Below are 144,179 nucleotides of genomic sequence, written 5' to 3' on the forward strand. Positions count from 1 at the left end.
AGGTGTTCTAATGTTTCGTCGCATCCACAGATCTCACACGCACGAGAGTCTGTCATTGCGATTAAGTGGGAGTAGGCATTTGTAAACGCCACTCCCAGCCACAGGATTATCTTAGAGGATTTCGAGAACACGAATTCGGTGAATTCCGCTACAGCGTCGTAAACAACTATTCGCCTGCTTCTTCGTGTTCCAGTCTTTGTCAGCATCTATTTTCTGATCTTGTTCTTCTTTGAGTAGAAGTTTTTTAATTCAAACGGCAAGCTGAAAAATGTTTAAGGACTCAGTGATATAATAGGAGGACATTATAATAAGGAAGCTATAAAATAAAAAGAGATAAAAAGAAGACCAACCTAGAAGCAGTTCTTTGTAACAAGAAAGCTACCAAATAGGAATGCAAGAAATCTTGTGTACCGGAACAAAGCACCGCACAGACTATCCGTTTGGAAAATCCAAAGAAGTCATTTTACATTTCTTGTTCCCTTCCACGAGAGCGAACGACGAGGGGCGTACGGGAGCGGATAAAACCCAACAGGCAGCGCGGATTGGAAGAGAAGGCAAGCAAACTTACGACGTCGGGATCCGAGCAACAATACAGTCAGCCGGTCAGGACGGTTTAGAGTGTGTCTCCCTCGCCCAAAAAGGAAACAAGCGGTCGCGTGGAGGAGAAAATAAGACAGCGGGAAGAAAAACAAAAAGATCATGAGAGGACAACGTCTGTTTGCGAAGTGAAGCTATACCAAGACATTACGACAAAACGGGATGCAACGAAATCAGACATTCTGCACGGCTCACAAAATCCTCAGCTCTTCACTGCTTCGTGACCGTATGGTGAATAAAAATTATATTTTCCAGGGTGTAAATGAATTATTTTTTTTAATAATTACAACTGATAAATTGGTTATTTCTCAAAACGTGTAGTATAACGCTCTACGTCGTAAAATTTCGATTTTCACTTCCGAAAAAAGTGAGCTTGCGCTGCTTGGCGCTCCGAAATCACGATACAAATGGTTTTGTTTGACCGTGATTGTATTTGTATGTTTTTCTGCGCTGCCGACTCTCTGCTTACATACGAAGCATGGAAGTGTGTGTTCGTCATTTATGGGCTGTATTTTCGTTTCAAGAACCGTTCTCCTTGCATCGGCCTCACATCAGCAATTTTTGCCTAGATTTTTTAATATGCAATAATTTTTTAACGCAAGTAGTCACATGTTAAGCTTCACCGCTTTCTGTTCGTGTTTTACTTGGTACTGTATTATTCTAACGAATTCTTGCAACGCGTTGTTATTCCTTTATCATGCCCTGGAAGTTCCTCGCCACTGCGAAATCAGCTTTCTGGAAATCATTTCAGTAATCACCAAACCTCTCAAGAGAAGAAAAGTTGAGAAGAAATCTACTCGACTAAAGAGAACGCGCAAACATGCAACGTGCAATATATTTTATTCATATCACATAAGCGAACACAAGGTTTAGAAGAAGCTCTCGCAATTAAAGCAGCCACCTGCACTACAGTAGTGGGCCCCAACGTTAGTGTACTCTTTAAAAAAAAAAACTACTAGTAAGTTGTCTACGAACCTTTCCTCTTTCGGCAGTCCAGTTTTCACGCGTAGAATAGCTGACCACACTGACCTGCGTCTTAATGCATTCGCTCAGAAGATATGCAGAACAAAATGCGACTCCAGCGGGCGAAATTCAAACGGAAGTATTGTTTAGTCACACGCTGCTCTCGACAGACATGAAACGGAGGCGCTCCTCAGAATGTCGTTAGCACACTCGAGGAAGAAAATAAGTAAGATCATTAAGGAGGACGAAACAAGCAGGGGAGAAAGAGCACGAGCAGGACACAGAATCAGAACACTAGTGCGGATGTGGGGCGAAGATAGAGAGCCTAGGCCTTTTATGCGAGCGCCGCAGGGTGCACAGGCAAAATCAGTGGTACTGTCTTCTCTTTTGTCAACTGCGATTCTCGCACAAAAGAGATGGGGATGTGAGTATTCCGCCGGCTCCTTTTGCCTCACGCTAATGCTACTGCCCGGCAAAAATGAACTGTGGTTTGATAACTGCTCCGCACGACTGCGCTCGCATTTTGAAAGGGTGCGCCATAATTTTCCTCCTTCCGTGAAAAGCATCATACAACGCTATTTCTAATTTTTTGTGTTTCTGATCTTCGCGATGCAGAGAGAAGCGTGATACATAGTGCGTTTTGAGTATGTGATTAAATACACAGAGTGGACTCTTCTGTCTTGGATGCAAAAAGTTTCCTCGAAACAAAGTGCAACCAGGCTTTGTTTGGCACGTGCTGAGGATTGTGTATCTTTTTACTGTGTAGTTTTTGTGGCGCTATTTTTCCAAAGTGTGAACACTTGAATTTTGTGAATTTTGAAGACGGTATTTTAAAGTTCCTATGAAAGATGAGACTACCCTCAATCTGCAAGTTCTCGATGATTTCTCGCAACGGGCGCAGGACGAAGCATTGATTGATACAGGCATGACATCTTTTAAGAGTAAGAAACGACCAAAATCTTCTAGCCTATAAGCCTTACAAGGCCAAATCTGTCGCTGGTGCTTGTACTGGAACGAAGATCGTATTTATTTGAATGAGAAAAATGGCGGGAGATCTTAATATGTGATGCCACAAATTTTAATTAGCAGTTGTAGTTGGATGTATACACTTCGCATTTTTTTACTCTGCGGAGAGTATAGGAATTATACTGACGTGTCTAGGATTGGTTTGATCTCAGCTACTTGTTCCATTTGTGCCATGGCCGTTCCTGCCGCGCAGTTCAGTATTAACCACCTAATTGCGCATGGGATAGCCTAAATGAGGATAGGATTAGCTGCACTTTCCGAGTCTGCGCAATGTATCGGTCACCAAACACCCTAGAAATGGGATGTGTGCTGCGATTCTATAGTAGTACTAAAATGTCTGAAATCTGCCTTACGCAATAGCGACCACGGGCAAATATAAGCGGGGATAGAGGTCAATAACACCGGAAACAGGAAAGAGGTCACGACATAATCTTCCAATGGCTACCAGGACACAGTGGCATTGTCGGAAACTTTTTAGCTCACTATGCGCCTCAATAGAACCACGCTGGTGCCAATTTTCGACATTGAGCAGATATCACTGCCAAGAGCCGACACACCACAATCTCTATTAATGCCTGCCCGAAACATAACGTTAACTTCATGGACTACCACCGTAGGACCACCCCGTAGCACCACCTCGGCCGTTTGCACCATCTCGACTCTTCATTTCAAATGCACATACCATTCAGGCTCTCCAGCTGCGATGCTACGCTGTCGCATCGCCTGTGGCTATAAGTGGCTTCTACAAATGCCTACTCCCACCTAATCGCAATGACAGACTCCAGCGTCTGACAACTGCGGAGGTGATTAGACGATTGGCCACCTACTTTCTGACTGCCCTCGATTTGAGCGTGAGCGCATCCTCTTACCTGTCACGCTCCTTCGCTTGGATCTTGGTCCCTGTAGAAAAGCGAAGATTTTCGGACTTTCAACTCAACCTTCATCTCAGAGGAAAGCTCTCAATGTAGCATTTAAATACTTGAATGACTCAGAGTTGAGTTTTGGACCATAAAATTTCAGTGTGCACCAAGTGTACCCTCCTCGTAATGGCCTGCGGACACGTGCGAAGCTGATTTGTCAGTCCTCTCTCTCCCCTCCTTTCTCTCTCTTTGCTCCCCTTTTCCACGTGTAGGGTAGCATACTGGGCGTCGTCTAGTTAACCTCGTTGCTTTTCTGTTAGTCAGTTTTTCGCCGTCTCTCGCGCATTCACATCTATCGCTTGTCCATTGCGTCCCTGAACTTGGTTTCACAGTTGCGTATTCGTTCCGCGGCTGCGTGGGCTTCAGGTTTGATGCCCTTTGCGGAGTTGAAGGCGTTTGGAGGGCGGCAGTGATTTGGGGGCGAAGGTGGGTGAGTGAGCAACCATCTGTGTTGTTGAGGGGGGTAGAAAAGTGAATGCTCGGGTGTCGCTTTTGGAAGGTGGAGTCTTCACTTGCCGAGTGTTTACACAGCGACATTTCGGGAGAATGACACTACTGCTAGCGTAATAAACGTTTTTTTTATGCGACATCATTAGGCTTCACATCATGTGCTTTTGTGTTCTGAGTCAGTCACTTAAGTCGCTGACTGGTCTCAAGGGCGATAAGAACCCAATGTCACGTGGCCACACCACGAAAATTCAAGTTTGATAATGGTGATGGTACTAGCCGAAATGGTCCCAGTGTTCATATAGCAGCGTTAGAAACTTCAGTTTTAGCCTTAATATAGTAATACCGCGTTTTATGAGAATCCTATGACGTGTAATTATATTCCTCTTGGGAAAACAATGATCACTCTTGTACTAATTAAAGTACCATTTAACTCAACTATCTAATAAATAAATTAGTGAATCGTGTTTTATACGAGGACACATTCGGCTGGCCAGCGCAGTGGGGTATGTCATAGCTATTGGGTTTCGGGTACAGTTCGTCGCAGGGGTGGTTGCTACTGCCTGCTGAATTTTGTTCCGCACAGCATTCGTTACCGATCCTGCTTGCGACTTTTTCTCGGACGATCCCACGAATGAGGAACTGTAAGTCATTATTGCTAGTAACGAAGCTGTCGGGGTTTCTAGCAAGGAAGACTTACAGCTGCCGGTCTTGTTGGAGACATGACGAGTTTAAGGATTTCTGAAATGTAGACGCCGCTGTGGCTAATTCGCTGACTGTTTTTGTAGCGGGAGCTACACAGGCCGAGGGTGAGCAGTTTTGCGTGGCTCCTGGAGAGCCGTTCTGCTCATGCGCGAGGAGCAGTGACGTCACACGGCGCACAGCTGGCGCGCCAGAGCTGCTGCCGCCCACGCCTGTCATAGCCGCTGCAGACGCACTGGCTCTGCCGCGTGCTCAGCTGTGCGCCTCCGTTGCGCAGTAGCCAAGTCTGACGCTGCGCCGGAGCCGCAGTGGGGGTATACGTATAGCTGGGCGTTTGCCAGTGCGGGATTGCAATGGAGAAGGAGGACGACATTGCTGCTCAGCGGCAATTGATGCTCAGCGGCTCAGCGTAGCTCACGCGACGTATATCCTGGCAAGCCGAGCTAAGCCACTGCTATTATTGGTGGTTCCTTTTGAAGTCAGCGAAAAGTTATTCGTTTACGCTTCGCAGTAGCAGGTTCAGCTTTTTTCTACACTCAATTTTGGGTCGGCACTAGAGAACAGACACTTTATTTATTTTGAGAACACCATGACCGTTTTGTTCGTGTGCTAGATTCGGCACCTAGGAGCACCACGGCTTCTTCTTAAAGGTGAAAGACTCGATGAGTTCTGTCTTGAAGTCCTTCCAAGTCATAAGAGAAATTTCGATGTATTCGCTCAGCATACGGGGTGCGCCTTTTACATTTAAAAAAAGGATATTTCTGAGCTTCGTAGGGTTACCCAAGGAGTTGAGAGTTGCTAACCAGTCTAAAATTCGTTATGTTGGGGCAACCAAAAAATATTGTAAAATAAGCCCCTGCCTGCACCACTGACGTACAACAGACTTAATCTAATCTTAAGGTAATGATATAATTTTACCACCCATAGGTGGGGAAAATGAAAAAAAAATGAGGGGGGTTGTGGGTAACAAGCTACATAGCGACCCAAAGCCTGGGGAGCGGGCTCGAGAAAACTCCCGTGATCTCCCATGGGGCGTAGCGGAGAGGATGGGTGAAATGGGTTATGGGTATTTGGATGGGACAGGGGAGAGCGAGTTTTTTGCTCTGATCCTTCATATATCTGGACTCTATTGCTGGCCTGCCTGGCCAGGACAGGGAGGGCTTCAAGATTGCCCAATGGTGCGGCCAGGTCTAAGAGCCGAAACATTCTTAAGCGTCTTCATATGGAAGGCTGTGGAAGGTAGACGGTTCACAAGGCTACCGGAAAACCAGCAGCTATTCGCAGGGTGATATACCTCCATCTTGGGAGGTATAATCCTTTAACAGCCTAGTGCCTCTTCTGAAGGTCGTGTAGCGGTGAAAACAGTCAGTGCAGAAGGAGACAGGCATACTTGCATCAGGCTTTTAAACTGTTTATTTGGGCGAACGTTTGAAATAAAGGGCAAGTGAGCTAGGCGACGGGCAGCGATAGCAGCAAGTTCGCTCAGCGGTAAACGAAGGTCAGAATAACCACCGCCGTCGGACATGCTTAACTTAAGGGTGACAGCTAATCTTCAGATATGCTTACTGGAAGATCCAGAGCAGTTTTAATCATTGTATAAATTTCTGCGCCTGATCGTGAGAGCTCCGGAGTGCCGGGATTCGTGTCTAAGACCATGAACAAAACAGATATAGCAATGTTTCGCAGAAATATCGCTATTGCTGTACGGACTGCTGTTTAGTTTTGGATACTTTCGCAGTGGCTATTACGTAGCTTCCAATAGTAGCATTGAGCTTTGCAACAAATAACGCAGGTTACACACCAAGGCTTTTCATTTTGGGCATATGCGTGGAAATCAATAAATGTGTAGTGATTGTTACGTCGTGCTGCATGTTTGTGTCGAAGCAGTCTTTGCGTTCGATAACATAAGGTTGGCAGCAGGATACGATAAGAAATTGTATGTCGGTATCTGGCCTTTTTATAAGAGGTGGTTTAGATGGTCAAAAAACACGGCGACTTGTTGAAGATATCATCAAATCTCATACTTTTTCAATGGGGGTTTCAAGCGTAATGCCTGCATGTCTTAGGAAAGGCATGGAGCACAGATCTCGCTCGAAATTAGAGAGAACCACTCAGATGTTAAATTTATGCCAGTGGAAAAGAAGTAAAAATTTTTAGATACTCGAAAAAACCTCCTTAAAAGTAATACATTTTTACAGACGAATAAGAAAGTAACCTCAAGGATATCCTGGTTGAGGTTGTATTGCTACGTCGCCCCAAGTCTAGGATGACGCAAGGACTACCCGGTCGCTGCGAACTAACCGAGAGCGCAGAACTCGCACAGGACACAGAGCGCAGAGCACGGATGACATAGGCCTAAAGCTCGCGCGCAACCGAGACACTTCGGTCACTTCGTCTCCATTCGCATTATCTGTTGCAATAGTGTCGTCAACGTTATTTCATTTAACCCCTTCATCTTGCAATAATCTTTTTCACAGATGGATAGTAGCCTAAACCAAACGTTTTCATGGTTGAGAATTATGTTGTCATGAACTCAGTTATTGCATTTAGGAATTTCATAATGCGATAATCACTTATGGCTGCCTGTGAGTAACATAAATATTAAATAAATCTTTTTTTAAGTGTTAGTTGTCAAGTATACCTTTGCGAGACGGTGCAAAAATAATCATTTTAAGGTGTTTGCTGGTCCACATTAACCCGTTTGTTTAAATATGAAGGATGTGCATCGGTGCCAAAGAAGGAGCCTATCAAAGAAGCTAATGCATAGTGATCCTCAGCCTCCAGAGAAACTAGTAATTTGGCGACGAAATTAGTCTGAAACCAATCCCGATGGATTCATCGCAGCCGAAGAGCAATGATAATGTGAGTTTTTCGATCTCTAAATGAAGATATCAATCATTTGTGTATTCTGAATTGTTTAGATTTAGTTGAATAAGCGTAGCTACCGTCATTCCACATATGACCACTGTGGAATTCTCCTAGTGTTGCTTTTTCTTCCATCATTGCTGGCCTACATGCCAGTACAATGACGACATGAAACTAAATAGGTATTGCCATTGCTCTGGTTCCCAACATGTCCCTTTGGCTGGTCCGTCGACCAATATATTACCTCGCCCAAAGGACGAACGTAAAGATGTAATACTTGTTCCGCATTGCACCACGATAGTGCAGCTCCGTCAATAAATCACGTTCGCGATGGGATGAAGGAGCTTCCTGGTTGGGACGTGAGAAGATCAATGTTACCTTTATTCCTCTGTTGCAGGATTCATCGGCTTCTTTCATAATATGGACATCGACCTAGACACAACGATTATGGTTTGGGAGAGCATAATAACAACCTTGGCCTATATGGCAGGCAGCGCAAGAGGAATGAAAGCAAGGAAATGTGATTACTCAGGCGAGTGTATCAAGATTTGTTGGCTGCTTTTTTACGTTTTTTGTTTCTGCCAAAGCAGCATCTCAGATTCTATCAGTCATAGCCGCCCTGTGAAAAGCGAATCTTTGATGATGATTATGGATTTTTATGGCGCAAGGGCAGCTATGGCCAAAGAGCGCCATGTCACAATGTATTTTTCTTTTTCTCAAGGTGGGGTCAAAGACCCCATCTTTGTTGTTCTAAAAGCGAATAAAAGCGAATCTTTGTTGTTGTTCTGTTATGCTTCTCTACGCTGCTCCCATTGCAAGTATTGACCTCTCAACTTTTTATATTGCGTTCATTTCGCCTATAGGCTTGATAGTCTAATTAAAGAATCCTTCATATTTGTTTCGCAAAGGCGCGTCTCTAACCAACACCCATAAAGAACGCTTCCTGCTCTCTATTTTGATCCAACTGGGTTCAGCTCACGCAGTAAATAACTTTCAAGGCGTTCCTTCCACAACATCCCAAATTCGATGTTGTCTAACATGAGCGTTTCGTCAGGAATCTGCTTGGAGAGTTTAAAAGCCTATTCTTTCTTGTGCGAATTTCGCCGTATCACATTGATGCATTACTTGATTAACTTTCTTTTAATTTTGTTTTCAAGGCCTACAGGCATCTAATTTTAGTTTCTGGCTTTCTTCTTTCAAATTATGGGTTTGACATAGAATACATTGATCACTAGGTGGCATTTGCCTACCACCATTAAATATTTATGATTGAAGTCCATTTTGATGCTCTTTTCGTTTCTAGTTCATCAGCCAAATAAAGCTGTGTTGTGTAGTAAGTACTTAAGTCTCGTGAGATATAAATCAAGCCACAAGATATTCGCTGATACATAGTTTAATTCGCTACAACACTTGATCTAGTCCGCTTCGATAACTGGAATTACAACGAACGACGTATGAGCAGTCGACAAGCCCTACTCGTGGCTACATTTCCACGGCGAAAAAGTCGAGAGATACAGTACAGCATCGTAAATTTTAAGATGAACACGTGCCTGAGGAAAAGGACGAGGAAAAGAAGGGTGTGTACAAGTTGCAGTAAGAGGAACAACACGAAGAAATAAAAATAAGATAAAGCATCGTACAACGGCAGCAACCACTCCTCTCACTGGCAGAAATAGTGGACGGCACATATAAAACCCCGGACTGAGGTTCTCAACCGTAACGAACATAAACACCTCCGATAATCATGCTCATTCTTCCTCCCTGCTGAAGGCCTACACTTCGTAAAAGAAAGGAACCTGAGCAAGCACATCAGAAAGGCTTACATCTCTGTTAGCAACGAAGATTCAGTAGGCAAATACAAAATGAAAAAAATGTCAGAAAAACTACATTACATTTAGCCGTTCATGCAGACAATCGCTAGAAAGTCTACACAAAAGCGCGAGGTGCAACGCTTCAATGTGGTTCCAGGTGCACAAGAAATGAGTGGATTCTTGAAAGAGGCAAGAAAAGAAAGGAGAAAGACGAGTGATATTGTTCCTTCCAGAAGAGGGCAATAGTAATAGAAAATCCAGGTGAATAGAAAGCGCTACGAAAAATACTCGTGGGGGCGAACGAATTCGATGAAAAGCGAAAACTGTACCGTCAGAAGATTATCAGTAATGAAGGCATAAAGAAAATCAAGCGAGACGGGCCTGAATCGCACACAGAAGTCTGAGGCAGTCGATGAAAATAAATTTTATTAACTTCCCACTTTCTTAGCCGCGGGCACGGGAGAAAGACTCCTGTTCCCCTCTGGTAATGACAGCTGTTTCCAGTATTATTAATCCTTGAGTCTAAAAGGAGCTTGTGTGAAGTTAAGCAAGAATGGTGCCCCCTCCCGCCAAAAAAATATGCTTCAACTTAACGAGCTCTATCGAACAACTGCATCGAAAGCTCCAGGAGAGGGAGAAGGCTTTATACATTTCACCTTCGTCTAGATCAAAGAAGTGTGCGCGAAGCTTTTGCCTCCCCCCCCCTTTCTCCCGTTTTGTTCACATGATCTGTGTCGTGCGAATTAAATGCCTAAATGACCGCTAAACCCATTCCACATCCCGTGAACGTGTGAAAGGTTTGGCGCATATAGCATTACCACAGACGCCGCACACTGCACATATCTTAAATGCAAGAATTTCTTGAATTTGAAGTACCTTCTTTGTGCTATACTAAAAGAATCGCTCCCGTAGGTTACTAGCAACATGGAGCGTGCATAATCATTATAAATCTGAACATGCTCGTTTTTCCCTCCAGCAGTAGTACTCTAAAAAGCGAAAATGCGCCCAGAGAAAGCATTGTACCGTATTTGATTTCTAGAATTCTGAGCATCCGTGCTCTCATCGTGCATATCTAAGATCTACGATAGCGGTCTCAAAACGATCTCACTACTGGCGCCATACTAAGAAAATTTTGTGTCTCAAAGACAAGTAACCCAACTGGAGAGGGGAGGCGTAAACAGTTCCATAAAAAGGTACAAATCCAGGAAATGTACACAAAATAATGTATCAAAAAATAAAACCAAGACAAATATTGTAAAGCCTTAAGCGAACAAGGGCACTCGTAATCCTAAACTGTCTTTCCTTTTGTTTTGAGTAATGTCCTGGAGTCACAGCCCTTGCAGACGAGGACCTCGTCTGCAAGCGCCGCGTTTCCATGATGTTGGGGAAGTACGAACTATACCCTTCATGTTTTGAGTAGTTTTCTCTGTGCCGTGTTGACAGCGCTTAGGCCCTTATCACGGAAAGCGGCGCATGTACGTCAGCAGGGACGAGTGGATCTTGAGGAAGGCTTTAGGACTATGAAATATTAGTTGGGAGGAAAAGAAAGAACAAGGTAAATTCGTCCGATTAATGTTCGATTAAGCATGGATAACGCACTGCAACCCGTCGACAGGCGGTAAACGCGGACACTGACACTCCGTCGCAGCGCCGAGGACAATAGACGAAAATGAAAAAAGAAAGCAACGGGTGCATGGAATGTCAGTCATGAGATGATTAAATGTTCGAGAAAAAAAAAGTGCCTGTTTGAAAACCCCAACCGAAAGCTCAGACGTGCTTCTGCTGCGGCTGTCAAAGTGTGGTATTATCAGGTGTCATGCTATACGTCCAGGCATCCCGCCCTTTTATCTTGTGCTTTTTTTATTAATGGTACCTCTAGCTTCGCCTGTCTCATTTTAAAGCTTACATGGAAACTTCGAACCGAGGAAATTGTTCGAGTGCCGTGAACAGGCGTTCAAGAAGATCGGGGTAGCGAAAATACTCTGTCATTGTGATGACATGAACAAAGGTGACGCAACAAAAAAAAGTGATGGGTAAGAAAGATAAACGCACGTCAGCTGCTTTCTGCGTGATTGTCATGGTAGTGAAAAATCTTGATGGAAAGGTTATGCCTACACATTGCCAGTTATTAGCAGCGATTATATTAACAACAAATAATTGGAGCCTAATTAACGGAATTCTTAAAGGAGAAACTGCGATAGCATTTCCCAGGTAGTCACGACAAATATTCCAAAAGCCCGCCCAAGACTTTGGATGTAAGCCCACCAACAAAATAGATTTCTGCGGAGTAGCAGGTGTAGTTTGTATATAATGGTGAATTAGTGGTGAGGGTGGTTCGGGTCAGCATAATGCTATAACCATTAGAAGGTACACCCAACATACTCGTCCTCAGATAGTCAAATTTAGAAGTACTCTATATGACAGCCCTCTCAGCCAATCAGATAATTTGTTATGAAGTGAGTAGTTTTCCGGGACGGCAACATAAATACTACTGGATTAAATATTTTTACTAATGTGGCAAGTTCAGGGAAGGAATGTGACACATGTAGAATAGTAAAGGAGTATAGCGGCGTTAAAGTCACCTTGCTGGTAATTTTCTATTCCAGGTCTATGGAGCTCCTACTGCTACGGTAGGGAGTTGAATCTTGACCTCTTCCTTTGTAAGAGTATAGTACAAAATCTGAGCCAATGCTGGGGAAATCAGCGAAAAATCGCTTGCTTTGTATATTCGGGGAGCTTTAATATCTATTTTGTACTTCGCTGTCTCAAATGCGCTTTGCCCTTCTTCACGTGGCTGTAACGATCGGGCTAACAAATGCAAGCTGAAAACTGCTGTGCATTTTGTTGTGCTTACTACGCTGTAGGCACTTTCTCTGTTGCGAATTAAAGCAAGGAATCTGCACACAGCTTCGTTTTCACAAACGCATTGGCTATTCTATTTTGTTATCGTTCTTTTATTTAGTTATATTTCTGTTTTCGCCACGTACTCCACGTGCGATTTCATTTGGACAGGCCAGCTTGAACGACGGGACGCGGACGAATAGAAGCACAACGGGTAATGTTTGTATTTGGAGTCGCGCCAACATATGGTATCCCATCAATATAAGCCCGAAAACACACCTTTCTGCACTATCTACACGCGCATCATTCTTCCAGAAATTTAGCAGTACGAACACGCGTTACACATGTCTGTGTTTCTGTTTTACCGATGCGGTGTTAAATTAAGTGATGAGACTTCGTCATCACCAGCCAGCAATACCGATGCTGTAACGCAGGATATAGCCGCGGTCATATTCCAACGAGGTTTTGGTCATCAACGGTGGGCGACCAAGAACAATGGCCTCTTTGGCTCACTGAATGCTCCCCAACAAAAGGACGCGTAATATTTGGCCGGAAGCGGAGTGAACTTTGTGGTCAGTCCTGTAAGCTTCATTATGCAGTGAGGTACGAACCTATTATCAGCACATGTAGCATTTTCGCCCTTTAGTGTTGAATAGGAAAGACAGGCATTCATGCAAAAGCCCTAACTTGGACTGCTTGATAATTATGGACGAATGCTAACAGTCGAACCGCTCAAGTTAAGAGGTCTATTTTCATATTCTTTATGATTAAAGCAACTATAAAAAAGTCTCTTTAGAATTTATTAGCATAAACATAATATGGGAGTTATTTCAGTCTATCAGGACGCGAACGCCATGTGCACGCGTTTGCAACATTTTAAGCTTAACATTTTTGAATATAAGAAGCCAGCAAAGCGGGGGGACGGACGACATGGACTGTGGAATTTCTACTGTGAATTATTTCAGCGGCCTATGTTAGTAAGGAACAGAAATCTGCTTCTAGATGCTGTCAGCTCTCTAAAATTAATTCCCTTTTTGGCTCATTTTTTTCTTTTACCAGAATAGAAATGCCACCATCGGCATCAGTTCCTCTCGTGGGAAATGAACCACAAGGTTCAGTTATCTGTCTCAGGCTGTTCAACATCCCCATGCGAAATTGGCCCCCACTCCTTCCTTCCAGACGCTATCCCAGTAAAATCGACACTTAACTTTATATTATTTATCTTAAATACCCCTTTCAGGGGGTATTACATAAGGGGTGTGTTAATGTATTCATCGAAAACTACAAACTACTGCGTTGAAATATAAGTGCTTACAGCATCTGAAAATAAAGGTGTGTACGTGATGCAGCGATATCGGTGAAGAGGGCATTCGAGTCAACAGCAGTTCGAAGCAAAAATGAATCTGAAAAGTTGCAGTACGGGACACAGGGCTGGCAATCTGAAAGGGATGGGCAGTGCGATAAGATATGCGGTTCGGATGAGTAATGTAGGGTGCTGATTTAGAGAGCGATGGAAAAAGTTGTGTACAAACAGACGCTGACAATGCGGGATGCGAGGCTTTCAAGGACGTAATTCGTCTTCATAGCTGAAACGCTGGTGGTATATGAATATTCAGAGTGAACAAAATCAAGGGTAGTTTCGAACTGATTTTTATGCAGACAAAATTATCGCCTGGTTTACTCACGGCTCGGATGGAGACTATTCAAGACGCAATGAAGATAGCAGCGGACACTGTGCACAACAATTCCCGAGATTGAAGCCTGACTTGCTAACTCTAAAATTTTGAATTGCTTAACCTCAAAAAGTACAGAAGGACCGATCTTACACTAGACTAGAAGGACAGCTGGATAACAAGGTCAAGAGCCTTAGGTTACTCGGACTACATGTCCAGGTGCTTGTGAGAGCCACATATACCGATGGCGATTCTGAAACGACTAGCAAAACTAGATAATTCACATGATAAGAAGGAATACTAACCGCCGACGCAGTCTTAAAATATGAATGTCCTTCAAATTATCTACGCTCTTATATTCATCCGTGTAAGATATAACGCCCCGTACCATTAGCTAACGCAAGCTGACTCCAAACAAGTGGATATTCTCATTTGTACAGCCGTAGAAACGCCTCCGCACACGCGTCTACTCCGTAACCAGCAAACTACTACAATTAGGCACCCACAGTATACAAACCACGCGCTTGTTGACGCCCACAAAATAAACCAGCCTCCAAGACTGAAACATACTGCCGCGGGCAGGCATGTATACTGCAGCAACTCGCGTACGCTACCTCCAATCATGGATCCTTTGATTCTACAGGAATCGGCCCGGATATATATGCACATATTTTCATCGCCCCGGAATTCTACGTGGGAAGGCAAAAGGAAAGGACAAAGGCTGTTCATCATATACGTGAAAAAATGAAGGAAATTTAAACACAGATGCCACAACACACCCTTCATCAATGATGACGACCGCGGCTGTGGCTGACTAGAAGAATGACACAGCCACCACAGCCACATTACGCACTGGAAATAGCACAGAGGCCGAATAATGTGCCATAATCCTTATGGCATCCGAACCTCTCAGGCCGCGAGCAAACGTCCAGTTTAACGTGCTCTACGACCTCTTATGAGTCTTGCAGCAGTGACCGCCCAGCATTGCAGCTGGCCAAAGTGACTTTCGCACAGATCTGCTAATGAAATAGCGACTGCAAAGGAAGTGCACTAGGAGTCTCGAGATATAATATATACAAAATAGTGTAATAAATTATACAAACTATGAGAATGACCACACTTTTGCGTTCGAAAGAAAATAAGAACATTCAAAATGACTCCATACATGCTTTAATTCAAACTGAACGATCCCCAAACACACATTGCACCTAATAAATGTTTTGCATGCGGGAATATTTCATGTTCTAGGACTTCCAGAAACCGAAATTATGTCCAACGTAACTGAAGATTATTCTTCCAGATGAGGTCCTAGGGACTTCCAAAAATTGTGCGCTGTATAAGAAATTGACTCTCAGGAATTACTCCCTTAATCCAAATGTACTCAAAACTGGTGATTGCTTTGGACATATTGAATTAAACTAAGAAGAATTTGTTCCACAAAACAATGTTTACTCCCTTGGTTAGCTCAAGTTGGTTCAAGGACTTCAATTGGATCTTTCATAAAACTCGGAATATCCGTCCTAAATCGGTAAACTGTTACTGTTGCTAATTCGCGACATATTGAATTGTCAAAGTCTAGTGTCGACGACAAAATGTTTACATTAGCTCTTGAATGCGGGTAAATTAGCCAGTACATTGTGGGTATGAGAAGTTTTCTTTTACTTCTTCTTAAATCGCCCTTTGAAGGGCTAATATACCAACTGTGCTTCAACAACGATTGATCGAAACTGTGTCGATGCTTTATTGCACATGCACTCTAGGGTGGGCCAGGGCACAACTCGTGCAAATTTTAAAGGGTCACTATGGCCTCGTTTTGTATACGAAGGTATCTGACGGAGTCTCCATCGGGGAAAGGGGGTTCAAAGCAGAAACTGAGAGCGGCACATGGAAATCACAGACTTTCGGTGCACTGAAAAGATAGATTTTTGGAAAACGTGCACTGGCACTGCAAAAGCGAAACAAAAAGAGCGTCGACATGATAGTCAGCATCTCCAATGGCGCGCAGCTAGGTAGTGTTAGTTGGATACCTGATGCGCCTGCGAATATAAAAATAACTACGTGGCCGGATTAACGGTGCCCCTAAAATCTTTCCTACATCTGCGGTTGCACGGACGCTAGGGGTGCGTGAACCACATTGCATTATAGTCTTTTGCTGCATATATTGTTATATGGAGACGTCACTACCATATAGGCAGAGAGCCAATGCCTTGATACGTTAATCGGTCAACTCTTATCCGCACAACTGGTCTTCTTGGGTGCGTACTTGCATTCATATTAACTGCACAAAGACCAAATTCTTGTTATTTCATATCTATGAAGAAACTGTTAGCATTTCATTTTCAGTTCTATTACAGACTAACCTTTTGGTATTATGTTAAGTTCTGCCTAATATTCTAGATCCTTATTTTAACTTTGATCAGCATACAAAACGAATTTCCACAAAAGTTTGGTTCCAAATATGACTAATAATAAAACTGACTTGTAGTTTCCACGTGTTCATTCATATTTTATTAAGTAAAATGTTTTATCATAGGTTTAAGCTTACTGTGCACGCACTGAACATTTCTAACATTTGTAAAATCAAGCACTAAAATCTATCACCCTTAACCCTTCTATCTCAAATGTCGTGCTAATCTTTACTGACTTATATATCCTAGCACTACGGTATATCTTCCGGTATAAATTGACAATATTATTATACATTCTCAACAATCATATCAATGTAAACTTCATAATATCTACATTTCTCGTTTTTCGTAATAATACAAGGTCAGCTACCAGAGAAAATATCCTTCTACTTAAGGTGAAACTAATTGCGGTAAATATACCGCTAAATTAATCTGTATACCCGGGGCCAGTTACCCAATAAAATGAAATCATGTGAGATATCGTTTGCACTCAAGAAGAAATTAAAATATCTACAAATTTTACTAGCTCAAAGTGATGTAATAGTGCAAATGTTTTTTATCGGCTTTGTTCTTATTCCTGTTATATTGAACAGTTTTTTGTACCTCGAGTATTGATTTTTATTGACTATTGTTCTGTTCAAAACCATTCAATTCCTGCACTGGGCTTCTGTGCCTTTGTTCATCACGAGCAGATTTTGCGTATATATCCTTTAACTTCAAAACAGCTATTCACTTAGTTCACGGTAATTAATGTAACTGTATTAAGAAAAAAATTTAGCATGTGTGATCTTAACCTCCATAAATTGTTATACATGTTCACAGCAGCAGACCCCTTTAAGAGTTTCATAATCCTGAAACCTCGGCCTGTAAAAATATGCAAATAAAAATTTATAATAAAATATTAAACCTTGAGGAGGGATAATTGGGCCATTGCATGCCGTTAGGCTCATTAGTCTTTACGACCCCGCTTCGGCAAACCATTCGAATTGACCAGTTCGATTCCAGCCGTATACGAACCTATAGAGAGGGAGTTGCCGGAGCTATGCCTGAATTCCGAATTATTCGGATTTTCGAATTAACGAGGCTTTACTTTATTATTGAGGAGAAAGAATCAAGACAATTAACGATAAATATTTGTGCCTTCTATTGATAGCACACATGTTGCTGCGATTGTTATCCTTAATTTAAGCAAAATCAAGAACTGGTGTCCCATCATGCAGTCACGAAATAAAAGTTATTCTTTGTTGCAACTGCCAAGAGCGCGTGAACGGTGCAATGGTTATGCTCCTTCATTTAATTAACACATTGCTGTGAAATACGCCTTCACTTATTGCGCAATACGTCGACGTCGCCGCCCTGTCGATAGCAGTGCATCGATCTCGTCGCTCTAGCTCAGCTAATGGCGTCGTTAACTCCAGCCGCTCGCGCAGGGCTAACACTACCATGAATCACGTGCGTCATAAAAGTTAACAGCGTAAATAAGAACGGAAGGGCGGACGGAGTGCTGAAGGCGGAACGTACGGCAGACTAAAATCTGCCCTAAGCACTATTTGCAAGAGCAAGAGCAAAAGAAACATTACGAGTTGCGCTTAACCGAGGTACCACGTTTAACAAGTATGGGCGCCACAACAGAACGGTTTGGTCGATTACTGACACCTGCGGGGCGGAAACTGCTTCTTAATGGCGCCTTAGAACCGCCAGTCTGCAAGCCAGGTGCAAGGCAAGGATATGGAAGTTTGCAGGGCGGCGGTGCAGTGAGTTTAGCAGCCATTACGAGCCGAGGACGAATGAAGGGTCTAACGAAGAGGAGGCAAGGTAGAGGCGGCTCGCAAATGTATGCTGTCGATGATTTACGTGTAATAATCATGTCTCGCAAATGAGGAGAGTGTTATAGCCAGAACATTTTGGACCGTCTTCATTTTCAGGTTTTCTGCTCAGTAGCAGAGAAGGGAAGTGTGATAGAAAGACAATGAGAATGAATGTGGCAGGCCATGAAGGCAAGACCAGGGTCGCGCTAAAGGGCTATAGGCGCGCGTTAACAACTTCTTAATTTCCAGTCTTTTCTAGCTTGCTGCGGGGACATTAACGTGTTATTAACGGGCTGGTGGACCCGACACTAAGTAGGAATCATAAGGAGAGAAAAGACTGCGTGCATAGGACGAGGCCAGGAGGCTAAGGAACAAACGCAGCATACACAGACGCAAGTATTTGTTCCTTTGCCCTTTCTCTCCGTCTAGTCTTAGCCTTCAATGAAATGGCCTAGCTAGGCAATAGAACGTTTTACTAAACGAATGTTAATGTACTGACTCCCTGACCCGTGGTTTGGTATGGTTCCTTCACTGATGAGAACCTCTGTGCCTTGTTGTTTGGTTAATGCGCTTCCAGAAGAGGTGTCCGGAAAACAAGAAGTTTCGACCACATAATTATTGTTTAGGTCGCCGTGCAAATGCCGAGGCCACGGTAAAAAGTTAATAGCAAGTGAAATAAATTGTTGTTTAAGTGCGTGGAAAAGGAATAAGACTTTACGAATCAAAATGAGGTACTCGAAGTAAGTGGTTCATTATCTAGGCCAATCATTAGTTATAAAGCAATGGGAGCTTATTACCACGAATCTGATAACAGGGTTATAACGTGCATGGCTGTTGTCTTCTTATTATGACAAGCAGCTTGCAGACGTCCCTCGAAAGAAAATCATGCTGCAGTTGCATCCTGACGGTACTATTGCCCATGGCGCCGGAAATTAGCGGACAAATAAAATGCTTCAACCTAAATACAGGACAGTGCACCGAACTGTGGAAAGCAAAACTGATAGGAGTAATATTAAGAGAAAAACATAATGAAGCAGCATGGATTATCAAATATGATTCAGCTAGAGACAACGCACATAAAATGACAGGAAGATAGATAAAGAGAGGGCGGAAAGGCAGGGATGTTAGCCAGAAAGACTTCCGGTTGGCTACCCTGCACTGGGGAAAGGAATGAGGGGATTAAAAGGGAAGAGAGAAGGAACGGGAAACAAAGTCAAAGTTTGTCAATCAAGGCATTCGGTCGTAAAAACCAACACAATGCCTTAAAAGCCTTGATGGCAGTCGACTGTTGTGGCCACGAATCGAGGATATTGTCCTCAGTGAAAGCGAGAGGATCATGGGTATCCAGAGCACAACGCAGCTTATGTCTTTCGTTTACAAAGGCAGGGCACTCACACAGAAGATGACGGATTGTCTCTGCGCAGACACAGCGTTCACCAGAAGGGCTGTCGGCCATCCCGATCCGGAAAGCGTACCGATTTGTGAATGGAACGCTGCGCCATAGACGGCACAACCATGTTGCTTTGTGACGCGCTATGACACATGGAATACGGAAGCGCAGTAGGGAGTCTAGTACATTGAATATTTTTTCATACACATTGTGCCGAATATCTGAAATCCAGAATTGGAGACTGCGGGCATTCCACTGAAAAACAAAAGCGTGTTTGACTTTCTTTGAGAAAGATAGTTCCGAGTAAACCATGGTGGCTCCAACTGTAGAGCTGCAAGAATTAGATGTAGCGCGTCCAGTACTTGTAATGCATTATGTGCTACGGGCGTGTGCAAGCTGGAAAGCATAGAACGCAGGACATTCATCAAAGGCGTGAAAATTGCAATCACTTTTATATCTTGGCCATGGTCCGAATCGTGCCTTTTGCCCGGATCAGTCAAAGGTGCTGCAGATATGGGTTGCGGCAAGTTACCTGACGCAGTGTGCGCTCTAGGCATTGACATTGGTGGCGACGTTTTATCTGAGGCAGCAGGTCGTGGATCACCAGACGCCGGGCTTTCCTGATTTGTAGCGGTTGTTGGTGGAGGCAGACAAACTGCAGTGTCACTTGGGGTCTTCTGTTGAAAGGTGATGGCTTCATTCAGCGACCTTCGGCGTCGCGAACGAAGTCGTCGCACCTTTGCAGCGGCTTCTCTGTGGGTAGAATGGTGTCGCACCATTTGCTTTAGTACCGCCCTCTAAGTCTTTATGCGAGGGCATTCCTTCGAGGAAGAGCCATGACGTTACATGACAGCTGGCGCACTTCAAAGCAGTCGCGAGGCACCGGTCGCCGCTGTGTGTCTCGGAGCATCTTGGGCGCACGATGGAGTTGTGACAGACGCTCTCACGTGACCAATCCTCATGTATTTCCTGCACGGCAGCGGCTTACGTACGAATGGACGGACTGGGTGTCGAAATTGCCCCACCTTTGCGTATGATAGAATGCAGTCACCCTCGAAGGTCAGCTTGATGCATGTAGACCTTCCAAGGAGCTGAACTTGCAGTATGGAAATGCTGTTGGTTGCCGGCTTGATTAAGACAGGCAAGTCGGCCTCAGAGATGGCGATGTCGACATTGTAAATTACGCCAGCCATGGTTCCGCTGTCTTGGAGAATAAGAGGGTGTACACTATAATTGCCGAGCTTGGTGATGGCGGCTAAACTGTCTAGTGCGCTTCGCTTCGTGACATCTATGGCAATGATGTTTTGGCGGGGGTTTACTCTAACGTCTTTAATCCCTTCTGGTAGGAGGCTTTCAAGACACACAGAGATGGCTTGCCTGTTTAAGCGGTTCAAGTTGTCAGTTGGTTCCAATGGCAAGAACAAGGCTGTATGTGCCTCGGCACTTCGCGCCGTGACGATCGTGTCTGTGCTTGTGGACATCGTTGACGTCGACTCAGCTTGTCTGCGCAGTCTGTGCTTGGCCCTCTTACTAACGACGAGTACAAACCTGTAGTCAGCCTGTACACCCATCTAAAGGTGTACAGGTCCTTCCTCTGGGCGGCTGCTGCCGACCTACGGGGTTCCACAGAAGGAGCAGCAGCCACCACTTCCATCGCCGTGACACAAAGGGGGCGGCGCCTCATTAATTACGGCACAACATATATAAAAAACCAAATGACAGGAAGAATATAGAATAGCATACGACGTGCAATGCAGACTTAATATAACCGTTGGTTTGATACAATAATAGATCATTATAGAAGAAGAAAAACAAAGCCAGAAATATCAGAAAACTTGCGGGAACAAATAAAGTCCGCTTCAAGGTTGTGACACGATAGCGTTAATGGGCCCCTTCATTATACCAGGGTCCTCTTTTCGCATTAATTCGCAGACACGGCCGCTGTTCCATCTTTCATCAACGTATAACACTTAACCTACCCCTAAGACTACAATCCGATACCATTAGAAATCGCTTCCGCACAAATGCTTCTTCTTTGTCACCTACGTTCAGCCTACGTGCGCACGTATGCGGTATTAGCCATTCTCTGCTTTATATTTATAGATCATTGGGAGCCGTGATACCGCTCCTTGGGCAGTGTTGCAGTGATACTGCAGCGGCACCAGGAGGGGGTGAGATCCAAGTTGCTCTTGCCGAGCAATCTGTCGCCACAATCTTTAACTTAAATTCCATCTGCCACCATGGGCAGGTTGTGACGACACCACAATGACACGCCATCTAGGCGGCAGGTGGGTGCAGTGATAGTTGGAGCCTTAAATATTTACACAGTATAAAGTTAAAGTGGGAATTGGCTAAGATGGTTCTCGTGAAATCATGATTTTTAAATAACAGATCACAAAGGTAATGGTAATTATAATAAAACGTCCTTCCCACCTGCTTTTCCGCTCACAACGCCACCGAAAACTCCGGATTTCTCCCGAAAAGAAGCCTGAACGCTGTCCTGTTAAAATGAGAAAGAATTCTTAGTGAAATTTCATGAAATAGATGAAAGGATAAAAAAAATCCCCTGGGACACGATGGCTACAGCTGGCTTCGGAAGGAAACTTTTTAGGGCTGATGTGAGAGACCATTGCCTTACGCAGGCCGTAAAGGAGCTGATGATAATATTGGTGGTGACGATTCTGCATTGAAGTGTATTGCACAAGAAATAAAATTGAGCCTTCTGCTAAAATGGCGAAAAGGTTCATTTCCAATAGCCACTGTGCCGACTAGCTTACCTTACACCAAAGTCTAAAACTGCAAGTTGAATTCGGCAGAGCCGCTGCTGCTAACTAAGGTAAGGGATGTAAGAAGTTCAGGTGCCGAGAAGGCGGCTAATCTTTTCGGGCACCGATGTGTAGTCAAGAGATGACAACGGAAGCGAAACAAACCTTCCAAACTGTAGGATGGTTCGCCTCCTACGATGAGTCACCTGGCTAATTCGGCGTGGTATGGGATATGAATCCTAAATAAACAGCCCCAGAGGTAACACAATGTTTGTAAGCCATGCTTTTCGCCAATGTTACCAAGGATGATGCATCGACATGGCTGCAAGTTGCGTTACTTTTTTCACGGGATTAAGAATCTTCCAACCGTCCTCCACGCAAGGGCGCTTGCATGTCCTTGCACAAATAAATGAGTGTTGCTCGCTATATTTTTGCGCAATCTGGCTCTTCTGCTTCTGCTTTCCTTACCGTTATAGCGAAAAATTGCCTCAAAATCAAACTGTATGCCTCATTGGTTTAGCGCGCATTTTTAGACCTCCTTTCAGGAATTGCCGAGACATCTTTCGTACGATTTCCTTGAAGCGTGGAGACATTTACTACTATACGATTTCATTTAATTTGGTTTTTGCACTTCTCCGTAACCTGTTAAAATCTCGACAATATTAATGAGAGAGTCGTTATAACTTTAAGATAGCTTTCATGCATCGCTTTCTGGTGCGTGACGCCCAGTGGGAGACAAGTGATCGCAAGATTTGTGATCGCTCCGACCGTCGGTTCTGATATTGGAATTCGTATCAGTCCAAATGTAGCCAGAAGTGAAAATTTTAAACAGCCAGAAGTAGCGAAAAAGCTTTGTTTTCTGATCTAACTCTTTTGGCATATAAAATTAATGTTCCGCAAGGATATCTACAACACACTAATTTCCTCACACATTACTTCAGAAGTTATGTACAAGGCGTTGTTTTTTCGCCCTCCGAGCGCCATCAGGGAGTCCATGTGGCACGGAAAGCAGATTCTGCACTAGGTTTAAAAGACCAGCAATGCAGACATGCAAGCGAATTCATAACAGGGCACTTTTGATTTTCGTCACATCTGTAATTTTTCTTTTGCAACAAAACAAACAGTCATAAAAGAACAGCACACAGATAGCTTCGCACATTGAACTTTCTGAGCAGTGAAATGCATTCAGCCATTGTGTATAGTTCAAACACACGACCGTTTATATAAGACAACAAACGCACAATAAACGAAAACCTACAATAGATTGCAAGAGAAAATATAGTACGACAGACGTCGGCAAGTACAAAGTCTAGCACAATAAATAGAAGAAACTAGGCTAGAGAGAGATGTCAGGCATCATGAGCTGTTTGGGAAGCGGCCCTGCCCAACCCATACAAAATTTTGTAGATCAACGAGACTAGAAATAATCTTTTTTGAATTCAATGTAAATATCGTTGGCCAGGCTTGAAATACTTTCAGCCCCCTCCAAGCCTGGCAAGGCCAAATTTCGCGCGGAGGAGCGCTTACAACGTTTAGTTTGACATAGCATTTCACAAATTGGTTTAAGTAAACGAAAGCTGGCTGAACACTAGTTCGATGGCGGTGTTTAATACAGGTAAATTTAAGAAAGGGAGCGCCAGCTCAGATATCATTGGGAACGTCGAGCTGGCGGCAACATTTCTGCGTTTCTAGCGCTGAGCCAGATTCCATTTATGAACCGAGTTCCCTCTGCCGCATCGTCGACATTCGTTTAGAGGAGGCGGTGCTCAGGTTCTAGTGCCGAAGTTCAATTGGTTTCGGCCACCTTTCCAACATAAAAATTTTACCAGAGTTCATGACGAAAGCCTTCCTGAGGCTGTCGAGAAAAAAGCAGCTTAGGCTCTGTCCCGTGGTGAGCTCAGATCTCTCAGACGCTTCCCGGCGCGTTAGCGATGAGACTGCGAACACGACACGGCTGAAACTCCTATCTTGGTAAGAAAGCGCGTCGAGCACCTCGACGGACGGGGAATGTGAAGCTTCCGTGTGCGCCGAAAGAGAAAACGCTCCCTGCTGCGTTTAGTGGATGGAGTGGTGCATGTGATGCGACGGTCTTGACAGCGTATGTAGGCAGCTGGCTGAGCGACGCTGCAGATACGGTGTTTGATGCTGCCGCGTGCGAAGAGCCAGCTGAGACGTTCCCCGTTGAGTCGAGTGGATCGGATAGCGCGTGCGAAACAACCTAGGTCGGAGAGGCGAACGACGCTGCAGACAGTGTGACAGCAGCTGTAGTGGCGGAGGCTCCCGCCCCCAACGAGACATCTGAGCTATTCCCCGTCGTCCCCGACACGTCTTGCGGAGCGGACCACCGATTTCAGGGAAGCGAAATACTCTCTCAAGAGAGCCAGCTAGGCCGAATTCCCGAATGGCTAGCTAGGTGCCTCGGCAGGCACCCTAAGAGCGACCGCATGCAAAGAGCCGGCCTTTGAGGCGGTTCATGCACAGACGAGCGCAGAGTAGCTAGGAAGCATGTTAGGCAGTGCAACTATACCGCTATGCGGCACGCACCTCACTGGCTACTGTGAACGTTTTGTCGTAAATTGGCCTGAGACAGCCATGCTGCGCCGGCGGGCGTGAATGTTCCCGCTCCCCTGTGAATGACTTTACGTGCGCTTCTGTGGGACAAGTGGACTGCGGTGTGCTTCAGAGGCAGTGAGCAGACAAGACTTTCAAGAACTCTATCGTCTGCACGACAGCAAGAACAATGACTTTCCGCGAATGTGCTGCGTGCTTCGAAATAGCAGTGCACGAGAACAGTGTGTGTCGACTTTAAGCGTGTAGATAAGTCACGGTGTTTAGTTTGTGTTGAGATTGGCTCGGCTAAATAGCCAAGAGATATTTTCATTTTGAGCCGTGTAAGGCCGCTATGGCTAACGCTGGGCTTTTGCTGCGCTCCCGACGGAAAAACAGAGAGAAAAGATTTTTTTCGAAGACACTCGAAGGCGCGCGCTCCCGCTAGTGCGTCCTCCTCCCCCGCCGACCTGACCGAGGCAGCTGGACCGGACTGAGGGTTCGAAATTGTTCGCGCTGCATCGAGAACGCAGTGGGAGAGACGTAGCGTAGCGCGTACATCCTTGCTCAGTGCCGCCAACAGCTTCTAGAAATTCCCAGGCTGGTTATTTAAGGGTATTGCCATGAGTTATGTGGTTCTAGGCCAGGCTTGGTTCAAGGTCAGTACTTGGTCCTCCCCGTTCAGAAAATTTTGGACCGCGAGTCCCAAACTCCAGTGTTACTATGTCAGCTTCGCTTGATGAGCGCCGTAAACTCAGCTTTGGTAGTGGGTGTAAAACTTCTGTCGCTTCAGTTTCTGTTGCCTTTATATAATGCGTTACTCTTTTTGATCTCTTATATGTCCAGCTCCTCTGTTCCTGCAGACAGACAGACAGACAGACAGACAGACAGACGGACGGACGGACGGACGGACGGACGGACGGACAGACGGACGGACGGACGGACGGACGGACGGACGGACGGACGGACGGACGGACAGACAGACAGACAGACAGACAGACAGACAGACAGACAGACAGACAGACAGACAGACAGACAGACAGACAGACAGACAGACAGACAGACAGACAGACAGACAGACAGACAGAAAAACTTTATTCAGCAAGTGAGTTTTAGACCCAGCTGGTTTCCTGGGCCACTGCGCGGTCCCGCACTGCATCAAGTAGGTCATGCCGGGACATGACGTCGGCAGCCCGAGTCACCGCAGCAAGCTGCGATGCCGGGTCTGCAGACATAAGGAGGACCTCCCAGTCCTCCCAGCTCAAGATGGCGTGCTGTCTCCGTGGGGGAGGGTCAGCAGGGCAGCCGAAAAGGATATGGGAGAGTGTGGCGTGGGGGTCACCACATAGGGACCATGCAGGGGATGTGCCGCAATAGTGGGCTAAAAGCTGAGGGGATGACAGTGAGCGGGTCTGGAGACGTTTGAAGAGGATCTGTTGGGAGTGCCTAAGAGAGGGGTGGGGAGGAGGGTAAGTCCGACGGTCCTGCATCATAATCTGTGAGTTGTCAACGCCTGCCTGCTACACTCCCTACGCCAAACCCAAGTGCACCTCGAAGTAGTGATGGCTAGCAGAATAACCTTATCTTCACTGATGAGATATCACGTCTCACGATGATGAACTGAATGTTATAATCCTTAACCCTCTGACAATAAAAAAAATGATTTTTACACCGCACTGTTGCAGGAGCGGTTGATAATGGCACGTTGTCTTTTAAAGCTAATAGTTTTAAGATGAGTGTTGTTACTGTCTAGACGATTAAGTAGTCTTGGAAACCAGTTAATATCGATTCATTTGTTGTTCATACGTAGTTTTGTATGTTCTTACCTGCCATTGTTCGTTATTCTGCTGTGTAGAAAGAAACAGCTAATATCAGATTAGCTGATATTGCGAAAAACGAGGACTGAATGTTGTATCTTGTTTCAATGTCCTGCAAATGTGGTCGTTGTATAGCTTCGTAATTGGGATGACTACACATTTCCAGAACAGTTCTTGGGTGTTAAAGGAGGTTGGGACAATATTAACAATTCCTAAATTTCTTGTTGAAGCAAAAAAATTTTTTGCAGGTTTCCTAGAGTTGTGTACCCGAAAGCAAACTGGCAATAATTAATTACAGAGGCGCACATGATTTTTAAAACCTCTCATTATATTTCGTAGTATTGTGCTCGGACTTCAATTCAGTTAATAGTTCTATTATTAAGACTGCTTAGTGGCAACAGTTTCTACGTGAGCGTCAAATAGAGATTCTATTGAAAAACCACACCTTGTGCCTTAAGTGTAGGTTCTAGTTCCGATTGGTATTGCGTTTAATATGCTTGGATTACAGATTAAGCATTTCATTTCTGCTTCTGAATAAACCTTCCTTTGTCAAGACAGTGTTCATTTCTTGACCATTTTTACGAGCCCATTGACTTCATTTCGCCAGAATCAGGCTTTCTTGTGAAATAGGTCATAGCCTCGCTTGCCGCTTGCACATAAACTAATATCATATGCACAGATAATGCATTTTCAGTTCGAACATATATTAAAAATAACATTTATAGATGCTGAACAGAAAACGGCCTAGAACGCTACTTTACGCCACGCCACTAGACAGAGACAGACAGACAGATGTGTAGAGCGAGGTGGTAGACAGAGGTGATACAGCGATAATGCAAGAATCTATAGTAACTACTTACAAACGATGATGTCGGTAGGACGTGATAATAATTCTGCGTTTCTGTGAAAGCCGTAGCGCTCAAGATTCTGTATCAGAAGTTTGTGGCTTATATGGTAGAATGCTCTTAAAAATCCACAAATTCTCCCAGTACTAGCTTTCCTTCTTCTATTGCAGCTAAGTAATTTTTGCGCCAGCGATGCAAACTCTGTTTAATACCCTTAACGGAAAACTAACTTGGATCGAGCTAGGAGTTCATGTTTTTGTTTGAATTGCGAAAATCTCCCGCTAACGGCCTTTGCGAACACTTTTGACCGTACAGGAAGCACAGATACGAAACTCTAGCTTTACGTGTCATTTTTAATGAGTTTATTGGGCAGTAGAGTCGCTCCAGAAACGTGCACCTCACTTGAATAAATCGCGTTGTTTAGACAATGGTTAAGAATGTAGGCAACACAGGGTGAAAGAAGATGTGTTACAAATTTAACTTCATCTGCATCATGTTAATATCCTTAGCGGTACTACTGCTACGAATTCATGTAATGCAACTTACTTCATGTTCATTTAGTTCATTCAATGGCTTTAGAATATGTTGATCTCATTATTGGCAAAAAGCGATAAATCAATAACAACATGAGCACTTTTTGTTTCTGGTAAATAAGTAGTTTCTTGACAAAATTGATAGGTTTAGGTGAAGAAAACTTCCGCAAATTGTTTCTTAGATGAAGGCTAAGCAGGAAAAAGACACTAAAAGAAAACTGAAAAAATTGTAAAGTTGTCACACTACATGATTCGACAAGACAAATCTGCGTTAGCGGTATTAGTTGTATATTGACCACCACCCCATTGCACCTGCGAATCCAATTTTGCCATCGCATTTTCGTTCTGCTGTTTCGTGGGCTTCTGGTAGGTGGATGCCTGCTGGGGTGTGGTAGTGGGTGTAAATCTTCTGAAGGGTGTGGGAGGGTACTTGGGTGGCAGGGTGGTAGCGGTCTTCTGGAGAGCGAGTTGGTACGCGGCTGCTAAAGAGTAGACGTGGAGGAGGCCTTCTGAATGATGGAGGTGTGAGGTGGCCATTTATTGAGTGAGTTGGCTTGGTAGTGGTGACTGGAGCTGCTGGCGGGCGGAGATGGGTCGTGGGTAGCGGTGTGAGTGAGTGGGTCGTCGTCGGTGAAGCCTATGAACAGTGCAGTATGGTGAAGGTGGATAGCGGGTCTAGCTCACCGGAGGGTGCTTGCTAAGGGCTTTCGGCAGGAAGGCAGGGAGTGGTTGTAATGGCTGGCGTCTTGTTAATTGTGAAAGTGGAAAGAGAGAGGAGGGGGTGGGCAGTCAGTGAGAGGAGGGTCGTTTTTCTGAGAACATTCTTACCTGTGGGTGTCCGGAAGCGGATTCACTGGAGAGTGCTTCAGGACAGTTGAGGCTCAACGCACACATACACATATAGAGACTGCAGATTTTTGGCAGAGAGAGGAGGACATCAATAATGCACTAAAATTCGTCCACGACAACAAGGCGACGCTGGTCGCTGCAAATCAACTACCTTAAACTTACTGGTAGGTTGCCGAAGAAGGCGTAGGACATCTAAGGTATTTCTGCGCCCCGAAACATTCACTAGGAGCCATGTGAAGCTTTCTATATTTGGAGATAACGAACTTTCGGTGCTTTAATTGAAATGAACGAAGCAAATGTAAAAAGGATGGGCATTGAACAAGCCGCATTGCAGCCGCTCAGCACGAGACCCTGCTTGGACTGGCTGACTGCGGACTGGTTTCACTGCTGCTCCCGTTCACCCTATATAAGCCCCATTTAGCTCAAATAATATGTCCGAACGATAAAACTTTCTGTAACCCCATGTCTACAAGCGCGTATTTATAAACTCGAAGTATAGCAGTATATATTATAGCAGTTTATAGTCTCGAAAAACTATGATCACTATTGCCCATTAATGCTTACACATAAGGTTAACGTAGGCTTCTTGGTGGTACTGAAGTACGCACTTTGTGATGTTTAAATTGCTAGCTATTTACTGTGCAACAGCCTTTTATCTAATTGCCGCACAAATTTGATAGCACTCAACACTCATCGTGCACTAAAACTTCTGCGTTGTAAGTTGTTTACGTGATTAACGAGTAGAAAGAAGGATATTTTGATCCCTGTAGTACTTGGAAACCGTTTCGTTTTCGCGATATATGGTGTATGCGCAGGCCACATGTCTCCCCGTCTGCTTTCAATTCGATACCCTGCGTACACGGCTCTTACGAGCACCGGTGTGTGGTTTCATTTCATTTAATTTATTTATTGTATCGTTAAAGGCGCCAAGGTATTACATAAGAGGGGACATATTGGTTTGCAACGACGAAAGTGATGTGTACATGTTTGTCTGTATTCCTTCTGCCCTTTGTCAGATGCGCTTCACAATCAGCTTTGCACAGCCCCTCGGCGAGCCCCACCCACACATGTTAAGCGAGCGCCTACGAACTGATAGACGCCGCTTGCATATATATTTACTTTCAGCCTTGGACACTTGTACCGTTGGCCTGAAGCATGCCACCGACATTCCTTTCACAGAGGAAATAAGGATGACAGCCTCAGTGCCTGGTGCGCCGCTCTAGTCCAGGTCTGTTGCAACTACAAAAAATGCAGCCATCTCTGTAGTGGTCTCCTTTCTTCGTGAAGGCCCACCTGAATGAGTTGAAAGCGCGCCTGCATGTCTTGAGTTAGAAAGAAACTCATTTTTTGTCCGCACAGGTTCTCAACAACGCTCCCCACGAGATGACCTCCTCGCGAGGTTTCTTTTCAAAAGATTCGTTTCGTTTGAGTCGAAGAGAAAGGGACAGAAAGGTTGAGCCAAACATGGATTCTTTTGTTCCTCGATGCAGCCATATCCTGTGCATTCATTTCTCAAGGATTCTCCAGAAACGTCCTAGGTCGAATTCTATGCTTGCAGTGTGTTCCATAATGCTGTCTCTAGGCATTTCAAATTACTTGGATACAAATCATCATGTTTAAAAAACAGCCCGTTAAAAAAATGAAAACGAAACAGATGACTCAAGTAGCTTGTGGTGCGGTACTGTACGCTGTCTCGAGGCTGGAGAGAGGTTTCGTAAACGACAGAACCAAGTCAGGAGTGTGGGCATATTCTGGCATATTACTCAACTATTCATGTTCGTTGAATATATACAGTGCGGTAGTATACCTACAAAGTAGTGGCACAAAGATACAGTTATTCATTTTAATAAAGGGGTAGTTCTAACTACTGTAAGGATCCAATTTTTGTAATTTCGAGAAGACCCATCTCGTAACTGTTGCCGCTTCTTTGTTGAGGCTGAGCGCTGAGCTCTCAGACAAAACTCATACACTGCTATTTCATTTGCTGTATGCTACTGTTTAACTATACGTTGTTATTCTGTTGCCGCTTATGTTTGTGACATAGCAGTGGTCGTTCTTAAGGAATTTTAATTAAAAGTCAACTTTTTGTAATTTAATTTTTTCTTTTTACATATCGGACCGATTATCTAATCCGGAACAAAGCGCAAGCGTGATGCTATTATGAAAGAAAAATAAAGTAGAGAAGTTTACTAAACGAATGAAACATGTCTGGAGCATGGCTATTTTGTAGTATACTACGCAACTATTCGCGTAAGAGAAAATTATATGGGATGGTAGTACAGTGTAAAATTCAATAATCTGCCGCATCATGTATAACAACCATACTTCTGTAGGCTGAGGATTCTGTAGTTTATTATACATATAAAACACATCTGGATCAAGATCTTCGTAATAGGTATTTTCCCAACTTATGTACATAAAGAACTGCACGGCAAATGAGCGTTAATTTATCCAAAACTATCTTCATGTCATTCTCAAGGCGCACACCTAATTACTTGTTCAAATATTCGTTGTAACAAAATTGCCTAAAACCTGTACTGGAATGCAGGTAATCACGCAGGATCAAGGTATCAACCCGTCAGCCTGATTTCTATTAGACCTCTAAAAATTCTGGGATATTTTCGCCGCACTCTGCGTATTGTCACGAAGTGGTGACTATATTCCGGGAAGCAGAACGACTTGCGCCCACAATGGACTGAATCACTCGGTGGTGGCGTAGCAACAAGCGTGCTCGGTAGTCGTCGAACAGAATTCCCGCCGCTGTCGGCCGTGCTCAATTTAAAGCTGATAGCGATATTTCGAGATAAAGCGTACAAAGACACTAGAACATTCGAAACAATGTAGAATCAGCTCTGCCTGCATGCAATCAATCGAGATAAATATGGTCGTGTCTGCATCGCAAACGAAGCGATAAAGCGGTGTGCCGGCAGCTTTGAAGAATGAACAAACAAAAACTGCATTGCTCCTCGGCAATAATGTTCCACCAGAAAACACGTCTGAAACAATGGTATTATTGGTCGTATCCTAGAATACGGATGCGTGGTTTAGAATCTCCATAAACTTGTGGAGGTAAAAAAGAAAAGAATCCGCTAAAAAAACGGCTTTCATTTTATACGTCACCTATAACAGAATTTTTGCCTTCTCATGTGTGTGACTTATGGCTCATTAGAGTTCCTCATATGGTCGCACTGGATGTTTAAACTTCTTTCGCACGTTATCTTCCCGCGATTTCAGTAACTTAGCAAACATTTATATTTTTAAACCATCATTTTTTCGAAGCTACCGCACACAAAACACTTCGCCTTTAGGTGCTCGCTCTGACGTACTCAGATGAGGTTATTTTGTGCACAACATAGAAATATAGAATTTTGGAACACTCTTAATTACCCTACTAAGTCTCTGCCTTTGAAAGAATTTTTCGGCTCTCCGATTTGTAGCTGCGGCATTCTTACTGTCCATTTCCTGAAAACTAAACATTTTTACAGAGATTTTGACTGAAGACTTGAAGACTTATAATAAACTCTAGCACATCTCTAACTAAATCTGTAATTTTAAAATCAACGCTTCGGAGCCGGCTGGGCTCCTTCTTCAGGCATCACCGGGGCGGTAGCAGTAGAAGGTCCGGCCAAAATCATCCCAGAAGAAGGAGCCGAGCCGGCTCCGAAGCGTTGATTTTCAAATTAAAGGATTCGATCGGAGATGTGTTAGAGTTTATTCTAGTGCATTTCCTTGTGCTTTTTTATTTTGTATGCTAATGATAACTACTATTTCTTTTTACAGCTTTGATCTCCTGCGATATGCTTACGTGAGGCTACTTTGTGCAAACATAAATGAATGAAGAAAGAAACAATCAAATCATTACAGTATTCGAGTTGCTCTGCTCATGTCACCTTTATCTGAAAGGCCTCGACGCTGAGCGAGACGATTACGAACGAAAAAATTTCGGGTCGCTTTCTCTCGTACTCTGTGGATGCGTACACCGCCGCTCTTAACAGGAAAAAAGACTGCACAAAATCAATTAACCGCCTCAGAATTCACTTCTCAGACATGCAAGCTTACAAAACAAAGGCGTACATTGCTCTGTTTTCTTGTTAAGTGACGTAAAAGCTACACGTTGCTCACAACCTTCTCCATGGGGCCAATCGAAAGGTGCGGCAGCAACGGTGGCGGTGGTAATGGTTGCGATGCAGCAACAGTTCTGCGGCTTGTTGCAGCCGGTAAAAAAAAAAGTTTTGAGGAAATGAAAGACGGAGTAGCTGTCTCACATCACGGTGCACACCTTAGTAACGCCTTGGGAGGAGCATTGGAGGAGAAGGAAGGAAGAAAAGGATTTAAAGAAAGTGGTTTCGTAGTGGAGGGATCCGGAATAATTTTGTCCACCTGGGTATCTTTAACGTGCACAGGAATCGCAGAGCACATGGGTACTTTTTGCGTTTCGCTCTTATCTGCTTTTCTGCCTCAAATCGGTAAGCGGGAAGGGAGATAGGGAACCGATCACTAGCACTCAACCCCTTAAAATCTTACAAGGCCGACAACGCTATCCCTTCCATATTAGCGTAAGACACCGTCTTACGCAAGGTATATGTCTGAAATTTGCTGCGTTATATGGCATCGTTTACCAACAAAGAGCCACCACTACCTTCTTGTGGAAAAATAATGAAAATCAAAATAATGAAACTCCAGCCCCTGTGAGGAATGGCGACTTGTGTCCTGGTCAGCGTGGTACTGTATGTTATTCCTCTGCGAAGCCATTTGTAATTCATATACACCCAATGAAAATTCAAGATGTTTTTTCCTTCTGTTCCTGCGTTCGAAGTCCGTTCTGTTGTATCGCCGGCTGGCACACGCGGAGCAGCAGCCAGCCAAGCAAGCACGACGCCACTAGCGCAACGAAGAAGACCATTTTAATAGATTAGTCGCGGCAATATATACACAGCTAGGTCCACCCGTGGCACCCTCTAGGACCGGTTAACATAACTATAACACGTTCTACTAAATGTACGGCTGTTATTGAATGAAGCGCGGAAAAAAAAAGCGTATACTTACTTTTAATTCTTTTAACGTGCTGACGAAGTTAGTGCTATCTTTTATTGACTATTGTATGGCGGTTACTATGTTGTGTGGCTTACGATATGCTGAAATAGTTCTTTATGGCCACTGGTCATTGCGGCTAGAGAGAGTACCCTGTCCCAACCCCTCTTTCTTTATCCATGTCCAAGGAAAGAATAGCCGGCGCAGTCAAACGCTGTCATAAGGTCCGCCCCAGACTGAAGTCAAGAATATGGCCTAGTGTGCTCTAGCCGCGCCCAAGCAACGAACGGCTTGCTCTTACGGCCGGATGAGAACAACATTGCCTGCTTATTTCATATTTCTAACAATTTTCGCAACAATATCCCCGAATATCTTTTTAAATAGGATGCCAATCGACCACACGTAACGTTCTCAGAGTACTAGGTGAAAAATGAAGTTACGAAGACGTCGTGTTTGTCTGTCATTGGTTAGCATTTATTTCACTTTTCAGTTGTAAGACCGCTTCAGCTGTCACCAAGAGCAGAGGGCGAGTTGGTCGAATGGGAGCGGGGCTTGGTCGTCACCTTTATTTGGAGGCAAAACGTGAAAATCTGTGCATAATCAGAATCTGTTTGCGCTAGAGAACCCCTGGTGATTGAAAATATTTCAGACTCCTCGACTACATCCGGCCTTAAAGTTGGCATTATTAATTTGGGAACAAAATGTTGATTAGCCTTGCCTTGTCTTCGCCCAGGCATGTTTTAACTCTTCACTGTGCATCCCGCGATGCAGTGGCCGCGTAATTAGGGCCCCATGCATTCAAAGGTGAGATCACTGACAGTTACAATATACGTAGTTTGCCATATGTCGGTTTTCTCAACCAATGATCCTGTTTTCATGTTGGTAGCCACTGCGAATTTTTTGCCGCGATTTTACCGGGCTTAGCGAGTTCTCACTTAAGACCGGGTTGAAATCAACCATAACGCTTTCTTGTTCTTGGCCATGGAATAACCATTCACCTCGAGCAGCGTCTACTAACGTAACCGTAGACTTAGGATATTGCTTATTCTTAAATACGCGGAAACCGAGAAAAAATGATACCAAACAGGTTAATGATAGAAAATCATGAAAAACCAGAGAAAAAGTTATGAAAGAAGCAACACAAACTATGAACAATAAAATCATATTTAGCGCAATCACTCAATTGTTGACGTGAGCTCGTTAGTCAGTCTGGTTGATTTTGGTCACAGCGTACCAAAAACTGCTTATGTCTGCCGAACAAGGGAATAATTACAAAATGACAATGAAAGTGGAAACGCAAGTAACCTGCAGAATATCAGCTGTTGTTAAGGATCTAAGAAATCGAAACCTAGCCAAGATGACACAGGAAGATGCGTTGGAGCACCGAGAACTAGAGAACTGCAGAAAGGCCTGTATTTACGAGAAACACGGAAGAAAGCAAGGAATGGTTGAAGGTCACAAATAAAGGAAGGAGCCTCATGTTCAAAATCAATACGCGTGTTGTCCTAGTTTTTATCTTTAAAATAAATGCCACTGTTGGCGTGTTCTTAATACGGATGAGCGGAGCCAGCGGCATAAAAACAGACTCATATAAGCCCACTTATCTCCTTTCCTATTTCTTTACCTACATACGAAGCTGCTAGATTAATTTCTTTTACTTTCTCTTCCTTTATATTTTATCTAGTTATATTTTTATGTCCGAAGGGGAAGTTCTCGTTCATCTACTCTTACTTCTATCTTCTAACGCCTAAACTTTACTAAAGGCTAATCAGGAATGAAGTCTGCTCCAAAATTTTGTGAAAGACGGAAGTCAGTAAGCCATAGATACCAATTTTATGTAGCTTTATTAGCCTTGCATGCCTACGCCGCTTGCACCAGATGCTGTTCGCCAGCCCAGGACAGCAAATTTACCTGAGTGCTTGAATGTTTACTACATACGCTGAGACCACTTAACTTGCATTGCACTGACATGCATAGAACTGCATCATTCAACGAGAGGTAGTTTTTCAATAGTGAAATTTTGAATTTCTAGCGAATGCAACCCTGCCGGTTCTTAGGACATGCAGCTCTCCAGGATACTAAATTTCCTCCAGATGCATTTCGCTCCTGCATGGAGCAAGGAAACATTTTACGTCGAGCGAGACGCACAAAAGTGAGCGCTCCTGGACATAAAATCCTGGTGCAGGCTTTAAAGCTCGGTGCAAGCATAGCTGCTGCACAGCCAAACGCGTGTCTCTGAGTACACTGTTGAACACGGCTGCAAGCCGGGCGCCGTAATCTCCTGGGAGCGCTGTGCTTCCTGCAGCATCAAGACCGGACTATATTCAGGGAAACGCACAAGCGCACTTACGCTTTCTCGGACGGAAGCGGACCAGGCATTTCTTCCCTTCTTCCGCAATGGTCTGTCTTAGATTGAAGCTTTTTTTCTTGTATCAATGTCGTTTTATTTTCACTCGAAATATTGCTACCATTTTTTCCTTAAGGGAATCTGAAATGGTTTTTGAGAATTTCAAGTTCTTCATGAAATTGCATCCACGAAGCCCCTAGGTACAGAATGCCAAGTAGTTTTGCACAAGCTTTTAAAACAACGACGAAATCGCCGATTAGACCCGCAAAAAAAGTCAGGCTTCTCCGCAATATGATAAAGAATTGCGAATAAACTCGCATTAGGGTGATTGTTGCCGCAATTTCAGACGTCTGCTGCCTTCAGCCACGAGCAGCCGTTAGCTTCTCAACGCGTCAAACAACGCTTCTTGGCCTTCGCCTTCGGCAGCGTTGATTTATTTCCTTGAAAGTACCGTTTCTAAGCTGGAAACGCAGCGCCGCCCTATGTGACGTCATCGTTGCGGCCTCTGCCTATCGCTGCGCACTTCAGAAAAGCCTGACGACCAATGCGGATTTATTCTGCGATTACGTCACAGTTTAAAACCCTAGCACGAAAATACTTCACATGTTTTACCTGCAAGCTTCACGCATTCGACCCCTTGGAACTCTTCGAATTCTGAAACTTTTTACTTGCCCTTTAAAGCTACTGCCATTGTCTTCCTTCGGGTCCTGTGCTTCTGAAGGGCACGCGCTGATTCACTAAAATGCACACTGTTTCTGTAATTTTTAGCACGAGTTTTCTGCGCATTTTGTTCCGTTTGATGATGCTTTGAGAAGTCATTCATCAGGTACTTAGCAAAATTGTGACATTGTGTGAAGTACACTTGTGTAAAGTTCCCATCCTCTACTTTCGTTTTTAAATTTCTAAGCGTATGCCGCTATAGATTACACGTCTCTCTTTTCGCTTCTCTTCGTTCAATATGCCTTCACATATTAGGAGGAATTGGCGTGTCGAACTAATATTAGTCACCAAGGATCAATTGAGGTAACATTAAGACTACTTTACTATATCAGTTTGTGCGTAATTTTTGCTTCCTCTTTGACTGATATATCGTTACGTGATTGCAGAGAGCAAGGTGTTGTAAGTAAAATATTGTGAAGGAAATTTTGTGAAGGAGAGGCAAGGAGCGCACATTTAAGGTGCCATAAGCGGAAACGACAAAAGGAAAGGCTTCTTCCGTCCACACGTGTTAACTGGTTTGTGGACTTGGATTCCTTCTTCAGACTAACTATAGGTATTTATTTTATAAACATAACCGTGAGCAAATGACGAAAGATCTCATTGGGTCCAGTGTCGAGCAGATTAAGAGGAGAACGCTGGAGCTGCCATTTGATCTTTGGTTGAGCAAAAGCCGTTCTCTGCATCTGATGAAACAGAGAAAGGTAAAAAAGTGCAGGTAACGGAAGAGACAGCAAACAGCAAGAAGAAACACTCTAAACAAAGAAAAAAGCGGGAGCTGGAGCGGCTTCAGAATATGTGCTCTTGAGCCACTAAGGCAGAGGCTGCTCTTCTTCAAAAGCACCGGCCTGAGCTCGTGACACCTATACAAAGCCAACACTAATTTGTCATAGCGTTTATCTCGATGTGAGTCACGTCGCGCGCTTGACCTGAATTAAAACGTGACCGCCCCCTGCTCAGCGTCCAGCAGCATGCTGTGTCATTGCGCTGATTCCAACGTCGTAAAAAGGGCGGCGCCCGGAATTGCGTCAGAGTGCCAGGGAGTTCTTGTGACAAGCACAATGCGTTCTTTTATTTGCATTTGCGAGCGTCGTGCAACTTTTAATGACGCAGGCGGCGTCGAAAGAGAACAATGCAGGCGGGTTTAAGAAAAAAAAAAGGCCGTGTGACGAGAAGATTAAATATTTCTGAAAAAAAAGCAGCGATGAATTTTTATAAAGTGATCGTTAGGCTGGACGTTGCACTGCGGGTAGAAGCACTTTTGATAACTTAATAATTTTTGTTGTGTCCTAAAAGAGCTAAAATCAAGCTGGCTCAAGTAATAGGGTTAGTATACCGCAATCGTTCTTTACTGCCAACAAAGACTCTTATGTTAATCTATAATGTCTTGTTTTCATCTCGACTTAATTATTGTCATTTGAGTTTGGGCTACAACAACCTAGGAAATTTGCAGAAGCTTTCACAAATTACAGAAAAGATATTTGAGGGTACTGGAAAATCTGCCTTTTAATCCACGTACATATCACTTGTTCAGCAAATGCAGCATATTCCCTGCTACTAAATATTTTGATTATGTTCTCTGTAAGGCTTGTAAGAATGAAAAGGCAAATAATGGCACGCGTTACATTATCTAGCCAGGTTACAAGAAAATACTGCTACACGCCAGACACGCCACACAGAATTTTGGAAAGTGGGAACCTTTAAAACCACATTTGGCCTACAAGCTTTACAACACAGGTTACCCACACTGTTAAACAGATTACATTCTGAACATATTCAGTTTGAAAAGTTGACATTTAAAGAACTTCGCAATTATATTATTACACAGTAAATGTTTCTCTGCCATTTATATGTTTTCCTTGTCGCGTTTCTCCTTCTAGATTTACTTATTTCTTTGAATGCTGTTCAAACAAGCAATGAATATAATTTATTCATCACCTAACTCATCATCATTCCATTCCTGCTTACTGTTATTTAAACTGCCTGAGTGACCTCTTGCTTGCTCCTTTTTTGATTGTTTTGTTTGCTTGCTGTTGATAAAAAAAGTGAAATGAATCTTGCATTCTTGTGTATAAACTTGCGTTTCTTCTATGCAGTTATTAATCTGCAGTTTCTTAGGTCCTGCAGTTTCTTCCTGTTTAGTGTGTAATGTGCCATGCCTTGCTGTAAAGTGTGTAGGGAAACGGCGGCCTTGTCAAGCTGTCCTATATGAGGCAGCTTTTACTGCCAGTCTCCCGTGTCTTATCATATGGCGCAAATTATTATTATTATTATTATTATTATTATTATTATTATTATTATTATTATTATTATTATTATTATTATTATTATTATTATTATTATTATTATTATTATTATTATTATTATTATTATTAGATTTAATACAAAAGTATTGACCGCCATCCGACACCACGAAAAGCCGATTTATTTGGTCTTTTTGTTTTCAAGAGAACATATTAACAACAGCCGCCGCGGTGGCCGAGTGGTTAAGGCGCTCGGCTGCTGGCCTGAAAGACGCGGGTTCGATCCTGGCCGCGGCGGTCGAATTTCGGTGGAGGCGAAATTCTAGAGGCCCGTGTACTGTCCGATGAGAGTGCCCGTTAAAGAACCCCACGTGGTCAAAATTTCCAGAGCCCTTCACTACAGCGTCTCTCATAGCCTGAGCGGCTTTGGGTCGTAAAACGCCCATAAACCGTATTAACAACTTACTTGTTTTCAAGACAACGCATTTAAAACAAATTACTAACTCTTTGATGGCTTCACCAGGCATTTTTTAATCGAACAACTGTAAAGGTTGAATGAATACCTAGCTCAAGAGAAAAAAGTGGGCATACATTGATGTCCGCCCTGCAATGCAACAAAAAGCAATTCGTGTTTTTTGTAGAGTAGTTTTGTTAACATTACATAAGAACAGCCAATCTCTAAGATATTCTAGGTGCTCGTAGGCTCTTACCTCTGGCAGACTTGATTTTATTTGCAGTCAGAGCTATGAGAGACAAGTCCAAGAGAAACTCGAGCGATGACAACACTTCGCAAGTGCCCGTCTTCGTCAATTCCAACACGTATGCATACATTTTCAGCTGTTGGCCGTGTTCACCACTGTGGAATGTTAACTACCTTCCAATCTATGTAGTGCGTCAGGGATGACAAAAGAAGGTGAGGTTGTGACGAACACAATCTATTCAAATAGACTGTATTCATTGATGGCTCACAAACTGATTTATAGTCTTTTCAAATGCATAAAAACCCGCAGGCACTTGTCCAAAAGAATCCACAATAGAAACGACAACAATTAGATTCACGTACCTCGAAAACCCGTACCAGTAGAGCTTCACCGAATGCCTGCCTACGTAACCGACCCCTCTCAACGAATCTGGAACACCTTTATGAACACACACGAGAAGGAGTCATTGTTCCTTCCTATTTCTCTTGTCCTGTTCAAGAACATCGTCACTCTCGCGGTGGTGGTTGTGGTAGTGTAGAACTTTCATTTGCACTATTTACAATATAGATATTGCTTGGACCGGGCCTGAAGGATCCGGCCCTCACAATCTCTTGAGGGATCCCTAGTCTGGGACTCCTGTGGCTTCCGCAGCGGCCTGGGCTCTTGTCACCAGGGCTCATTGGTCCTGTTTTTCCACCACACCCCCATCCCGCCCGAGAGGGCTGTCGCGGTGCATTCACTGACCAATGAAGCAATGAAAAATGTGGCCCAAAAGCAATTATTAATAAATGTCAGAGTGTTGTTGGTAGTAAACATTTATTGACTATGTACAAGGAAGCGTTTGGGCCCATGCACTATTGGCCTAGGTCCTCCAAAATCTATGTGCAGCTCCTATGCCGGCACCCCAATGGCGTCTAGCGCCACTCGTGCCCTGGCGGCCAATTAAGGTCGGTTGGGACTGTAGGTCATAGTAGCTAAGCAGCACCGCCTCCCAGTCCTCCCTAGAAGGGCGGGGAATGAAGGATTGGGGAAGGCGGGAATTAGAAGGGCAGGCCCAGACCATGTGGAAAACGTCCGAGAACGTCGCTCCACACAGGCTGCAGCCACCAACAAATTCTGAGATTAAATGTTTCAATACTGCCGAGCACAGCATTGCATGTGTATTTTTTTTTGTTTTGATGGCCTAGCTCTGATTCCAGAACTCTGGACTCGCTATTTGTTAATGTTGCTATGCACTGGTACTCATATTCGTTCCAGCGAAAGGGGGGATGCGTGACCGTTACGCCAAACCAACGAAAAGAAGTATGCATCAACTTAATTCTCAGAGCGTATGAATAATGGCATTACTCAGGGTGGAATTTATTAATGCGTGAGTGTTTATGTTGTCGTCTTGCAAAAACCGCTCGGATTCCAAGAAAAGAAAATGCGTGATTGGGCTATATGGTTTTGACGTCATGAGCACCGCCAAATTTAAACATTTAAAAACTAGGATGTTCGAGTGCCTTCTTGTCGATTGTCACATTGAATTATTCTGATGCAACACACTCTTCCACCAAGATCCGTTAATTATCTACGTTACTTCAGCTTTAATCCACGCTAGTCTTCACTAATTAACTTTAAACCACTCACTAAAGCCATTTATCCACTTAAATTCATTTTTCTTGGGTGGGTGCACTTCCTAAATTTGGGGATCTTTTAGAATTTTTGGGGAGTCGTCCTACTTCCAAACCGTATCACTTTTCTTTTCTTTAAGGATGTGGTTAAGGCAATAAGATTTTTCTTCCTTTACTTTTTCCTGAACAGTTTTTTAAGTTTTATGTCCATTCTTCGCAGGGTAAGAGAAGGAAGAGTGCAAGCTATATTTAATTTCATGTGTCAGATTTCTGCCTAATTGTCTCTAACTCGAATGATGTTTGCAAGAATATAATTTTTGCATACGCGCAGTGGTCTCATATACACCTGGCAGCCACAAGTTTGAAGGACTGAAAATTAACTCGAGGATTTGGGGGTGCTTCTGGCTTTTGTAATTCTGCTTTGTATCGCATTTGTACATCCTGTATTACCTGTTTGCTTCACTAACTCAATTCACACCTGTAATGAATATAATAGAATGTATTCAACGAATTGAGGTTTTGTTCGGCGATATTATAAAAAAACTTACCCTTTACTGTTTAAATACGCCGCAACACACTTAATCTGAAGCCGTCTTATCTCAGAGCGTTTTGCAAATAGTCGTGGTGGTAGAAGGAAAGAATGAGGTAATTTAAACAACCACCACTTTTTGCAACAATTTAGGACATTTTGCAGCTGCTCTAACACGAAAGCTGGAATGAAATCAAAGTTCGAACTCAACGAATACGCGAAATTCATAGCACTAAACACTTCTAAAACTGCCGGGCTCTATCTTCTGATGGCTATCCAGAATCAGATCAAGGAAGCAGAAATAAATAATCTTTTTTTTTGCGTGTGGAAAGCAAGGGAGCAACCACTGTTTGACCGAACATGAGTTCCAGGGACGGGCCGTAAGGGAAGGGATGAAGGGAATGACAGAGAAGATTCAGAGAGAGAGAAGTGACGAGGGAGGTTGGAAATCGATTTCGATCCCCGCAAGCAATGACGTCGCACAGCACACGAGCGTCTTTTGAATTTTACCGGTATCGAAATGTGGTTGCCGCTTGCATGGTTCAAACCCGTGACCTCCTGCTCATCAGCCGAACGCCATAACAATATGACTCCTCAACATAAGGCGAGTGCTGTTATGAATAGGGCTCATGCCTGCAGTGCTCCCGGTGAAACCCGAATCGTGCGACTATGTTTAATGTGTTTCCATGCTCGGCTATGTCGCTCATGTTTTCCTTCCACAGGCGGCAAGAAGGCAAAAACAGGAAAAGGAGCATCAGGGGTTTGCCTGCGCTGACTAATAGGAGTAATCACACCCGTTGGGCGCTGCGGTTCGTTGCAGCAGTCTTCCACCACACTGGCGGATTCGGTGCGTGGGACTAATGTATGTTTGCAGGTGCCCGCGCTTCTGGCTCGAGGCCGACTTCCGCTCGAGAGCTAACGGTGCACCTGCGCGCAAACGTTTCGGGATCTCTACTCTCTCTGAGGTCTATAATTGGTGGAGTGGCCGCAGAAACTCTACCCTCTCCGTTTCTCGGTTCGCCGGTCGCGGAACGTGGCACGTGGCTCCACAGCCCCGTGCTGAACGCAAACATGCCAACAGGTCAATGTCTCTTGCGACGGAAGTGTGCTCCTTTGAGCACACTGAGCCACCACTGAGCCACCGTGGTGGCTAAACGGAGGAACATGAATGTTGGTTTTAAGAAAATGAAATTACGCCTGTCTCACATTGCGCCATTTCCTTTCCCCAAAAAAACCATTTCTTTTTCAATTTGGCTTCCTGAAGTTATATTCAGGGTTTGCGCGTCGTGTCGAGCCAGATTTCGTTCCATATCTCCTTATACAAAGAGCAGTAATACTGTCGTAAATATCACCGAAGCTATATTAAATATATACTGTCTTGTGTGAGCGCCTTTAATGTCGTTTCGAAGAAAGCAAGATGTTTAACAAATAAAAAAAATGTCTACTACTCTGTGTGTGTCAGTATGGCTATCTATGGAAAGCGCCAGTCACTCGACCACAAACGTAGCCAGGGAGATGCAGCTTCTCGCTTTCGACCAGGCTTAATTCGAGCTCGACCAGCAGCAATTTTTTTACTTTAATTATATCACATTTTATACAAGTAATGCACTTAACCTCTCAACGCAGTACTAAAAAGCAACGTTTCAAAAACGAAAGTTGCTACTGACCACTCACATATACTTTCTAAAATGACCATAAAAAATGTAGCGATATTTAAAAAGACTAAGAACATGGACATTGGTGTTTAATAAATACAAAATGCTAATGTCGTCTGGAACGGCTCCTAATATATGTGTAATGCGAATATCTACATTTGTTATCTCAAGGCAACATTCTTGCTGTCTGAAATGTCCTGGAAAATTATACACAGAAAATTTTAGACAAAACCATCAAGCTTGTATAACGTTCGCTTTCACCGTACGGGCTCTGTTGCTTACAGCAATTCTGAAGCCCTGGTTAGCAGGGAAGCATTTCTGAGGAATAGCTTTTACAGCATAGCTGTGATACGCACGTCTCAGAACGATCCACGCGTGGCTCTGCTCCATAATCACGTTACCACCCTCTTCGCCTGCTTCGACCCGCCGCGATGGCTCAGTGGTTAGGGTGCTAGGCTACTGATCCGTAGTACCCAGGTTCGAACCCGACCGCGGCAGCCGCGTTTCGATGGAGGCGGAACGCTAAGGCGCCCGTGTGCTGTGCGATGTCAGTGCACGTTAAAGGTCCCCAGTTGGTCGAAATTATTTTTGGGCCCTCCGCTACGGCACCTCTTTCTTCCTTTCTTTTCTCAGTTCCTCCTTTATCATTTCCCTTACGTCGCGGTTCAGGTGTCGGCCGATGTGTAAGACAGACACTGCGCCATTTCTTTTCCCCAAAAACCAATTTTGATTTTCTTTCTGCCTCGCACTAATAATCATAATAATAGTTTTGCGCGGAAAGGAAATGACGCAGTATCTGTCTCATATATCGTTGGACAATTAAACCGCGCCGTAAGGGAAGGGATAAAAGAGGGAGTGAAAGAAAGGAAGAAAGAGGTGCCGCAGTGGAGTGCTCCTGAATAATTTCGACCACCTGGGGATCTTTAACGTGCACTGTCATCGCACAGCACACGGGCGCCTTAGCGTTTTGCCTCCATAAGAACGCAGCCGCCGCGGTCGGGTTCGAACCCGGGAACTCGGGATCAGTTGCCCTAACCACTGAGCCACCGCGGCGGGTATGCCTCGCACTGCCTTCGTCGTTTTCAGACGGCGCGCATGTTAGAGGGCAAAGTTTGCACTAAGGCGCGCAAAGTTAGCACTTAGAGAGTGGAGGGGTTGCATCCAGGGTGTCGCCACGCACCCTCCCCACCCCCTCTTCTTCTCTAACAAGTGCGCCGTCTGCCTCGCACTGCTATCGTCCCTTTCAGATGGCGTGCATGCTAGAGGGGATGGGGAGGGTGCGTGGGGACACCCTGGATGCAACTCCTCCACTCTCTTAGTGCAAACTGCGTCATTGGGTGGGAAACGTCGCCATGAGACACCTCGAACGCTTCGAAACGACTCTCAGGTGCCACGCGTATCCAGAACGTGAGTGGACGGACAGATTTCGCGGGTTTAACATATAAAGCATGCGCTGGGAACGCTGCCTACGAACGCATAACCCGGAAATATTCCCTTATTTGGTTCCAAGAATTTTATAGACGAAGTGGGACAGCTTTTACGCCAACCGGCGTTATGCGCGTGACTGGAAGCTTGTTTCTTAGTTTAGCTACTGCCAAACGCCAATGTTCTAAAATATGAACATTTGCGTAAAAGTCACTTAGAGTAAAAGAAACCTTGTCTTTCATTTATAATTTTTATTTCATGAAATTTTCAACTCTTTTCGTTACTTGTGTTCTATTTTTCATTTGAACGTAATATTTTCCTTTGCAAAAGCTCCACACACACTCGGCTGTGACAAGGCCCAAAATGTGTGCCGTTACCAGCAATATTTCTCTCTTCATAAGTCACTATTAAATATCATAGTTACGGTGTTTACCGCAATCATTACAAAGTGTTCGAAGACAAAAAATTCGAACACGGGTGAGTTTATAACAAAAAAGGACTGGGTTTCATATGTTTCAATTTTGGACCACTGGAAAGTAAAAGGTTAGTTTTTCTATGCATTCTGAGGCTAGTCAGTCAACACTGAATTTCTTCAGCCACGTTTCCTGAACAGCCAGTATGCCGTTAAGCGAATGCCAATAGCAAAAGAACATAATTTATAATTCATTGTTTTCATTACAGCTGCAGTACGTTTTTCCTGAAAGCATATCATCGAACACCGATTTCTTCCCCTCTGCAAGGCAACTGAATTTGTAAAGTGCTCTTTGTAGAATGTAACCGAGCTTTTAGGTGTCATGACGTCTTCCACACTATGGAGATGAGACTTTAGGAAAGTTATCGCCAAGTGCGTCACTGCATGTTTTTTTTTTACCGCGATAGCGTTATGGAGCTCATGTCTAGTAAAAGATGGTGCCGCCGTCGTCGCCGTCGGTGTCGTTGACAGTGAGCGAAAAATTCAGTAAAGATACCCAGAAAATAAACTAAGGAGGCAGGTGGCCCACCTCGATCACATGACGTTGTGGTGTCATCACAGCCTGCCGAGCGTATTGTGAACGAACTGACCATCATGGAAAGTGGCAGTTAAATTATTGAGTGGTCACTTGAGGTTGCTCGATGAGAGCAACCAAGGGTCGCACAAGCCCCACCGGTGAAAGCGCCTGTCATCGCAGGTCACTAGGCGCCGCACCTATTAACCACTGCAAGAGTGCTATATGGACTCCCAGGTATCTACAATGTTAAATAGGAAATGAACAATTATGCATATACGGTAAAAACCCAATAAAGCTACCACCTCTTACCCTTAATGCGAAACTTATGTGCCCCCCCCCCCCAATTTTTGCAGCACATTGTTCTGCACGGTAAGTGTAATTTATTAGTTTAAATGAAAGATTTTTTTGAGCGCGTGAGGTCTGGAATGTTCGTGGAAGAGGGGGCTTCGTAAACAGGTGCTTGAAAAAAGTTCTTTTAGCCCCGCCGCGGTGGCTCAGTGGTTAGGGTGCTCGACTACTGATCCGGAGTTCCCGGGTTCGAACCCGACCGCGGCGGCTGCGTTTTTATGGAGGAAAAACGCCAAGGCGCCCGTGTGCTGTGCGATGTCAGTGCACGTTAAAGATCCCCAGGTGGTCGAAATTATTCCGGAGCCCTCCACTACGGACCTATTCGTTCCTATCTTCTTTCACTCCCTCCTTTATCCCTTCCCTTACGGCGCGGTTCAGGTGTCCAACGATATATGAGACAGATACTGCGCCATTTCCATTCCACCAAAAACCAATTATTATTATTATTAAAAGTTCTTTTGAGGAAGTAAAATTTTCCCGCCACCGAAGCGCATGATGCGTTCTAAAAACGTCATTAAGCGCGGACTGAGCAATGTTTGCTTACTCGCTGCACGGTGCTAGTTACGGAAAAAAAGAATGGCATTAAAGCTCACATTACTGAATCTTTTGTCGGTTCAGTCGTATAATGACAGGGGAATTTTTTGTGTCCTACACCACTTCACTTGCGAAGAAATGAGAAAGGCACTTAATAAGAACCGTTGCATAGGTACGTTCTGGAAAACCTGGGGTGATGCGTCCTCTCTGGACGTGATTAATGAGCTGCTTTGCAGATCCAGGGAACTCTGCAAAGCCACCGAAGCTGCCTCGCTATACGCAGGTGAAAAAACGAGCACAGAAGTGCCCTTCTTCCTTCAAGCTTCTTCCAGACGCTAATCAACATTTTTGTTTCTTTTACCGCGTACATGGAGCATAATCGGCCAAGTTTCTGACATTTTAATGAACAATGGCTGGCGCCAGAACACCCGGCGTGTCCTCAAGCGTCAGGCCTCTTTAGACTGAAAAGTATTTTTCGATTTGTTTTAAACGTAACCACCTTTCGATTACTGTTGTTTTGGGTCGAAACGTACCAGTGCCATATTTCAAAGCAAGGCAATGTCTCTTGACAGTTTACTTCTGCTCGCAGTAGAGACAACAAGGCTAAACGGACGTGTATGTGCTAAATATCAACAAGCGTTCATGAAAGACGTCGCAAATACAGGCACGAGACTTTTGTTCGATCACCGGGGCTTTTTGACATTAACAGAAACCCCAACAAGCGCGTGCTTTTGCACTTCGTATTTGTCAAAAAGTGCAGTGTTCGTGGCCGAGACCAAACCCTTGACCTCGCTGTTCCGCTGGTGTTCCCGTTTATACGCATCTTTCGCGAATAAACTTTCGCCGCGAGTTACTGCCTGTCTTAATTCCTTTGTTAGTCCGGGGATTGAATTTCACGCTTTTTCTCAGCAATGACATCACCCCGTTTTGAGTAATAGAAGGCGAAAGCAAGTGAACTGTTAGAGTGGTTGCTTGCTGCAGGAAAAGAAATGTTTTGTAGTTTTCAGTTGATGCAAGCTTAAGGAAAGACATTGTTTTGTTTGGTATAAAAAACGGGTTCTTAATAGCGACGCATGGTCCCGCAAAAAGATGCTTCTTCAGAGTTGCAGCTAAATATCTCAGACATCTCAGCATGTGGATACTGTCTTACCAAAATCACTTCGTAAATACAAACTCCGCAATGACAGCGTGCTCAACATATCGGTACACTTTATTGCTTTATAAGCAAGTAACTGAATTTTATTGTACGCGCACTGGCGATGTGCAATACCATTTCTTTTCTTCTCTTTTCATAGCAGTCTTGTGGGCGCCTCTTATTCGGGCGCTATTCTAAGTAAACTTGTACTCGCTCATTCATATTGAGTTTCCCGCCGCAGCCTTCTTGTCACACTCTAGGACACGATAAGCTTAGGAAAAAGCTTGCGCTAAGAACTTTGTAAGACTGGTGCCCTAGTCTCCCTTACTCACACTGCCTATTGTGACCTTTCGTGTTTTTCCTTCTGTCTAGACTCCCAAGCTGTGTCTCAAGATAACGTCACGGAGAGAACAGCTGGCAATGGGGACGGTTTCTTCTATTCAGTAGAATGTCTCCTTTTCGTGTAGTATATTTTTCTTTGTGATACTCCTAGTAGGCCTTGTGGTTAGCTTATATTGTTTCTTTATTTAGTACTTCCTGCGCGCGACTTGAGTTTATCGAAGTGTATACCAAAGGCTGTCGCTCTCCTGCTCGACGATGTGAGAATGACACATGTTTAGGCTTATCGTGTGCCTTTCAACGGCCTGTATGCCGGCGCAAGTGTAGGTGACGTGCCAGTTAATATTGGTATTGAATCCGAATTTTTAGCTCTTGCAAATCTTTTCTTCCTGCACTCAATGGGCTTGTTTTTTTAAAAGAGAGGGGCAGTGTCCCGCTTACATTTCGATCTATGGCTTTGCGGACTTCTTCCACATAGATTTCAAAATTTAGAAAGGGAATAGAAAAGATTTTTGCGTACATACGGCTGTTGTTCTTTGAACAGCACTTTTCTTCACTTGTCGTTCTTAGTTCTGCGGATGTTATTTCATTAGCTCATAAGCCCATGCTCGTTATCGACTTTCATGTACTAGTTATATTACTTCAGGTCTACCTACAATCAAAAGATACTACCATGAAGTTAACACCTTCCCTGATTGTGCTCGGTTCAATAGATTTAAATAGAGCTCGTACCATCGAGCCATCGACTATGCTCCATGACTCATTCCGCTCCCTTCTTTTACACACATTTAATGGTGCAGTTAGCTATTTTTATTCACTCATTTTGTTAACCTCACTGAATTTGTGAATTTCTGCTTTGTAAGAAGTCGAGTTTTCTTGTCTTTCTTATTTTATCGTACTGTTTATTTAGTTTGCATTTTCAATGTGAACCCTAAAAAGCTACTATAACTCCATTTGAAGCTCATATTTTTTCAGCGCAACGGCACACAGCCAAAGAATGAAGATGGAAGAGAAGAAGGATGAACACAGCGCTGTGTTCGTCCTTCTTCTCTTCCTTCTTCATTCTTTGGCTGTGTGCCATTGCACAGAAAAAAATATGAGCTTCAACCAAGAATACCAACTAGCCCAAGAACTAACGCTACTATGGTTTAAAATGGAGCTGTACTATGCAAAATAAAAACATAAATATATAAAGAAATATGTCTCCATAAAGGTCGATTTGTCTTCAGGTTCCCATTTGAATTTATTGCCAGGTATGAGCTAAGCGTCATCGATATACAAAGCGTTATATTACATTCACTGAAATAGAGGAAATGTGGTAGAACATGGGTAAAACAAATTGCCAACATAGTTACGAGTCGGTAACGTGAATGCTGAAAGCGAGAGTATCGCAGGGGAATGCAATACTTGCAGAATTGTGGTTTAGTTTGCAGAATGGCCGATATTGTGAGATGTGGACCTGAGTTCTCGTCGTGATGTCACTGGGTTTCTACGTGACAACAAGACGTGTTGCAGGGACGTCATGACTTGTGATACGTGATATGTGTTGATATTGATTGATTGATTGATTGATTGACTGATTGATTGATTGATTGATTGAAATATATGCAGAGTAATCAATGTTTTTGCCGTCCGTTGCTAGGACGCATTTAGTGACGTCATGCTAGATGTGGTTTCATACCTCCATGTAAGCGCGACGTAAGGGTGGTCAGTGCTTAATAAGCGGATGCCAACAACAAATACGTCGCCGTAAAGCCGCGGCAAGGACTTCTAGCAGCTAACGCTGTCGTGATGAAAACCGGTGTTTTGCCGGAATCTGTTCTTCATTCTGGGTTCGCAAACATCCTTATACTCAATTTTCAGCCGAAAACGCGATTTCAGAAGTACAAATAGAGATCAGGCTGGGAAAAAAGAAACAGAATATAACTCTCAAAAGCAGCTTTACCAACTTTAATGTACTTTAAACCGCGGGGTTCATTTCATTCCTTGTTATTTATTTAGCCCTCACCCATTTTCCTGCCGGATTTGAACCGACCGACGTCAACTCAGGATAATTTCAACAACTACTGCCGGCCAGATGGAAGAAGCAAAATGCGTGCTCTCTGGAAGTCTCCATGACATCATTAAGTCAAGCAGCAGGGACATAGCAAGGAATTTTTTTCGGGAGGAGCCCAAGGTAATTTCCACAAGCTGGCGGGGGAGAGGGATGCTGGCACTTGGCTGTGCACTGCCAAGAGAACGAGGGGGGGGGGGCTGCCTTCCTTGGGCCTCTCTTGTGGCTATCAAGTACTACATACTAAGAGTGCCCCGCTCCAGCACTGCTTTGCCCTTCAGTTGGTTGTCGTAAAGGAAGGAAGGAAGGAAGGAAGGAAGGAAGGAAGGAAGGAAGGAAGGAAGGAAGGAAGGAAGGAAGGAAGGAAGGAAGGAAGGAAGGAAGGAAGGAAGGAAGGAAGGAAGGAAGGAAGGAAGGAAGGAAGGAAGGAAGGAAGGAAGGAAGGAAGGAAGGAAGGAAGGAAGGAAGGAAGGAAGGAAGGAAGGAAGGAAGGAAGGAAGGAAGGAAGGAAGGAAGGAAGGAAGGAAGGAAGGAAGGAAGGAAGGAAGGAAGGAAGGAAGGAAGGAAGGAAGGAAGGAAGGAAGGAAGGAAGGAAGGAAGGAAGGAAGGAAGGAAGGAAGGAAGGAAGGGAAGGAAGGAAGGAAGGAAGGAAGGAAGGAAGGAAGGAAGGAAGGAAGGAAGGAAGGAAGGAAGGAAGGAAGGAAGGAAGGAAGGAAGGAAGGAAGGAAGGAAGGAAGGAAGGAAGGAAGGAAGGAAGGAAGGAAGGAAGGAAGGAAGGAAGGAAGGAAGGAAGGAAGGAAGGAAGGAAGGAAGGAAGGAAGGAAGGAAGGAAGGAAGGAAGGAAGGAAGGGGTGGCGTAGTGGAGGGCTCCGGAATAATTTCGACCATCTGGAGATTTTTGCGCTGACTTCACTCAGAACACAGGCGCCATTTGCGATTCGCCCGCATCGAAAACGCGGGCCTCCGCGGCAGGGTTCGAACCCAGATACTCCGGCTCAGTAGCCGTGCGCCCTAACCACTGAGCCACTGCGGCTTTTTCGCCTCTCTTTTGTTACGCGAGAATTGTCGCGCGACAGACTACTCTCGTGCATCGAGTGCGCACGAACTCTGCCTATACTCCGGTATGGTTGCGCAAGAATCACAGCGCCGCCTCACCTATGGGCGTACACTGCGATATTGTGGGTGATGGGAAAATTACGTTTTATTGTGCCCGCGTTTTCGTGCCCAGCGATTAGTGTCACAATCGCTACTGAAGATTTGAAGAGAACACTGGCCTTAGGCGTCAGTGGAAGGGTCGTATTCTCTTGCATCAGTGACTGAGTCGGGGCAAAGAGTGACTCAGGCGGGGGCGGGAGACTTTGTAAGGCTAATCCCGCCTGTACATCTGCGCAACCACCACCAATGCCCGTCGTCGTCGTCATCAACTGTTATCTGTGCGCAGAAGTCTCGAAAGAAAACGAAACGCGCATATATGGCTTCATTGGTCAGTGGACACCTCAATCGAGCTTTGAGCTACGTGGTGGAGGTGACAGATAGATGTGCGCAGCTTGCGTTAGCGTCGACAACGTTTTGGCACAAACGAGGACAGTGGGGCAATACGTCGACGGCGTTTTTTTGTTAATTCCTTGTCCTTGGCGCGGACAACGTTGTAAACTCTGTTTATTTTCAGGCAAGGAATGGCGCATAACTAACTCCATGGGTCAGTGGAGACCTAAATCGGGCTTTTAACTATGTGATTGTTATCTTCACCTGGAAAAACCTGCTTTCGCATAATAATTCTTGCTTAGCAATGCGAAACCACCAGCAACTTTATTTTACCAACATGTGAATAAAATAATCTCTGAAATAATAAAACCAATACACGCATTTGTATGGCGTGTCAAAACAATATCCAAGGTAAAGACATTCAATGGAGCGTTCTATATTCCTTACTTTTGGACATTGTCAGACTGGAAAGGAAAAGGCGCAAAGGCTCAAAGAGACCTGGCCCCGCGTCCCTTCAAGTAAACTTCAGCAACCTCTCTTGCGGATCAAAGAACCTACTGACCCAGCTATCTATCCAGGGGCTGTCTACAAGATTCCCTGTCGTGTCTGTGCCGCTTCATACGGGCGAAACCGCACAATTCAAGACGAGGCTCAGGCAACACCAAAATGACGTTGCCCAAGGCAGAACTCGCCGAACGCTTTAGCGGAACACTATCAGGACACTCCATGGCCATGCCATCGACTGTGACGCGGCACGTATGATTGCAAAAAAATCATTGCCAAAACGCTTGCTCATGGAATCACTGTACATTCAATCAGCACAAGATACGATTAACCGGACCTGGGGCAATCTCCCGGAGATATGAATCGGCTCTTTTCGAAAAATCCCCCATATATAGCTGTCTTGCCGTCCTTCGCTTCATTGTGATAAAGGCGCCCATACGGATGTCGAAACGTCATTCCATTTTTGTTTTAAATGTTTGGCGAGTGTATGTTTGCAGAAGCGCCATATAGAAGCTGCGACATGCGAAATTTATGTCTTTGATACTGACAAGCAGTATCGTTAGAAGCAGACTGTCGAATGATATTTCACTTTTTCGCGTACCGCGCAATGACGCAGTAACAACTTTCGTTTCGAGTGATTAGAAAGGGCAGGAACAGTTCCATCTTACGATTACCTGAGCGGGAATAGATTCTCAGTATGGCATCAACTGTAAAAGATTCAAATGAGTGTTTTACTTGCAGTATGCAATGAAGGTGTTTCATCTCTCATCACACCCCAAGAAAGGCCGCCTATGATTTTGAGACAGAATTTGTGAAGAAGAGGTCTGTCTGGTATTGCTATTGAAATAGAATTCGGACAGCAAGAAAATCTTCTATGGCGGTGATAGTTTTCAGTGGCAATTTCTGGATGAGGCCAAAGCCGCTGCTGCTTTTCTTGTCCAAATAAAGGCCCCGATTTTAAACCTGTGTTTGCACTTCATAGATTTTATAGCAAACGTGTTTCCATGCATTCGCTTCTTTATACAGTCTATTACCCGAAGAAGATTGGTTTATGGGGAAAGGAAATGGAACAGTATCTGTCTCACAAAATAAAAACACGTTGCGAGGCTAGTTGGTGATGCTTTTTAATTTCTTGAAATTAAACAGCGCTACATATTTAGACAAATACACAAAGACATCACAGCACGGGTGCTGTCCTCGATGGATACCTGAACCGCGCTGTAAGGGAAGGAAGGAAGGTAATAGTGAAAGAAGAAAGAGAGAAGGAGGTGCCGCAGTGGATGTCTCCAGAGTAATTTTGACCGCCTGGGTATCTTTAACGTACACTGACATCGCACAGAATACGGGCGCCTTTGCTTGCGTTTTGCCTCTATCGGAACACGGCCTCCTCGGTCGGGTTCTAACCGGGGAACTCTGTCTCAGTAGCCGAGCGCCCTAACCACTGAGACACCGCGATGGGTACAGTCTACTACCATCTATTTTCGGGACTGAAGCGACCTCAGCAAGGAAAACCGGATGAAAGAAAACCGTTCAAGCTTCGGATGAGAACGGAGCGCAAATGCGATTTTTCATCTTGACCAGAAGATAGAAAAATAACAAGATCAGCAACGAAGGTACAGCGAATTCTTGGGCAAGAAAATTGAAAGATTCTTTTTTTACGAGGTGAAGTAAACAGCGCCATGAGTGTTGCCCATCTGTGGAACCATGTGCTCGAGGAAGTGCCGCCAGGAAATGCATTATTCACCCGGGATCGGAAACCACGAGTTGAAAACAATTGTCTCTCAAGAAAATAAAGAGGTGTGTGTGTGTGCGGGCGGGGGGGTGGGGGGGGGGAGGGGTAGATTTGAAAACAGAGATCATGTAAAAGGCTCAATCAAGGCAAGGAACTGCGCAGTGCATTGGATCTAAGAAGCACTTCGAGGACCGTAAGACTTCCGTATGGCCGCATTTCCTCTCGGGTAAAAGGATTGGGGAAGTGTTCCAAACCGCGGCTATTTCTGAAAAAGCTTTGCGTGCGTCTATCTGTATTCTTGCTTTTACTTTTCAACCTCACATGAAAGGTTTCGGTTCTAAAAGAGCGGTGAGAGGTTTCGCTTGCCTACGAGCATCTTGCTGACATTTAATGAGGCAAGCGTCCTAGAATAAATTCATATTTCTGTTCAACTCTAATATCTGCAAAATACTTCACTTGCTGTGCCGCATTTTTTAGGTTTAAACTCGCTATTACAACGAGTGTTTCAGTGAGCACGTTCAAAACGATATGAACATTCAACAGCGGACAGAATAAAGTCATTGCAGGAACGTACTTTGAGCTGCGAAAACACATAATTTGAAGAAAAAAAATTGCTAATCAGCAAGTTAATCAACTAAAATTTAGTGCTTACTGTTATAATAATTTAATACTTACCGTTGTCTTTACATATTAAACTAGAATGCTAGTCAGCGCCAAGGGCGAGTCAAAAACCATTGTCAAGGCAATGAAACAATTGAAGATTGGTTTTTGGCGAAAAGAAATGGCGCAGGGTCTGTCTCACATTTCGGGGGACAGCTGAACCGCGCCGTAAGGAGGAGATAACGGAAGAACTGAGAGAAGAAAGAGGTGTCGTAGTGGAGGACTCCGGAATAATTTCAACCACCTGGGGATGTCTAACGTGCACTGACATCGCACAGCACACGGGCGCATTTGCGTTTCGCCTCCATCGAAACGTAGCCATCGCGGTCGGGTTTCCAACCGGGTACTCCTGATCAGTAGTCGGGCGTCCAATGTCATGTGAGGTTTTCAAAATGAAAAGAATTTTCATTTCTTCTGAAGCCCCTCTCCCGCACAGAACCAAAACTGAGCGCATGGGAGGAAGAGTGGGTTAAAAACTTTATTATTGCCCAACAGAAGAAGACGACCTTCTCAGTCGAGAAATGAAGGCCAGGAGGTACTGGGGTGGACAGAGTCGATGCGTCAGATGCTGGCCTGGAATTCTTGAATGCCGTCGGCCTCTTCAGCCAGTCCGATGGCGAAGAGCTGGTGCTCAGGATCCTGGCTACGCAGCAAGGTCTCCCAGGCCTCTATACAATCTATTTTTATTCGCTGTGCCTGGGGATTGTGTGCACTCCCAAATAAAATGATAGAAGGTCCCTCTCGCTCCACATTTCTTGCACATGTCGTCCTCAATTTCCGGTAATATATGAACGCATAAGAGGTAGAAGAAGCTCGATGAAAACGCAACGCCCGCTGGCAATAACTTGCCATGACCATGGCAAGATATCCGAAATGGCTGCCACATTTTCTTTGTACCACTTCATACTCTTCCTTTTGCTTCTTCAATCGCGCGAAGAGGACACTCTCCGACTCATCAAGGTCCTTGCTACCAGCCGCATTCAGTACAGGCTTCCCTACGTCTACGTCACCAAGACCAGCAAGTACAAGGCTGAAGTCCTAATGCGCACACTTTTAAAACCGCTCTCGGACTCCCTATGGGCAGGTTAACATTTCCACTGGTGACTCTGGGCATCAACCACACCATCAATGTAATCCGATATGCGGTCTTCTCCTGCCAACGCATGCGTTTACCCACTACCTCCGCAAGACAGCCCTTCCTCCAACACGTCGAGGATACCCAACCAACCCACACACTCGCCCTCGCAGGTGTACTACTCCCCACGATCCGCACCCACCTTTACCCTAGCCCTATCCCCAGACACACACACTATTAACTCCAAAATTCCAGGAGACAAGCCCGACTCCGGCACCTTCGAAGAAAGTACGGGTGCAATTCCAACGCTGTCTAGGTTGACTTCGCCTCCTAAGTCACACCCACAGACGTTCGCCTCTATTGCCGTAGACAGCACCAACACTGCACTTATGGCAGCCTCTCTTCGAGCCTCAGACCCAACCGCGACGTTGCTGAGGCGATCGTCATCGCCCTTGTCATAAAAATGAGTGACACCTACTCCAACAGCGCTGACACATTCACAGACACTCAAGCCGCCTCTCGAGCGTATACAAGCGGCCGCGTCCCCACTACAGGCGCTACGCATCCTGGGGCACACGCTCCAACAAGACCACGTCATCACATGGGCCCCCGGCTACGAAGGGCTTGATGGCAATGTCAGGGCGGACACCTTAGCTCGATATTATACTCACCTAGCGGGGCCATCTCCGTCTGCCCTATACCCCCCTGTCCTCCCACTTCGCCACCCGGCTCGAAACTGAACGCCTTAATAGACATCTCTACCCACTTCATCATCTCTCCTCCTACTCTGAAGGCTCCTGCCTCCTACGCCGTCTTCAAACAAACCCCTATCCGAACCTGCAGCATTTGAAATACACACACTCAACACTTTACGAAGACAAATTGCATGGTGCCGCGAAAGCCCAACCCTAACACATGCCACATGGACATTTCCCCAAAGACCCCATCAACAACAGCCGCACAACTCTGACCTGGAGGAGTGGGAAGCGAAGCTGACCAGTGCACGCCTTCAAGACCAGGCGACGCTCCTTCTCATCGATATGTCGGCAGAAGCCTCCAGAGCTCCCCCCCCCCCCCATTCTCTTGAGCCACCATCCTCTTCAATAAACTTTTACTCGTTCACTCACATACACGTCGTTCATAAAAATGACGAGAGCGTAGCTGGTGATTGCTATCTTCTTCCCGGGCCAAGCAACGAAGTAAAGGTGAATGAATGATGCTGTACAACAGCACAGGCAGCCGGAACTGCGCACCGCGGCAACTGCGGCACTTTACATACATACGATGTGTTTCCACCAAGCTACCTGCGCGCCTCATGCGAACAGTTTTGAGCGGAAGAATGTCCTGAATTTCCTCGCTCTGCAGGGTTTGAAAAAAAAGGATTGTTTCTTGTGAGGAACTGGTATTAGATGGCCTCATCCATCGCTTGAAACTCACCAAAGACCAACCTTGATGGTGGAGGCGGCACAAAAAGACAAACAAAAGAATTCGCAAAAAACAAGGGCACCGGCACACAACTCGTGACTGGCAGTGGACGAGTTGGCGCCTGTCCCTTTTTTTTTTTGCACCTTCCTTCCTTCCTTTCTTGCGCCGTCGTCAGAATCAATCTCAGCTATGAACCAATTAGCCGAAACCAAAGTACTTCTCTACTAATGACACGAACCAATTAATTGTGCGAATTATAAAATTAATCAGTAAATTCAATGTACTTCTGCGCCTAATGGCAGTCTTTTATAGTGACTGATGTCCGCCACGGCTGAGGGTTTGTTCTTAAAAAGATTTTCTTGCTATCACCATAGCGTTATTTTAAGCGATTTTTTAGAACATTCAGTGAGAGCTGAGTATTTTTCCTTCTTTGTCACTTTTACACTTTTGAAGACGAAAATTATGCTGCCCCTGCAGAAGCTCCAGTTAAAGGGCAGCTAACCTTAATTTATTGTAATTTGGTGAATGCGAAACGTTGTTTGCGAAAAACTTTCGTGCGACAAAAGAAATAAGAAGTTTTTCATTTGGGGGAATTTCAGTTATAGTGCTTAAGCAATTTTCACTCCGTTTCCATAGACATGCTCTCTCCAAGACAGTTCTTTTCGCGTGTGTGGGGCGACCAGCATGACGCAACAAAAATTGTCTGCCTATTCTTTTAGTGGGGCTACCAAGTTGTGCGTCCTATACGTTACGGCCCACATGCACCCCATGCCAATGGCGCGTTTTCACTTGCCATCGAGGCGGAGTGTAAGAATTGCTAGCGGCTGGTCGGGTATCACGATTATCACTAAACCAGACCCATGTAGCACGCTGATTGAGAAATGTATCTAATTTAGCTCCGGTACAGCGCGCCTGTTACTGCCCCGTTCTTGGGTTGAGCTTTGTGGTGATGTTGTGACCGTAACAGAGCGATGAAAAAAACTGCGCAGGAGAGAGAAATACGAAAGAAAAGGGCGAAGGTGTTGTGAGGGGTCGTAGTCGCGACTGCACAGAAAAATCTAATCGGATCCGGACCTAACATACACAACTGCCAAATGCACTAGTGAATAAACATGCGTTTATAATAGCGCACCTATGGTGTGACTGCACCGAAATGAGTAAGCACGACGACCACCGTTAACTGTGGACTTTAGTGTACAGCAGATAATGTTCGCTGGCAATAAAACGAGCACGGGCAAAACAAATGGCCAACACTGCACAAATGTGTCAGCACAAATACTAAGAGGCCAGACTGAGTGCACTGCATAAGCCTGACTGCACATGGGAGTCTTGAATTTTTTTAAACGCAGGTGCTTTTGCAGAGCAGCTATTTTACGGGTTGGGCCGCCGTTTACGTTCCCCTCTATTGAAACACAGCCGATCGCGGCAGCCGCGTTTTGATGAAAGCGAAACGCAAAAGGCGCCCGTGTGCTGTGCGATGTCAGTGCACGTCCCCAGGTGGTCTAAATTATTCCGGAGCCTTACACTACGGCGCCTCTTTCTCTCTTTCTTCTCTCATTCCTTCCTGTATCGCTTCTCTTACGGCGCGGTTCGGGTACGCAGTAACAGCAGTGTGGAAGAGTTGAAAGGGAATAATGGGGAAAATGTGATGAAATAATTGTCATAAATGTGTAAGTGCGAACAAATAATAACGATTACGTGCAAAGAGTAACCGCTGAAGGGAGTCATTAACACTGCCAGGTGATGTGCATAAAGGCGGCGCTTAAGTGTCCCTATAATTTTTTATAGATACGTCGGAGACAAGCCCCGCCATAAAAGTCCTTCTAGAAGCAAATATTGCCATGAAAAAATGGTCATGTGGAGTTATCAACCTTGAATACCCCCCCTCTCCCTGCGTACACAAAGCACACCCTATAGAAAGGGGGGCCAGGACATCGCGGTTGAGTAACTGAACAGCAGCGCGTAGTCATGCGCAAGAACAACACCCATGGAGCTTACGAGATCAATACAAAGATGCTCTTCAACATTGACGGCACTTCCTCAGGAAAACTCGTGAAATATTTCAACATGCAGTGTTGAAACATGGACCGCATCTCAGGTTTCTGGAAACTGACTCTTGTACGGTTCATTCTCAAATCCAAAAAGTCATGCAATTTTGAATTTCACCAGCAATCTCCATCGGCGCCTGAATAAACCGCTTGAGAGAGCCGTGGACAGCCCGCTGAAAAACCTCCTTGGGGGACAAGATATAATCCTAGACACGATTTATAGCTTGAGATAAATTACATCTACAATCTTCTTTCTATCAGACAAGAGATTCCAGACATACTGGCAAACGTCAGGAGGCGATCCAAGCACTCGCTTTTAATTGGCGGGTAACAAAGCTGCTCCACATCTCCTTCAAGCATGTTGCACACAACGTCTCTCCAACACCATGAACGCCTTCTCACTCTTACTAAGCTAAGCGGAAATTACGCAGTTCTATAACTTCAAAAGAAGGAAGCTTTAGCAAATTGCTTCCATACGCCTTAGCAAATTGGAAGAATACATAATCAGGCAGCTTGAGTGTAACAAATTACTAACAGAGTTTTGTCCCTTTTTCTGCGTAATTGCTTTAATACCTAAGTTGCAAGCTGTGCCAGGCTTTCTGCAAATGCGGGCAGGCTCGATGTTGGATTCGATTTCCCATCACGCGCTCATCGCGATCCCAAACGTGAGTCTGCTTTTGCCGTTTCGCATCTAAGCCAAGACATCTCTGCATATAATTCAGGAACCCAGAGAAGGCAGGGAGGTTGAGGGTAGTGATGTGCTGTCTGCTGCCGCTAATCAATGCAACCGGACCTCACGACTAATGAGCCCTAGGGTTCTGTGTAATCTCATCAAAGGGCAGGCTTCAGGTCTCTGCGAGAGTAGGATTGTCTGCAATGATGACGGGAACACCAACCTCAGCATTTTATTTGCCTGATTGTTGGAGCGGAATGGCTACCCGTGGGAAGTATCCTTGTCGCCACAGATTCATGCCAAGCGGAGTTTTTTGTCTCAAACTTATTAGGGTGGCCTAAGAACTGAGAGACAAGTGCGTTCTGAAGCTACAATAAATTAAGCTTAAAAGCAAACTTTCAGGCGCATTTGTTTAATGGAAATGCATTTATATAGTCAAAGGTTGTTTGTTTAAAAATATACATGGCTTGATTGAAACAAATTAAAATCTAATGTTTAAAGTCTAACATTAATATTATGTTTACCAAAATAAGTATGTAACATATTCGCGGTTTAAAAATTTTCTTAGCGTCGCATGATCCGTATAGAGCTACACATTCTTGACTTCTGATTAACCTGAAGTTTGTTCTTTCTGTTCGCAAAATTGCATACACTTCGAGGCCTGTTTTCTACTTTCTTGCTTTATTTTTTGTCTGAGCAGTTTATGTTATTTTCTCTATGGACTGCCCAAGTGTGAAAGGTTTCACATCTTTTCGTAAATCATTATTCACCTCGCATACAATGCTTTTTTTCAGTGCCGCTAACAATATCTTGCAAAAAATTAATCGTTGCAAGTGCTGTTACATTACTTCTAACTTTCAGAAAAAGAAAAGCGCCGATCCCTGAACGCGCCTCGTGGTCGGGGCCAGAAATTCTTCTGAACAAATGCCCTTAACCTGCAGTCACATTCAGCGGATACGATTCTTCACCGCATCTAGTACCATTATAATAAATGGACCGAGCGGCGCGGCGCATGCCGCACATACTGTTCGCATTTAATTTCATCTGATTTTTACATCGTTGGTAAGACGAAAGACAATAAATTAACCTACGGTTGTGTCATGCAGGACTCTAGCGTCTTTCTCCTTGCACCCATGTGGAAACGCGACAAAAGCAAAGGCGAACTGCGTGACGCGTAGGCGCTGCACTGTGTTTATTTATTTTCATTATTCCTGTATTTTTACCTGCCAAACCTTAAGTAGGCTTACACATTACATTGTAAACTGCAGGGGAGAACTGTGGATACCTAGATGCTGTCCCCCACCACCATTCGTCTTTGATCCTTTTCGCCCTTGTCTACACGAAGAAAGCATCTTTTCGAAACTTTCTTGAGAGTATCTCGAAATGAAGATGTGCCGGGGAGCTATCTTGCATAGTAAGCTGTTCCGAGATTGGCGTCTCTATGAAACGTGGATGTACCTTTCGTGAAAGATTTTCAAACCATAAAGCTCATAAACGTTCCGTGCTCCGGAATTGGTTTTTGAGAATTTCGACCCGAAGGATTCCCGTTCTCCGATCGCCTCTTCAACTATGTCTTTGTGACTGCTACAGGGTCTCTTTGCTGGCCGGCGCAGACGAATTGCAACAAATGCACATGCGTCTGATCACGAGGCTTTCCGATCTTTTCCCCCGCACATCCTCGGCACATAAACCCAGCGTTGTGGAAGGATTTCGTGGTGCTCTCCGCAGTAAATTCAGTCATTGCACCGGTAATTCTATCCGAGGCGGTGAACAACGCATTCCAAACTGAGAAGTCGGTACACAATACTTTGGGCGTGCGAATGACGCGCATGTCCAGCTGCTGGATCATGCAAGTCACATTCCATGTAAAGAAAAGTAATATGACCGAAGTCAGGGAAGGTTGCACTGGCGCGCCGTGCAGTTGCGGGGCCTTCCTGTTCTGTTTTATCCTGTCAGAACCGTATTCAACCGAGCAGTCTGCAAAATATTTTGCAGTGTGTCTGCAGCGTAAAGGAATGCAACTCCCAAAACCTCCTGGTTTATAAGACTTCCTGATGGCACCTTGCTGCAAACGGTCACTAGCCGTCATGATTATTCAGATAAATATGGTAACACGAAGCTGCGTGTTCTTTCAACCAGCGCAAATGTCACCTTTAAAGGCGTGGGTTTTAAACGGCAGCATCTTATAGAACAGGGCAGTATTATGGAGCTTCTATACCTTCCCTCTGAGCGTGGATGGCGATGGTTGTAATCTTTCTAACGACCCCTTATGACGTCATTGATGTTCGATGACGCTATTTTGACACAAACAGTTTTAACAATATTCGATGTCGAGCTTTATAAATCAGAGAGACCGTCGGTTTCCCGCGTGAAATCGAGAAAGATCAGTGAAGCGGTCCAGTGATGGGGACGTTTCGAGACCAGGCGTCAATGAACCTTTAGCAGCTCAATTTAAACATCCGCGTAGACTGCTTTCCGAAGGCTCTTTCTTGTCGTTGGGCCGGCGTTGATGCTTAGACTCAAAGTATTTTAGTTGTCATTGGCATTTGTCGATATGGCTTGGACAGCTCTCATTAGGTCACCAACTAGCAGTTATTCCCACGCACACACGCCTTGACACGCAGCTCGCCGTCTTACTGGGGCGAATTTGCAATGAAGTAGTCTTGGCACCTCCTCTTGTCTGTAGAGCTAAGAAGATGGAGTGACACCGCTAGGGCGGCGAATGTTCCCCTAGAGTGTATCAAGTGTATAAAGTAGCAATGAGACAAGAGCGCGGTGCCTGCTCGCGGTAGCGGTGTAGAAGGCGGAGAGCCGATTGCGGGAACGACACAAGGCACGTGACCAGCTTACCAAGAAAGACATACCGTGTGACGGTGCTGTATTGTCCTGCGTCTTCCTCCCCTTCATCCTTAATTTCTGCGTCTTGGGAACCTTGATAATACTGCTTGTGAAATTTCACCCATTAGTTGCTCTCAAATTGAGCGCAGTAGTCTCGCTCCCAACTCTCCTCGCCGTTCTCGCGCCCATCGATAATTTCCTTCCACATTAAACCACATCACTGCTTCAAATACTAATTTTTTCCGTTTGCCACTCGTGAATGGAACAGTCTAAACCCTTCAATAACTAGCAGCTAATCGTTAGGAAAGTTCAGCGATGCTATCGAGAGCTCGGTACTTAATTAGCAAATATTTTTGTGTGTGTGTTTTCTGTGTTGCTAATATTGCTCCTATTCTGTGTGCCTTTTTAATGTTAACTTTGTTCAGGTATACACAGACTACCAGTATTGTTTTCGGAACTATTGCGATGTAACTTCTGTCATGACGCCTATTGTGAGATTAATTTGCCTTGTTTCGATTAGGTTATGATACAGTTCGTTGTATTGTTATTCTGCGTTGTTATATTTTGGTTGTATTGCCATAGTTAATTCCAGTGCCTTTGCTTTACCCTTACAATTAGTTGTCTATTTTACGATCTTCACCAAAATGATCTATTTTTTGAACTGTTATTACTAACCCTATTTTGCCCTCCTGCAACAATCCCAAATGGGATTAGCAGTATGTATAAATAAATAAATTTTTCCCTCTGCCCACCCTGCACGCCGGCAAGTGCTGGGCTGCCTTTTTATTGCTTTTTCGGTCGCCAGCAATTTTTTCCTGTGGGAGTTGCTGCAAAGGGGGTGGGGGGGTACAATGGAGCTAGAAAACTAACTTCGATCTTCGCGCTTGCAGGAAGCCTGAGATTCTTTTTTTTCAACTGCGGGGCTAAGTTTACGCGCCTCTGTGTTCTTTCTAACCGAGCCTGTTTGATCACGATAACTTGTTGAGTTCAAGACGCAATGCCATTGCCACATTGCGTATTTTGACGGTAGCGCCGCCATCATTGGTAATAAGAAATATTTAGTTGTAACAGCATCCATTATAAGACGTCTGAATTGTGCTATATTACAATAGCAGGTACGTACTGCGCTTTCTTTTTTTTCCCCTCATATAGGTGGTGGCGCTGTCAACACACTCCAGACGTTAGACAATGTTAGTAAGAACATTCAGCACCTTACGTCTGTTACATCCTTAATCACGATCGCGTTCTACATTAAAATATATATTTGTGTTTTCTTTCAAGACAGTAATCTAGATCTAGAGTAGTAGTATTCATAATTTGGCGGTTTATGACCTCTCTATGCTTACAAACTATTGACGCATGCTAAATAGGGTGCATAGTTTCTCTGACGAGCCAAGATTATTTCGTGTTTTAATTAACACCTCCAAAGCTTGTTTCTAGATTTGTTATTGCTTATTGTTTTTGTAACTACCAGCAAAGCTCCCATTTATGCCTATCTGTTACCACACCGCGCCAGAATAGCTCGAAACAGCGAATTTTCACTGTGCGAATAATTGCAGACTAAATATTTAACACATTTCTTCACGCACTTGCAGTCATTAGACCTTTTGGCAATTAAAAACACCATCTGTTTTTAGCGCGATTAGGAAAGGCTAGCAACACATGGAGAAACATAATGGGTAGCTTTCAAAACACACGGGCGTGGGCAGAAGCAGGGAACAGCGCCCACCGCATCGTACGGCAATGTAAACAGTGTTGCCGCAGGTATTCGCGTAACATTAATGACCGTCCCTACAAATGAAAGCCTTCATAATTTATGAGGAGGACGTGCGTTTTCCTGCTGTTCAATTCTGCCTAACGCCTTTTCCCAAGCGGGTTCGTCCCGCGGCCTTTCTGTAAATAATGTAAGCGCCGAGACCAAATGCGCGCGTTAGCCCGTCGCACTGTCATCGCTGCCGCTGCCTTTCTCTCTTTCCGGCCCATTCGCGCTGGCGTAAGCCTTCATGTATCTTTGTGTTGCAGGTGCACCTTCCTTAATGAATGATGTGTAAGGCCAACGGTCTGCATCAGTTACGATGGTGGCAGCGCGTGCAATAATACAAACCTCTAGTAACGTGGCTAAAGAGCGTTATAGCCCAATATTTCGCATAATGTTGAACGTGCCTTTATTTGGAAAGCGGATTATGTCCCAAATACAAGCGCTTAATGGGCTATCTAAATTTCTTGTTTACGTGCACTCACATCGCACAGCTCACGGGCGCCTTTTGCGTTTCGCCTCCATCGAAACGCGGCGGCCGTGGTCGATTTCGAACCTGAGTACTCCGGCTCAGCAGGCGCTCCTCTTGATTATCGCACTGAATTGAATTAAGGCTGGTGCTGCTCAGGCTAAGAGGGAGTCATTCCAGCTTTGAGCTGGAGTATAAAGTAGTGCAGACAGTATATGCGGGACGCATCATGAATAGCCGGCCTTTTTATCATATAGAAGTTATATGCACTTATCGAAATTAGAGCCGGCGCCTTAAAATTTGAATACAGCTTCCCCCCCCCCCCCCCCACCGTCCAATGCGTATCTAGAGAGTGGCGATAGAAGCCTAAATGAATGCAGAAAAGATAGGCCAGATTTTGTGTTCAAAGCTCTGTCGACAGCAAGGGCACTAAAAAAATACTGTGCTCAAGGTACAGCTTTTCAGCGTTAGCGAATGACGAGAACACTGCTCATACTACCTTACCGCTCGACCTCCCGCGCCGAGAGTTGGTCATGCGGACAGAAGAATATCTCGTTTTGGGAACGAGAAAATTTTTTCTTCATATTGACAGCATTAATAAAAGCGAGGGCAAGTTAGACGCGTTGAATATTTGAGGGAGACTGGCACTGATAGGCTTACAAATGGCCCGGCAGTCTTGCCCATTGCCTATCAAAATTTCCTGTTTTGCGCAAATTATCCCTAATTTTTACAGACATGAAACAACAACTGCAGCCCTCTCTCTTCGGAAGATAAGATGCGCTCTGGAGCTTTGTTCAGTTTTCTCGGGAGACAAGATTATTACCGCCGCTTTTTGTTGCTGCTCGATTTGATTTGTGAAGCCAAAAAAAATTTTTTTCTTGCCGGCGCTAATGATTTAGCTGTCTTTATGCCAGTAAAAAGGTGTTTAAGATAGGGGTGCTCGCCTTGTTTTCCACGCAAAAATGTTGAATGTTCACTGTGGTGTTCGTGGGCTCCCGTGAGGAAGAAGTGCTGAGAACGCTGGAAAGATCTTTGTGCCATTGTGCCATTGTGTGAGAATAACAACATAAACAACAACAAGATCTTTGTTTCGTGTTAGCAAATATGCTTTTCTCGCTGAACTGTGGTGAAGAAAGAAAGAAAGGAAAGAAAGAAAAGGAGCAAGCATGAAGAAAGAAAAGGAACAAGCTGGGCAGAGGCCAGCCGGGCCACAGTCACTGCCGCTTGCTGAGAAAAGTGAACTGAAAGGAAAAGATGTGAACGGCACCGAATATAAACGTTGCGTAATCGAGTAGACTTGCAAAAGCTTGGTTTAGCCTGGCTAGTTCATGATTTTGCATTGCTGGGTCGTCGGCACATCTGGCGAAAATATTATTCTATAGTAGTGAAGGGTGGTTTATTGGGACGTGGGAAGCGCCGGCGACGAAGACTTTTGCACAAGTTATCTATGAAGCAGCGGGGCGAGAGGCAGGGTCACAACGAGCACTTATCCATCACAAGAGGGAGCCCGCCGCCTCAAGAGCTTTGTCGTTGTTGGTGTCGGTTATTGACCATCTTCTTCATTAAAGTAGTTCGTTGATGAGGACAACGATATGGAATCGTCAGCACGAGATAGTGTCGCCGTTTAATTCGAGGTGCGATCAGCTGAGGCCAAAGCATAGTGCTATCGTGCAATGACCAGCAAAGCTTATCTGCTCGCGCCACCACGGGTTTGGATCCTAGTCGCGACAGTTTTTATGTATTTATATATTTTTTTAAAGTTTGACCAAGGTCAACCTCAGGGTCAAGTTTCACACATACTCAAGCCAAAAAAAAGTAGATCTAGGCTTGTGGAAACGGTGCAGCGCACTCATGTTTAAGGCTTACTTATGCCCATCATGGCTGAGCTGAATATAATATGACAAAATAACTTTTCACTGCTACAATTCGCTTATGCTTGTCTTGCTGTTAACGTTTCACGCTCGTCACGTTTCAGCGTTGGCAATACGCTCCCGATGGTATCGCAGAGGCAGAAATCGTTAGTAATATTAAACTTTACGCTATATTCTTCAGAACACAACATAATTTACCTACAGCCTAACGGCGTGTTTAGTTATCAGTGGTTTCCTAAGAACTACACTCTTTATTGTTGTGAATTACAAGCTTTATGTCTGCGCAGATAAATCCCCACATATTTCGTGCTTAATTCATCATCCCGCTCATCTGAAGGCAATGGTCACTTAAGTGTTTCGTTTATTTGTGTATTTATTTATTTTGTTTGATATGCTTGCCGGCATTCTATTCGCAATTTCAGACGTTTCCCGATTCCCACTTGAAAACATGGAATGTGCATGAGGGTGAAAAAATGAACGGTAACAAGAAAATCACTGTACTTTTACCTGATTTCTTTTTACTTGGTGGGTGCTACACAATAATTACTCTTCACGCTGCCCTTTCCTACAAGAACTCATTCCACAACAGCGTTAGAAGTCTCTCTTTAAGCCTTGCCTAATCTGTTAATCTGAAATGAATTGGAGAAGGAGGTGCTCAGTTCGTGCCTCTTTTTAACGAACTAATTATTATTCAAACATGCTGTATGTAGCTTACCATTATTTTAGGGAATGAACTAAGCAAGAAAGCAACGAATTGATACTTATATATTAGGCGTATGTAAATAAATTATGTTTCTGCGTTCAGGTACTGCTGTGCTTTGAATAATACACTCTACATGAATGTGAAGCATCGTACGCCACATGTCTGTCCCACACGACGTCGCTGCGGGAGTATGGTCGCGAAAAGGCCCTCGTTCGATTAGACTGCGATAGCATTTCTTGATCTGGGCAAAGTAAATTTTTTTTTACTTTGGAGTTAGAAACCAGTTAATGTGAGTACAGCCCCGCTTTTTAAGAATCGAGCATCAAATGGCAAGTCTATGTTACCTATAAAGCATGCATCATTTGAGTTTATTATTTCATTCTTTCTTTATGCATTTACAGCCAGGTTCAATTTTTTATTTCCGGACCAAAAAAAAAACACTTTCATCAGGCAGTGCCACAAATTACGACTCATTAAAAGATAGCTTATTAACTAGAAATCAGGAAGTGAGGATTTCTGCTCTTTGAATTGTACGCAATTACGCGTTCATGATGGAAAGCAATGTCAATGTATGTGGCGCCATAGACATAAGGTAGTTACAACTTACACTTTGGCTTGTAGGGATGATCTTGACGGCACTGTGATTGTGAGATGTATCTAGAGCCATATTCATGTGCATGTCATAACCAGGATGCCAAAATATTGGATTTCTTTAAAAAAAAGATAGATTGTCTCCTTTCATAGATCTGGTTCCACATAAGCCCTGCAGCTTTCACTTCTTTGTATTAAATAACGACTCAAGTAGCGTAGAATATGCATATTATTACCGGCAGGTGTAAATCATTTTCGGGCTTCTCCACTCGTCTTTTCTCGGTCTACAACGTTAGCAATGCCTGTGTTCTTTATAGCTTCATTTAACACAATGTACCAATCCATGCCCGTTTTACTTGAACATAAAGAACAGAGTCTAGTGAGCCTCTGTGTGGTTACAGGAAGCAAATATGGTTCACGCTTTTCAATGGAGATTATTAATGGCATTAACTTAGTTCATAAGTAGTGTTTGTCATGATGATTTCAGTCAGTCTAATTTAGCCAAGACTGTTAGGCCGAACTGAACATCCTCTACAGTTTCATAGTTATAACATCAGTGACTAAGAAAGGTCACGTCAATTTTATATACACTTGAAGGAAACATTTAAGTCATCACTGCTTTGTTAAACTGCGCGAAAAAAAAGACCAAGAAATCAAGCACCATTCCCGAAAACAATCGGTGCTTGCTCTAAATAAAAGAGATTGGCGAACTCAGATTTTTGTGCAGTTCACCGTTGCCTTGTGATATGTTCTTCTGAGCGGTCTCACTGGACCAATTCTGAGCCACGCCAACTGCATTTGGTCTCGAGAGTACGGAAGCAAGCTTACTTGGTTCATTTCTTTGCTTTACTGGACGGCTACGTTTGCCTATCGCCACTCAAGTCCGATCAGAACGACTGCTCACAAGGTCCAACACGCCCTTTCCTTCGCGTACCGCACTTTTTCACCTTTCACCATAGTGTGAGTAGCGGCCAGGCACGTACAGTGCCCTGAATCACTTGCTTTCCTCCCTGATTTCTCTTCGCTGCCCTGCTGAGATCGGACGGAACACTACGCCCACATCGTGGTACGTGGGCTCAGCTCCTGACGCCTGGATCCACTCCACTGGCTCGACTTGGCCGCTTCTTGCAACGAGAGGCACGTTCGCCATTGCTCAATGTTTTCCTTGTTCTTGCTTCATTTGTAAGTGTTACCTGCATGCTCCCTCCGAACAACTAGCGCCTCTCACGGAACACAATTGTGTTCTGCTCAGCCCTGCAAGTAACTGTTATGAGCATTGATCGAAATAGTAGCCGCCCAAAAAACACGAAGAAAAATATCGCATGTAGCGAGCGCTTAAACTTCACTGCTGAGTGCACAGCGTTATGAAACTAGACGAACCAAGCTTCGCATCTTTCATAAGCTTTCGCGGACAGCCTATTTTAGCTGGTAGCAGATAGCAGGCCGTCTTTTGTTGAACCAGTTCCAGTGTATAAAGGCTAGAGCTGCCAACGTAAAGGAAACCTATGCACCTAATAACGGCGCCTGGCAACCGATTTCAAAACAGGCTAAGTTAAACAGAGCTAAACTTCAGGTCCTTTACGTAAAGCGAAGGCCAAGAGCTCTGTTGCCAAGACATCATGCCTGATATCAGCTCCCGTTTAATGGCAAGTATATCATGCCTCCTGATAGCTTATCAACCTTACTTGTCAACATAACTTGTAATAGCTTATCTACATAACTTTCTGTCATGTGCCGGCTTAATCTATTCAGTCAGCCATCAGCATGGTACAATGAGGCTGCAATGCGCGAAGTACTTGAATTTAAATTGTCATCTGATACGTTACATTACAAAAGTGCGCGTCAATAACTTAAAGATAACGTAATCGCTTCTATCGCGTAATCGGTTTCTCTTTTGGCGTCTGACCTGATATGGAAGGTTTTCATAACGTCTTGGTGAGTAATCATGCGATCAGCCCTATTTTATGTATGATTTTTTATATTCGGAAGTAGGCCTATGTAAACATACTGCGACTCATTGTATGATTTTTAGTTTGACTTCAATTCGATTTTTCGTGACGTCAATTTGACGAAAGTAGCAGGAGTTGGGGAAGCCATTCGCAATTAACAGGTATTGAGAATCAGGTCAAAGCGCTGACCCAAACCACCCTACCATCGCCGCATACAGTACGGCCGTGCCCTACGGACAATGCTTCGCCAGTTGGTAGCACAACCACAGCGCAGGTTCTTTCCCAAGACGGTGCTAGACCTCACAAAGCCTTGCAGGCGTGTTGAACGCTTCGTCGCACTCCGTCATTCATCTCTGTCGGCACCGGTTCGACAGTAGAGGTTGCTGTATACGCTTAGTCCGCGGTGCTGTCCCTACAAAGTAGCTTTTAACCGTTTCAGTTGTTTTTAGCGGGAACCGAATCAGCAAAGACAGCCTGAATAAGCGAAGCACGCTCACAAGACTGAGTCTCGACATTCGCACTATTAAGGCAGAGGTCCAAATATACAACCTGTCTTATTATCTAAATTTTGCTTGCTCTCATAAAACTGAATAAAGATCGGCTTGCATTTTTTTCAGCGGTTGAGACTGTTTTTTCACAACCTGCAATTAAATATGGTTTGGGGGAAAATAGACTTCAAGACCATTCTGAGGTAAAGCAGAAGATTGCAGTGTAGTAATATGAAGGCTGACTGTGTCCGTATCTCTGTTTTCTCTCTCTTTATATATATAATTTTCTTTTTTTCTTGGACTTGCTAGTCAAATATTTTTCAAACCTAACTTAATTACACAACTAATTTGGCATTCACTAGCACCAAAAATAATAGAATAAAAAACACTGTCCTGCTCTCTTGGTTTCTGGCTTTTGGCTTCTCTCATATACACTATATATATATATATATATATATATATATATATATATATATATATATATATATATATATATTACGAACGTAGGTTGCGTTGGCTCCGCAGAATAAAGATTAAAGAGAAGTGGGCACTTCTACAAAGACTCTTTTATTTAACAACGTTTCGACCGCGGTCTTCTTCAGGACTTCTTCAGGAGAAGACCGCACCGCGGTCGAAACGTTGATAAATAAAAGTGTGTTTGTAGAAGTGCCCGCTTCTCTTTAATCTATATATATATATATATATATATATATATATATATATATATATATATATATATATATATATATATATATATATATATATGACTCGTCAAACCTTCAGGGCAACTGATTAAGATATTACGTTCAACGAAGTAACATTGGCTAACTTAGCGCATTTATTGCACATTTCGACCGGAAATCAGTGTTTGTCAAGGATCAAGAATATTGAGGGTGTTAACAGAAGCCTCCTTCGGCAGAGTCATATCAGTGTTAGCGCACGTCAAAAAATAGGCGAATCATGTTAACTTGTGAGGCGATTACATAAATTGAGATGACAAACTTTTTAGCTACTACCAATAGGCGCCTTATTGCAAAAAGCAGCTTGAAGCCAGCCGTTAGTATTACCCTTAAAAGAATTTAAAATTTCAAAAACACATGAACCATCGCCGCTTTGATTAAAAAAAATTGATGCATTTCTCACGCCACTCGAAAACCATGAGCCAGTGGGAGCACAAAACGAAGTTTATCATATCGCAACACTCGGTGGCGCACGTGCCACGTGACATTCTCTGCCCCGCCCGCGCTTTTGCAACGAAGAGCACAGAGAGGAGCACAGTAACCTGGTGCTCTCACATATATAGACATACCAATCTGGCAACACACAAACCACAACATTTCGAGAATAACGTATTCATACACCCTGAAAACACTGCAGTACAATCTGATTTACATTAAGTCACCTAAAAATGCTTCAATCAAGCAAGTCGCTAAAATGTTTTTTTGTGTCTCCTCATCCTCCAGGGCAGCACGTATTAGCTTCGTCCGGACCTCGGGCGTGCCAAAGGGGCCGTCTTGTCTGAGTAGTGAGTGTGAGTGGCTGGCAGACGCTTGGTGGTGCGAATGAGTGACCAAGCCATTTGCTCTCGATTGCTGCCGTAGAAGTTTCATTTTAACATGGTGAGCATGTACTCACATTGAAAACGGCGCAAAATACGGGGACAAAATAGAAACAAACACAAAAGGTAGGACGAGCGCCATGATCCTGTCGTGTTTGTTTCTCTTTTGTCCCCGTATTTCGCGCCATTTTCTTTGTGAATCATGAGCCACCTAGCCCAAAATAGAGTTCTCCTTGAGCATGTACTGGTGTTCCAGCTCATGTATATAAAAAAAGCTTAAGTTTTGGAGTTACATCTGAGGGCAATTCAGAAGACAAGGTTAATATATATTCTTAAAGTATCGTTGCTGTTACTAAGTTCGCCTAGGCTATGCAGTTTTCACAGCACTGGCTTAACATGTCTGGCCGTTAACTACTCGTATTTAAAAAATATCTGTAAATAACTCTCGACAAAACCTCCCTAACGGCGCCCTAAAAACCACCCGCAATCTTGCTTCACTGCGGGCTTCATTTTATCATCGCTGCCGATTGAATTTCAAGAAGATTTTAAAATCAAGGCGATTGCGCATAGGGTGCGTCAATAGTACCGTCATGTTTAATATGTGCTTCAACGAGAACGGCTGTTCGATTTCACTCGGACGAAATAGACCGAAATCTCATTGATCCTGCCGTGAGCATAGAGGTAGCAATTGCGACAGATAAAATAGGCACTTCTCTGTTTCTACCAGACTCCAGCAGCCCTTAGCCCCTTGGGACTCCCCATGTTGCTCTGGGCAACTAAACTGTGCATTGTGCTCAAGAAACGCGAGCCACAAAAGTGCCGCAAAAGCTGTGTGGGCTTCAAAAATGCAAGGCCACTTGATAGCCAGAGGAGCCGAATGACCGTTGTCAAGCGGTCGCCCCTTTTTCTCTATATCCGGTTCCAGAAGCTCTGGCTCACTGGAACCGAACTTCACATTTACGACCGCTGCGGACAGGAGGGAAAAAATTTGTATTGGAGGCAGACATCGTAAAACCTTGGCCGGGGCTTGCTACGAGTCCTTCTTCAGCACCGAGCCTCATTTGTTGCGTGCTGGCTACGACGAAGCAACGAAGCCTTCTGCAGTACCCAAGCAACCTGCGGGCAGGTATATTGATATACTGCTTGCTCGACTAATTTTCTCAGGGAAGGCAGAAGGTGATAACGACACTTCGTGTGCTCAAGACTGAGTCGGTATCTTGTTCAGTAGCTCAATTGAGACCATGTGCTTGTACAGTTAGTGCTACACGATGGAGTCTCCTTTTCTATTTTAGTGTGCTTTCAAGAAAAAAAGGAAGTGCTGTGTTAAACAGATTTTGGTATAAAAGTGCATAGGTTTTTGTAATACATCCGCTATCACCGACGGTAAGCTTAGAAAGGGCCATTTCGGCGGTGCACACAGATGCCGATTGTATATCGCTATAGCTGCCGAACTGGATAAATAGGTTATGTGATGAAAATTTATTCCGACAGCTGCAAATTCTTTTTATAACGAAACAACGGAAAGGATAATTGAAATTAAACTTTAACATGTCGGGATAACGACAGAGGTCGAGTATGCAGCTCAGGTGCACAATTGTGAGGGTTTCCTGAGGGGCATAGTAGTAGGGGCAGCGAACTCATAATGCGCGGGGATCTATTGACAGTGATGCCTTTGAATGGTTTACATGCTAGAGGTTGCTTCGTGTTAGAGATGTGCCTGTTTCTACATTTGAGCACCGAACGGAAATGTTCGCAAAAGATCTAAGGGCAGAAGTTACCTTTTATCAGATACGCCGACTAACATAGCGCTATTCTAGTAACCTCAACGTCCGCTGATTATGATCCACACTTTGATAATCGTAAGAATGACTTTATGTACAAAGTATAAAAAAGTTATATATACGAAAACGAAAATTCACAAAAGAACAAGAAAGAAAATACTGCCGACCCAGAGAGGCATAAAAGAAACGGGAGGAAGATGCCTGCACGTTAAAGGTGCTGTGAGCTTTCGATACGAACTTACTTACCTTCGCTTCTTCACACAAGCTCAAACTAATTCACTGCCTCGTGACTGCAGCAGGTCCAATACACTCTACCACCCTGTCCACCTCCTTGTCCGTAATGTGGCACAAACCCTCAAAGTACGCACACGTACTTCCTTTGTTCACGCACCACATACCCATAGCACTACATTCCTCGTAAATTCGCACCCCTGTACATGCCCTAGTCATGGTAGAGGTGCGCTTCTTGACCTTCAGCCGAGAACTATGGCCGCTTCTGGCAGCGCACTTCCCACTAGTAACGCATAACCACCGCACCGTGCCGAGCTGCATTAGCTGTCTACGCACCAACTGCAGACAGCTGTCCGGGCCTGGGTAGCGAAATAAAGTTTTCTCTCTACAAGTCTAACTATCGGTATATACCTAAGTTTCCGCATTCCCGAAAGATTCTGGCTTTCGTTATGAGTGATCCAGGAGCATAGTCACTCTAGCCTGCAAAACATTTATGGGCAAGGCCGCCCTGAGCAGCTTCACAGCAGAAGGATGGTTTATGTGCATGAGACCCAATGGTCAGAGTAGTCCTCCAAAAATAGAATACAGAGCCAGAAATGCACTCTTAGAAGCAAAAGTCGGCCGGATGCGTCTGCTCTCAAATAGCAAAAGTTATTACACTGCTGCGCCACGACCGAGTAGACTAGTATTGAAAATGGTTTTTTGAGCGAAGGACATGGCGCAGTACCGGTCTCACATATCTCGGTGGGCACCCGAACCTCGCCGTAAGAAAGGGGTAAAGGAGGCAGTGAAAGAAAAGAGGAAGAAAGAGGTGCTGTTTTGGAGGTGGTGGTGGTTGTGGAGAAAAGTTTTCGTTCTGTGAAAGGAGAGTTTGCAGGCCAAAAATGGTCCTTTACACAGGTGGAGTCCTCAGTCCGGGACCCCGTTGGACGAAGCCGCTACTCGCGCCCGTTGGACTAGAGCCCTTTGAGACTGCAGCCCCGAGCAAATGAGCAAGGGTGCTTTCCATGCCTCTCGAAAAGGAAAGGATTCTTTTGACAGGCCGAAACCATATAGAAGTTATCGGACACAATGAGGGCTGCGCCGATCAACTTTGGGGTCAAAATCTTTTTATACTGCAGGACAGAACATAGTGTTGGTCTGCAGGTGCTTCAAATTTCGCTCACCGGCTTTACTCAGGCCCTTAAGGTACCGAGAAAAGCCGATGCCGTTCGCAATAGACTCCCAGAATTCGTCTGCACCGCAGAAGTTGTTGTGTAATCTCTGAGCTGGAGGAGCCTGGATGAGGTGCCCGGTGGGTATGCGCTTGGGCAGCCACGTCCGCAGCCTCAATACCTTTAAAGCTCTGATAGCCCGGAGCCCAAACTAAGCGTTTGGGGCGAAGGGTTCGATTTCCTTTCTGCCAGCTTTAGAATATGGTAGGTTAAAGGTGAAACCTCGCCAGCCAGGTAGTGTTCACAGGCGCGACGCGAAACTGTAATGGTTACCTTCGAATTAGGGTCTGAGGCGGCCAGCGCTATGACTACCTCCTCGGCAGTCACTGAGTTTGGAGCTCTATATGAGAGGCTATTAACGTTTTGGTCCTGGTGAACTACTGCGGCCCCATAGAATCCAATGGGCGACGGCGCTGCCAAGTCAACGTAGCATATACCCTCTTTGGAATCGTGTTGGTGTTTGAGGGCCCGAGCGCACGCCTCTCGTCCGCCTTCGTGTGTCTGCGTGCCCATGTTGCGCGGGGGTGGAAGGACCCAGGGCTTGTTACGCCATAGCTCTGGAATCCGACACGCATCCTCCGGAGTGCACTCGTGTTGGATATGCTGGTGGTCTAGCAGGCGGCACCCGGATGCCGACTGTGAGAGTCGCGCATAATGGTTCACGAGGTGGCCAGCCCGTAACTCCTCGTAAGAGTTGAGCTCCCCTAACGCCGACAAGTTAGCGTCGGTTGTGACCACTGGGAGGTCCAGTTCTCGCTTTGTAGCCGTACTAATGACGGCGTTGATTCGTGTCTTGTGTATTTTAGTAGAGCGAAGATAGGGAACGGAGTAGAGGATCCTGCTGGTAAGGAACGCATGCGCAAGACGAAACGTGTCTCTGCCCTGTAGCTCGCCGTATTAGTTTTAAACGCGATTGGCAATGCTTCCGACCTGTTCGCCTTAGCCTGTTTTGGATGAACAGGCGCAATATGCGGACCTGCTCAACCTCTCTGATAGGACCGCCTGTCAGATAGATTCGCAAACTCGTGTTGTCTTTAGGTTCAGCTCTGATGTGCAGAAGTTTTGATTTGGCGGGTGAACGAGCTGGGCCGTCAGATGGCTGTGTTTGTTTCATTTTAGTTTTGTTTTTTCGAAACTGGGCCGGCGGAGTTTTCTTTTTTTCTTTTGCATGTTGGAAGGACGACTATGTCATTTGGACACTTAGGAAGCCGCTTTTTTGCATCAATTGCTTTCCCTTTAAAATGTTTTTTTTTAGGTAAGCTGCTTCCCGTTTGTCGCGTACTGGGTTTAAGGCAGGCAAAGATCTCTTGCTGCAGGATCCCTTTCTCTTTCATTCAAGGTTTTTTTTGCTTAGAGGACTAATAAAAAGTGAAGAGGAGCGCTTAGCGCCCACCGCAGGACGGCACTCATGTCAGCCGCTCCAAAACGCTGCCGGATCAAAAGCCCTGGCGCAGGACGCCGCTAGGAAAACGAGGCAACCATAGAGCCACTAGAAGCAGCAGCGCACGGGAACCAAGACGCCAGGCGCAGACGAGCCAGGTTCATCCTCATCCCCATGTTTCACGTGCAGTTGCACGTGCACCTTATGAAACGCGTTCTTTGACAAATGAGTTTCGTTGGAGGTGACACAGAAAGGCGGCCTTACGCAGTGCGATGTCATCGCACGGTAATGGTTCCCAGGTGGTTGAAATTATTCCGCAGCTTTCCACTACGGCACTTCTTTCTTCCTTTCTTGTTTCACTCCCTCCTTTATTCCTTCCCTTACGGCGCGGTTCAGGTGTCCGCCGAGATGTCAGACGGGTACTGCGCAATTTCTTTTTCCGCAAAAACCAATTTTCAGTTTTTCAATGTCACAATTTACAGTGCTTCATTTACTTCCACCCGAAAGAGTGCGGCGTAGGCCTAATTACAGATGTCATTTAGGTAAATACTCTTTATAGAGTGAAGGAGCCGGTAATTGAAAGGGAAAACAGGGGATAAGCAAATGGCGAAACGATGGCTGAACGTGGGATATAGTTCGTTTTTTGGCAGCCAAGGAAAAGCGAGAAAGCATTTCTTTCTTTATTTTACCAATTCTGGGCACTCAGGTAACTGGTGCAGCATTCAGAGAATCTTTAGTACAAGGTGAAAGACTGCAATGCCGTGTAGTTCCGCAGTGTGAAAGGCAATAAGCAACGATGACGGAGTCGCGTGCTATGTCATAGCGCTTTTCTGGCAACTGTTATCAACGCTATTGCCTCTCTTGACATTTTTACTGCCACGCTCTGACAAGCATTTAGTGCTACCGGATACTGCGGCGCGCCCCAAATGACGCAGGCATCAGATGCGCGAGGAAGAGGCCTATGCTTCTCACTGAGATTGCCTCTGAGATACGAAGCTGCGACTGAATCTTCCGACACTGCAGCTGTCTATTCCGTGCGGTTGGGTCCTGAGGAGCCGCTTTCTCCCCTAGCTGTTTGGAACTGTCTATGCACAGGTTTCAGGCACCTTCATTGCGCTTTGGCTGGCGTCTTGCGAGAACGTTTGCATAATCTAATGTACTTGCTGTTAGCGCTTTTTCCTCTCGGATCCCAAGGAGCGCTTTTTTTCCTTTCTGGAAAGAACAAAACGCATTTTTCGTAACGTTGCCTTTAACCTCCGTTGAAATGCCGGTCATCATCCCGTAGCTTCTACAAGCGCACCGTAGCGCTGCACCGGGGAGATGTACATACCATGTTTAAGAGTGAGAGAGAAGGGAAAACACGGACAGTGTAAGCGGCACGTTTTTTGCTAGGTTACTTTAGAGAGGTTAAAAAGTAAATATAAGGAGAAGGAACAAAGCAGAGTCTTACCTCTGGTCAGGGCTTTGGTGATAACGCCAAAATAGTCCTGCGGTCGAAGGAACTAATATACGAATAAGAAATCAACTATTTATCAGTCACAGAAACAAATGCCTCTGACCCTTCCCCCCTAGACAATCTCGTCCATAAGGTTGAACAATTTTCTTCCAGCTGTGAATGCAAAGAGCCGCATGCCACAGGCAGCGCTTCTGCAAGGTACTCTCGCCTTTTTCATTAAAAATTTCTCTCTCTCTCTCTCTCTCTTTCTAATCTCGCATACTTAACCGCGGAATGTGCGCTGCACACCCACATCTTCACCGACGGTTCAAATACTCCAAAAATTTCTTAATGTGGCCTTTATGTGCCCTCAGCAAGCCATGTTATTTCTTACCGGCTACAGCGGAAGACATCCTCTACGACAGCGGAGGTTCCCGGCATTAATGAAGGTTTTTTCTATATCCTACGAAAAAACCCCACCGGTGGATTACCTTTTAGCGACTCCAAAGCATCTCTGCAAGTCTCTTCCAACCTGCAGAAGAAACCCAATCATCAGGCGGTTTGCCTTCATATCGCTTATCTACGTCATTTGGCTATAGCCGCAGCACACTGATAACATTTTAGTGGACATCAGCACACTATGGCATTCTGGGAAATGAAAAAGCAGATGAAGCGGCCCGTAAAGGCTTTCACCATAGGAAATACATACCGTCTTCACGAAATCGGATGTCTCTCATATGGCTAACAGATTTGCATCCGGAGAACGATATCGGCTTTGGAGCCGACACGTCGCTACCAATTTCTTTACTCAGTCGACCCACATCTCAGATCAATACTCCCACCCAGAATTCCTCACCACCTGGAAACCCATTATGGCCGAATTCGCCTGAATGCTGCATTTACAAACGCCTTGCGATACCGTTTCGGTCAAATGAACAGTCCGGTTTGTGGCAACTGCGGCTCGATCGGAATTGTGGAATATGTCCTGCTTGAGTGCCCTGCGTATGCTGACGAGCGTGCGGACTATGTACATTGCATGGAGAAGCTCGCCTCGATGTCTCTAACAATCGATTTTTTTAGGTCTCTTAGCCTGCCTTAAGCAACACAGGCATGCAATAAACATTAAAAAATTTGTTGTTTGCATACTTAAATGTCATTGGACACGTTAAGAATTTCTTATTTAACCTTTCGTGTTACCCTCATGCATTCTTCACGCAGTTAACTTTGTTAGCTATATGTCGCACTGTGCACTGCATCATTTCATATGCAACATCATTACTCATCGATGCACCTTATACGCATTTCATGGACGTATTTTATCTTCTGGCTGGTTTATTTCTTATATTTTACCTTTTCCGCATCGCTCTCCTTTCGTTTTTCTTTAAAGGGTTTCTCTCTCTCTTTCTCTCGACACTGCACGTTTAAATTTTGAAAGACTATATTTGTGACTTGCTATCGAAGTCAGCTCGGCTTAAAATTGCTTCCTAGTTATTTACTTCTTTTCCGGCTAATGCCTCAAATAGAGCTTCTTTGTTGTATTCTTTTAATGAAAAGTGGCCTTTTGTCAAAGCTGACTGCACATAAGCCATACTCTCTTTGCCACGTATATGGTGCTGCTGCTCTCTCCCTGTCCACGGACGCAAGGAAAACTAAAGATATTTGCGCCTTTTTCTTAATCATTTGACTAATGTCCCTTTTTTGTTTACGCTGTCAATATTGAAGCTTATGGCAAAAGCTGTTGTAAACTGTGCCCATTCATGGGCATGCTGCACCTCGATTTTAATGTTGGACTTTTTGTCTTGCTCATGAAGGTGATGTGGTGATGATACAGTACATATTACTGCTTTAATTTAATTTGCACAACACGTATCTGTAATATTCATCATCTGTTCCTTGCTTGCCACAAGTAAGATCATTAAAAAAATTCTTACGAAGGAACGACACCTACAGCTAGAAGATTTTTCGCAGTGAGGATTGCCAGATATCAGTAGTGATCTCCAGTTTGAAAACGCTTAGAGCATTTTGTCGCTTCTTATCTATTGAAAATACTCTTCAAGTAAAAAAAAAGTCATGCAGCTAGAACCACTTCTCTACCCTGCTTGCCCTTTCCCTTTTTATCATTAAATAGCACACTATAGACCATAAATCCCGATTGATGTGTGGTGTTATATGTCAACGCAAGAAACATTTCGCTCTTTTCGGGAGGTGCTGTAGGATCCAGACAGCGAGCGGTAAGCCGTTACATCCGCCTATCTGGTGCTGCCCGTCTCCCTCCTGTGTGGCACAAACGACGTCTTGGAATGAAGCCACGGGACAGCTGATATATTTCACGGGCCCTGCGAAAATCATGCATGCTAGGTAGCAGTGCTATATGCGCTTCCGAGAAGCTGACTTTTCCGGCAGCTAAATGTTGGGTCTCGCCTTACCCAAGAAATTTTCAGGGTGGCCCACCGGGGAGCCACTACGCAGAGGGATCAAGACTAAAAAAATCGCTGCCGCAGTGAACGTGTTAAGATATCCACTGAGAGCGATACAGTCATACGCTTTTTCTTGCTTCAAAACCACGCATTTATATAAACAATTTTCTATTGAAATTTGCTCCCGGCAGCCACGATATGAGATGTCAGGTAATGCTTCTTAATAAATGAAATAACTAAGCAGACCGAAAGAGAAACATTGGAGGGCATGCAAAGCGGCTCCCAAGAGCGCTTAGTTGGCTTCACTAACTTTATAAAATCTTGGTTATCACTAGCAGACACTGCTTCTACATACGTATCTGTATGTCTGTTTAGCCAAGCATAACCAAGTTTTATACTTTTTTGCTGTCCGCGCAAAAACATAGAGCTACCTCTAATTCAATATATTCGAAGCTACCAGGATCAAGAGAACTCGGGAGAAACGACCGCAACAAAGACAATAAGTGTTATGAAATGGAATAAAATACCCAAAAGAAGAAATATTATTCTGCCCGGGAATCTTTCTTACTAGTATCGATGTATAAGGACGTTTATCGGCGCTACACAAAATGCCTGCGGCAAGGAAAGCAATATTCCTGGCTAGTCACCGTGGAGATTGAAAGAACCGACCTGAAATCCCATTCTGAACCACCGCGGAAAAGGATCACACTTTTCTCATTTTCTATCTCACCTTTCTTTTCTAAGTGGATAGGAGATGTTCCTTGAATTGTAAAGAAATATCGTTTTATGAGTGTTCCTTCTTGGCCAGTAGATTCAGATGTGGCTTTTCTCTCCGTCTAAATTCAACAGCTAGTGGAGGAAATGGCCTTCTGCGGATAAAAGAAATGGTATAGCAGCTGTCGAAACGACTGCTGTGGAGACGGCACACACGTTTCACGCGGCGATCCTCTGACATTTTTCACTGCCGAAGCCGTCCGACATATCTTTCTTTTCTCGTGAAGAATAGTTTTTATTCTCATTTCCAGTGCGCAGTTGCTTCGCTGGAAGCAAAGAATACGCAACCTCCTGGACGAAACGAAACAGTAGCACATCGATAGAGACAGTGGCCGCAGATATTGGACAAAAAAAACAGGTGGTGCTTGAAATGCTATTCGGAATCGGAGCATCGCTTCAAGGAACGAAATTTTTTACCGCTAAGACCGAGATATGACTTGCATTGTACCTCCAGCTTTATCCTATTGTTCGTGGACTCCGATATGCACACTGTTCTTTGGGGCTTATGAAGACAATGAAAAATACAACTGCTAGCTATGTCCAAACGCCAAGATTATAGTCACCCCTTTGCATCGAAATAAGATTCTTCTGGCTCTCCCCTTATTTCGTTGTATCTCGCAGGTGTGCTGAGCCTAGGATCATCCGAGGGAATACAACAGGAGCTCAAATGGGCACTCTGAAAGGATTCGGCTGACAGCAAAGCTTTTGTCAGTATGGCCTGCGAAATTTCTTCATGAAGCAACCTAGAGGGAGTAAAAGAATCAAAATAGTCGGATTTGAATGCACGTATGCGTCGTCACTGATTGATAGCTCCGTTAGTTCTATTCTATCGGTAGGGTTAGATGCCCTCATGTTTTGGCGCTTCTTAATCACCTACGGGGCAGAAACGTGGAGGCTAACGAAAAGAGTTCAGCTTAAGTTAAGGACAACGCAGCTAGTCATGGAAAGAAAAATGATAGGTGCAACGTTAAGAGACTGGAAGCGGGCAGAGTGGGTGAGGGAACAAGCACGGGTTAATGACATCCTAGTCGAAATCAAGAGAAAGAAATGGGCTTGGGCAGGGCATGTAATGCGAAGGCAAGATAACCGCTGGTCCTTAAGGGTAACGGAGTGGATTCCAAGAGAAAGTAAGCGTAGCAGGGGGCGGCAGAAGGTTAGGTGGGCGGATGAGATTAAGAAGTTTGCAGGCAAAGGGTGGATGCAGCTGGCAAAGGATAGGGTTAATTGGAGAGACTTGAGAGAGGCCTTTGCCCTGCAGTGGGTGTAGTAAGGCTGATGATGATGATGATGCGTCGTCATGCATTGGCTACACTGTTTGTTGTTGACACCAAAAACCAATCTTCATGGTTCATCAGGCAGGTTATTGAAAATGACATCGAAATACTATGGCGAACAACACCTCTTAGCAAGGACTACATTTCTTTCATATCTTGCTTCCGATAGCTACAAGTGGGCCGCAAATTTCTGTGTAAAGGCCAGCAGGTAAGCGAATGGTCAATGTTTGTTTGAGTACCTCCATTTAAAAAGAAGTTAACGAGATGAAAAATGCAGTTCACGGTGTCTCTTAGTTTTGTAGATGAAGGAAAGACAGTCATCCTCACGTATCTAGTTCTAAAACATAGCAGGTTTGCTGTTTTAAAGCGGCAGCCAAAAATGTGTACCTTTCTACCACATGCGTGACCTGCCGCAGTATCTCAGAAGTTAGGGCGCTCCTCTAGTGATCCGGAGTACCCTGATTCAAACCTGACCGTGCGGCCGCGTTTTGAATTGAATATAATTGGCTGTTGTGGAAAGGAAATGGCGCAGTATCTGTCTCACATATTGGCGGACACCTGAACCGCGCAGTAAGAAGGGAGTGAAAGAAGTAAGGAAGACAGGGGTTCCGTAGTGGAGCACTCCGGAGTAATTTCGACCACCTGGAGATCTTTAACGTGCACTGACATCGCAAAGCACACGGGGGCCTACGTACGCACACGGAAGCAATAAAATATAAAAAAGAGAAAAAAAACGACAAAAGGGGGTAAACAACCTACGACATGTGCAAGTCCACATATTGAATTTCTTTGTCACTTAATGTCACAGAAGGATTACTGATGCACTTTTCTTCTAGATTATGAATGTGATATGCTTCAATGATTTCTCGGGTCACATTGCTTTTATGGTAGAACAGCACTGCTGTCTTCTTGTACAGCGGTTCGCATTTGCATTTTTTTTTGCAGCGAAACTTTGTACCAGGAGCCAAGCCATCTTTTTCTGGTTTTCTCTTATGTTCTTTTCCTTTTTCGTGTTCGCACTTGCAACTAGCGCAATGAGCGACAAAATGGCGAAGAGGGTCATTTTTTATTGTGCATTCGTGCTTCATTAACCTCTTATTCATGGATCTGCCTGTTTGCCCAACATAGGCGTCACCGCACTTGAAGGGTATCTGGTTTACAACGTTTTTTTTTTTTTTGCAGTCAACGGAGGGTGACACATGTCGAACCTGGAAACCGACCTTCTTTGTTTGTTGTGCTTGAGAGACTTGTTTGCACATGGCATTCACTTTTCTAGGGGCAGAAAATACTACATCGACGTCGTACCTGCCTGCAACCTTCTGGCTGTTTGATGTTGTGAAAGTTTTCAACGAATATGGATGCAGCCTCAAGTTCACCGCTCAGATCCCCAATGATAATCAGCTTCAGTTTTTAGATGTGGCTTTGTTTATTGAACGTGAACATGTTTGCTGGAGTTTTTGACCGAGGTCTGCAAAACCGTCTGAACTTTTAATCGGGTCACTCCAAGCCAATCTAAGAAGGCAAAGCACTATCGTGCCTGAAATCTGCTCTGAAAAAGTGGTGTCACGAAAGGATTGCTGACGGCATGGTTACCAAAATCGTGTCATATCTAGGACTTCAGAAAAGCTGCTTAAAAGTGTTGAGAGCAGCAACTCCAATGAAAGGAAGGAAAAAAGAAGACTGGATGTAGTCCATTAGAAGCATGGCATGTCGCACAGCCTCAAGAAGGTTGCAGGCAGGTACGACGTCGATGTCGTATTTTCTGCCCCCAGAGAACTGAATGCCATGTGCAAACAAGTCTCGGAGGCACAACAAACAACGAAGGTCGGCTGCCAGGTTCGACATGTGTCACCCCATGTTGACTGCAAAGAAAACGTCGTATACCAGATACTCTTCACGTGCGGTGCCGCCTATGTTGGGCAAATAGGAAGATGCCTGAATAATAGGTTAATGAAGCACGAATGCGCAGGAAAAAATGACCCTCTTTCCCTTGTTGCCGCTCATTGCGCTAGTTGGAAGTGCAAACACGAAAAAGAAAAAAAAATAAGAGGAAACCAGAAAAAAGATTTCTTGGCTCCTAGGACAAAGTCTCGCTGCAAAAAATGCAAATGCGAACTGCTGTACAAGAAGGCAGCAGTGCTGTTCTACCATAAGAACAAGGTGCCCCGAGAAATCATGGAAGCATATCACATTCATGATCTAGGAGAAAGGTGCATCAGCAATCCTTCTGTGACATTAAGTGACAAGGAAATTCAATATCTGGACTTGCACATGGCATAGGTTGTTTACCCTATTTTGTAATTTTTTCTGTTTTTTATATTTTATTGTTTACGTTCACTATAAATACCACTTTTCGTTCTTCAATAAACTCAGTTTCTAGTCAGCGCTTGTCCTGCCTTTGTCCCGCCTTTGTGGCGCTGTTCACCAGCCATTAATGCTTACAACTCGCCGAAATCTCAGCTTTACTCACAACGCCATTTCCTTTCCTCAAAATTAATTTTCATTTATTTACCAGACGGCGCTGTCCTGTAGGTAATATGTTGGAATATCTCTGGTATGATTATTGTTGACGTCTAAATGGCTGTTGCTATGCTCGTCCAGCGCGGCGGGCAACCCAGCTTAGCTGAAGTGCTTAGCGCATTTGAGGTGAACACTGAGAAGTGACAGTTTCTGCCCGTTTCACTTCCCGATAACAATTTTGCTCTTAGCGACCTTCACAAACATAAGCGCCACAAACAGAACAGCTGACAGATGTTGAAGACACTATCAAAAGCAGTGCGAGAGGCTGCTAGATAAACACGCGGCCAGACAGGCTGCTGCGACCATTGAGTGGAATAAAGCAGCGGCAAGCGAAGCTGATCTGTTTCCTCCATCGCTGGTTTGAATCCTGTTTGAGATCCTAAGTGTGATAAGGATTTCTCTGATCGGTTTCATTCTTTGTCCTCCTCTCACACTTTCGCTTTGGTTTCCGCTTCCAACACACGCTGGCGACGACACCGGCGTTCTGGGAAATAATCCTTCTAGTGCTAATGCAGTAAAACTGCGAGTGTGGAAATGTAATATGCATACAAAAATGAACCGCAAACCGCAACGCTGAAAGCGTAAATCACATGCTTCCAAGGAAGGAAGGAAGGAAGGAAGGAAGGAAGGAAGGAAAGAAAGAAAGAGCGAAGGAAGGAAGGAAGGAAGGAAGGAAGGAAGGAAGGAAGGAAGGAAGAAAGGAAGGAAGGAAGGAAGGAAGGAAGGAAGAAAGGAAGGAAGGAAGGAAGGAAAGAAGGAAGAAAGGAAGGAAGGAAGGAAGGAAGGAAGAAAGGAAGGAAGAAAGGAAGGAAGGAAGGAAGGAAGGAAGGAAGAAAGGAAGGAAGGAAGGAAGAAAGGAAGGAAGGAAGGAAGGAAGGAAGGAAGGAAGGAAGGAAGGAAGAAAGGAAGGAAGGAAGGAAGGAAGCAGGAAGGAAGGAAGGAAGGAAGGAAGGCCTCAAACGTTGCTGGCACATACCCACTACGGGGGAGTGGCCAACACACAGGCGGTTAATTGCTGGATACTAGAAAGTTTTGACTGGAATAGGAGTGGTAATAGTAGGTAGTCTGATAGATTGGAAGACGGAAGGACAGGGGTCCTGTTAACTTGGAGATCGAGGACGGGACAATGGCTTATTGTGCATAATAGTATACAATGCCTGTAATGTTTCAATTTCGTACTGACTGATACCGGGGAAGAAGAAATTAGAATGGGAGTCGCTGCGTTTCTTGAAGAAAATTTTGCACAGCAGAGCGCACGAAAGAACAAAGCTTACTTTTTTTTCCAGAAGATAATTTTTGCGCACAGAGTGAGATTTGAACCCTCGTCACGATGGAGTCAGTGACCAGCTTGGCAGATGCTTTAGACCATTTGGTGGTTTTTAACTTTATTTTGTAGAAAAACAGCCTCTCTGCGCCGCTTTGAACCTTAAATCACCTAGTGGAATTCAACGAAAGAGCGGTCACTTTACATGACATTATACGCCCAACTATGCCTGGGTATCAAAATTGCGTGAGGCAGACACGTGCGTCATTCTTAGAAAGACATCCCCGGACGCGGCGGATCGAGATGTCCGAAAAACCCGCTGGTGTTCCACTGCTAAACTGTCTCGTCAGCCGAAAAAAGGCACACAAACTTTTACAGTGCTGCCTTAAAGAGAAATCTTACTGTGCATTACTATCTCAATTTTCGTTTTTAAGCCAGCCGAAGTACGCCGAAGAAGAGCACAGCATCACGACACTATACAGAGAAATAATCAGCAGTGTGCGGTCGCCCAGGCGGTACTTCGCTATAGCAGAAGTGTGCCTTCTACGCGAAGCGACGTCCTGACGGATAAGTCCACAAGTGGTCTTCAGATAAGATTTCTGTGCATATTGAGTAAAAATTCAATAAACCCTCTTTAATATACTTCTACGTGTTATGAAACCGTAAATGAAGCAACTAGTACACAGGTAAAAAAATTAGAGACTCGATCTCAACGTTTTTGAGCTTTCGTAATGTTCGAAATGTTCGAAAAACGGGAAGTTCAAAAAACGTTTTCTCTGGAAAGCGAAAAGTGGTGTATGAAATGTGTCAATGATATCCTCCAGAAAACGCTACAAAACTCACTCTGGACTATGTCCAGCGAGTGCATACACAAGCGGTGCATTACAAACAAAAGCGGTAATTACTCAAAGATATAAGAACGGGCTGAATTGCCCCTTTAAATAATAGAATATACAAAAAGTACACAAAAATGTTGAGCGCAGTTTGAACCTTCTTTCTAGCTCAGTGCAGCACTTGCAACATAGATATCAGCTTCGCAACCAAGAAGACATCGCAAGTTTGTTCCCATGTAATAAACTGGCACCTCTAGTCCCACACAAGTCGGCGTTTGAGACTTTGAAGAAGAGACTTTTTACTTCCAATACGACCATCCTGGACCTGATGTAGGAGAACCGTGAGGTACCGAAGAGCTTCGAGTCCCAGCTTACGTGATGAGAATGACTTCGATTTGTATACCGATAGCTAAACCAAAATGCTTTTGATTTATAAATGCTTATGAAACTTCACTTGAGCCTGCGGTACGTGTGTCTTACTTGCGTCCATCTGCGTTGAGGAGTTGGAAGGCGCATCTAACAAGTATAGTTATAAAAATAAATCGCGTGACGTGCTTCTGGGCATTTTTGCTGCAATCAGATGGCCGCATATAATTATTCAAAAGCCAACAGGTGCCTTGGTAACATGTAATACGACACGGTTCGGACGCCACAGCAGGGCAGCGCCCGATACCTCGGCAGTACATTATTATTTGGCCTCATGTTATGGCATGATTAAGCTGAATGCACCTCTGAAGATGAAAAAAACATAGCTTATGCTCCCTTTCACGTATTTTTGTAGCCAGTTCAAAAGATGCAGTTGGCTTGATTTGTAGTCTTCCTATATATGATACGATGAATATCTGTAGATGTGCAGGTCCTTAAAGTGGTTCCGACAGCTATTCCTTTAGAACATCCTGCGCATCAAAAACAGAAACACCTTTTTTTGGCATTCTGCGCATGTGACGCGATACTTGTGATTTGAGCTGCGTATAGAGAATATTTTCTTTAGCCTGGGAAGTTTTCTGACACGTAATTCAAACACTTTTTAGCTCCTGTGTTGCGCAAGCTTTTTTGTTTTTGTTCTTAACGGATTCCTAATATCTCGAGGTTATTGCATGAACCGGAGTTGTCTATATCACACCTGTTCTGATTATAGTTCCGAAAGGTCTTGCTCCTATTCTCCTTTTTTCAATTTTAACTACATCCGTTGCCAACTGAAGCCAAGCTTCTGGTGTCTGTCCAGAATGATATATATATTGAAATGAATTGAAAAGCACAAAATAAAATCAGGAACGTGTTCATACTTGAAGCGAGAATAAAATTTTGAGACAGGAGGAGTTTCTCTATTTGTGATAAACTGCTAGGAGTCCACTGAGCGTTCCGGGACAAAAGAATGGAAATGCACTTGAACTACTTTTGTAATGTGTGAAAGCCCGTATAAACGCAATTCGCACCGCGACTCAGTTTTCGCAAACAGTGTTCGTTGCACATATTTAGTGCTGCTTTTGATTGCACAAAAGAGTGAGGGCGGAGCAATAAAATGCTTATGTCCTGATCCTCATTTAGTTTGGAATATAAAACTTAATAGTTTTTTTTTAATGTTGGATGAGCCCAGTGGATGGGTGGACTGGTTAGTTCAGGACTCTGGTGACTTACGCTCGCCACTTGACCTTACGAATGGCCTGAGATTGGTTCTCCAGACTATAGCTGGTTAGGGCTGCCTCCCACACGGGTATAAAATATGTTATGCATGTGAACAGGCGGGCTTCGAAGAATAAATGAAGAGCAGCAATAAGCAAGAAACTCAGCATTCAAGGACAGGTCACGGAAGGAAGTAGCCACATTTTTGGCGATGTTATTATCATTTTTACCGTTCTTAAAATTGCACAGACAGGAAACGAAAAGACAGCAATTTGAACACATGGAAAGTAACAGACACCGGGGACAGAAAATGAAAATGTGAGGCTTATATTGGGGCTGCCTTAATGAAGACTGAAGGAACCCAAGAAAGGCGCGCCCCTCACCTTAACCGCCAGCAGAAGAATTGTTAAAGACGAACTGCGTTTCACACCCGAAACAGGACTTTTTATAATGGGCTGAGAAACTAATCCAGCCAAGTCTTCTCGACTTCCCGTTTGCTCAGCAGTGGCCCAGAAGCATTACTTCAAAGTTGCAGAATTTTTATAATTTGTGAATTTGTAAAATGTTATCTGGGGTCCTACTCTGTAATATTATATTTCTTAATGAATATTCATGTTCCACTTCATTTGGACTGACGTCAGCGTAACTGCTGCACCAGACGGAAGCATCAAGCGGTCAAAAAGACAAATGATATCGCAATAGGTCTCCATGTCGACTACAGCCGTTGCTACTCGCCAATTTCACGGGTTAAATACTGGCTGCGACCTTCAGCGAATGGCGATGTCTGTTCACCATTGAGCCACTGATCTCGTCGCTTCTTAGGGACGCTTTAAAGCTCTAGCTATGTCACCCAACAACAGTTGCCTATGCCAGAGATCAAAAGAGATACACTGAAAAAGGATGGAAAGTTGGGAGAGTTTGTAACAGTTCATGGTGAGTGGAACAGCGCGAACAGACGAGAGACGAGAAGAGAAAGACAAAGACAAGCGCTGTGTCCTAAAGAGATCCCAATTTGCAAATGTATGTTTGAAGAATACCGCAATCGGGACAAAAACTTGGAATTGCAGGCGTAGAAATAAAATACGCAGCATTTCGTAATGATGGCGAGCGCCTCTGAACCATTTTACGTAGTCTTAGTCATTCTGTCGGATGATATTTAATAAGTCCAACAGACACGTGGTACCTCTCCTTATTTCAATTTTTCTTTTTCGTTCTGTGTACTGGATGCGTGAGAGGAACGTCGGAGCTGCGGCAAGCGCACAGCTGAAGTTGTCGCTCGCTTCCCCCTAGACACAATGCTGCTTTTTGGACGTTTGGAGCAGCATACTCGACACTGCCTAAATAATCTCTCTACCTTTTCTTTCTTGTGCTGCTCACGCTGTCTTTCTATCTTTCGATAATGAGCAGCGGCGCTGCGGTTGCTGCTGGTAACGTAGCTACAGCGACGTACTTGTGTCTCAAATACTTGATCGGACAAGCACTTTGTATTAAGGGAAGGAAGCGGCTGTGAATTGGCGTCCCTTTCAAAGAGAGAAGATGTAGGATGCGAATGTTTGTTTCTTCGCAAAAAGTTTAGCTGATTTTGATGCCGTGAATATCCGGGGAGCTATTTAGAAATACAAAAAAAACTTTCAGCTCAAGATATAACATGCTTCTTTACTCATCTTCTCTGTTGCGTTCTCAGGTATATAAAAAACTTGCAACTGTCTGCTAATTTGTTGAAAAAACTGAATTTGTGTCAAAGTCTCCCAGAACCAAGAACCTGGTACGAGCACCCGTCTCCCTCTTTTCTATGACGAACGCTAGACAAATACGCTAGGAAAACACACACTAGGCAACACAAACTTGACAAACACTCGCGCACTAGACAAAGAACACTCGAATTACCAAATTAATTCAGTTGTTAGTAAAAAAAATACGTCAACAGTAATTCTACCACGGGTGCATTCAAGTAAACACCATAATTACCAACGTAATAAACTTGTTAGTAAAAAAATAATAGGTCAACAGAAATTCTACCACGAGTGCATTCAAGTTAAAATTACACATAAGATTCTGCCAGTGAGTGAACCAAGTGTTGCCAAAATTGGATGCGTCAGTGTCTTCAGTTTTTTTCCTAATTTACCACGCCGTCACACGCTGCGCCTTCTCGCTGTGACTACCATATCATTTTCATGGGCAGGAGCCTCTGAAGGAAAATAAATTTCAAAGGTAAGTGCCGCATACAGCAGTGTGTATACGAGAAAGCAGCAAAGGCAGCAACGGAGCAGGAGCAGCAGCCGTAGCGGTGATACCAGCACTAGCGAGCAGCGCTTAACCGTTCGTACGTTATGAGCTTCCCAGAGCGCAGAGATGTAATTAAATCAGCTCCCGCAGCTGCTGTCGAGAGGTAGGAAAGGATATCTTTTGTTCCAGTTGCGTCGGCGTGCGACGTGGCAGCTATGGCGCCGGAGAGGAAGCGTGCATTCATGCTAAGCCTTCCTGACACGAGGTCAGCTTGGTGGGCGTACGGCGCTCCTGTTAGAATGCCAATCACTGCCAAGCTCTGCTGCGTGCCCATTACGTGCACTCAGGCACTCGACGACAGCTTGATTACGCAATTGCCGGTGGTGTCATTCAGCAGCTACCTTCTCATTAAGCTGCTCTAAACTTTGCTGCAGACACCGCTACAGGAACAAAAACGCAGAAGGACGCTTGAAAAGAAAACGTAGCGGTGAAAATTAGTACGTGGTGCTTGTTGCGGAGCAAACAAATTTTGCCGACTGCTGAAGGCAGGAATGCAGCGCTTCGCAAGGAGTTGTCTCTTTACATCCGCTGTCTCTAAAATTATCTCCTTGCTACATTGGTTATGCAACTAATTTTCTCCTATATTCGACGCCAACAAAAAAGAAAACTAACATTGATCATGCTTTCTTTAGTGGCAGTAACTGCTTGATTCTCTGTGGCGAACTATTTATACCTATAGCTTTAAAATCAATTTTAGTGCTTTATGCATTCGTTTCTTTAAGTAAATGAGAACGCAGAGCGCAGCCTGAGGTCCTTTCGAGTCTTACAAATCTCAGTGTAGAGCATACAGCCTATAAGCAGATGTATACGTTACGTGCACTGCATCGAAGACAGAATCATGACCGTAAGAGGGGCTTACCCACGTACACACCCTTTTTCCTGTGGTGCACGCTCTACTAGACGTTGCATGGTGTTTCACCTATGAAGATCTCGAATTTTTAACAGTCGGCTTTTTGAGTTAAAAGAGCTATTTTGTAGCCAGAGACTTGTCAGCGCTGTAGCGCATTAGATTACAGCAATTGCGTGCTAAAGTAGGCTGGTAACTAATACTGATTAGTTATTTTTATCCATTACTGCTAGTCTTCATATTTACTGAGAGGCGCTTAGACCTTGTAAGTTATACCGTTATCAGTTTTTAGAATTTTGAAAACGCAGTTACAGTTTGTGCTCTAGACCGAAAAATTTGAATAGGTATTTTTTAAACCATTACTGCTAGTTTTCATATTTACTGAGAGGCGATTAGACCTTGTAAGTTATACCGTTATCAGTTTTTAGAATTTTGAAAACGCAGTTACAGTTTGTGCTCTAGACCGAAAAATTTGAATAGTTATTTTTTAAACCATTACTGCTAGTTTTCATATTGTAGACCTTATCAGTTATACCGCTATCAATTTTAGAATTTTGAAAATGCAGTTACACTTTGTGCTGTAGCCCAAAAACTGCATTGCAACAATATGCTTGTGCTTTCTAGAATCTTGCAGGAAAAGCAATCCCTGCAGCGCACGTATCTCGTCGAAACAGCCAAAATTTTTGGGCCACAGCGTGTCCGAAATTCTAAAAACTAATATGAATGCTACTTATGGTGGGCTATACACCTTTCAATTGATAACGTGACTGAAAGGAATAGTTAAAAATTAATAGTTAAAAAGGCATTCGGGCTAACTTAAGCGGGCCTAAGTAAATTATTGCGATGGAAGCAAAAATCAGGAGTACAGCACGAGCCATTTTAGACGCGACGTACAATCGATTCTCAATGATTAGAACACGAAGACACCCAAAAACTTGTTCTTATTATAGGGAGTTCAAAAATAAGAAATGTCAGTCAGAATCGGAAGGGTCTGATGCAAGCAAAAGTTTCTTCAAAATACCTTGAACGCTCAAACTTCATTTCAGTGGTCTGTGCAGTATAAATTTCAAACTTCCATGTCGTTGCACAGGGTATATTATTGAGAACGCATCCTACAGGATTTCACAATTTTAGAAAACAAGTAATATCTTTACCAATTACTTACGAATAAATTCTTAAAACTGCTTAATTTAAACACATCAATCGGCGATCATTTTGTGCAGCTTTCTGCTCATTCAGTTAGCGTAGGATAAATTCTCGTGATAGGTACTTTTATAATCCATCACCATGCAGCTGCTTAGACTTGAGCTTAATGCGATTTTTTGTTATTTTCTGCTTCTATTTGGATAATTTCTCCTGTATGTTTGCAGCTCTGTTTTGAAGCACTTTCAGAAGATAAATATCGAAATTCACTTTCTCAGAAATTCTGTTAAGGCAAACCCTACTGAAAGTTTTAGGATGACGCGTCTCATAATTCAATACGTCCTCATATAGTTATATGCAGAGCGTATCGAGCCGGTAGGGACTATATGGAAGCAAGTATGAAAGCTCACTGACTCATATGACGTCATGTGTACTGTATGGAAATTGTATAGGAGTTATGTAAATTCCTATAGACCCGTGTAGGTAAGATATGGACTTCCATATATATTTTCATATCTTCTGGAAGCCATATTCTTATACATCCATACGGGTGTCTGATATGGAACGTTAAAATAGGGAAACCTTGACTTGACTCACTGAGAAATTCTTGGGTAGTCAGCTCATCATCCGATTACAAAGAACAGTAGCATTCATTCCGTACTACGAGCTGTTTGGTCAGTTGAACTAAACTGTTGTCATGGCTTGATTTTATGCCGCACACGAATGATTCTGCCTCTCACAATTTAGTTTCGGCAATCAATTACCAGCGGCACGCAGTCGTTTACTACAATGTCGAAACCACTTCATACACGTACAGGCTCAGACCATCGGAGAGAGCACGCTGTTTCAGAAATGCGTGGCCTTCTGTGTGTCCGTCTCTTCTCTTGCGTTGATATAGCTGATATATTGTTTTAGCCTTGCTGGTATTTTTTAAGCATAGCCTAGACCAAAACATTTTTGCGTGACAGAAAGAACTCTTCGATATTGAATGATTGCTGAACACAATAATTTTAATGTGTACATTAGGTTAAGGTAATAAGTTTTTTGAGCTTACGTGCCATTAATAACATTATTACGCAAAATTAATAAACACATTTCAAAATGCTTAAAAAAGAACGTCAATAAGGGTGGAGCGCCTTGCTTATTGGGGTCGACATTTTCTGCCACCTTCTTTTTCTTTTCCTTGCGCCTAGTTTCCCAAACCATAAATCAAAAGTGATAAGGAAGTGGCCACAGAAGCATTTCTTCAACTGGAATGACAATAAACTAGTTAAATCTTATGCCCAAAAAGTCCGCAGTAGTAACTGTGCGGCGAGAGTTGGATCATTCATTAAAATTGTTTTACACTTGGCTTTCTCTCTCATTGGTCCTATTTATCAGACGATTGTTCAGTGCAGCCACGAAAAGACCGGTTGAAAACTGGGGCGAACTGGTGCGTTATCTTTATGATGAAAGCACTCCGTTATAAAAAATCTCTTGAACCTCACGCTGGAACTACTAATGTCAATATTGAAGCACAGACTCAATCTGTGAATTCTACACAAAAGAGCCGTTTCGCCAGATCCTTCACTGTGTGCCACAAATAAAGGGGGCAACAACCCAGAATATTTTTAGCAAAAAGAAAACTTTAATAAGTCATCAGAGAACAAGTATAACGAAATGAAGGAGGCAGTAAACAGACTCAATATTTTCGCTCTTGCCTTCTTAAAACTCAGTTTGCCCATAATTTCTGTCTCGGCTATATGGAGCAAACAGACAAAATCTGCAAAAAAACTCAGTGCTCATCATTGTCATCTCTAGACCTCCAATAAAAAGTAGAGAAGGGGTAATGTCACCACGCGGTAATGGCCATTGTTGAAGAAAGGAGTTGCGGATTCCATTTTATTCACTGCCAGTAGAGGCAACTTGAATCAAGAACCACTCAATGCTGCACTTTGCTTTACGTTTCCTGACAACATGTCTGCCCTCACGCACACAACAACCGCGAATATTCGATACAGCCATTGTGAAACATTTGTCATTCGTAATCGAAGATTCTGTCAAGAGTGCCGCCAGGCTCCTGCTATCAGCGCAAAAGAAGTATTGCAGTGATGCTAAAAACTTGGACGACGCCTAACGCACCCTTAAGAGTACAAAGCTATAGCGTTAAAGATTATTCTTGCGCAAATATACTTTCCCTGTCACTTAGGCTAGGCCTAGACGAACATATATGCGGAATAGATCATTCTGTACTTCAGTTATTTCTTTTAAGCCAAATTGTTTGAACGAAGTTTCTTGTAATGGAATTATTTCAATTGCAGCCGGCCACGGTGGACACGTCCCCGCCAGTCCGGTGGGCAGGTTGCCACATGCCGTGGTGTGCAAGTTTTGATCAAATCTGAAGGTCACGCGACCTACCTAGACCACTCATCATGGCCAACCGTGGGAGGTGAGCTAACTCATTTGTCGTGACACGGGCGTGCAGACGGACGCCGGTTGTTTTTGAAGCCGAGATCTATGAAATTTCGCATTAAACTCTCTGTTCTTTATTTTTGAGAACATCTCTCTCGTGCTCACGCTAATTGTTGCCGGCGACTGCAAGCAACATTTTCGTTTTTTTAGAGCGTCATCTCCACTGGTCGCGTTTCGAGCCTCCGAGTTATGCTGATTCCACGGATAGAACATAAGATGGCGGCCTCCAAGTGGTTGCCGTGGTAACCGGGGTGCTTACATAGTAGAATAAAATAATAAATGGCGTCAGCGTGATGCACGAGCACCACAACTCGTAACTAAACTATGTTTCACATCTGATTTTGCGCAATTTAAAAAAATAGGCTTTTTGATATAGCAGACCGTTTTTTTTCCGCATAGCATTGCCAGCAGTATTTTACATCGGAATACAAGAAGCGCTAACTAGCTGGCTGGTTAACTAATATTGAATACTAAATTTTTACCTAACACTGTTAGGCTCGTTTATTATGAGAGGTGTGTAGCCCACAGTAATTAATATCCATGTCCGTTTTTAGAATTTCGAAAACACGGTTATCCTCAGAGCGGTGGCCTAGCAAATTTTGACTACAGCGTGCCAAAATGCATGCGCTATCTAGAAGCTCGCTGGCAAAGCAGCCTCTCCAGTGCTCGTAACTGGTCGAAGTAGCCAAAATTTGCCGGTACGCAGCGCTGAGAGTAACCGCTTTTTTTTTAAGTTCTACAAAGTGATATGGAGATTAATAAGGTGGGTTACACGCCTCTCAATTATTAAGGAGACTAACAGCAATAAGGAAAAGTTACTGTACATTATTAGTTAACCACCGTGCTAGTTAGCACGTCTTAGCCCTATTCCGATGTACTTTACACTAACAATGCTATGCCGACGAAAGTGCTCTTCTGATTCAAAAAGCCTATTTTTAAAAGTTATTTAAAGTCTCAGGTGAAACACGCTGTATATATCCGTCTGGCAGGCGTCAAAATCGAGCCGCTTAGTCTCGACATTCGTGAAAAATGTGTGGCCCAACCTTTTCCGCCGAATATTCCGCATGGTGTCGTATACGATTTAGCGTTTCGTGCAGCATGTACTTGCTAGCAAAGTTAGAGCCTAGCGTGAACATTGCCGCTCTACCCATTATTGTAGAATGTTCGGGGGTGGCGGCATATAATTTCGCGTTTCATGCCGCATAAACTTACTAGTTAGGTTAGTCTACGTCGCAGCAGGGAATCGAACCGGCTGCCTATGTTAGGTGTGCGAACGCTCAATATTCGACCGCTGCCTCAGCTTCGGCTCACTTGAAGTAGACCTCTACTCAAATGTAATTGATTCGATGACGAGTAGTGGGAAATGACACATAGGCGGCAGAACGAAGATCAACCGTATCAAAATATTCAATGAAGCGCCAGCATGGCCGTCATCAAGAACTACACACAGAACCACTAATTTGTCCAGCGGCGGCTTTTAACGTTGCGTGCGACGCGGGGATGTTAGCTGTTGGGTTGGAGATCTATACGCCAAAAGCGAATATATATCCGGCATGATTTGCACTATTTGTATCCGCAAAGTATGATTGCAGTGAAAGCTCCTCTCATATATGCGGAAAATTGGGTTGGCCTGTCTTGTAAGAGGGATGCAAGTATCTGCGGCTGGCGCTGTTCCACAATATCTCTATAGGTGAAGCAGGTTTGACCACAAATGCGTACATTCATGATCCGAGCTACATATTCTCCTGTATATAGCATATTAAGAAAGTTGATGAACACATGGGCCGTATAAATACATTAAAAACCTCTTTCTTTCCCAAAACAGTCCATTATTGGAATAAATTATCGGCTGAGCTTCTTTCAGCCCCAGAACCTTTTTTTCCAAATGCTTTCGCATGCATTTTGTTGAAATATTATGTCTCACCCTTATGAGTTTTGTCTGGTTATCAAATTTTTAAACAGTTTGCATTTACTAGCTACTTCTGTGATTCCGTTTCTCTTTGGATCCCGTTTGTAGAATGTACCATATTTGAGCTTCCACAGTGTGCAGGCTATATGACAGTCTTATTTTACCATGCCTTGCTGTGTTTTTTGTTCTACCTCAGTACATGTCTGTTCCCAAATTAGGATGCATTGTATGGCTTATTTTGTTTGTTCTGTTATTTTTACTAGTGTTTTCCTTTTCCCATATAGTCTGCTATCTGAACGAAAATGTCTTTTTCTCCCTGTATCCCCCCTACAGCAATGCCCCCACAGGCGCTGTAGATATCGGAATCAATAGATAAATAAGCGGAAATGCTGTATAGACTCGTGATTTGCCGTCGTGATTTCCGGGCTCCCAATGGCAATGGAGTGCGGCCTTATCTCGGTGACCAGTACCGACAACGCACTCTCTCACCAGAGCAGGATTTGGCCACCCTGGTGTAGTACTTGGCCACAACCTTCTATGATCAAACCAATTAACACTCGGCCCTCAGTCCCCAGCGGCTGCAGAGCAACTGACCACGGCGGCGGTCAGACCTGTGACGCAGTGGAGGGTGCTAAGAATCTCTGGCTCCGGACAGGCCGCCATTGGAATCTGAACCTGGCAACGTTTAACGCTAGAACTTTAGCTAGTGAGGCTAGCCTAGCAGTGCTGTTTGAGGAACTAGCGGGAATTAAATGGGATGTGATAGGGCTTAGCGAACTTAAGAGGACAGGTGAGGCGTATACAGTACTAAAGGACGGACACATACTGTGCTATCGCGGGTTAGAGGATAGACGAGAACTAGGTGTGGGTTTCCTCATTAATAAGGATATAGCTGGCAACGTAGAGGAGTTCTACAGTATTAACGAGAGGGTAGCAGCTATAGTAATTAGGCTGAATAGGAGGTACAAGCTGAAAGTGGTGCAGGCCTACGCACCCACATCCAGCCATGATGACCAGACCGTTGAAAGCTTCTATGAGGACGTAGAATCGGCAATGAATAAAGCAAAATCGCAGTACACTGTACTGATGGGCGACTTCAATGCGAAGGTGGGCAAGAAGCAGGCTGACGACCACGCGGTAGGTGACTATGGGATAGGCTCTAGAAATAGCAGGGGAGAGTTATTAGTCGAATTCGCGGATAGAAATAATTTACGGATCATGAATACCTTCTTCCGCAAACGAGAAAACAGGAAGTGGACCTGGAAGAGCCCCAATGGTGAGATTAAAAATGAAATCGACTTCATACTATGCGCTAAACCTGGCATCATTCGGGATATGGCCGTCCTCGGAACGGTGCGTTGCAGCGACCATAGAATGGTAAGGTCTAGAATTAGCTTAGACTTGAAGAGGGAACGGAAGAAGCTAGCGAAGAAGAAGACCATTAACGAGTTAGCCGTAAGAGGGAAAGCACAGGAGTTTAGGATAGCGCTGCAAAACAGATATTCGGCTTTAACTGAGGAAGATGATCTTGATGTTCATTCAATGCACGATAACCTGACATCAATAATTACGGAGTGCGCAGCAGAAGTAGGCGGTAGGACAGTTCGAAAAGATACCGGGAAGCTATCTCAGGTGACGAAAGATCTGATTAAGAAGCGCCAAAACATGAAGGCATCTAACACTACCGATAGAATAGAACTAACGGAGCTATCAAAGTTAATAAATAAGCGCAAGGTAGCCGACATAAGGAAGTTTAATATGGAGAGAATCGAGCATGCTATAAAGAACGGAGGTAGCCTAAAAACAGTGAAGAGGAAACTAGGCATAGGTAAAAACCAGATGTATGCATTAAGAGACAAGCAGGGCAATGTCATTAGCAATATGGATAAGATAGTTAACGTAGCCGAAGAGTTCTACACAGACCTGTACAGTAACCAATGTAATCAGAGCGCTAATGAGAAAGACAGCAGTGCACAGCAATGCGTCATCCCGCCAGTAACGAAAGATGAAGTAAAGAAAGCCTTAGAAGCAATGAAAAGGGGAAAAGCAGCTGGGGAGAATCAGGTAACAGCAGATCTGTTGAAGGATGGAGGGGACATCGTGCTAGAAAAACTAGTCACCCTGTATACGCAATGCCTTATGACCTCAACTGTACCAGAAGCTTGGAAGAATGCAAACATTATCTTAATTCATAAGAAGGGAGACGCCAAGGACTTGAAAAATTACAGGCCGATCAGCTTGCTATCCGTTGCCTACAAAGTATTTACTAAGGTAATCGCTAATAGAGTCAGGGCAACGTTAGACTTTAATCAACCAAATGATCAATCAGGTGATAGAGAAATGCGCAGAATATAACCAACCTCTATATATAGCTTTCATTGATTACGAGAAAGCATTCGACTCAGTGGAAACCTCAGCAGTCATAGAGGCATTGCGTAATCAGGGGGTAGAAGAGCCTTATGTCAAAATACTGGAAGATATATATAGCCACTGCACAGCTACTATAGTCCTCCATAAAGTCAGCAATAAAATTCCAATAAGGAAGGGCGTCAGGCAAGGAGACACGATCTCGCCAATGCTGTTCACAGCATGTTTGCAGGAGGTATTTCGAAGCCTGAATTGGGAACAGTTGGGAATAAGAATAAATAGAGAATACCTAAATAATCTGCGATTTGCTGATGACATTGCCTTGCTGAGTCACTCAGGAGGTGAACTGCAAATCATGATCAACGAGTTAGACAGGCAGAGCAGATCGATGGGTCTAAAAATTAACATGCAGAAAACCAAGGTAATGTTCAACAGCCTAGCAAGGGAACAACAGTTCACAATTGGCAGCGAGAGCCTAGAAATTGTGCCGGAATACGTCTACTTAGGGCAGGTAGTGACAGCTGATCCAGATCATGAGAGGGAGATAACTAGAAGGATAAGAATGGGCTCGAGCGCATATGGCAAATTCTCGCAGATCATGAGTGGCAGTTTACCAATTTCCCTCAAGAGGAAAGTGTACAACAGCATAATCTTACCGGTACTCACCTACGGGGCAGAAACGTGGAGGCTAACGAAAAGAGTTCAGCTTAGGTTAAGGACAACGCAGCGAGCCATGGAAAGAAAAATGATAGGTGTAACGTTAAGAGATCGGAAGCGGGCAGAGTGGGTGAGGGAACAAACACGGGTTAATGACATCCTAGTCGAAATTAAGAGAAAGAAATGGGCTTGGGCAGGGCATGTAATGCGAAGGCAAGATAACCGCTGGTCCTTAAGGGTAACAGAGTGGGTTCCAAGAGAAAGTAAGCGTAGCAGGGGGCGGCAGAAGGTTAGGTGGGCGGATGAGATTAAGAAGTTTGCAGGCAAAGGGTGGATGCAGCTGGCAAAGGATAGGGTTAATTGGAGAGACATGGGAGAGGCCTTTGCCCTGCAGTGGGTGTAGTAAGGCTGATGATGATGATGATGATGATGATGAATGGCAACACTATATCGTCGAACCATCACTCAAGGCTTGTCCGGATCATGTCCCGCCGTAGTTGCACTGGTCGTTATGCGAAACTGGTTCGCACGATGACCCGCAACTTCGCATGACCTTTGTCACTCGAGGTTGAAGCGAAGACTGGGCGCCGGGTTGCACAACTATCTCGATGGCAAAAAACCTCAAATCAACCAAGCCTGCACTTCTATCGGCTACCAGCACGTGCCGCCTCCACGCCTTTATTGCTTTAGTTCAACCGATCTAGAACCCACCGGCTACAGCTTATCTTCTTCAGATATGACACTTGACCATCCTGTTGCGGACTACACAAAGAAAATGTGATCGAGCTACTTATCGTGGGGCGGGTGCAATGGTTTTGTGGCCGCTGTGCCTGAACTGGGTAGTTGCGGCTGTTGTTTCATTTTGTCGCCGCAGATTATAACGGCAAATCTGGGAGTCATTTCCTTGGTTCGGTGTGCCGAGTGCGAGACTTTGAGCTACGTGATCGTCGCTGGCAGTGAACCCACTCCGCAAGCGAAACGTTTTGTCCGAATACAACAGTAGTTTCTGAGCTCCTGTAGTAACTACGAAGAGTCGAAGATGGTGCGCAGCCTCATGATGTTATCAAGAAGTTCTTGGAATCCTACTCATGCTTGCACCGATGTTCGAAGGCCTTAAAAGTGTACAAAAAATGCAGAAGAGTTCGCTCTCTGCTCATGCTTAACCGAAAAGCCCCGGGAAGCATCCGGAGGGGAAAGTCTGAGGCAGGGAGGAAATGGTAAGGTCCTTCGCCGTTGTCTCATCACACGGCCGAGGCTCTCGTATCGTGGCTCGCGAGCCGGTAGGCCCTCTCATGGCGGACATCCATCTCCATCCATCAGCGCCACCGTCGTCAAACGGCTCCGGCTGGAGAGAGTGGACGCGACCCTTCCATACGCCGTTCATGTCGTCACGGCGCCAAAAATTCTCCACAGTGTCCCAGCCACAGCCTGCGGGATGCGTGTAGGGTGAACGTGCTGCTTTTACATCTCTGCGACATTTATGGATTTTTTCTCAAGCGTCTAATATATGTGACTGGCGCAACATGCTCATGGAACTCAAGCCGCAGCCAAAGCAAAATCCTTTCTTTCCTTTTTCAGCTGGCGTTTGGCAATAACATCACCCATCCAATGACACAATGAGTGACGGCGAAATAACTGCTACATCGTAGTGATATCCTTCTCTTAGCGTGCGAAGGCAAAAGAAACACGCCCAAAAGAGCATTTAGAATCTTGTATCCGAGCCTCAATTGTGCATATGTTGGAAAAAAAAAGGCCATTGTCATTTTGAGTGCTGTCCCCGCTGCCTTTTGACTAGTGTTTCTGCGGCACTCGATGTGGCCGCCACTCTGTCTCGAATATGAGAAGAGTTATTGGAAATGTGGGAAATGTCTGGTGGAAGACAACGTGCAATCTTTTAATCTTTTATGTTACGGAAACATCAACTGCAACGGAAATTGCAAATAAGAAAGACAACAGCATGCTCTGTGAACATTAGATTAATTCGGAGCTTGAGGTAGCCAGTCATCTTAACCAGGCAGCATTACTTTTTATTCGCACTCACTAGTTTTTAACAAAAGAAAAGTTCGTGTTTTTATTGGTAAGTTTTGTTTAAGGCTTTGAATATATATACTGTGGAATATGTTAAGAAATACGTGTTTCAATCGTTTAGTTAAAAAAACTCTAGCGTTGTTATTAATTTCTTCATCTTGCTATAAAGCCCACGGGACCTACATTTGTCGCGTGTTTCTGAATATAAGTGTTACAATATTCGCAAGAAAAGGGCGTCCACAGAAGGAGCTCGGCTGCGCAAAGCCGTAATTTCCCCCTGACTAGAATCTTTTTTTTTTCATCCGCAAAGTTTATTTTTTCACTACGCTACCTAAAGCATCTCTTCAGGTAGACAGCACAACGACCTTGAACCACCTTCAGCCCAAGCAAGGATAGCCGTGTATGACCATATGTGGCGCAGATATGGTGTCGAACCCTTCACCCCTGACGTTGACCCATCACCTTTGACCTTTAACATTGGGTGACCTTTCGGTTGACCTTTGACCTTAACAACATCCGATGGGCTGATGTGAAGCCCCGTGATAATATTCGATGGGCGTGTCGTAACAACATTTGATACGCTGTCCTAGCCACGTGGTCGTGTGCATATATATAGAACGGCTGTCAAGAGTGTGTAGCGGAGCAGCAATGGACGACCCTCAGATGCTTAGCAAGTGTGCTTAATTTTCGCTGAATTGCAGGGTTAGCCAAAGTTAGCCACTACCAGTTTTTGTAGCCCAGTGCTATCGCGTAGGTACGTGCTAATGATAAATGTTTGCTTTATTTGGCATCGTTCACGTCTTGATGCCGTAAGAGCTCTAGCGCGGTGACAATTGCTTTCAGTAGAGCGTGATCCCAATTATCATCAAATAGATGGTGTGTTTTTCATCATTCAGTTCTACGGCTACCATTTATACCTATATTTTTAGCTGTAAACGTTTTGCTTATTATTTTTTAACGGAAGCACCATTGCTCGGAAGTACTGCAGATAACACAATGCTCGTTAAACGCGGATATTCCTTTGCAGTCTTCACATCCCCTTCCAGATTTCGTGGGAGCGTAAAGCAATGGAATTTTCAAAAATGGATTCCAAGACTTTTTGGCAGTTGCGTTGTCGCTCAGACGATTTGGCGATGGACAAGCGGTTTAAATACGAACATTTGCGTGAGCGTGATCTTCTGTTTCGAGCTCATGCTAGAAAATGCGACAATATTTGTTGGAACGTCTAAGAGTACCATCAAAACAGGCAATCCAGCTGCTCCTGTGGCTATTAAGCCTCTGTTGAGCCCCGTCCTACTTAACATTCTTGCAATTATTCTGAATATCAGAGTTCCGCCACCGACTTCTGCAAAAAGGCACCTTGCATTGGTACCTAAGAGCACAGATAATGAAAAATTGCAATATGTATAGGTCTATGGCCCCTTTACGCTGTCTAATAAAGAGTATGAGATTTTTGCCAAAGTTCTCGTGAATCAGCTACATTTTGCTATGTCGATTGTCATTGGACTTTATCACACATGTTTCTTGAGGAACCATTCTATTCCAACTGACCTGTATATTGCCCGAACAGTTTTACAGTTTTGTAGCAACTCTAAGGAACAACTCGGAGTGCTTCAAATAGACCTTGAGAATGCCTTTATTCCTGTCCAACACAATTTTTGGTTTTTACTTTTAGAACATCTTAATGTTTATTCAGCTCCCTACGAAAAAACTGCGCTTAGCTACAATAATTACTCCATCCGTCTGGCTGTTATTCGTTGCGTTTCATAAAATAAGGCTTGAGCGAGTTGGTAATACAGTGATATTTGAAAGTCCTCTTTCCTCTTCCTTCGTCCCAGCTTTGAATTGCGTTATGTTACTCAGTGCCTTTCTTGCCCGTGCCCGTCTTGTGACATGCAGGGGTGTCCATTATCGCCAGCTTTGTTCCCCCTCTAAATAGAGTCCTATGAATGCCTCAACGCTGGCTGCGCACTGAGAAATTAAACGAGCACGTGCCTCCGAACACTGATTCCAAAAAAGGGGAATCTACAGTGGTCCAAGTGAAAAGCTCGGACCCCTGGCTCGAATTTCTGTTCTGAGCTAGCCTGCATCCTGACCAACAGACGTATGGTTTATGGTTGATAGGGTTTTAACGTCCCAAATCGACTCAGGCTATGAAGGAAGCCGTAGTGAATGGCTCTGAAAATATCGACTACCTGGGGTTCTTTGACGTGCGCTGACAACGCACAATACACGGGTCTCTAAAATTTCGCCTCCATCGAAATTCGACCGCCGAGGCCGGGATCGAACCCGCGTCTTTTGGGTCAGCAGCTGAGTGCCATAACTACTTAGCCGCCGCGGCAGCACCAAGAAGGATGCAACTTGATTGATTGACACAAATTGTATTTTCATCAGAAGAAAGGCGCCTCCCTCCCTGCCCCGGCACGCAGGCCTGGGAATAGAGGGAGTTATGCGTCCACGGATTAGAGGCTGGTAGGCAGCCCTTGGCTCGTTGCGCCCTCTTCCGCCAGATGAATAGTGCGTCGCTAGATAGTAGAGTCCGCGCTTCGCAGCATGGTCTCCCAGGAATCTCTACTTACTATATTTTGTCTCAACCCTGGGCATTGTGGGCAAGCCCAAATTAAGTGGTCGAGGGTCGCTCTCGCCCCACAGTGTTTGCACTGATCGTTCTCCCTAAGCTCTGGTAGCATGCGAAACGTCCAGACCGGGTTTATGAAGGTATTAGTTTGGAGCCGCCTCCACGTGACAGCTTCTCTGCTATTTATGCCGACATCTGACGGGGGTACCAGTCAAGGTCCTAATTTATAATGGTCGATGATTTCCCCGTAATTCTGCAGACGCTACTCGTATGCCCAGTGTGCGGGAGGCTCGACAGCTACCCGGAAGTAGGGAGCACGGGCTAGCTCGTGAGCCGCCTCGTTACCAGGGCCGGCAGCGTGCGCGGGCGTCGATATTAACTGGATTTTCATATCCAGCGTTCTTTGGGTGAGGATTTTGGCCGCTTTCAGTGACATACTCCCCTTTTCAAAGTTTTGGAGGACAATTTTGCTGTCGCTTATTATGAACTTGGCTTTGGTTTCTAAGCAGGCGAGCGATCTCAACTTCTTCCGCAGTCTCTATGTTGCGGCCTCGGATGGTTGCTGCGGATACCAGCGCCCCTCTGCCATCGACTACCGAGGCTACCGCCGCACACGTTCTGCCACTCGCCGCATCGACATAGGCGACTTCCTTCGGTTCCATATCTTCGAACCTCCGCTGTAGAGCTTCGGCTCGTTTGGCCCTTCTTTCTGCGTTAAATTCTGGGAGCATCTTTTTAGGGAACGAGGGTACTGGAAAGGCGTTCTTGCTTTCTCTACTAATTTCGACTTTGGTTTGGATCCTTCTGTCTCGCTTGAGTTCCACTTTACCAAGGGTCACCCTTCCATCTCGGTTGTGCTCAGTCTCTCTAACTGGGAGACTCGCACTGCCCCCGCCAATGCGGCCCACGTGTTGTGCACCTCGAGTTCAAGCAATCTCTCGGTCGAGGTGCCCATGGGCTGTCCTAGCGCCTTCTTAACATATCTCCGGATCAGGGAGTCTAGTTTGTCTTTCTCTCCATCCTTGATGTCGATGTAGGGCGCCGCGTAACTGATTCCATATATTACGCTTGCCTGGATAAGGTTTAGTAAGTTTCTCTCATTGAGGCCTCTTCCTTTAGAAGTGATCCTCCTCAAGAGCCTGAGGGTGTGCATCGCGTAGGATTCTAATTTCTTCAGGACTTCTCTGTTATACCCGTGCGATTGGATCCCCAGGATCCTGATCTGTTCTACTTTAGGCACTGCTTTGCCCTCTACATGAATATGAAAGAGCCCGCTGTTTTTGCAGCGAAAGTATTTTGGGTTGCACACGAACAACTCCGATTTTTTCGGTGGACACGAAAGTCCCCTTTCGGCCGCGCATTCGACAATAATGTCGGTCGCTGCCTGCAGGTGTTCATCAGTACTCGCATCTCTCCCCTGGTTAGTCCAAAGGTGTATGTCGTCCGCATACATGCTGAAATTTATCCCATAGATTTGGCTGTTTTCTCGGGAGGCCTCTCATCACCACGTTGAATATGAAAGGCTTTAGCAGTGAGCCTGCGGTGTGCCTTTGCTTCCTAACTCTCTCGTGGGAGTTTGAAATCTCATGCAGGCTTTTCTGCCCGATAAGAAGTCGTTATGTAGTCGCATGTTCGCTCCCTGACTCCGAGTCTTGCGAGCCATTCGAGGATAGCCTCGTGTCTAACATTGTTCGAAGGCCTTGGTGAGGTCTAGGCCCAGGATCACTTTGGCATCTTTTGATCACGAATCTATGATGTCTTGTTTTATTCGGAACATAAGGTCCTCCGGGCGCAAGTGTGGTCCGAAACCGACCGTCTTGTGCGGCCACAGATTCTTTTGCTCCATAAAGCACGTCAATCTCGTCGGAATTACAGGCTCCATCAGTTTCCCTACGCTTGAGGTTAGGGAAATTGGTCTCAAGTTTTCCATTTGCGGGGGTTTGCCCGGCTTGGGTATTAGTATTGTTTTTAGTTTTCCATATATCTGGTAACTGGCCCGCTTCCCAAACTTTGCAATAGATTCTCTTAGGAGAATATTAGATGCATTACCCAGATTTGTTAGTATTTTATTTGTGATCCCAACAGGACCCGGGGCTGATTTCGTGTTTAGTCACAATTTCTGCCATCACCTCGGCCTTCGTGATGGGGGCGTCAAGCGCTTCGTTGGGCGCCCCACCGTAGCTCGAGAGGTGGGGGGGGGGGGGGGCGCTGGGTATCCACCAACGTATGTCTTTACTAACTTAGTCATAAACTCTGCGTCGTCTCATTCGAAAGCGTTTGTCATTTTTGCCAACCATATTCGCGAATGAGTTTTCGAATTATTCGAGTCCAGCAGATGCCGGAGCATGCTGCACGTCTTGTAGAGATTCATGCCTCCCTCCATTTCGTCGCATCTGGTGCGCCAGTTTCTTTTTGACGATTTAATCACGTAGCTTCCAATTTCTTTGCTATCCGAAAGTGAGGCGCCAGCCAGAGGCCATATCGGAAACAGACGCGGGGGAGGGGGACCGGAACTATGCCTTGCGATACGTATTCTAAGGTTGTTGCTCCACTTTTGCTTCTTCAGCCTGCGTTTCATGCAACGATTAATCGCATGACCCCACCCTCAACCATACCGAAAATTAAAGAATAGAGAAGCTGTCGTGTGGGGGCCGCTACAAACCAACACATTTATGAACCCGGTATGGGCTTATCTCGTGTACCCAGATCTGAGGTCGCATGATCGATTTCGGAGGGCCCAAATTCTCCTGGTGCGGGCAAAATTATTGGTAGTAGAGAAGCCTGGGAGACCCTGATAATAATAATAATAATAATAATAATAATAATAATAATAATAATAATAATAATAATAATAATTGGTTTTGGGGGAAAGTAAATGGCGCAGTATCTGTCTCATATATCGTTGGACACCTGAACCGCGCCGTAAGGGAAGGGATAAATTAGGGAGTGAAAGAAGAAAGGAAGAAAGAGGTGCCGTAGTGGAGGGCTCCGGAATCATTTAGACCACCTGGGGATCTTTAACGTGCACTGACATCGCACAGCACACGGGCGCCTTAGCGTTTTGCCTCCATAAAAACGTCGGGTTCGAACCCGTGAGCTCCGGATCAGTAGTCGAGCGCCCTAACCACTGAGCCACCGCGGCGGGTGGAGACCCTGATAAAAACTCGGACCCTGATCTCCATCGCACTGCCATCCATCCACCTAGCGGAAGAGGCCGTTACCAGTCAAGGACCGCCATCCAGCCTCTAACTGCAGAAGCGCAACTCTACTTCCCCGCACCCTCCCCCCCCCGTCTCCCAGGCCTGCGTGCCGGGGGTGGGTCGAAACGTCTTTACTGGTGGAAATAAAAGTTGTTCAATCAATCAATCAATCAATCAATCAATCAATCAATCAATCAATCAATCCACCCTCCATGGTGTACAAAGAACGCTGGCGTGAAAACTTGAATAAGTGCTTTAGAGGAAAGCAAATGCGCAGTAACTGTCTCACATCTCGGTCGACACCTCTACCACGCCTTAAGGGAAAAGTTAGAGCCTGGGAAGGCATGGAATTGAAAATGTATATGTCGTTATTTCAAATCCCTTTACTCAAGCTAGCCTTAAACTTCGCTCGCAAATATAAGCTATGCGTAATGATACATCGGTTTCTGAAAAGTTTGTTACCAATGTAGTCAGGAAAACTGGCGCCATCTTGATGTCACCCAGTGAGTGGGGGGTTTATAAAGACGAACACGTACACGTTTGTCTGAAATGGCAGTACTGACACACGCCGCCGCCGTTCTCGTAATGAGACTAAAACGCACGAAAACTAAATGCTGGAGATGCTTAGAAAAAATTTTTATTTACATATGTACACATGCCATGGTTACCGAATACATTGACATTCACAAAGAGACATGGCACTAAGCACTTAAGGCGAGCCAATTAAAGAGCTACCATGAGCATGTTCGAATATCTAACAAGAATTATTCGTGAGCGATGTAATTCTGCAGGTTTTATCTCGTTAACCTCCTTCCGAGTACTGTAACAGACAACTAAGTATCACCATAAGCATCTTTAGGTAGCAGGAATTGCTCCTAAGCCGATGTCTTCAACATTCCGAGTGCTGTATTTGCCATCTATTTTACGGAAATTAATTTCATGTTGTAATATAAGGCGCGCATTAATAACAAGGTTAGTGACAGCTTTTGACGGTATTATGTTTGAGTTTTCGCGTCTCTAAGCGCTCAGTCAAAAAAATTACCCTTAGCTTATTTCAAAGCAGCAGCTTTTAAATTCAGTGTTTCAATTGCAACTGTCACAAGGCGACAAGGCGAATATAAACGTAAATAAAACTCTTAATTACACAACGTGGTTTTTCTGACTGCCCTAAATTTAAGAGACAGTAAGGCAGTTTTGACGAAGCATTGCGCTTTGCGATTTTCATGGAAAAAATTCTGAGGGCACTTAAGTCTGCCTACGTGGAGGAATGCGAAAACATCTCTTTTGAGGAAAGGAAATGTTTTTTGAGGAAAGGAAAGGAAGCAGTACCTCTCATATCTCGACGTCTTGGTGGACACCTCAACCGCATGCAACTGAAAGTGTATACGTCATCGGTCCGAAACCCTATCGCAAGAAAGCATGCAATTGAAGGTGCAAATGTAATTGATCCGAATCCCCACCGCAAACTAGCCTCTTTGTTAACACATAGAAGCTATAGGGAAAGGAAAGTGCTATGACACCATTCAGAAGATGTACGACGAATGGCTGCTCAAAAATTTCTTCAAAGACATTGAGGTCAACCATTGAAGAGATCGTTGTGATTTACGCTGCACCTGCGATATCTTTTAACATCTGATACGGGTTATATTTGAACCCAAAATATTAAAATTATTTTTGGAAATGCCGCGGTGTGCTTGGAGCTTGCCTGACCTCCACCACGGGATGGCCCGGTATTGCAGTGCCTCCGGAGTAAGCCTTACCATAATAGTACATGTATTTTCTTTCAAACTTTGCTCTTTTATCTTTCAACTCTCCTACTTCCAGCACGTGGCAGCAATGGTAGCACAGCCCATGGACAGGCCCGTGCACTTTCCTTTTCATTCTTCCTGTAGTGATTTTATTAAAAATAATAGTAAAAAGGAAGGAAAAGATTTTTGCTAGCCCCGGCATCTGCCATCGATACTGAAGCACCTGAGCTGAGGCAGCGGAAATAAAGGATAGCAGGAAGAATGGAGAAATGAAGTGAAAGAGGTGAGGGGACAGGAAGAGAGGATAGGGGGAGAAGTAATATGTACAAACTATTTACACAATAAGAAATGTGTCCAGGTTGTGCGCGTGATTAGTTCATTTTAGAGGAATTAAATCACACACGCGCACAGCACTGTGTTGTTTACAACTGGAGTGGGGCGTCCAGTTACTAATCGTTCAAGGTAGAACTCGCGGAGCGTTCGGTCACTGGGTGTAACTACCTGACGGAGAACAGACGGGACGTCAAGCCCGTGTGTTCGAGGAATGCACAGAGGCTCACCAAAGTTCGCTCACGAGTGCGCGCACTGCCCTGCGGCCACAATAGCGTCTTGATGGAGTCTGGTAGTATGCCCTGAGCCCTATAGACCGCGAGCATAACGCGACGAGCATCGGCGAACGCGGTACAGTGAAGGAGCAGGTGTTATAGTGTTTCCACTGCACCGTATCCGTCACACACATCACTCGTCGTGATTCCGTGACGCATCCTGTCGTTCCCCGTGCCACACGCAGCCAATGCGCGTGCGGAGGATCATTGCACGTTGTGACCGTGTAAGTGCGCGACAGCCGGTGACACTGTGGATGCGCTCACCTCCCGCGATGCGTGGGTCGGGGTGCTGCTTTCGGAAATGGTCGTGGATGGCCGCACGTGCGTCCTCCAGCGCAAGGGGCAGATCGCTGGCAGGTAGTTGGTGTGCAGCGGTCGCGAGGTAGTCAGCTTCTTCGTTGCCTGCGATGCCGAAGTGACCGCGCACCCACTGTGCACGCACGGCACAACCTCTCTGCGCGAGGCACTCGATGAATAATAATAATAATAATTGGTTTTGGGGGGAAAGAAATGGCGCAGTCTCTGTCTCATATATCGTTGGACACCTGAACCGCGCCGTAAGGGAAGGGATAAAGGAGGGAGTGAAAGAAGAAAGGAAGGAATAGGTGCCGTAGTGGAGGGCTCCGGAATAATTTCGACCACCTGGGGATCTTTAACGTGCACTGACATCGCACAGCACACGGGCGCCTTAGCGTTTTTCCTCCATAAAAACGCAGCCGCCGCGGTCGGGTTCGAACCCGGGAACTCCGGATCAGTAGTCGAGCGCCCTAACCACTGAGCCACCGCGGCGGGGGGGCACTCGATGCGCGAGCGAATTTCCCGAACAAGTGGGGTACCGCGGCCGTTAGATTGCAGGCGGCTGAGGGCGGCGCGGGAGTCACACAGCAGAGCACTCCTGGGCGGTGGAGGGCCGAGGGTGAGCAGCAGGTCCAGCCCGAGCCGGATCCCCATCAACTCCTCCGTGGTGGAGGAGCCCAGGAAGGCTGCGTGTTGCTGGCTGTGCAGTCGCCGGGCGGGATGGTGGCCGCCGCAGCAAGGGAGCAGGTGTCGCGGGCCACTGAGCTGTCGGTGTACACGAGGAGATCGTCCTAGAGCTCCCACCACCTGACGACAACAGCAACGGCAAACTCAAAGAAGCGTCGTCGCTTGGAATAAAATTAATAATAATAACAATTGGTTTTTTGGGGGAAGGAAATGTCGCAGTATCTGTCTCATATATTGTTGGACACCTGAACCACTCAGTAAAAGAAGGGATAAAGGAGGGAATGAAAGAAGAAAGGAATCAAGAGGTGCCGTAGTGGAGGGCTCCGGAATAATTTCGACCACCTGAGGATCTTTAACATGCACTGATATCGCACAGCACACGGTGGTTTTGGTAGTGGTTTTATTAAAAATAATAGTAAAAGGAAGGAAAAGATTTTTGCTAGCCCCGGCATCTGCCATCGATACTGAAGCACCTGAGCTGGGGCAGCGGAAATAAAGGGCAGCAGGCAGAATGGAGAAATGAAATGAAAGAGGTGAGGGGACAGGAATAGAGACGGGCGCATTTTCGTTTAGCCTCCATAAAAATAAAATAAAGTTGGTTTTTAGGGAAAGGAAATGGCGCAGTATCTGTCTCGCATATCGCGCATATCGCATATCTGAATCGCACCGTAAGGGAAGGGATAAAGAACGGAGTGATAGAAGAAAGGAAGAAAGAGGTGTTGTAGCAGAGCCCTGTGGAATAATTTCGACCATCATCGAATCGCTGCCGCCGCGGTCGGGTTCGAACCCGTGTACTCCTGAGCCATCGCGGCGGGTGTAGCCTCTTCGGCGGATGTAGTTTTGCGGAGCGTGTCTGTTTCAATCATTCATTAGTGATGACGTTATTGTTTTTGTTTTGTTAATCTCGACCAATTTCCTAAAAGTCAAAGGTTAAGTGTTTCCGCACCATGGTGGACCACATAAGTAAGGTTTGTAGCCAAACTTGTCCTCTGGCTCACTTGAAGGTCAACCGGCAATGAAAAACAAAATCGGGTTTACAAAGCGAAAATTTGTTTCAAAAATTACATGTACACGCAGCGGCCGCGTTTCGATGGAGGCGAAGCGCGATGGCGCCCATGTGCTGTGCAATGTCACTGCACGTTCAACATCCCCAAGTGGCCGAAATTACTCCAAAGCCCTTCTATACGACACCTCTTTCTACCTTTCTTCTCTCATTCCCTCTTTTATCTCTTCCTTTACAGCGCGGTTCAGGTGAAAATGTAATGGCGCAGTATCAGTCTCACATATCGGCGGCTGGCACCTGAACAGCGCCATAAGGAAAGGGATAAAGAAGAGAGTGAAAGAAAAAAGGAAGAACGAGGTGCCGTAGTGGAGGGCTCCGGAATAATTTCCACCACCTGGGGATCTTTAACGTGCACTGACATCGCATAGCACACGGGCGCCTGAGCGTTTCGCCTCCATCAAAACCTAGGGGACAGGAAGTGGCGCATATCTGTCTCACGTCTCGGCGGACACCTGAACCACGCCGTAAGGTAAGGTATACAGGAGGGACTCCGAAAATAATGGAACAAAGAGGTGATATATTGGAGGTCTCCGGAATAATTTCGACCAGCTGCTTATCTTTAACGTGCGCTGACATCGCACCGCACACGGGCGCCTAAGCGTTTTTGATTGGCTTTTTGGGAAATGAAATGGCGCAGTATCTGTCTCGTATATCGGCTGAAACCTGAATCGCGCCTTAAGGGAAGAGATAAAGGAGGGAGTGAATGAAATAAGGAAGAAAGAGGTGTCCTAGTGGAGGAGTCCTGAATAACTTCGCCCACCTGGGGATCTTTAGCACGCACTGACATCGCACAGCACAAAGGCGCCTTAGCGTTTCGCTTCCATCGAAACGCAGCAGCCGCGGTCGGGTTCGAAACCGGGAACTCCGGAACAGCAGCCAAGTGCACTAAACACTGAGCCACCGCGGCCGGTCTAAGCTGCCGCCGCGGTCAGGTTCGAACCCTGGTACTCCGGATCAGCAACCGAGCGCCCTAGAATCTGAGCCTCCGCGGCGGGTCCGGTTCAGGTGTCTGCTGAGATGTGAGACAGATACTGCGCATGACACCCACAAAAATCATTTTTAAAGAAAGTAGTGCTGTAGTGGAGGGCTCCGGAATAATTTCGACCACCTGGGGATCTTTAACGTGCACTGACATCGCACAGCCATCTGGCGCCTTAGCGTTTTGCCTTCATAAAAACGGCGGCTGCGTTTTTATGGAGGCAAAACGCTAAGGTGCCCGTGTGCTGTGCGATGTCAGTGCAAATTAAAGATCCCCAGGTGGTCGAAATTATTCCGGAGCCCTCCAATACGGCACCTCTTTCTTCCTTTCTTCTTTCACTCCCTCCTTTATCCCTTCCCTTGTGGCGCGGTTCAGGTGTCCAACGATATATGAGACAAATACTGCGCCATTTCGTTTCCCCAAAACCCAATTATTATTAATTTTGTCCAGAAAGAACAAAGAACCTGATCCGTTATATTTTAACGCAGATCGCTTTTACAGCTTTATGAAAAATGAACACAGAATGCAAAAGCTGCGCACTGGTCGACGTGCTTACACATGTTCCCTTGCGTGACATTTGGTATTCTCAAACTTTGGCACAAAGTAAAAAAAAATTAAAGTAGCGAGAAGCGGAAAAGTACCTGGTTCCCTCACGCATCGTAGCTTCCTCGCAGAATGCACAACGTAGCGCTACAGTGCGTCGGAATTTTATTTTTCAAACCTACCACAGGCGTTTTAACGGAACGCTAGGCTGCGGCTTTGTTTTCGCTACCGAACCAACATGATGGGCCTAGTTCTCAGAGCGCCAAGAGATGGCGCTACGCATTTCGCTTATCGTCTATTAAGTATGCACAAGTGCAATCTCTATGCCGTAGTGGATGGGCACGGATTAATAGAGACGACCTGGGCTTCTTTAACGTGCGCTGATTTTGCCCAGGCAGGGACGCCTGGTGCGTTTCACCTCCATGGAAACGTATCAAGATGTATACTGTCGTTTTAACAGCACCTTTAGGTTATAGTTGTTTTTCATATGCACACAATCTGGCTGGGAGGGAAGTTTCGATAGAGACAAAAAGAATGGTCTAGAGAACTGACGAAGGCATGTTTGGCGTTTCTTTCAGACTGGCCTGGCTGGGGAATCTCACTGAACGCTCCTTAAGTTACGCAGGCCTGAGGCTTGGTTGGAGTATGATGCTGAAGAAGCAAAGAAGATGTGTTTGTGTGCAGGATTGTCTGTGTGTTTACTGGTTGCGTGCGCAATCTGACACTCTTACAGCGTGTGCGTGTAGCTGGTCCGGTATATCAAAAGTTCCCATGGACTCAGCGTGATAAGCCCCGCAAGAAACCAGACACTAGTGTGGCAGAGGGGTGGTCGTTTGGTGCATATTACTTGCCGCTCGCAAGCCATAGAATAAGTCGGAGTCAAATTTCACACACACAAAAACAGGCTTTGTTTTGCAAATACGCGATACACAGGAATATTTTGTTACTTGTAAGAAGACGCACAAGTGATCTACGAAACAATGCAATGCATGCAAATAATGACTAGACAGAGGCTTCAATAGAGAAAGAAATTGTGCAATAAAGTGCAAAGGAAGTCAAGCAGTGCGACCATCTCACGACTGGAGCATCACGATGAGTCCGCCCTAAAGACTCGCGCACGTTCCCTTGCAGGTCCGTGGTTCTGTGAGTCCGTGGCTGAGCGAGTGGCGGAAATGGCGCGGGAGCGCTTCTTTGACGCTAGAACTGTGGCACGAGCTCACCATCAGCACGAAACTTCTTTTACACAGTATAAGGCCCGTCTTATCTGTTTTAATTCAATTCCATTCAGTTCTTTATGTTCTGAAACTTGTGATGGGTCACCAGGGCTAAAAACGCTCATGCCAGCTTGACAAGGCCCAATTCCCAATACACAGGTACGCAGGGCATCCTATACAAGGCATTGTAAAATAAATAGAGAGCACAATAACACAATACAAAAATTCATAGCACATATGTGAACAAGTAAAACCTTGCGCCAAGGCAGGCGCGCATATGCTAGTAGTATCAACAGCTGAACCTATTTCTCACCCTCTTGCTGGGCGCGCGCCTCCATTGGTAAGCCGAGGGAGCAGGTATCCAGGAGATTCGAGTCGCTTGTTCTTGTCCCGGCGCCGCCGCTTCCAAGCGATGTGGACAGGGCATCGCTCAGCACGCAGGTTACGCGCTCTCCGTGCGTTGGAATCTGGAGTCGTTTCCAGACGCTTCCCTAACCATCTACGGCACGCACAGGGAGATTCCTTTCCCGCCGCGCCGACTTTCCTAATCTGTTTAGAATTTTTCGGCAAAGATTAGTTGTGTGAAATTGTGTGCGAGTGGTTGTAGGAAGTAAGAAGGGTAATCGCCACACTCGCCTCAAGAGAGGGCCAATTAATCGGCTGGTTTTGGGGTTTTTTGGGGAAAGGAAATGGCACAGTATCTGTCTCATATGTCGTTGGACACCTGAACCGCGCCGTAAGGAAAGGGATTAAGGAGGGAGTGAAAGGAGAAAGGATGAAAGAGGTGCCGTAGTGGAGGGCTCCCGAATAATTTCGACCACCTAGGGATCTTTAACGTGCAGTGACATCGCACAGCACACAAGCGCCTTAGCGTTTTGCCTCCATGAAAACGCAGCCACCGCGGTCGGGTTCGAACCCGGGAACTGCGGATCAGTAGTCGAGCGCCCTAACCACTGAGCCGCCGCGGCGGGTCGAGGGCAAATACGAAAACTAATTTTCAGGAACGAAAGGACTCTTTAACTTCCTCGCCTAGTGAACACCCGAACCGCAAAGTGAGAAAAGGGACGCCGGTAGAAGTGGGGATGGCTTCCTGGCCTTACGGGGCTGGGATCTAGGGGCTCTCCTATATGTGGCGAAGGCTTGTCACCAAGGATATCTGTTGCTAAACCGTCGTATCGCTAAAGATGACGCGGTTGTTTCGACGCGCGTCCTTTCTTTCAATCTTTCCTCTCATCTCTTTTTCAACTCTCCTACCGTCTGCTCGTGGCAGGAATTGTGGCTCCCTACACAACCTAGACATCTTGTTCCTTCGTCGATTCGGAGGTAAAGAATCATGTAAAAGAAAAGCCGGCTTCGGCGCTGGTGTGAGTGATCGTGAACTAAAAATCTACAATAAACCTCCAGAGAAGCTACTGAGGAGGCAGGTGAGCCACCTAGGTCACGTGACCTTCTGGCATCATTTTCACCTGCCCACCGGATTGTGAGCAAGCGGTCCACCATGCAAGTTACACTTAAATTAATCACTGGTCAGTAGAGGTTTCTGTGCTACGAGTGGTATGAGGACTCCCAGGGATTTACGAATGTAGAGTAGAGGGTGAGAAATTTCGCATATAAAGGCATTAAACGATTAACTCTATCCCTTCAACTTTTTGCTCGACCGCCGCTGTTTTTTTCTTGTGTATTTCGCGGCGCAGACACCTATGACTCCTTTCGTCTGTTTCGTCTCGACAGAAAGAGAATAGCATGCAGAAATCCTTAAAATACATTCCTCCTCACTCCGCACTTTACTTTGCGCCGGCTTCATAGTGTACACTTCATAAGTACAGATGTGAATATTTCGAAGCGACAAAACTGGACCGTGACTAAAGAAACATAATGAAGTACTATAGCATTCCAGAAACAAATAATAAACAGTTTTACTATAAAGAGAGCATAATGAAGGAAGGCTACGGTTTGGCTGTACGGTACTACAGCGATCACTGTTTCATCTTGTCATTTTGCTACTGACAAGTAAATGTCTACTGTTTTTCTGTGTGATGCCCGAGGAAGCCGGCAGAATGCATTCTCGAGTAGCGGACAGACTAACATCATCGTTTTTATGAAGGCATTATCCAAATCAATGCCGAATTCCCTTGATCACACAGCATAAAGGACAAAGGCACCGACCATTGAGCGCTGGGAAGAAATGCTCTTAAGTTCAGACTCGATAGTTGAGCAGGAGCTGACTGAAAGGCCTAGACTGGCTGCAAGATTCAATGGAGGTCCGGAATACGGGGACCCACCTCCAGTTTCAGTTTATTTAAAATATTTTCGTCATCGTCATCATCATCGACAACAGTGAGGGCAACCGAGATATTATATCTGTTAACTAATAAACTAATGGAAATTTGTTTGCGTGGTGCAGAATGTAGAAGCGTGTTTTTGCCAACCTGTGCAAATTAGTACTGATGCGTTTTAATATAAGCTTAACGCATCAAAACTCCCTTCTTTATGCAGTATTTTACTTCGCCCTGTATAATCCGCGAAATTTCTACTGTTTGGCTCAGAGCAGAACAACTTCACTACATATTGCTTTTAGACCGAGGGTTTTAGAGAGATAAGCGACAGAACAGGAAGAAGCTCACAGGTTTGTTGTTATCTATAAAACCCACGTATAAGACTCCTAAGGCACCTTTCCTACAGGAAGACAGACGTTGCAAGCATGTTCTTTCCTCCCATAAACGTTTTTGTTGCGCAAATGACACCTTACTTATATGACGAAAGAGATTGCGGTCGAGAATGAGAAAGTTTTATTTTACTATAATTCTCGACAGACTGATAAAACAAGGTTCTCGAAGCAAGAACTGCGTTTACTTGTCTCTAAGCCAATTATTATCCTCATCCTGGAATATCATAATGACATCGTCATATGATTTGTGCGTTGCATGTCCTGTTGGTCATTTGTTTTCTCGAAAGCCGGCGTTTCCAACTCTCGCATTCTACAATTTTATTTTTTCATCTTTTCTTAGCATTCTCTACCTCATTACCTCATTTCCTCATTTCATTACCTGAGGTGGGGGAGGGGGGCTGTAATTCGACTAGCACCTGCTAGCGGTCCTCCCCGACTGCTGGAGGCGTTGAAGTGGTTCCAGCAACCCTTTCGAGGTCATTATCAGATGCCTAGTAATACAAAGCCAGCGCTCGGCGTCAGTTCAGCCGAGAACAATCCTGCAGTTATCCCAAACCCCTAAGAGAGTTGGTGCCGTACTCAACGCTGCGTTGTGAGCTGGTCACTGCCCACCGTGACCTTTCCAGGGGCGCCGGAACGCCTGAACGGGCCAGGACTGGGCTCGTGCGATTTCGACATATAAGTATGCGGTGACGAATCAAAACCCCCAAAATTTAGAGGCAATCAATTATATCGATGCGCATGAAATGCTACAGAATTTCTTCACTCCTTACTCCTTTCTATCTCTAATTGTACTCCAGTTATGAAACAATTCTATTTATGAGCCTATCATGTTTCACTTTCCAATCTTGAATCACACCCCAACTTGAAGGCCGAGCGCTGCCTGTTAGTAAAATAGCAAGTGCTCGCTCTGTGCGGAGGCCTGGGAGCTCAACTTTATTCGAATGAGTTGCGAGAGCCCACGAAGTCCGCAGTGCAAATCCAATTTCCGTAACGCACTCTCATTATCTCTGCTTACTTTCTTCAGATCCAAACCCTCCCAGCTGCTTACCAAGGAAGATCAGAAAAAAATTCCCCAGCTTGCACCCATTATTGCAGGTCGCTGTAATTGTTCTTTCCTCATTATTTTAATGTCCGCCTTGCGGTGCGCAAAATCTAAATATGCTCTAGGGGTTTTACACTTATGACTGAAATGTATTACTCCTTCAAGACTAGTTTGGGTTATTATTGATTAAAGCGCCGCACCTCTGTGCGGCTCTGCGGCACGAGCTCTGGCACGAATCCAGCCTGCAAATAGAAAGTTTCGCTGAAACGTACGCACTTGCTCAAGTCAGGCTCCAATTCTCTTTATGATGAGAATGATGTTACTAAACAGAGCGCTTCCTGTGCCTTCGCGCACCATGGTCAGCACTTTTATTCAGAACTCGTCATTTCTTTGCGTAAGCTCTGTGGCCACAACGCTGAGTTCGTAGAGATCCGCGATTACCATGTCAGTGAGGTCTTCTATAATTATTTTTATGTGATTGCCATGCCGTCTGTAGAGCGTCACCCTGCCTACAGAAATTCATGAAATAAATTATTTTAAAAAGAAATCACGAACCTGAAGGTCATGTCCGAATAATATATGCGACAAGTTGTTTCGCATTGCTGTTTACACATTACTGGTAGTCGGGAAAGAAGTCCCAACCGACGCTGTGGGTAAAGAATGAGTGAAACGTTGCGAATTATGGGAGGGCAAGGAAGAGTCCCAATGAGTTAGATTTGGGCGCTGGTAAAGATAGGGTATAGAACCTGTAGCAGGCTGCGGAATGCCCGGATGTAGGAGGATGGAGTGCCGCACGAAGCAGGATGCCTTGCTCTGTGAGGAGGGAAGCCTGGCTTCACCGTCCGAAAGCAGAGGATTCTGAGGCGGAGAAGCAGGGATCCACACGGTTCATGCATCAGGACGAGAGATGGCGGGGCGGCTGGCCGGCTTCGACACACGAGTACGGATGCAGCAAGCGGAGCTCCCACAGCATTAACAAGAAGCTTTGTCTTCGAAAGGCTTTTATCACTGACTTGAGTTTTATAGTTGTCTTACTCTGACCTGAAAGGACCGGGTGAGATGAAGGGGGAGGGTGGAAGGTGCGGTGCGCAGATGGTGGCTATGAGATGAACTTGGACTGGAACCTGCTTTTGTCGAAAGAGTGTGGCTGTGTGAGAAGCCGGATAAACCTTTCAGATTACCCTTGCTTTCCTAGCTGCCACCCTGCAATTTCTCCGTCTTATCACTCTCCTCGCAAATCACCTTAACACCCCCCCCCCCTCCCAGTTCTTCTTCGGAGTGAGGAGTCTTTAAAACCTTTGCTGATGATTATGGCTGTCGGCCACAGGAACACAAGTCCTCTGTCACAGCGTTCTGTGATGGACCTAAGATTCGCTCCTGTGCGTTACGCACTTCGTGCGGGCGTTGCGCCCCACAAGAACACTCTATGGTGCCGCTTCTACGCAAAATATGAGCAGCAGGTCGTTGTTTGCCAAATTTGCATGCCGGACAAGGATAGTGTGCTTCCTGTGATCACATATTATATTTCTACATAATAGGTTTGTAGCTGTTCAAAGATGACTGCATCAACTGAAAAGAAAACAGCATTCAAGTACTACCTTCTGAAAAATTGCAGCAGCGATGGTAAGAAAAATATATGATCTACAAGTCGCAGAATTACTCAAGCGCGACGATGATCCTGCACTTCGCCTTCGTTTTCAGTCCCTTTTAATGTGATGATTTTTTTTTTACTTCGTCACGCAGATTTAGCGATGTATCCGTATCTCGAGCCTGCACTCGTAGAGTGGACCGCCAGTGGGTGAGCCGGCGTGCGCTAGCCGCAGTTGAAGCAAAAGAACAGCGCTATTACCTCATTCGAGTCACAATTAGGAGCCGACGAGATGGGGCCTCGCAAATGACCACCACCGACAGAAGAGGAGCTCATAGAAAGAAAAAGTCGACGTGCAGCTGGGCGAATGATTCTGAAAGCCACCCGACAAATGCGCATCCGCGATTTTAGCCGAGGAACAGATGTCGAGAGTCGCAAACATGCGTTCCGTTAGGCGTAGGTGCAGTCTGTAGGTGTATTTGCAAGAGCTTAGACGCGACGCGTCACGGACACAAATTCAGCCATCAGTTCTTGCTTGCAATTGGCAGACACAGTGGCTGTGACAGAGTTGGCAAAACGAGGTATATCGTTTAGGTAAAAACCATTACAACTTGGTGCATTAAAGTGTAATCACAATCCACTAGTCACAAGTTGACACATACAGTGAGATGGTGTACGACCACACTAAGAAGCACTCACGTTCGTCTAGGTTGCTCTTCCCTGCACTGAAAGTGTAGAGGACCTCTACATCTCTAGAGCAAACCTTGACGTCACCTTTCCTCACACCAAAGGAGCAACCTGCAGGGCTGTTCCTTATAGCAGAGGTGGAACGACACTCAACACGTAGAAACTGAAATCTGTTTTCTATGACCCATTTAAAGGGGTGGAAGATTGCATAGAAAATAAGAAGGTTGTCATCTTATCGAATACTGCTGTTTTTAGCTTGCGCGCGTTGTGTCGTCAGTATTATGCCGAATGCTCTCGCGTTTCAGAGACCAGTGTGTCGGTTCCGCCAACACTTCTGGGGGGCGATCTCGTCAGTGCGGGCACTGTCCCCTTCGAAGACAGCCTTAAGGTATCGCCTGCTATTAACGTGTAAATTGTTTTAGAGCGCGTTTGCCCGCCATTAAGGTAGTTTTTTGTATTTTCCTATGTTTATAGCTTAGTATACAAGAAACAATTGGACAACCAAGCTCGTTTTCGCTACGGAGTGGGAACGTGCGCAAGCGGCAACGCTGGTAGTTCTTCTTCGGTAGAGCGGTGTAAACTGTGTGGATGACCACAGCTTTGTAGCGAAAGTGTCAAGGAAGACATTGAGGTTAAGACGATAAATTGCTGCAGTGATGGATTAAAGATAATCCAGCGTAGTTTGTGGAAAGCGCCAGCTGCTTTGTATAGCATTATAGTAACTTCATCAATGAAGTAGCCGGCATAACTGAGGGTTTACGATCTCCTGTTTTTCTAAAACACAGCTTCACAGCATCATACCAGCGATACGCGCGACGCAGTTCCGCAGGCGTCCTCAGATACCCTTTTACTAAAAATATATGTGATCTTGTGCTTCTGGTTTAGATGTGGCAGATTAGAAGCACTCAAAGATAGAAAACATGCAGTAATAAGCACTAGAAGCATGCTTTCTGTGCACGTAGAAATGAGCGTCGTAGTTCGCAAGAAACTTTAATGTTGCTATGGTCCTGCTGAGCCACTCAAATAAAATACATGTCAATGACCTGCTCCTGAAGGTTGCTGTAATCAATTCTTATTGCAGAGATATATGCTTGTATATTATTGATGAAGAATTTTAAGAACTGCACCTAAAGCAATCACTGCAACTTCTGAAGCTCCGGTGGTTCTTACACGCCAGTTATGATACTAACTCCCAGCATGTGAGAAAGTTGGCTAGGCGGAGTAATTTCCAGTGCACCACCAAGAATGTTAACTATTCAAGCGTGTTCATTTTTTTCGTGTTTGGCTCTGACACGAAGTTCTAGCTGATCTGGGTGCCAGGTATTTCTGCGAACACTTTCCAAAAATCCTAAAAAGAAGGCGTTCAAAAACCGAAGATAATCTTTTAATAAACAGTCAGCCACAGCAGATGTTACATATTTTGGAGAGCATAAATATTATATGGCTAACTAAAATTGGCTAACTAACAAATTTATAACCATAGTTTTGTAGTTAGGGTAAGAAGCGACTTTGGCACTTTCGAAGAAAGAGATGTCATATCAGTTTTTTAATCGGCAAAAATGCCGCTTTCTAAAGCCGAACTAGTTCTAACGCAAGCAATTTGATGCAGATACTGCAAAAGGTGCATATACATTTAAACACCAGTGGTAACACACGCCTCACTTCGCCGGACGTTGACATAGATGAAGCTGCTACGTGTCATATATAAACGTTTTTTTTCCTCTATCTCTCTCACTGCTAACAACACATTTCTGACAAGACCTTCAAGTGTGCTTCAAATGTATTCATTAAAGGCGATCGCGATTGTTCTTATGCTTTGTTCTTAAAATACACTAAGCCTTCCCCTTTAACCTGTTACTATTACAATACATATTCAGCTGGCTGCAAAGCTTTAGTGCACTCCTTGAAAAACTCGCACAGAAATTTGTTCTGTAAGCTGAAAGAGAGAACTGAGCACTGTTTCAATAATCGTCGGCAAGGTACGGACGACATCATTGATCAGATATTTAGATATCTCCTGCGTGTTCCTTTATTGAGGAGATTGCCCGCGGACAAAGACCGCGACGAAGAAAAAGCCGTGTCTGGCATTCCAAATCGCACACAGTTCCAAGTGGCTGAGTCCCAGAGGAAACACTGCCACCTAATTAGGCCTCCCGCCAGCCTGGTTGCATCTGCGTTCATTCGCACCACCGCACTACTATGCCAACAAAGTAATGCCACTGTTCTTATGTTTCTGGTGATTTTGTCTCTAATGCCAGTCTTGCCGGCTGCCTGGCGCATTCCTGGGCCTCCAAGCGAACATTCCCTTTCTTTTTCTTTTTGCCACAGGAGCTTTTAGTCCTTATATTCTTTTTCTTTTACCATACTTATCGTCCGTTCTAGCGGCATCTACAGCGACTCGTTGGGATGGCTCAGTGCCCTATCTGTTCCCAGTCGTTTCTGCTCCGCCGTGCCTCTCCTGGGGACGATACAGCCAGTGACTGCACTGATGCTATTCTCTTTCTTTGCCGTCTGTCTATGACGTGGAATCGGATTTCAGTTGACTAAAGTAAGAGATACAGAAAATAACGCAGAAAACAAGTGCCCGCGGGGCGGGATGGCCGTTACGCCCCCACTTGTTCCTTCGAATTTGCCGCCCCTGCTTCTCCGTAGCTTTTAGATCTGGATTGTGCAAGGCTTTTCCCTTCTTCGTTACTACTGAGTAGCCCTCTAGAAGAAAGCCCTTCGGCTACGTGCGCTCCATGTTCCAACAATTCTTGCCCGGCTTGGTTAAGTCTCAGAAACGACAGCACGTTTCTGCGAAAACCGCCTTGTTGCTTTCTGTTTGGGCCGCGGCGATTTCTTCTCCGCTGTTGTGTCCCGAACCGTCTTTCCCGCATTCGATTTCGGCTCTCACTTTTACGAGAACCGGATAAAATAACAAAACGGAGAGCCTCGCGGGCAAGGACAATTGCTGCAAAGGAGCTCTAGAGCTCTTAAAGTCCCCGTGAAGCAAAAATCTTCCACATTCTTTTTGTAGCTTGCGCGCAGTGCTGTACCCTGCAGTATACACTAAATAGATGTTGCGAGTCACGGTCGCCGGTTGCTTCGGGGCAAACAACGTGCACATTGTTCCAGAGTAGCGTATATAATTCATAGCATCAAGAGAATTTACGGTAAGGAAAACAAAACTTAACTGCCCTTTAGTCTATGAAAGAAGATGGCGGGGACGTAGACGCGTTTTTCTCCGAGTACGAGAGGACAGACTTTGGTCAAGTACCAAAGGGCTTCGCATGTGACTTAGGGAGTCGACTGACGTGTATTTGTTTTTTTATTTATCCTTTAGTTTGTGGCTCTCAAAACAATGACACACACAGTCTTCTGCAGGAGGCAGAATAGAAGCCGAGTAACACACACAGCCGCAAACAAAAGTTCCATGTAGACGCACACACACGTCAGTTCAGTTGCGCAGCAGACCCTAAATGTAATCCTGTAAAATCGTTCGTTGAGAGGAGCGTGGTCCTCAGCTTCTGCCAGGTATTTTGCTATTGTGAGCTCTAGCTGGCTCGCACTTATTTCTTGCTTTCACTACAAATTTTCTTTTAGGGGTTTCTCTTTTCGATCTTCCGAACAAGTCCGAAAGGTGAGCTACGTTGATACTTTCTTTGTCTGCTTTGAACTGACGACCAGAAGATGAACCTATGATTCTTAATTAGAAAACTCGGCGTGTGTTTGTTGACCAAAACAGATAAAATGAAATGGAACACTCTCGTGGCATATTTTTAGAAATACTTTGCGAAGCATTCCATTGAAATATTGGTGCTTAAGGCTTTAGAAAAAACGTTCCCCCGTCGCTCGAGGCTAAATTGCCTCGTTCGCAGTAACGTTGATGTCACCAAATGTTGCAAATATTAAAACGAAGAAACGAGGAGGAGAAGTGTGCTAAATTAAAAGCTCCAGTTTCTTTTCCATGTTTAAACTGTGGTCCACGAGTGCTCAGATGTTCTCAGCAAATTATTTTTTCAGCCAAATGTTTAGACATTGCCTGTGGTTGCATAGAAATATTTGAAATGTGCATGAGGATTCATATTTTCAAGAATCCTGAAGAAAAGTGCCGTACGTATTGCACACGTGTGCACGTAGTATCTTGTATGGCTTAGCCGTTTCTCAGGCAATGAACGAAAACAATACTAACTTCATTGCGAACGTCCGGCTAAATATAAATAAACAAATAAATATGTCGGTTCTATGTTTTACAAGGCCTATATTTACGATGTTGCCGTATTTAAACAATTACGAAACAGAAAAATTCTTTAGTTCCGCTGACATCTACCACTCTATTTGTGTACATTTTTCAATTTACTTTTCAAAAGAGACGTTCAGCACTGTTGTGGCTTAAATAAATAAGTATCTGACGTTGTGATGCTTGGCACAGGATGGACACTTTTCGTTATTGATGTTCAGAAGGGTTATACAATTGTAGAATTGTTGTCCAAAACAGCGCCTAGCTTTGTCCTGTGAGTAGCAAGTATTTGCCCATTTCTTCCAAAACTTATGACACTTAGAGTACCCAAAGCAAAAGTTGTCGCTTTCACCAACCTCTCTTCTGAAATTTGTACCATTTATTACCTAAATAGAAGCATTGTCGAGCATACTAGTACGTATATTCATATTGGAATCCACTTTTCATCCAAAACTATTATGGAATAATATTAATATTAATCTAGCTATGGCTAACAACTCACTTGGTCTTTTAAAAGGAAGCCTTATACAATGCTTTTTACGTTTAAAGAAACTTGCATAGATCACATTAATTCGCCCGAAAGTAGACTACGCTTCAGCCATATGCGATACCGATCACGCCTTCATCATTAAGAACAATTAATCATTGCAGAGTATTGCCGCTCGTTTCACTGTAACCAAATTATTCACGTTTAACCGGCGTCAAAGTATTAAAAAGACGCACTCCGAACTCGGCCTCTAATTACATCGCTGCCAGCTTTCACGTCTCGCACTTGACCATAGTCTGTGTCAACACCCGTCGCTTCACGCAGACTAATTCTAGTCACACTCAGTTGTCTTTTCCACGCAGCGATGACCTCTACAAATTAAAGCGTATCGCATGCCGCACATCCTTTCACTCTAAGTGAATTATTCCACGCTCAAGATTTGATTTGAATAACATGCCGTCTACCTTTCTCGCCGAATTAAACATACCTACATTTCAAGAAAACTCATTCACTCAGATACTGTTATTTATTCTTTCCTGAATTTTTGTTGTGGTAATTGTTTGTGTTGTATTTTTGCTTTGCTGTACGTAAAGTACATTGATGCATATGTTGTCAGTTGTCTGTACCCACATTATTGTCGCATCCTTTTCATGTAATTAGTATATATATGCCCTATGAAATTTATCTATTCCTCCCCTCCCCGTACGTAATACTTTCCTTAGAGGGCGTTGGGGGCAATTTTGAATGTAAAAATATATAGAAAATAAATAATAATGCGTTGGACTACTCTAGGAAGGCCAAGGTGGGATGCTTGAAAAATTGATAATAATAATAATAATTGCTTTTTGGGGAAATGAAAAGGTGCAGTATCTGTCTCTTATATCGCTGGACACCTGAACCGCGCCGTAAGGGAAGGGATAAAGGAGGGAGTTAAAGAAGAATGGAAGAGAGAAGTGCCGTAGTGGAGGGCTCCGGAATAATTTCGACCACCTGGGGATCTTTAACGTGCACTGACATCGCACAGCACACGGGCGCCTTAGCGTGCGTTTTTCCTCCAGAATAATAGTAGCAGTAATAATAATAATATTAATAATTGGTTTTGGGGAAAAGAAATATACCATGCTGAATACGCTGGTTTTTCTCCATAAAATTGAAAAAAATTGGTTTTTGGGGAAAGGGAATGCGCAGTATCTGTCTCACATATCGGCGGACACCTGAACCGCGCCGTAAGCGAAGGCATAAAGGAGGGACCGATACAAGAAAGGAAGGAAGAGGTACCGTAGTGGAGGGCTCCGGAATAAATTTGACCACCTGGAGATGTTTAATGTGCACTTACATCGCACAGCAGACAGGCACCTTAGCATCTCGCCTCCATCGAAACGCGGTCGCCGCGGTTGGGTTCGAGCCCGCGGGAACTCCGGATCAGTAGCCGAGCACTCTAACCACTGAGCCACCGTGGTGTGTAGGGATGCTTGTTCACTTGAGGATACTTGATGGAGGCCAAAATATATGATGAACAGATTTATTTTTTGATATGGCGCACGGGCATCTTTGACGCCACAACACCTACCTAGTACGCCATGGTACTAGGTATTTTCGTCTATGCAAGGTGTGCTCGAAAACTGAATTCTCAAGCATTTAACCTGAAATAAGCCGACCGCAAGGCCAGGAAAAGACTTGTATCGACTGCATCACCGATGTGTTCCGGCGCCATTGGGCGTCAAAAGGGAGGAATATATATACCGTCGAGCATAGCATTTGTTTCGACTTCAGAGTTAAGAAGTCACCCGTAAAAACGTTGCAAATACAAAAATCATTCACGAACAATGGTACGTGAGGGTAAGGACATGTATGCTATATGTTTCTCTTTAGTTCTCCTGAAGGTTTTAGTCATTCAGCTCTTCATTCCTTTCAGGATAACTTATGCACTTGGACTCGCAGGGGGAGTATTGGAGATTTCTCTACTACGGAGGCAATTAATTCTATTTGGTACAACAAACGTTTCTCTCTGTCCTGAGACTTTCTACTGCGTGAGTGCGTAATTGTTTCCCAACTACAAAGTACATTAATAGTCAGCTCACCACAACGCCCCTTTACACAACCTTCGGAAAGAGGTTATCAACAAAATGAGCACATCCAACACCAAAGTCCCGTACCCAGCACTCAGCACAAACACTTGCCTTTTTTTCCCATGTTACACTACACTGAGTTATATACTTGTGCTGCCACGCTATAAAATGTTAATATCACCTTGGCAGTTAAAAAAAGAAAATTCTATGAAGCTATAGCCCCCCCCCCCCCCCCTCCCCTCTCAGCAGCTAGGTGCGAAAATTTCTTTGCAGCTCTCACGTCAAGAAAGGCAGCGCGCAATCTTACACTTGTCACAGCGTGCGACCGCAAATTGAACGCATCGACGTTTTTTTTTTCCGCACCTTACTGCATTCTCATAGACCGTTCGATCTAGAAGCTAATGAGAGTGCGGTAGGCGAGCCGGAGCGCCTGAGGCATTGCTAGGAGAGGACTGTGTGTACTAAGGGTCCAGATGAAATGCCCTGAAATGTTTCACGACGTAAGGAACATGGGCGAGCGGCACTTCCTAGTCTCTTTACAATATCACATCTCTTGCTCATTTGTTACTCTCTTGATGCTGGGGCATCCGTGTAACCGCCTGGGAAGCCGAAAAATGAGCTTCGTAACTTTTGGTTGAACTCTGTTTTTTCGCTCCTAACGTCCTCTTTAGCTTAACCACCTGTCAGTGCTCTATTTTAGGTCAGCCTGGAGCAAATGGCTCTGCGCTAAAAGCAGCTGTTTGACAAGCTTGCCCCATGGGCGATGCACATTGCTCTTATGTTATAAGTTCAGCAGCGGTTAACCTAAGCTAAGTTTGTTCGCAGTAGAATGCGCGTACTCGCACAAGCAGAGCTAGTATATGTGGTTCTCAGTACGTTTTGGTTTGGAAACTCTTGAACAAGTGACACCAACGTGTGTACTAGAAACTAGATGAGTTCTTCAGGATAGGCATGAACCCCGTCTATATTACTTCTGAACGCAACTCAGAAGACGATAACTTGGATCGCACATGTGTGAAAGCATGCTCACCCATAACTTCTAGCACGATTAGTGTAGGATAGTTGGGAAGCACCGACCAGAAAATTTTAATACTTAACTGAGATTGCAACCCACGGTTTTTAGGGCTAACTACATGTGCCCACTTGGCTACAAGTGAGTGTGTTTGCCCGCAAGCGTTGAGTATAGAAATTAGCGCGTGCCGCGATAAGCTGCGTGGTTCTCCAGCGCTCTATGCACAATGGTGACGTCGACCGTACTCTAAGCTCTAAGCGCCACATCGCGTTTAGTTAATATGTTATGAGGGTTTAGCTCACTTTGGTCTGGGCTACCGCGTAATAATGCATGATGTTTTTGGCGCGCTCCTAATGTGCGCGCCAGACGCGCTAATGCGCACACCACAACCCCTTATTTGGAGCTACTGTTGTAGCTTCGCTCGAGCACGCCTTCCTGACTGTGCCATGTACTCCGTCGCTCGGGCAAGCATTAAACGCTGAAAGTGAGAGAGTAAAAGAAGAGAGAGAGAGTGAAAGAAGGGGGAGGGGGAGAAAAAGAGCTCAACGTGGAAAGCACGCATTGGACCTCTTCGAGTCTTACAGCTCCATGCTACTTTGATGCAGCCCCGTTATTTCTGCATTTTTCAGGAGAGAAGAGATGCAAAAGCAATACGAGGCAATGAGGACGTGGTAATGCACGCGAGGGCACTGGCTTTGCTGTCCGCACCTAAAACGTCTCCTATGTCTCGGCGTGTCCTGCCTCTCGGCTGTTGCTTCTCGTTTAAACAAAAGCAAACGGTTGCTCCAGCCCCCGCGCCACCGCTTGAGGCACGCTTATAAGCAAAGAGCAGTGCATGCTACCAACATCTCGCTCAGATGGATCTTGCACGCCGAAATGCATTCACGATGCGAGCTCATTTGTTTCTCAGACGTTGGAGCGTGTAAGCGAGAGAAGCGGGAAACGCGCCAAACGCATTTCGCAGTGGCCCGCTCAGCATTTCGGATGGCAAATGACGCGCGCCGCTGTCTTGCGGGATCTCTCACATACGCGTCGTTTGTCTTTGGGGTGAGGCGAAGACAATTCCGGTGGTTTTCAGCCATGAAAGCCCGACGCAGTTTGCGAGTCGACGCGCCTCTTACATCTTGCGGTTTTGCAAGCGCGAGGAAGGCATTTTGTTCTTACTCTAAAAAAGATAACATATTCCCCCATATGCGTAGTTTAGTTTTTGCTTCCACACGAGGACTGTTTGCATAGATGGCACTGTACGTTGATATTTGGTACACGCGAAACGCTTTTGGCTCAGAAACCTCGAAGCTAGTTCTTTTTAGGAGCCTCCCAAAAGGATACAACCCCAGGCTTGTGTCGATTGAACGCGAGCGCTTTCCGCTTCACCGTCAAATAACGCTCGTCTACCGAAGCGTTTGCTTACATTCAGCTTAAAACGTTGAAAACAATTGAACAAAAACAGCATAATATATCTTTAATACACACATCGGATGAGGACCGGTGACTCTGGCTACCTCTAGTCCCTCCGTGTAAAAGTATAAGGTCCTTAAACAAGGTCCCCTGGGCACCATATTCACAGGGAGAACTTGCATATACGAATAATCTGCCATCCTTCAATTATCCAGCAGAATAGAATGCGACAAAGTTGTGTTTTTAGTGGTCCGAAGGAAACCACTTGGTTGGCGAGGTTGTGATGCTGTTGAGCTTTCTGTAACAACAAGCGTGCCACTAAAGCTCCTAATTCTATTGTCAATATTACTATTACTACTAGCGCTGGCACTTGGACTCCACTGAATCTTGAACCCTGCCTTTAGTATACCGCTACTGCTACAACAACGACGCTCACGACACCCCCAGCAAAGTAACATGCAGAGAAACTGCCTAATAATGCTGCTGCTCAACAGAAATTAAAACGGAACGGGAGCATACAGAGCAGCCCACTGGAAGATCGAAGGAGGGAGAAGCTCGGCTGGTGTGCCCCGCCCATGCACACCACGAACCTCTCATTCGGGCAGAATACGTGCAGGAAAATGCGTCTCAGGAGAAGCCAGAAAAAAAAAAAAGAGCCAACTAAAGGCCAAGCGAAGGACCTTACACTCATTCTGAGGTTTCGATTGGTGAGCGACAGTTAATTGGCGCGCACATACGTTCAGATAAGCAAAAGTTTTAGAAGAGATAAAGTAACAAGTGCACAGACCATTGGGCGCGAGATTAGAAAAACCAACCCTTGTCGGAAATATGGCGTGATCCCAGAGGAGGGGAGAAGCAAAATGGCGGTGCGATGCGCCACTGCAGTTAATCTGGGGTGAATTTTGTTGCTAATGAAGCTGAAAGGGAAGAAATGGGTAGAAGAGGAGGTGAGGGTGGCTCTGCGCCAGTGTAAGTCTTTGTTTTGTTGTTGTTACAGGCGAAGCGAATATCAAACAGCGATGCTGGCTGCCTGCTTTGCGCAGTTGAAGAGATCCTGGGAACCAACAGAAGTTGGACTTGCGTGTAACGGTACAGGGATAAAAGTACAAAGAAGCCAAAATAATCGAAACCGATGCTCTCAAAAGCTAGAAAAGACAAAAAAGAAACAGTGGTTGCCATGGTAACCGAGGTGGTTATATAACGGAATAAAATAATACCAGGCGGGAGCGTCATGCCCGAGCACCACAACTGGAAAACAGAGTGCGTCGATCCGGTATATATATGTATATATATATATATATATATATATATATATATATATATATATATATATATATATATATATATATATATATATATATATATATATATATATATAGTGAAATGTTTTTTTAGTGTTTTTTAATTTGTAGTGCCAATCAATCGGTTTAAAGAAAATACTTAAAAAGCAGCAGAAAAAACAACCATGCCGCCGGTGGGATCCGAACCCACGACCTCCGAATATCGCGTCCGGTGCTCTTACCAACTTATATCCCTATCTGGCGGGTGCCAATGTCGGGTTTAGTCCCGACATTCCTGTAAAATTTGTGGGCCAACCGTTTTCCGCAGAATGTTCCAGATGGTGTCTTACGATTAAGCATTACGTACGGCATAAACTTACTAATTAAGTTAAAGCCTAGCTGATGGCAGAGATTTGAAGCGGCGACCTGTGTACACCAATTCCACGTGCTTACGAATCTTCGTATGAACATTGTGTCTCAACCGTTTGTCGCAGACTTTTCGGTGTGGTAGAATACGAGTCAGCGTTTCCTGCAGCATAAACATACTTGTTATGTTAGAGTCTAGCTCCTGGCAGGCATTCGAAACGGCGACCTGTGTTAGGTGTGTTAACGCTTGATATGCGATCGCTGTCTCAGCATCGGCTCATTTTTTTCGCAAGGATCCACGGCACCGGCATTCACTGTATGACGGATTGAACCGGCTTTATTTGGTAAGGACGTCACTAGTTTATATCTACTTCCCAAAAACTTTTTGCATGCTTTGTTTAGCCTATAAATGCGCCTTTTTGTGCCGGAAAAACATGAATGTTAGCTATAAAGGTCCGCACAACCAGTTTTTACTGAGAACACTCATTTGGTTTTGGTTGGGCTTACGGTCTCTTTCGTACGGTGCTTCTTGCTTGTAGTCATTCTTCACTTGTAATTTTCTCTCTCTCTCTTTGTTTGTTGCTGTGTTGCCCATAAAAACAGTAATTAGCGGATGATAAGCTCTTCTGTGTCGAGTGTGTAGTTCAAGTTGTGGTTTACGAGGTTGAGAACAGTCCGTAACTTAAACATCTTTAGACAATAAAAATACTGCAAATCCGGAGTGGAGAATATATGGCATGTGCCTAACGTAGACTGCTTCATCTGGAATTGTTAATTTTACCTGGTTAAGTCGCTTCCTCAGATCTGAATAGCATATTTTGTTTGCGAACTTCAATAGTTTTTTGCAGCATAAAGCCAATTCCTGCGTGGTTTGGTGTGCACAGCTTCCGTTCATATACTCCTCCACCTCATAAGGCCGTGAGGACATTAGCAGATTGTGTCAGCAGAAGAAACAAGAAACTGAAGGCATCGAATTCACTGCTGGCCTGCATATGCGTGCCAGACAAGCTTAAGTCGCTTTGTGGAGCTTCCTTACGATCTCTGCATCGAGCGGTGTCATGCCAAGAGCACCAAGGTTTATTGTGATCAGAGAGAAATGGGTCCTCAGCAAAGGGTACAACGACGAGATCAATATTTCTCTAAGGGCCGCGGAGGCAAACACGCAATCTTACTCTATTTTAGCTACGACGTCACGCCGCTGCATTTGCAACAATACTGTGAAAGAACAAAAACGTCCACGGCACTTCTTCATCTTCCGTTTTACTGCCCTGCGCACTTTTTCCGAGGCACTAGTTCTTGTCAACCAGGTCACCACGAACGAGCACGCAAGGTGCGTTGTTTACTGCGAAGGGCAACTAAAGTTTACAGCCACTTGTTCAGTCCGCCAATGTGGCCAATAGAGGTCACCAGGGCATAACCGGCATCTTGTTGACCTTATACAGAAGCACAAATCTAGGTTATCAAAGTGGCTTCAAATTGAGAATACTTGATACAGTGAATATAGAAATGTAGTCGAACAGCTCACGGCTCCTAACGCGTTGTTAGCATGGCATCCGTCACATAGTTGCTGATGAAATTGCACCAGCGGATGCAGTTTAACGTGATGCTTTCTCTTTCAGAAGTAATGTCTGCCACAGCATGGCGATATTCCACGGACGTGGCCGAGGTGTGGTAGAAAACCTGGGAATGGCGTACCCTTTATCTCTACTTTCTTCCTTCCCTCTTGCCACAAAAAAAAGGAACGGAAGATCACAGAACCTTCCACAAAGCATAGCATTGTACCTACGGAAACGAGAGAGAGAGCCGACGTGTTGAAATGCGTCATTATTAGAGGTTAGCTTCAGTTAGAGCCACTTGTGCAGCAAGATCGAACGCAATTTCTTTCCAAAAGAGTACTTGAAACTTAGCAGCTTCAAGGGCACAAGTCATAAAATCAGCGCGGGTTCTTCGCCCTTTCCAGTCTTAAGTGATGCTTAACCGATGCTGTGAGCAATAGTATTTTGCATTCAGTTCTTTCAGCGCAGAACACGGGCAGTGGTTCTGCCGAACAGTGTATTTTTTGTCTAGCTTACAATAGTACAGTTTTCTAGTGCGCCTTCGGCGCCGTCGGGTGCTCTTAACAACGCCGGCTACGCAAGCGGTCCGCAACAGAGACAGGGAATCGACAGGCTTTTTACAACCGCGGCATGCTTTTTGTTTGTTTTTTCTTAAGTGGTCGTAAAAGGGGAGGCAGATTGCTTCGCTGGAGCATCTTCAAAACAAGGCGGTGGAGCTCGTACAAAGCAATCGACCCAAGATCCTGTTGCAAGAGCAAGCTTTGCCAAAGAAAAACTCCACAAGCGCTCCTTTGACATTCTTGTTCCGATGTATCCCTCTCTCTAGGCGGCTCGCTTTGCTCTGGAAGTCGTCCAGAAGTGACAGAGTCAGGAAAAAAACAAATAAAAAAATTTGACCGAAAGAAAGCTCGAGATGCTGGGGTTGTTAAACGCAGCACTGACTTCGGCTCGGTTTTGCTCTAAACGTGCAGCGCTATGTATGATACAGATGGCGTCCGATAAAGAAGGAGCGCTTTTGCAAACGCCGCTCTAGTAAAAATGGTTCGGCGCTTCCGCCATCACAGCTATGATGTCGTTTGATATACAATGGTTGTCGAGCCTATGCCAGACATTCGATAATAGGTTTTTTTTTTTTATGTGGGGAAGGCTTCGACCATTCAGTGCATTTGAACCACACTCGAGCTCTCGCTTGTGAAACGCACAGATGTTGCAATGGAAAGCGAAATTTTTTCTTTTTCAACTCAGTTTAGGCCAAACTTCAGAGCAACTTTCAAAATGAGCGGAAAATACACTCTTTTATTCACTGTGCTAAGAGACACGGTTTAGCGTGTTTTGCAATAGTTCTTTTGTTCGGTTACTTAATGCCCTGCAGTTGAGGTTTCAAAATCAACAATGGGACATATCAAACCAAAAATGTGAACATATAAAGATATAGACTTCCTGCAGGTGTAGATCAGAGGTTTGATATTTCGGATGGCATGCCACAGGTTGTCAAAACTGTCAGTTGGTGACAACAGCTGACCATTACACTGTTTTCCTACCTCATTAGCCTACCTTAGTTTTCATGTGGAGCTTCTTTTTGTTCGTTTTTATGTTATTATAACCCTCCATCTGGCACAGCCTTGTGTTGCTGTTGTTGTTAGCCTATCAAAAGATTGCACATACCCACACTGGGGGATCGGCCAAGAATCGGGTGATCTCAATTCCTCGCTTTGCTGGCTGTTTTTTTCTTCTTCTGTGCGCCTGCGCTGCATGAGGTATTGAGAAGCCTACATCAAGACATCGGTTCACATTCCTTTATAAAGCAGTTTGACCGACAGAGGGTTATCGAATGGCCATTTTGGTGCTTAGTTTTTGCATTAGCGCTCTTTTATGAGGCGTTTTATGCTAACGTGCTAATTATCATTCTTTCATATAATTCCTCATTTAAGAGCGTTAGCTCTTACTCATCACGTTTCTCCATTTCTTGGGGTCTGCTACCACCTCGCTTCGGCGTGAAATTCTCTACCTTCGAGGAATTGAAGATGGCGGCTCTCACAGTAAATTAATATAGCAACCCAACTGATGATTGGTTCGTGACGTCATTAGTGTATCGAATTGGTGATTGATTTTTGACGTCACTTATAAATCCATGATGTGAAATTCCTGTTTTCATAGGTGTACCTCACTTCAATCTCATTCTTATCAATTCTAGTAAACCGAACCGCTAACGCTCGTTATTTCGACGTCTTCCAGACGGTATTTTCTTTTTCTTTTTATCAAATTCTTGCAACGAAGGCAAGGCTATGAACTACGGTTTTCTGATTTTGTTCACATCAGTTCGGTAAAATAATTCGGCATTCTTAAATAACAAAACGTTAAACATGGCATAATACTCGGGACACACATGAAAAACCCTACAGCTGGAATGCATTCGTAAACCGGTATTCACAATGGCGATGAATCGCTCTGTAAGCGAAGGCGACAACACATCACATGACTGAAACGCCAAGTCTTTAGGAGCCGAGGTGGTCCAGCTTCTCGTCATGCTCCAGCGGTTTGGACGAGGTTGTTTGTTCAGCTCACACAAACGATCCTCTCTCCCCATCGTCCTAGGCGGGCGTGAGCGCTTTTTTTCTTTTTTTGGTGTGGAAAGCGAATGCGTTTCAGGTTGCCCACGGTGGGATCCCTGTTTAATCCAGGGATTTGTACGGTAACAGTGATGTCCCTCTAGGCTTTGTGAATGCCGTGCGGAGGAGACGTACCATCGGTCTGCAACGTCATGCATGTCCTTCCTCGCCGGCTCCCTTGTGTGAATATCGCGTACAGCGCAGTGTTTGGTAGCTTGCCATGCTTTTCGTGATCTGATTCATCTTTTATTGGGCGAACCTATCGCCGATTGCCTCTGAAGCCATCACTCGTAGTGAACGCCAGTGGCAGTAGACAATCCCGTAAATGTCGAAGGCTACAGGTCGTTGCGTGACGGCAAATCATTGATTCAGGACACATTGGAGCGTCCACAGAGACGGTCACCGAGCTTCACGTTCGGAAAAGACGTTATAAAGGTATTTACTGCAGCGATGCTTATACTTAATAAAACCTCAGGCGAGCGTTCTTAGGGACTCAAAACTTAACTTTAGGACTCAATATTCTCTTAGTTAAACTTTACTGTTACTATCCTTGTGTCCGATTCTATAACGGTTGTGTTAGAAACGCAGAAGCTATTATTGAAATGAGTTCTGCGGGTACTAAAATTAGAATACTTTAGCGACATCTAGTAAGCACTGAAAGCAGTTCAACTCTGCGATGCTAAGACCAAGGCCGCGTAGCTGAAAGCGTCAACATAAAAAAAAATATAACGAGCATTTTTTTTGAGAATGTATGAAACGCCTCCTGGACAGCCATTTCTGTTAAGGTGACTTGAAATACCAGCTAGAAATAACGTAGGCAGCATTGTGGTTCGTTTCTATAATGGTTGTCTTCTTTTATTGAAAATTCAAGCACTATACAGAGATGTCTACGATAGCCTTTTGCCGGTTACATTCTACTCAACATTGCTCAGTGGAGGCCGGTGCTTGATGTCCCGAAGGGAGTCAAGAGAATGCAGGTTCCGCCGGGAAGGAAGTTATTTTGATTAAGTTACAGTTTACCTTCAGTTACACACCAAGGGAAACCTATTACCTAATATGCAAGCAACGTTAAACAATAAATCACGCTTTTTTGCATCCCGTAGGGATGTGTCCTTTTTGGGATGTCCTTCAGAGAACCATAAAAAAGAGGCTCCATTGAATACACGCGGTAATCGATAACTTGCTGATAGAAAATGACGACGGGCTTGTTTTTTGGCGGTCCCGCACGGCTGGCTATCACTGTGACCCCGATGCGCGGCTTGCACAGATGTGTTTTCGAGAAAGTATCTGCTAAATTATGCTCCTTAAAGCCATGCTGAGTATTTAAATCCTTTAAGAGTGTTCTGAAACAGCGGAGGTTAAGCTTTTAAATACGCATTAGGCCGTATATATTGAATACCATTTGGATGAGAAGGATGATGGAACACTTTAAACAATTCTAAAGAACATTGCGTGTACAAAAAATTGGAGGTTAATTTCAGCTGTGGAACTGTGAACTGAATTGCAGTAATTAATTCATGAGGATAATAAGGTATTAAAAAAATTAATATGAATAAATTAGCGGGGCTGAGCTTCGATATCTATAAACTTAGCCTGTAACTTAATATAGCACTTATCAAAAGTACCTATGTGCCCGCCCCAATACGATTGTCTTTAAAAACGGCGTCCAGCGCCTCAAAATCAGGTAGTAATTAGATCGGCATTTAATTTTTTAAGCTAACATTGTTCATTATAACCATTTTATTTTTGCTTTAGAATAACACGGCCTGTGTTTTGATCATGTTCATTTTATACTATGCTTATTAGTCAATTTATTAAATATATCCAGCGTTCGTCTTGTGGAATAAATGAGCTCATTGATTGTTTTCCCGTTCAAAAATAGGCCCGTATTATTTACATCGATAATACATATAGTGACCTAGCTTATATTTGAAGTGTCACATTTCCAGTAATAAGAAAAGGGTCTGGAATGCTACCTTGGGGGTATTCCACTAAGCATCCACACAATAACGCAAAGGCAAGCATTTAATGTAACCACCTGCCTACGATTTAGCAGCCACGGACTGATAAGTGCAGGTATATTTCGTCGAAAGCCGTAGCACTTAAGTTCTAATATCAAGAGTTTTTTGTTTCTCATAACCGAATGCCAACTATAGGGTAACTTTGTTTTGTGTCAGCGAAGCAAATTCTGTTCCATATTCTTTGTGGAAGCCAATCTGGGGTCGAGTTTCGAGCCTACGTTTTCGTTGAAATTTCTTAAATGTATTCAGGATAAATAGATAACTTGTCATCTTACTGTGAGTACAGGTTAGATGATATCTATTCATGCCATTTTTTTATAACCTTTGTTGTAAAATACTCTAACGCGAGCAACCTGCAGTTCGCTTGGGAAGCTTGTCTCCTTTAGAAAAATGTTAAAAATGCAGGCAACATATGGTTCAACAAAGTGTGACACAAAATTTATTGACATTCTTTGCATTCCTTTGCACACATAGTCGTACTATTGCTGAGACTATTTGTAAAGAAACTTGCTTCTTTTTTTGAAAGTATTGGGAGGAACGGTGCTTTAATTACACATAAAATCTTAATAATCTTCAACGACATATTCGTTAACAGCACCGGCACTAAAGTGCTTATTGAAAGCTTCCGCAAGTTTTTCTCTTCTTACCTAAGGAGTGTTTTTTTTTTCATGAGGAACAAGTTTCAATCTCTCTCTCTCTCTCTCTCTCTCTCTCTCTCTCTCTCTCTCTCTCTCTCTCTCTTTCTTTCTTTCTTCCTTTCTTTCTTTGTTTGTTTCTTTCTTCTTTTCTTTCCTTCTTTTTCTCTTTTTTTTCTTCTTTCTTTCTTTCTTTCTTTCTTTCCTTCTTCCTTTCTTTCTTTATTTCTTTGTTTCTTTCTTTCTTCCTTCCTTTCCTCCTTTCTTGCTTTATTTCTTTATTGTTTCCACCATTAAGAAATGGGGAGGCTGATGATGATGAAATAACTTTATTTGCACCCGTCAAGGAATCAGAGGGCGAAAAAGACGAGTCTTGACCGCCGTCATCTTCCTCCCCTTTCAGCAGGCTGGGATCCCTTGGGATTCAGCGGTGTCCAGGGCCAGACGGATGACTTCTTTTTGTTCTTCTTCTTTCTGGCTGGCCATTAAAGCCTCCCAGGACTCTATATTCCGGTCTGGTTCGTTGTGGCTAGGGCATGTCCACACCATGTGGATCATGTCTGCTATTTCATTACACTGTTTACACCTGGGGTCTTGGATCGCCGAATGCCATCTGCTTAGTGCGAGTGGGTTCGGAAAAACTCCCGCCTGTAACTTTCTCCATATGACCTCTTCCTTTTTGCTGAGGCCCTTGCATGCTCCAGGTAATGTCTGTCTTCCTAATCTGTAATGGTTAAGAATATCTTGGTACGTGTTCAGCTCCTCGCTCGTCTGAAGGGACTCTCTACTCGACGAGACCGCATTGGGGTCCCGGTGTGTGAGTCCTCGGGCCAATGCGTGCGCTGTCTCGTTTCCCCGGAGGCCCTCGTGGGCCGGAGTCCAAACAAGGTTAATTAGTTCTGCCGGTGTCGGGCCGGCTGTGAGAATTTTGACTGTTTCGACAGATACCCTGCCTGCGTTGTAGTTGCGGATAGCCGATTTGGAATCTGTTATAATCACCCTAACATTCCGTTGAGTTAAAGCCAGCGCAATGGCTACCTCCTCAGCCGCTGTTGCATCACTCTGTTGGGTGCTGCAGCACGAGACTCGGTCTCCGCCCTCCCTGGTCGCCAGGGCTACGAAACCCGTTCTGCCTTCATATTCCGCCGCGTCCGTGTAAACCACGTCCTGTCTATTGGCTAATTTTTTCTGCAGAGCTTTCGCTCTGTCCTTTCGCCTACCCTCATGGTGTACCGGGCATATTCCTTGGGAGTGGTGGGATTCTGATTTTGTTCCTTATGTCTGTTGGGATATTCTCCGTGTGTTTGAGCCGCGCTCGAGGTTCGAAGCCTAGCTTTTCTAGTATTTTTAGCCCCGAATGGCTGCGTAGAAGTCGTTGTTGTTGCGCTACTCTGGTAGCCTCAATGAGCTCGTCTAGGGTGTTTGAAATCCCCATGTTCAGAATTTTCTGGGTGGATGTGTACGGGGGGAGGCCCAGAGCGGTTTTGACGCCTTTCCGAATTAGGATTTCAATCTTGTTTTTTTCTGCTTTGGCTAGCCGTAGGTATGGTGCCACGTATGTGATTCTGCTGATTACAAATGACTGAACTAGTCTTAAGAGGTTCGTCTCCTTCATTTCCGCGTGTTTATTTGCTATTCTTTTGAGTAGCCTACACGTCTGGCTTACACTCGATTCGAGTTTTCGTATCGTTTCGGTGTTCTTACCGTTTGTCTGTATCCTAAGACCCAGTACTCTAATCATCTCCACTGATGGTATTTTGTCCCCGTTTACCGTTAGCGTTATCCCATGTTCATGGGGCTTTGTTCGTCTCTTTTGTGGGCCGAGGAAGAGCGCTTCAGATTTCTCGGCAGAACATTTGAGTCCTACTTGTTTTAGGTACGACTCAATTTCCTCGATCGCTCTTTGGAGGGTACCTTCGATGTGCGCGTCACTGCCTCTGGTAACCCAGAGGGTGAGGTCGTCCGCGTATATTGTGTGGTTGAGCCCTTCTATACGCGTCAATTTCTGTGGTAAGCCAATCATTGCAATATTGAAGAGTGTCGGTGATAGGACCGAGCCTTGGGGAGTACCTTTGTTGCCCAGCCTTATGCCTTTCTCTTCCTTCCCTCCTAGGCTGATAGTAACTGTTCTGTTTGAAAGAAAGTCCTTCACGTAGTTGTATACCTTTCCCCCTACATTTAGAGTTTCTAAGCGTTCTAGTATGGCTGCGTGGTCAACGTTGTCAAAAGCTTTGGCCACGTCAAGGCCGACTATTACTCTGGTATCAGCTGTTTCGTTGTCTAGCACTTGTTCTTTAAGTTGAAGCATAACATCGCATGCAGAAAGATGTGTCCTGAATCCGATCATTGTGTCGGGGTAAAGCTTTTGTTCTTCTAGGTAAAAGCCGCAAGCAAGCGGATTGTCAGCCCTGAGCCCCCTAGACATACTAGACAAGTGACAGCTCCGGTCAAAGTGTTTGAAGCGGGGAAAATGCTCACCCTTGAAAATTTTGTATTTCTTAGAATGCGAAGGTAGTTATATGTGTTATACGTCTCACTAAATCTTCAAATTTTTATTGCAAATTTTTAAATTTTTGTTGAATCAGCACTACGTTTTTCTGCTCCTGCAAAGCGCTTAGGAGGCTGACGATAAGAATGCCATCTCATTTCGCCAACGACCGTAAATTAAATTTTGCGGATTAGGCTAGGAGCGATTCAAGAAGACAGCTGGCAGGGCTAGATCAGGTAGGGGTTTAAACTGCGGTGGCCAAGTGGCTAGAACGGGATTCTGCAGCACACAACGTCGTGGCCCGAATTCTGACTGACGTAGCCATGAATCATTGGCAGCTAAATAGAAAACCGCCAGGAACCGAAGACCACTTATTTCTGACATTTTTTTGAACCAGCATTTACAAAGAAAGCAAAGCATTCCCGAATAACACACTCAGCAAAAAAATATCTCTTCTGCTTTCTTTAGTTTTCCACAAGTTTTCACAAGAGCATTGAAATATACATATTTCAGTGCTTTTCTGCTCTCACCCAGTTCTCCATCTCAGCAAGGCGCCATCCTCCGTATATGCGAACGAGTCGTTTGTCGTGCCGGCGTGCTGTCTGACAGCCAAGGTTTTCTTTATGTGCTTCATGTTTTTTCAGCTATACTTCGTCAGTACGGCTTTCCCATCGTTTTTAGCGGTCGAATGCACGTGGCGGATCAAAACTAGGCGATGTATGAGCGCGCGCAGTAAAAGGAGTGCAGGGCAGTATTGTGATGGACCGCCCTTTGAATGGGCTGTCGAGCACGTGTAGAATGTGCGCCTGGTTCCTGGCGCCGCATTGCATTTACATTTCGGTCGCTCGTGATCCGCCGTATTGTTTTCTGTTCTTCATTTTTATTGATATCTTTTGTATTATATGGCAGAGGTTTATCTCGATATTTCTCTTGAGGACCAAAACCAATAAAAACCTAGACCTTCTAGATGCATCCTTGTTTTCAACTTCTATGTTTAAAGAACGACTTTTATCTGGCCTGAAATCTTGCTTTATGATGCTGCCTTTATTTGTCTTTTCTTAATTTTATATTTAAGAACATATTTCGACAACGATTCCCCGCCCGGAAAAACTTTTTAGAACTCTATTCTGAGATGCTCTGGGCGCGGTCAAAAGCAACAAGTATTTGTTTATGTCAAGTGCTGTAACGGCAGCAGTGTCTTTTAAACTGCACTCGTTCTATGGTTCTTTGTATGGTTCTTTCTAGTTTACTCCAGCAAATTGCCTATTTTACTAACTCTTCACGACAAGGTTTCCTCACTGCATGTCTTTATTTCCGATTCTTTGTGCTTGGTGTAATACATGAATTCCTCTCGGTAGTTCTGTTTTCTTGCTGTTGTTCTCTCCGCTTAGTCTATACACGTGTTTTATGCGTCATGAAGTAAGACTAGAGCCCTTAATTTTCGTTTAAATCCTTTTGACTCGATTCTTGTACCCTGAACACATCTAAAATCGCGTAGAAGCCGATTTCTCCCCGAAAAAATCTCCCCGATTTCTCCGCGAAAACCCACGGGCAAGAAATGAGGGGCTTGTTATGATATGCCTCTATATGAAAGGACATAGAGAACGCTGTTTTCCTGAACAATGATGACGACACCCACAAAAATTAGTACATATCTTGTGCTTATTCGAGAAAACTTCGTTCAACTAGTGAGCTTGAAGCTCTTTTTGGGAAGGACGGTCTCGTTATGACATATAAATCAAGGAAGCCGATAGTCAGCGAAAGCGAGGAAAACATATGAGAATATTTCTTATTTTTAAACTTTTGGTGTGGATGCATAGGAAAGAAATGATGTGTCTTTTCGCTGAAAGATAATTGAGTGCCTTGTTATTTAACGCTTGTTATTAATGATTTGGCATGATTTAAGCATATGTTCGGAAAGTAGCTTGTAGAAACGAGAAGCCTACGCAGGAACAGACCAAGCATTTATGCGGAATCAGGTATCAATGGTAACCCACGCTAATGACGTCCTGCTAAAGGGCTTTTTTCCGCTTGAAATATCATCTGTGATGTTTAATGACTGCGATCGCAGTGTACAAGGAAGGCAGGTCTTACATGCACGTGAAGTGCTGCGTAGTAGATTGGCAGTTTACGGGGCCAAATAATTGTAAAAGATTCGAGAAAAGCTCATTCTTTGTGTTTTTTTCTGTGAAAACAGTAGCTTCTATGTTTGTGAAATATTGGAAATAAAAAAAAATTCTGTTTCCTGCACGAAAAGTACCAAAAAAACCCCTCGAAATATTGAATTTTTTGCTGAACAGCCTGATTTGTAGCGGAATTTGAACTCAAAAAATATCACCCCGTTTTTCTATACAAATTCTGAAAAAAATAAAATACGAAAACGAAGGGCTCTAAGAACGTGCTCTTCG

The sequence above is a fragment of the Amblyomma americanum genome, chromosome 4 (assembly GCF_052857255.1).
Source record: "Amblyomma americanum isolate KBUSLIRL-KWMA chromosome 4, ASM5285725v1, whole genome shotgun sequence".
Classification (NCBI taxonomy): Eukaryota; Metazoa; Arthropoda; class Arachnida; order Ixodida; family Ixodidae; genus Amblyomma; species Amblyomma americanum.